Source organism: Balaenoptera ricei, chromosome 2 (assembly GCF_028023285.1).
Source record: "Balaenoptera ricei isolate mBalRic1 chromosome 2, mBalRic1.hap2, whole genome shotgun sequence".
NCBI classification, from domain to species: domain Eukaryota; kingdom Metazoa; phylum Chordata; class Mammalia; order Artiodactyla; family Balaenopteridae; genus Balaenoptera; species Balaenoptera ricei.
Window position 1 is genome coordinate 1,276,069 of NC_082640.1, and position 138,482 is coordinate 1,414,550.

Consider the following 138,482-nt stretch of genomic DNA (forward strand, 5'->3'; position numbering starts at 1 on the left):
TGTAGCTGTGCTGTACTTCTTTAACTCCTGCTTTAAATTCTATTATTCTTTAAAATATATAATAAATTAGTATACAAATAAAGATATATTAGATATATTTTAGTCTTAAAAAATTATCCCCGTATCATGTATGTTTGCTGAAGCCTTGTAACAACATCTTCTGTTTGAACAATAATAATTGGTATTGACTTATCAGTAGTGGTGTTAACTTTTACTGAATAACCAGTCATCCCCCAAATGTAGTGACTTAAAGCAGAGTCCCGTTATTTGCTCACAACTCTGTGGGTCAGCAATTTGGGTCTGTTTTTGCTCCATGCAGGGGCAGTTCCCTGTCTGTGTATAGGTCTCAGCTGGAGAGGCTGAATTGGCTGGCAAGGCCGGGTCCTCTCTCCACACACTCTTTCGTCCTCTGTGAGACTAGCCTGGACTTTTTCTGAAGAGAAGCAGGCGGGTAATAGGGAAGAACAAATCTGACTCCATATTGGATCTGTTTCTTGTCCTTTAACCTTTGTATTCTATTGCTTTTTTTTTTTACAAGTTAATCATTAAAAAGATGTTGCCTACAGCTTAAAGTATAAATAACGGCCCATTTCCAGGAACCCTGCCTCCCCTGCCTGAGTGTTAAGTTAAAAATACCTTTGTTCAGCTCCCAGGCAACATCCTGACCAGGCCCACCTGTGAATGGCTGCAGGAAAGAAGAAATTAACACCTCCCCTCTGGAGGCTGGCTGGAACCAGGAAATGTTTGCAACAACTTACTGCCTTTTTTACTTTACCTCCTCACCTTCCCCTCTTTGTTCCATAAAAGAGACTAGCATCCAAACCCGGGCAAGATGGGTCTTTGGGACATGAGTCCACCATCTCTTCAGTCAGCTGGCTTTCGGAATAAAATCGCTATACCTTTTTCCCCAACAACTTGTCTCTCGATTGACTGGCCTGTCGTGCGTCGAGCAGTATGAGCATAGACTCGGTGACAGGCAGAGTCCCCGACAGCAAGAGAGGGCAAGGCCTTGCACACAGGAGTCCCATGGTCAAGGCCAGATTTAAGGACTGTCTCCTGATGGGAGGCACAGCAAAGCCACGTTGCAAAGAGACATACAGTTACGCCAGAAAGAAGTGAGAGCCCACGAGATGGTCTGGGATGTCCTTGGGGTCGTGTCGCATGTGCTCTCGCTCCAGACCCCCTTCGCCATCAGCCACTTAGGGTGTATAATCTAATCTACTCTAGTCCGGGCACATCATTAGGCACAAATTACGTACAAAAGAGGCGAATAGCATATGTGTTGCATAAAGCCGTTTAGCTTATGTTCCCATGCAGAGTTGCCACTTAAACTGTTTCCAGTTTCCATTCTAGTCCACATCTTTCCATGACCAGGCCGAGACCAGAGCCATTTATTTAGTTAGTTAGTTGAGATACATACCCTGACTGCTACTAAGAGGATTTAAAGCAGCTGCTCAGTTTCTTTTTTCTCAGTTCCCCTGGGTATTAGGGAAGCACATTCCTTTTCATCTGAGCCTGAAGCCTGGCCTCCAGTGCAAGTAAAAAAAACGCACTCTTGATAGCCAAATACACCCCTACCCAGTTTAACACTGAATCTTACAAAATGTTCTTAACTCCCGTTCCATTTTTCTGGGAATACAGAGCCAGGTTTATCTCTCCTAAATGGTCCCTGATTTCAGGCTCTTACGTACATGCAGCTCTAAAAACTTAAGGTATTTTGATTCTTCTCTATGTTCACCAGCCCATCTCAGTGACACAAGGCTAATATTCTGGTTTTCTTAGGAACCATTGTCTTCTGCATTCAATATTGTCATGTGCCTACCACCCAATTATCTGGATATATTGCCAAATCTATATTCATTTTCAAATAGAATTTGCAGTCTACAGCTCTCCTTTTTAAGATTTTGACTCTTCCTAATAAATGCCAAAATGTTTATCAAACAATTTTCCAAATATAGAACCTCCTACATTTTTGCTGTTCTGTAACAAAAATATATGCTAAATTTAAGAAAAATACATATTATAAAAAGCATATACAGTAAAGTGAAGCCTAAATTGACCTATTTTTATTCTTCCTCAAGTCTTAGTCCTGATACAGTCATTCCTCTTTAAAAGATTCTGTGCTTGCTATTTTTGATAGGAAAAAAAAAAGTTGATTTACAAAATACAGCAAAACTTGGCCGCAGTTGAGACACACTGTTAATATGGAAAGGGAGTTAATAGGGTAACTCCCAAAGAAAGGGACAAGAAAAATCCTCTTTTGAGAAAACAGAGTGGAAAGATTTTATCACAATCTATTTTTTTCTCTCTACCTCTTCCTACTTTGGACTTCCTACTTTAGACAAACATCTAGGAGTATCCCACTCTTAGACTTTTGTATTTGTCTAATACAGCTATTCATTTTCAAAGTAGAGTATAATTTAGGGCTTGTGAGGACTTTCCAGGACTTCCGTAACCAGTGATCATGTCGCTGTAAGTTTCTGGTCAAGAGCAGTCCTGGAACCAAGCAGCACCCTCTGGTCCCTTCCTGGGATAGACCCCACCCCACCCCATGTCCTCCGCCTGCCTCTTGTTTATGAAACGCTTTAGCCTCCTAGGCCTTCCCTGAGTTCCAAAGAAGACATTTAATCAGAGAAGTGAGAAAATGCAGAAACAAGGAAAACAGTCACGCAAGACAAGATAATCATAGTTTAGCTATTAAACAAAGTCAAGGACATTTAGTTCCTCCTCAAGGGCTGTAGATACTCTTCTGAGCCGTGTCCTTGAGCCACTGTGTGTTACCTGCATGCTGACCACCCGCATGGAGACCCCAGACTGGTTGGAACCAGAAGGCTGATGATGTTGACTCCCAATTACCTCACCACCAACCAATCAGAAGAGTGTCCGTGAGATGATCACACACCCCAAAGCCCTCCCCTTCACTCTGTCCTTAAAAACCTTTCCCTGAAAGCCATTGGGGAGTTTGGGCCCTTTGGGCATGAGCTGCCCGGGCTCCTTGCTTGGCCCAACACTGGGCGCCTTGCGAAAAGCGCTGCGCTTTCCTTCACCACGACCCGGTGTCAGTAGGTTGCTGCGCTTTCCTTCACCACGACCCAGTGTCAGTAGATTGTCTTTACTGCCTGTGGGTGAGTGGGCCCAAGTTTGGTTCTGTAACAGTCCCTTTTACTTAAGCTCATGGAAGAAAAACTTGAAAACCAAAGAGGTAAACCTAAGATTCTTTTTTAGCTGAATTTGAGGGAGAATGTGAAGGCTAGCGCTTGGGTGAATTTCCTTTTGGGTGAAGGCCAGAGGGGTGGGTGAGCCCTGGTTTGTTTCACTGGGCTCCGCTAGTGAAGGGTTCTCCCTTCTTTTGGAAGAGCTTTGCTCGGAAGGGCTCTAAAGAAGAAAAAGGAGGAACAGGTTCTGATGGCTGTTGTCATCTCTGTCTGCCAGGCTTCTGCCGGAGCAGCCAGGGCTGCTGTGGCCAGCGCTGTGGCTTTCTGAGCTCCTGTTCTGATACTGCAAGGAAGCTGCTCTTGGTAGGAATCTGAATGAGCCCTAAATCTCTGTAGGGCGTATGTTTGTCTCTAGGTGCAGGGAACTCACTGGGACTGATGCAAATAATGGTGACAGGAAGGGAAGGGTGATGGGGAATACACGTTAGCAGAAGGAGCGTGGCTGCAGGAAGAGGTTGCTGAAGACTTGCACCCATGTTTCTCTCTACAGCCTCCCTTTATTTTCCTCTGCAGGGTCTGTCTCTTCATCCCTTATTTCTTTTTTCTATCTACCTCTTACTTTTGTTATTAACTATTCACAATTTCTTTTCCTTATTGTACTTCCTTTGGTATAATCAATCCTATTCTTTTTTTTTTGGCCATGCTGCGTGGCTCGCGGGGTCTTATTTCCCGGACCAGGGCCACAGCAGTGGAAGCACTGAGTCCTAACCACCGGACCGCCAAGGAATTCCTATACTATTCTTTTAAAAGACCTATCTCTACTCAGCTTTTGTTCCTCTGATAAGTATTGGGAAAGAAACAGCAGTGATTAAGAGATGAGTGGTATTTCCAAATTAATCTATTATTTTATAGAATACATTTATTATATTTTCATTTAGCATAGGTAACTAAGAAATTTGACTACGACATTTCACTTTTTAATTTCCTTTTCTAAAATCTGTACACAAAGAGCCTTGCGTCAGTGAGCTGGGGATGGCTGGTTGTAGTGGGGGCAGTTAGTTATTGTTTGGCTGTCCTACTTGGCATCCCAATCTCTTTTTTGAGAACCCTTTCTCGTGTGTCATTTTTGGAGGAAGTGGCTTCTTTCCCTTATAGGAACAAAAGGCTGCAGGGGTGGGGAAATAGCAGGGAGAGGGGTGTTGAGCCTATGATGGAGTTTTGGATATTTAGACCTCTTTGAGACTTTGAATCAGTGAAGCATGGGTATGAGAAGTTACAAGTTGACAAAATGTTACTGCTGCAAGAGCTTCGCAGCAGTAACAACGTGCTTCCTGACCCTGGAGAGCAACTTGCTTCCTGACCCTCAAGAGCAACTTGGTTGCTATTCTTTGTCCAAGTTGGGGGACCCAGCTTTCCAGGAATTCTCTAAGCTCTTCCAGTAAATTCCATTTTGCTTATTATAGCCAGAGTTGGTTTTTGTTGTTTGCAAGAAAAAAAAAAAAAATCCAGATTCCATTGCCAAAAATGCTCCAGGGTACCAACTCCACAGTGCTCTCTGAAGTGGCTGAGGGGATCACGAGTCACTCTGGATACTTCAGGGACATATTTAATATTTCTAAATGACTTTTTATATTTAAAGTGAAAATTTAGAAAAATTCAGAAAAAAATCTAGAAAGAATAAAAAAAGTTCTCACCAGCTAAATGCAGCTACTGAAAATTATTTGCAAAGTTATCTCAAAATCAGGGACTTCCTTGGTGGTCCAGTGGGTAAGACTCTGCGCTCCCAATGCAGGGGGCCCGGGTTTGATCTCTGGTCAGGAAACTAGATCCCACATGCCGCAACTAAGAGTTTGAAAGCCACAACTAAAAGATTCCGCGTGCTGCCACTAAGACCCAGCACAGCTAAATAAATTAATTAATTACAAAAAATAATAAAAGTTCTCTCAAAATCAGAAAAGCATTAAGCACATATTTCTATTTATCTATCCATCTCTCTATTTAAACATGAATCAGGTAGAAATTCTTTCACTTTTCTTCTTTGCTATTTGGTCTTTTTCTATCTGTAGTCAGTTGTGTACACAACAGATCTTCATCAGTGTTGGAGTCTTGTCAATTCAACCACAGAAATTTCTATGACATTTCTGCTAAAGGCTGGTATTTTGCCTGGTTTGTTCAGTTTGCAGGAAAATAAAGTTATGAATACGTTCAGGCCATATTGTCTTTTACGTCTCATTCACAATGGATAATAAACACCTAAATTGCCTAGTGTGATATGAGGACTTTGAAGCTAAACAGTCCTGGGTTCACACACATGCCTTGCATTTACTAGCTGTGTGATCTGAGGCATATTATGTGATCTTTATGCTTCTTAGTTTTGTTAACTGAAAGCTCAGCCTCTCTGCACACGGGTGCAGAATCAAATCTCGGAGACAGAGTTTTGGGTGAAGTAGAAAAGGACAGCTTTATTACTTTGCCAGGCAAAGGGGGCCACACCGGTTTCTGCCTTGAAAAACTGTGTCCCCGCCCCAGAGGATGTGATGAGGGTCTTTACAACCATGACTCAGGGTGGGGAGTGTACAGGGCGTTCGCTCCCTTCACCTCATCTCAGGTGGTCTCCTCGTCTTGAGCTTCTCTGGCCCCTTCAGTCTCGCCTCAGGTGGTTTCTTGGCTGCTCCCCCCTGATTAGCAACTGTTCCATAATCTGCCCTTTGGAACTCAGGGGAGGTCATGGAGGCTGGAGTCTTGCCTACAAGAAATGGGGGGCAAGAGGGTCTCGGTGCCTGGGAACCCCACAGGGCCCCCGCTCAGCTTCAGTTTCCCTATTTGCACAAAGGGGATGAGAATATCTGCCTTCGAGGTGAATGTGAAGATTAAAGGTAGCATACTAAAAATGCCTGGTGTAACAACTAGCCATCCACCGTGCATGGAACCTCTACCGTCCATGTGTCTTCTATACTAAGTAGGCAGTAAACTGTAGGCAATATTAAATTTAAAAGAAAGGATAGCAGCCAATTCCAGTTTTCTCCCCTTACCTATTGCCTTAAATCAGTAATTCTTTACTTTTTTTTTGAGCACCCCTTTGAGACCAAAGAAAGAGATGGATCCTCTTCCTAGGAAAATAAACATCACAACACAAGTCTAGATTTTTGTGTAAAATCTAATGGGATTCTCAGACCCCTTAAAGCCATTCCATGGACTTGATATTAAGAATCCTGGCTTTAAATCAAGTAGCTTCCTTGTAAGTTGCTTGTTGTGAGAGAGTGTTGTTAGTACCTGTGTTCCCCTGCAGCTGGGATGGGGCTAAGAAACAGTTCTGGCCCGAGGACTCTGAGGGGAAGGACACATGACTCTTTCAGTCCAGGACCATAATGGGCAGGTGTGAGTTCTCCGTCTTCTCTTTCCCATCAGTAGGGCTGGAAGTAAAGGACTTTAAGACGGCAGAGTTGTGAAATGCAAGCATCCCACGTCCCAGAATTGTAGGAGAGCCACCAAAGAGACCCTCCTGACTCACACTGGATTAGGGTGATGGAAGAGTACATCGGTGCGGTGCTAACTCCCTGAGAGGTCAGAGTGCCTGCGAAGGCAGCTAGTATTGCTTAACTCGACAAATACATCCCCTCTGCCGACACATGAAGCCTCGGAGAACTTGGATCAATCTGGACCATAACCATGTTAAATCAAATCTGTGTATTAATAATAACAGGTTTATAAAATGCTTGTTCAACAGTCGTTCGCACATCTAGGAGGGCAGGGATTATCGTATCTCAGAGCGAACTAAAACCCAGAAACTTAAGTGCCTTGTCCAAACACACTAGTGGAGACCAATGCTCGTTTACTATGCTATATTTTTTTACAGAAATATGTCTTAGAATGCTCCTGGAACTTTAAAAACTCGAATCTAGCCATTCATTCGTTCTAGGTTTGTTCTACTAAAGACGTGAGGTGGTTATCTTTCAACTAGATCCTATTTATTAAAGGGTTTGGCTAAAGTGGATGTTATATAGAGAAAGTCTGATAATTTTCTGGAATTATCCTTAGTTAAACTACTGGATGGTTTCAATGAAAATATCACATATATTTGATAAAAATTGTTAATCAAAGCAATACATTTTTATTGGGAAATTTGCCGACAATAATACGAATTTTATATTTTACATTTTTTCGTCAAAAACAAAGTATTTGTGGGACTTCCCTGGTGGCCCAGTGGCTAAGACTTCGCGCTCCCAATGCCGGGGGCCCAGATTCAATCCCTGGTCAGGGAACTAGATCCCACATGCAGGCTGCAACCAAGAGTTCTCATGCCACAACTAAAAAGATCCCGTGTGCCACAACTAAGACCCGGTGCGGCCAAAATAAATAAATAAATATTAAACAAAACAAAACATTTGCTTCAAAACAAGTGAAAGGTGTATTTTTAAAAGAAATCACAAAATTCACGTCTTTAATCCTTTATTATTATGAAATATATAACACAGAAAAGTACATAAACATATGTACAGTTTAATGGATAAATATAAAGCAAATATGTAAGCAACCACCATCTAGGTCAAGAAATAAATTAGCAGCACTCTAGAAGCAACCATCCTCAGTACAAAATTCACTTACTATTAATTCAACATTAATCTTTTGAATTCACTGGAACATAAATTTTCCACAATTGCTTTAGACACAGGAATTGAAAATGAATACAGTTTGTTTTTTAGCAGATTTAAAGTAGCAAGGTATTTGCTTTAGATAACCAATTTCCACTTGTCAGAACATGATATTCTTTCAAAGGAAGTGAACATCACGGTGAAGGTACTGACACCCTCAGAGAGAGAAATCAAAGTGAGCTGTATTGTTATTAATTTTTTTTTACTATGGGGACATCATTCAGATTTGAATTCCTTCATCAAATGGAGATGCCACCATCAGCCTAAATTAAACAACTTAGAGCACATTATGATATATTCTCAAAAGAAGATAATTCCTTTCCATATTCGAGAGTTGAGTTAGACTTAGCTATGAGCAACAAGGAATCCAAAATTACAGTGGCTTACCAAAATAGCAGATTACTTTCTCTCACATGTAAAAATCTGGCGGTAGTCTCTCCTGGGCTGATATGCCTGTCCACGGTGCCAGGAAACCAGGCTGCTACTTTCTGCTCTGTCATCCTTAGCACGTGGCTTCCACTTCATAGTTCAAGATGGCTATTCAAGCTCCGGCCATCACATTCATGTTGTGCCAGAGGAAGGAGAGAGGGAGAATAGCCCCTTCTCTTTAAGGATTTCCTGGAAGTTCCTTGCACGGCTTCTGCGTATTTCCTATTCGACAGACGTTGGGCACATGACCACATCAAGCTACAGGGAAGTGAGGAAATACAGTCTTCTTCTGGACAGAGATGGGTCCCACTACAAACCAAGGGTTCTACTAAGAAAGAAAAGGAGAAAAGATACTGTCAGAAAGCCTCTTTACCACAGAGGGCTATTCTATTTGTAGGGTTCCATAGGTAAATCTATTCACTATATACACAGGTCAATACTCCTTTGAACAGGAAAGTAGCTTTCATGTAGAAAACATCAAAAATCTGTTTTAGAATTTTGCAAACGAAATTTAATCTTTTTAGATGTTGATTTAAGATGGCCTGTCTTTTTTGATATAGCTGATGAATATTCCTTTTTCTAGAAGTATACTTTTGTGATGCAAGAAGGGATGAAAGCCGGATGGGAAAACAACATTTTAAAAGGAGAGAATTTGGTGCCGTACCACCTGGCAAGCAGTCAACACTGAGACAAGCTTGGAGCCGTGCCGATGGAGTCGTATGTCCCTCCTGGGCTGGGCTGCAAGGACAGAGACCTGCTCGTGTGCGCCAAGGGGGCTCCCTGCTGCCGTCCGTTTACTGCAGTGGCCTAAATGCACACAACACAGGTCAACGGTGAGCTTAAAAGGATATTCCTACAGAAGTCACACAGCCTTGAGATGAAGCTTGATTCATTAGGAAATACTGGACGTTGACGTGAGTGATAGCATCATAACATTTCCTTAAACACTGCACGAAAAGCTGGGTACCATGTTAACTCTATCCTAAGTTGGATTACACTGTATGCCTATGACTCCCTTAATCTAGCAATATCCCAGGAATTCAAATTCTGAACAAAATACCTGTATATGCATGTTTGGAAGGTTTTGCAGAAGTGATGTCCTGTCGGGAGAGTGTTGACAGGGGCGGTGCTTGCTAGCTGCAGAATCTGGAGAAACCCTACTTTAACAAGAACTCATTGCAAAATCTATCGGAGGCCTCTAGAGTTCACCAGAGTCTTATAAGCAAATCTTGCTTTACTAAAGACCCCGAAATGGTGTAATCTCTCTAAGATTTAAGAGACTAAAAGGGCCCCAAGAAACCACTTTTAGGCTTTCCCTCTGCTTTGTTTCAAAGGCAGATAATAACTGAAGGGCAAAACAGAAGCCTTAGGGGCAGTGATAAGCTCTCTTTTTTTGGAGAAATGCTGCTAGTGTATGTAGTTCCTAACATTTAAAAAAATTTTACAATAAATACCATTTGTTCACAAGAAAAGAGTAATTGGTAAAAAGTAGATAAAGTGATGAACATTTTTCAAAATAAGAATCAGCTTTCTCTTAAGGTTTTATACTGTTTTGCAAAAAGAAGTTGGCAAAGCAAAGTTTGCATTGCAAAACGAGCTGGATAAACCAGGGATCTGAACAGGTAAGGCCCGAGCACTGTCACCACAGTACTTTCACTCCCTCACCAAGAGGTGTTGCCTCATATACTGGTTGGATAACTAACTGCTTTCTTCCGTGTTGGGGTAACTTTCCGGTAAAACGGAGTGCTTCCTTTTCGGATCCAGCCTGCTTTACTGTAATCTTACCAGGGCTGCAGAAGAAAAGTAAAGTCTAAAATGTGAACTCAGAAGCAATGTCCCGTCAGACTACAAATTTAATCTGTGAGTAAATGGGCTTACATATGAGTAGACAATGCCATGCAAATTACATTGAATATTGTGGTTTCGTGGGCAGGGATTGGTGGGTATCTTGGGGTCACCTGTGCTATATGTCTGATTATCCATTTCACATGAGATGTGTAGTATTATGATTCAGATTGTACTTTAAGTTCTGTGGGTAATAATTCCTCACATTGTGTTTTTTAAAGATTGTGGTGAAATAAGCATAGCATAAATTTTATCATTCAAACCATTTTTAAGTGTACAATTCTGTGGCATTAAGTAAATTCACGTTGTTGCACAAGCATCACCACCATCCACCTCCAGAAGTTTTTCATCGTCCCATACTGAAAGTCGGTACCCATGAAAACACAGCTCTGCCTTACCCCCTCTCCTCAGCCACTGGTATCCTCTATTCTACTTTCTGTCACTATGAATTTGACTACAATAGCTACCTCATCTAACTGGAATCATACAACATTTGTCCTTCTGTGACTGGCTTATTTCTCTTAGCATAATGTCTTCAAGGTCCATCCACGCTGAAGTGTGTGTCAGAAGTGCCTTCCTTTTTAAGTGCCTTCCTCTGTGTGTGTGTGTGTGTGTGTGTGTGTGTGTCTGTGTGTAGTTTTAAAAAATCCATATATCTGAATAGACACTGGGTTGCTTCCATCTTTTGCCTTTGCAGACATTGTTTCTGTGAATATTGGTGAACAAATATCTGTCTGAGTTCCTGCTTTCGTTGGGGCATAAACCCAGAAGTGGAATTGCTGGATCATATGGTAATTCTATTTTTAATTTTTTACAGAATCTCCATAGTGGCTGCACAATTTTACATTCCCACCAGCAAGGCACAAGGGCTCCAGTTTCTCCATATCCTCATCAATGCTTTTTATTTTCTGCTTTTTTTTTGTTTTTTTATAATTTTTTAATAATAGACATCCTGCTGGGTGTGAGATAGTATCTTGCTGTTGTTTTGACTTGCATTTCCTAATGCTTAGTCATGTTGCGTACCTTTTCATGTGCTTATTGCCAGTGTGTATATTTCCTTCAAGTCCTTAATCCATTTTAAAATCACATTTCTTTGCTGTTGAGTTGTAGAAAGCTCCCTATATATTCTGGATTTCAATCCTTATCAGACATGAAATCACGTGGTGCTTTAAGGGGTAGTTAAGTCTGAACCACGGCTGAGTAGCGGTAGACTCAGGGGATGAACACAAGCTTTGTGTAAGTGAACGAAACATACTGATAAGCAGGTGTCGTTGGGGGAAGGAATAACTAGAGGCTAGAAATCCTCCACAAACGCCAAAGTAAAGGGCTTTGATCTTTCACTCTTAGCACAGAGCTCTCCTCCTTCTGTATCTCCCCTAGAGTACGGGTGTGACGGTACCTCAAGTCTTGCCCTATTTTTCTCAGATCCCAACAACCACCTAAAGACCCACCCCAGAGAGATCAGTGATTTGCTTTAGAGCAGCGTTTCTCAAACTTCCCTCACTTAACAAATTTTGTCATATTCACAGAATATCTAATTTTTCTTTACTGTCATATTCACATAATATATAACATTTTTTCCTAACACTTTTCTTTAAGTCAACTCAGTTTTTAAACTTAAATTGATCTCAAAAGGAAACTTTAAAAATCAGTACTGTAAATGGAAAACCAGAACCAGGTGCCCTTCCGGCCACAGCAGATTACAAACGCCAGTTACTCCCTCGTCACCCTGGACTTGCCCTGATGGCGCATGGGCCCTAGAGAAGCACGCGCTCCGCCTACAGGGAGCCCCATCACATCTGCTGGCACCCTGCGGGGCTATTTATTGAACAGAGGGGGCTGTACACAGATTTGTGCCCAGGGAGTAGAAATGGGCTGATGGTGGGATAGTAGCATCTCAAATAACTTTCTATACGTACCACATTTCGGAAAACACTGCTCTAGAAAAAGCACTCTAGAAAAGAGTTCTCAAGATTTTAGTCTTGAGGGAGAAGCCACAGATTCCCCCATGGAATCTCTTCTGTTTATATGAGGAACACAGAAAGGGGGATGGAGGCCCAACTGACATGACTGTCTCTTGTCTGAAAGTAATTCTTTTAAATTAATTAATCAATTAATTTTTATTTGTCGATTTAATTTTTGGCTGTGTTGGGTCTTTGTTGCTGCACGCGGGCTTTCTCTAGTTGCGGCGAGCAGGGGCTACTCTTCGTTGCGGTGCATGGGCTTCTCATTGCGGTGGCTTCTCTTGTTGTGGAGCACGAGCTCTAGGCATGTGGGTTTCAGTAGTTGTGGCTCGCGGGCTTAGTTGCTCCGTGGCATGTGGGATCTTCCTGGACCAGGGCTCGAACCCGTGTCCCCTGCATTGGCAGGCGGGCTCTTAACCACTGTGCCAACAGGGAAGCCCTGAAAGTAATTCTTTAATTTGGTAGTTCTCAAACTTTGTGGTCTCAGGACTCCTTTACATCCTTAAAAATTATTGAGGACTCCAAAGAACTTCTGTTTATGTGGGTTTTATCTCTTGATATTTACCATGTTAGAAATTAAAACTAAGAACATTCTAAAATGTTTATTAATTCATTTAAAATAATAAACTACATGTTAACATAAATATTTTTAGGAAAATAACTGTATTTTTCAAAACACAGAGTGGCTTTGTCTACATCTTTGTGAGTCTCATTAATATCTGCCTTCGTGGAACTCAGCTGTATTCTCACATCTGCTTTGCACTCAGTCTTTTGCAATAACACTTGTCATGTAGCCTCAGGAAAACTGTACTGTACACTCAGAAAAGAGAGTGAAAAAGTCAAATAATGCTTTATTAGTATGAAAAGTTTTGACTTCAGAGATGTTTTGAAAGGGTCTTGACTACTCCAGCTCACACTTGAAAATTCTGCTTTAATTCATTTCGAGGTAGCATGGTGTAGTGGATGAGAGGATATTTTCTAGGGCCCAAATGCCACAGCCCTCCTGCTTTTATTATCTCTGTGACTTTAGCCAACTATTTGCCCTAGTTTTATTTCTTTCTTTTTTTAAATAAATTTATTTTATTTATTTATTTTTGGTTGCGTTGGGTCTTCATTGCTGCACATTGGCTTTCTCTAGTTGCAGTGAACGGGGGCTACCTTTCGTTGCAGTGCATGGGCTTCTCACTGTGGTGGCTTCTCTTGTTGTGGAGCATGGGCTCTAGGCACGTGGGCTTCAGTAGTTGTGGCTTGTGGGCTCAGTAGTTGTGGCTCACGGGCTCTAGAGCGCAGGCTCAGTAGTTGTGGCGCACGGACTTAGTTGCTCCGAGGCATGTGGGATCTTCCCGGACCAGGGCTCGAACTCGTGTCCCCTGCATTGGCAGGCAGATTCTTAACCACTGTGCCACCAGGGAAGTACCTGTACTTTAATTTTTAATATTTAGAGATGTAATACACTAAGAATTCATTTTGGAGCATGATACGAAGACAGGAGCTAATTTTCTTTCTTTCAGAATGGGTAACTAATTGTTTCAACATTTCTTGAATATTCCATCACTTTACAACTGATTTCCAATTTCTCCTTTATAATACAGTGATTTGTTATAACCACATGGATCTATTTTTGGCCATTTCATTTCGTTTGTATTTGTCTCTTCCAATATCCATAACATACAATCTAAATTACTTTTGCTTTATAGTAAATTTTAATGTATGGTATGAAAAGCTCCCCCTCGTCATTCTCCTTTCTCATAATTTTGAATTTTTAATGAGTTAATTTCTCAAGATAAATTTTGGTATGAATTTGCCAAAACAACATTCACTTCCCCAAAGTTGTGATTGTGATTGGAACTGCATTACATTTATGCATTTATTTGGAAGCACTGTCCACCTATACAATATTAAGTTATCCCACCTAGGAAATTAAATGGCTTTCAATTTAGTCAAATTGTTTTACATCCTTCTGTAAATCCTTAAGATGTTCTCAATATAGGTCTTGTTACTTCTTTTAAACTTATTCTTAGGTATTAAATAAACAGGGTATTCTATAAGGATCTGACTGTGATTATCAACCTCAATCAGGATAAAAACCTCTAAGACAGATGTAAGCCTATGATTGTGAATTTTCTTCTGTACAATATTTTTATCTTGCCTCATCTTAAAAAACAGAAGGTACTCAAAGTTTACATGCATGAAGAATTAAAGGTATTTTATATTGGTTAACATAGATGATAAACTTATCTGATCCATTAAATTTGTCTCCCTATGCAAGACAAACTATTTGAGTCAAAAGTAGACTCTATTCCTCTTCCTGGATCTTGGAAGGAGAAAAGTCAGTAAGAAATAAATTCCCTGATTCGAATATACTGAACCTCAATCATGTGCATCAGAATCACTTGGAGGCTTATTAAAACAGAATCTGCCTTCTAACAAGTTCCCAGTGGTGCTGATGCTATTAGCCCAATGACTGCACTTTGAGAACCACTGTTCTAATGCAGTAACCTTGGGAGAGAAAGTCCAGTAGCTAGGCTGAGATGGATATAACAGGTGATGGTAGACAGCACAAGTCGGATCTCTGATCACAGTAAGAATTCGTATGTTTGGCATTATATTCCTTTAAAGCTACAATTTTTTCCTCTGCATTTAAGTTTTATTCATATCTCATGTATTTTCATATAAACTGTTCTAGTTTTTCAATTTGTATAAAATTTGTAATCGCAGCTATGATTTAATAATTGTGTAGTAGATTGTTTGGAAAGTTAGTAAGTTAAGTTTTTAAAAAAATTTGTTTGCTCATTTATTCATCAAATGTTTATTGAGCATCAACTATGAGCTATATGCTTGGGATACATCAGTGAGCAACAGAGACAAAGACTCCAAAGGTTACATGAGTGGGCAGGAGGTAGGCAATAAACAATAAACATAATAAGTAAATTATATAGCATGCTAGGACATGGTAGATGTTACAGGTAAAACAAAAACAGAGCAGACAAAGACGAATCATAAGGGCAGGTAGGGGGCTGCAATTTCAAATATGTTGATCAAATTAGGCCTCACTGAGAAGGTGAAATTTGAGCAAGAACTTAAAGGAGGCAAAGGAGTTACCCAAGTGCACATACAGGAGAAGAATGCAAGCAGCTTGTGCAAAAGCCCTTACGCAGTAGGATGCCAGAGTACTTGAAGACTAAGAAGCCCACTGGAGCAGGTAAGGGCAGAGAACTGGGGATGAGGTCAGAGAGGCAAGAGGGACCAGTTTAGGTAGGGCCTTTGGAGGCCATTGTTACTTTAGGTTTCATTACTCATGAAATGGGGAACTATTGACGAATTCTGAGCAGATAAGTGACACAATAAGATTTACATTCTTAAAGCATCACTGGCTGTTACATGGAGCACAAACTATGCGGAGCAAGGGTAGAAACAGAGAGACCATGGAGTAGGCAGCTGAGCAGTAATGCAGCGAGGGATGACAGTAGCTTGGATCAGGGTGGTGGCAGTGGAGGAACAGAGAAGTAATTAGACTCTGGTTCTAGTCCAAAGGCAAAGCCAACAGAATTTCTTGATAGAATGGATGTATGGTGTAAAACAGGGAAATCAAGAATGACTCTAAAGTTTTTAGCCTCAAAAACATGAAGGATAGAATTTAGCATCAGTGAAACGAGTATGACTACTAAATAGGTTTAGGGTTGAAGATCAGGAATTTGGTTTTGGATGTTAAGTTTTAGATGTTCATTTGACTTGCAAATGGAGATGTTGAGTAGGTAGTTAGATATAGGAAACTGGATTTCAGAAGTCAAGGCTCGTTTTAAATTTGGGAGTTGCCAGCAAACAGGTGGTTTTGAAAGCCATGAAACGAGATGTACAGATGGAGAATGGACTGAGCCCTCAGGTACTCTAATGTGAGGCCAGGGAGAAGCACCAGACCAGTAAAGGAGACACCAGTACAGCAGGGAGAAAACAGAGCATGGTGTTCTGGAAATCAAGTGAAGAAAGTGTATCAAGCAGGAAGGAGTGAACCACTGTGTCAGATGTTGCTGTTAGGTCAACTAATATTAGGATTGAAGATTAACCATTGGAATTAGCATATGGAGGGTATTAGTGACCTTGACGGGAGCAGTTTTGGTGATAGTGAAAGCCTAGTTGGGAGTAGATTCGAGTGAGAATTAGAAGGGAGAAATGTGAGACAAGTATAGACTGTTATTGCAAGAAGCTGTGTTGCAAAGGAGAGCAAAGAAATGGGACAGTAACGAGCGAGGGAAGGGAGATCAAGTTTTGTACTTTTTTTAAATGAGAGAAATAACAGAATGCTTGAATGATGGTGGAAATAATCCAGTATGGAGGCAAAAACTTGTTAATGTAAGAGAGAAAAGGGAGAATTGTTGAATCAATATCATTGGGTAGGCGAGTGAGGATGGGATTTAGTACAGGAATCAGAAGACATTTTCTGTAAAGAGCTAAACAGTAAATAATTTAGGGCCACTCATGGTCTCTGTTGTATAGTCTTTTCTCCCCCCAACCATTAAAAAATGTGGAAACCATTCTTGGTTCATGGGCTGTATAAAAACAAAGACCAGTGTTTGGCCTACAGGCTGCAGTTTGCTGATCCCTGATCTAGTACACAAGCAGAGATGCTGATTTTAGATAAGAACGTGGAGAACATGGATGGTTTTCATACGGTAATGGGCTGGAAAGCAGAGTACATGAGTTCAAATGCTGATAGGCAGATAGATATAGTGGCAGGAGCTCTCTTCTGATTGTTTCAGTTTTCTCCAGGAAGTATGAAAAGTTATCACTGAGGGTAAGACTGGGAGTAGAAAATATTTGAAGAACGGTATCAAATACTTGCGTAAGAAAAGGGGAGAGTGATTGCCTGGCAGCGTTTTGAGACCAGCTGAGGTCTGTGTCCATAAATTTAAAGTGAGACCTCTTACCATGCTCTCATTTTTCTTCCAGTCATGTTCAGCTACCTGGGAGCCAGGTATGAGTTATGGTTTTGCCAGGAGAGTATGAGGAACCAAGAGAAGAAATCAAGGGAATATCTAAGGGAGTCATCAATGATTGACTATGGAATTTAAACAGGGTAAAGAGGGAACTAAGGGTAAGGGGCAGTGAAACAGTGATAGAATCAATAACTGGACTTCTCAATGAGTTTGAAGAACTGTCGAGAACCAGGTATCTAGAGGGGTGAGCTGGAAAACAGGAGGTGATGGTCAGAGAAGGGGATGCAGGAAATGGAGAACATGGAGGGCTTGTAGTTACTGGTATAAGAAGCTCCAACTAGAGAATGATCAAGGGAATGACTTAGGCAGAGTGAAAAGGAGAGGAGTTCAAGAAGATGGGAGCCAAGGTATTAGAGCATTGATATGCATATTAAAATCACCAAGAAGGAAGGCAAGAATGTTGGAGATACTGACGAACCAGAAGTTAAAATCAAGAAATAGGGGACTTCCCTTGCGGTCTAGTGGTGAAGACTTTGCCTTTCAGTGCAGGGGGTGCAGGTTTGATCCCTGGTCGGGGAGCTAAGATCCCACATGCCTCGTGGCCAAAAAACCAAAACCAAAACATAAAACAGAAGCAATATTGTAACAAATTCAATAAAGACTTAAAAGAAAACAAGATCCATGTCAAAAAAAAAAAAATCTAAAAAAAAAAAAATCAAGAATTAAAGGTAACCTTTGTTGACTTCAAGTTTTACTGCACTGAGATCTTAAGAGTAGCTTTTAAGATTACAAGCTTTTGAAATTCAGTAAGGTTTTCTATGTGGCCAAATTTGATTAATATTTGTAAATGCTCTGTGGGCATAAGACAATATGAATTCCCTACTTGGAAGATACAAAATTATAATTATTTTTCATTAGGTTGTTCTCACTAGACATGGAGTGGTCAATTAGGAAGCCATTGTAGAGACAAAAGATAGTGGCTTGGATGAGGCTAGTGGTAGTAGACATAAAAGGAACTGGATAGAGTGAGAGATATTTAGGAAATCAAATCAATAGGACCTAATGATGAATTGGCTATGGCGTGTAAAGGAGAGAAATTACAAGGATGACTTTTAGGTTTCTATATAAAGGTGGATGATGGTCCAGCAGTATTTAGAACATAGACTTTGAGAAGTCAGAATGGGACTTCCCTGGTGGCGCAGTGGTTAAGAATCCGCCTGCCAGTGCAGGGGACACGGGTTCAATCCCTGGTCCTGGAAGATCCCACATGCCGCAGAGCAACTAAGCTCATGCGCCACAACTACTGAGGCTGCGCTCTAGAGCCCGCGAGCTACAACTACTGAAGCCTGAGTGCCTAGAGCCCGAGCTCCACAACGAGAAGCCACCGCAATGAGAAGCCCACGCACCACAACGAAAAGTAGCCCCCACTTGCCACAACTAGAGAAAGGCTGCATGCAGCAGTTAAGACCCAACACAGCAAAAAATAAATAAATTAATTAATTAAAAAAATAAAGAGAAGTCAGGATGCCTTTGCTCAAAGTTAGCTTTACTTGCATGGTGTGTGATATCCACAAGTTATTTGACCTCTCAATTTTCTCTGTGTGAAAGCAGATAATATATGAGGTTCTTATGAGGACTGAATGAACTGATGGATGTAAAGCACTTATTTCAGCCCTAACACGATGTGAACCCTCAATGAGTGTGAGCTATTTTTAACCTTTACTGATAGGGAACATTCAAAGATGACCCAGTTTGAAAGGCCAGGGAATAATCTCGGTTTTCTACATTTCAAAGATGCATTTGAAGCTTTCATGTGGCGGTGTTAGGTAAGTAAGTAGTTGGATATTCAGGCCTGGAACTTAGAAAAAAGATCTGAGCTAGAGATACAAATTAATGAGGCATCTGTGTATAGGTGGTAACTATACACAGAGGCCATGGGAGTAGACAGAGTGCTTGGAAAGAAAATAGTGAGGGGAGGGACCGATTCTTTGTTTTTTGTTTTTTTTTTTTAAATTGAGGTAAAATTTACAACATAAAATTCACCATTTTAATGTACAATTCAGTGACTTCCAGTACATTCACATCTGAAACCATCAGCACTGTCTAAATCTTAGTCCCTAGTCCCTGGCGACTACTAATCTATCTCTATGGATTTGCTTATTCTAGACATTTCATACCAATGGGATCAGAATCTTAGGTGTTTTTTTGTGTGTGTCTGGCTTCTTTCACTTGGCATGTTTTTCAAGGTTGATGCATGTTGTACCCTGTATCAGTACATCAGTCCTATTTATGGCTGAATAATACTCCATTGTATGTATATACCATAATTTATCCATTCATATGTTGACGGACACTTTGAATGTTCCCACTTTTGGTCATTATTTGGCTACATTCAGGTACAAGCTTTTGTTTGAATACCTGTTTTCATTTCTCTGGAGTATATATTTACGAGTAGGAATTGCTGAGTCATAAAGTAATCCTATGTTTAAACTTCCAAAGAAGCACCAAACAGTTTTCCATAGTGGCTACACCATTTTACTTTCCCCCTAGCAATTTAGGAGGGTTCGAATTTCTCCACATCCTTGTCAACACCGGTTTGATTTTTAATTATAGTCATTCTAGTGGGTGTGACGTGGTATCTCATTGTGGTTTTGATTTGTATTAATATTTCCTTAATGGCATGATATTGAGCATCTTTTCTTATACTGTTGGCCATTAAAATATCTTCCTTGGAGAAATGTCTGTTAAAGTCCTTTGACCGTTTTAAAGTTGGGTTGTTTTTTATTGATGACTTTATAGGAGTTATTTTTATATTTAAGATAATACACTCTCATCATATATATGACTTGCAAATATTTTCTCCCACTCAGTGGGCTTTTTCTTGATAGTGTCATTTGGTGCACAGAAGTTTTAAATTTTGATGAAATCCATTTATCTACTTTTCATTTTGTTACTTGTGCTCCTGATGTCATATCTAAGAATAACACTGCCAAATCCAAAGTCATGTAGATTTACCCCCAATATTTTAAGACTTGTATAGTTGCCCTCTTACATTCTGATTCATTTTGAGTTAATGTTTTTTTTTTAATAATTTTGCTTGTGGCCTTTATTCTTTTTTTTTTTTTTTAATTTATTTTTGACTGTGTTGGGTCTTCGTTTCTGTGCGAGGGCTTTCTCTAGTTGCGGCAAGCGGGGGCCACTCTTCATTGCGGTGCGTGGGCCTCTCACTATCGTGGCCTCTCTTGTTGCGGAGCACAGGCTCCAGACGCGCAGGCTCAGTAGTTGTGGCTCACGGGCCCAGTTGCTCCGCGGCATGTGGGATCTTCCCAGACCAGGGCTCAAACCCGTGTCCCCTGCATTGGCAGGCAGATTCTCAACCACTGCGCCACCAGGGAAGCCTAATGTTTTCATATGGTGTGAGGTAAGGGTTCAAACGGATTAATTTGCATGTGGATATACAATTTTCTCAGCAGCATTTACTGAAAATACTAGTCTTTCACCAGGGATGTTTTGACATCTTTGTCAAAAATCAATTTAACACACATGTATGGGTTTATTTCTGGGCTCTCAATTCTATTATACTGACTTATCAATCTAACCTTCCGCCAATACCACACTGTGTTGATGACTGTAGCTTTGTAGTAAGCTTTGAAATCAGAAAGTATGAGTCCTCCAACTTTCTTCTTTTTGAAGATTGTTTTGGGGTCCCTTGTAACTCTATACAAATTTTAGGATCAACTTGTCAATTTCTGCCAAAAAACATAGTTGGAATTTTGATAGGGATTGCAGTGAATCTGTAGATCAGTTTGGCATCCAAACAATATTAAGTCTTCCAAAATATAAACAGGGAATGTCTTTCCATTAATTAGGTCTTTAATATTTTGTAAATACTTGTCAATGTTTTGTAGCTTTCTTTCAACAATGTTTTGTAGTTTTCAATGTAGTTTACGTCTCATTTAAACTTATTTCATAGTATTTTATTTTTTGCTATTGTAAATGGAATTGTGTTCTTATTTCTTTTGGAATGTTCATTGCAAGTGTATAGAAAGAAAACTGGTTTTTGTTGATCCTGTACCTTGTGAATTTGCTAAATTTATTAGCACTAATAATTTTGTGGATTCCAGTCGGCCATGGTATGTAATCATTTAAACATGCTGCTGGGTTACTTTTGTTGAGGATTTTTGTATTTATATTCATTAGGGACATTTTGTATCTATATTCATTAGGGACTATGTTGGTTGTTTTATTTTCTTGTGATGTCTTTGTCTGGCTTTGTTATCAGGGTAATGCTGGCCTAGAGGAAGAGATTCTCTCTTCCTCTATTTTTTGTAAGAGTTTAAGGACTGGTGGTGGTTTTTCAAATGTTTGATAGAAGTCACCAGTGAAGCCATATGATTCTGGGCTTTTCTTTGTTGGAAGCTTTTTGATTACTCATTCAATATTCTTACTTGTAACGTTGTTAAGTCTATTCTATTTCTTCTTGAGTCAGTTTTGGTACTTTGTTTCTGGGAATCTGTACACTTCATCTAGGTCATCAAATTAGTTGGCATACAAATGTTAATAGTATTTTCTTATAATTCTTTTTATTTCTATATGGTTGGTAATAATATCCCCATTTTTTCCTAATTTTAGTAATTTGGATCTTCTTTTTTTATTGGTCATTCTATTTAAAGGTTTGTTAATTTTATTGATCTTTTCAAAGAACCAACTTCTGGTTTCATTGATTGTACTGTTTTCTATTGTCTATATCTATAATTTGTCTCTCCTCTAACCTTGTTTCCTTCCTTCTGCTATCGCTGGATTTACTTTTCTCTTCTTTTTCTAGTTCCTTAAAGTGGAAGGCTGGAAAGCATATGTGAAGGATGTGGCCTTAGAGATGAGGCTTAACTCCTGTTTTGAAACAGTGACCTTTGGACAATGCAGTAGCATCCTAACTAGTTTCTCTGCATCCTTCCTTGTCATAGACTATTCTCAACACAGTAGCCAGTGTCACTTCTCTGCTCAACTCCCCAATGGCTTCTCATCTGTCTCAGAATGAAAGCCAGCCTTCTAATACTGGCTTATTTGATCCTTCATCACCTACTCCCCCATCCCTTCCTTTAAACTATTTGACCTCATTTCCTCATACTTTCCCCCTCGGTCAATATGTTTCACCTACACAGCTTTCCTTATTGCTCTTGAACACACCAGACACACTCCTGCCTCAGGACATTTGCTCTCACCGTTCCCTTTTCCAGGAACACTCCTCTCTCTCATCACCTTTAAGTCTTTGCTTAAACGTCACCTCAATGACCACTCTGTTTAAAATATTATTCCTAATCTAGTTCTCCCTATCATTTTCCACTCTTCTCCATAGCACTTACTATTTTCCACATTACCATATCACTTATTTATGTTTGTTTTTTCTCACTCGAATGTAAGCCCCAGGAGAGTAGAGATTTTTGTCCGTATTGTTCATTGATGTATTCCCAGCACCAGTGGGTTCTCAGTAAATTGCTGAGTAAGTAGGAGGAAGGATAAGTTGTGTGTAGGTAAATTTGGCTATTTTGAGGCAGGAAGAAATTTCCATTTGGGGGCTTCAGTTTAGGAGGAAGGAGGTGCTATCTTCTGAAAGTGAAGGGGAGGCAGCACAGTGAGAGGAGAGTGGAAGTTTGAGAAACTTTTTGGAGTAGATGAGGGGGTTGAAGAGAGACATGTCTAAGACTGGCTGGCTGTACTGAGGGTCCGTCTGTTTGGTGCTCATGAGATTTTAGTGGAATCAGACTATTCAGTAGTTCACTCAACAGCCTTCAGCAGCATGCAACTGCTTCCAGGTATTGAGAAAGTGAATAGTTGGGTTAATCGAGGCTGAAGTTTTCCCAGAGGCAAAGGGTTTAGGGTATAGTTCTCAATCTTGGCTGCACTTTGTTATCTATCACTGGGAGAAACTTAAAAAAAAAAAACAAAAAACGGGCAAGTTGTAAATCGAGACCTTAGCTCAACTGTGAATACATGAGTCAATAAGGATCCTGGGGAGGTGTGGGGAGGGTGGGAATCCCAGGACCTGCTGATTCCATTATTTACACTATTACCCCAGCTTAGAAGGATATACCATATACTGATATGGTGCTGTCCTGGAAGTTTTTATTCCCCTTTTCTAAATCATAATTTTTGTTGCATTTTTGCTATTTTTCAACATAGTTGAATGAAAGCCTCACATCACAAATCTGAGAACACAAAGGGTCTCTTTTTAGTTATGTACTGCACTTAGTTAAAACATAAACTCCATAGGAGCAGAGACCAAGTGAATTTGCTTAATACTATGTTCCCAAGACATGATACACAGAAACTCAGTAACGCTTTTTTTTGAATGAATGAATGATATCCACCAGCAGTGGAGTTATGTATGTGCCACGTGCTGCTAAATTATTTACGGAAGTTCATTAACTTTTTACAAACAGCCCTATACCCTATCAAGTCAATTCTAGGGATGAGGAAGCATAACCTCTGAGACTCTGGCAATTTGCCCAAGGTTACACTGCTCGCCAGTCAATAATGTAGCCAGAGCTCCACATTATGTCATTCTGATTCCAAAACCCATGCTTTTAAACACTAAACTGTGCCAAGTTGAGGGAAGGGCAAGGACAGAGAAAAAAGATAGAAAGGAAAAGCACTTGGTAAAAATTTCAGAGAATGTATTCTTATTTTGTGACCCTTTAAAAATTTTAGCAAACCTTTTAAAGTCTCTTTTACAACTAGAGGCCTGATGACGTGACTTTCTGATTCTTCCTCCACCAATAGGGTCACACTAAAATCAGGGTCACCGATGGCGTTTCGGCTGATAGATCTCCCCCATAATGGCTGACGTGTGTTAATTTATTGGCTGAAATATGGATCTTGCTGCTCATTCACAAATTTGAGATCTCTCATTCAATAGAAATGCAAGTAGTCTGCATAAGATTTGCTATATATACAAATTTATATAAATTTTCAAATGTTACCTTTCACAATATTTTACGAGTATTAGGAATAATCCAGCTTTACTCCCATTTAATTTGTGACGGCAGGACTCAATTTATAATTCCATTGTTCTTTAAGAGAGCAAGCAGAAATAAACCCATGTATCTTTTTCTTTGTGCGAATTACAATATTTTGCTATTTTCTTTGTATATATTTTTGTAGGTAAATATTCTTTCACTCACCAAATATTTATCTGATTATGTCACACAGAACCTTCATTCTAGTGGGAGACAACCAATAAACAAAATACACAACATATTACGTGGCAAGTGGTACAGGAAAAATAGAGCAAGGTAAGGGAGAGAGATGGTGGTGGGGTGCTGTTTACATAGTTCTCAGAGTTCAGACCTTTCTGATGAGAGATTTGAGCAGAGACCTGAAGAAGTGACAGTGTGAGCCAAGTGGTTACCAAGGGGAAGAGCATTCAGGCAGGATGATACTAGTGCAGAGGCCCTGAGACAGAGACGTGCTTGGTGTAGTGGAGGAAAGTGGAGGATGGAGTGGTGGGAAAAGACTGAGCACGCAAAAATGTCATACTGGATGTGAAACCAGAGGTAATGTGGGCGGGAGCGGTTTACGCAGGGCCCTGCAGACCACGGTAAGAATGGAAGACCACGGCTTTTGTTCTGAGTGAGACGGAAGCCATCAGTGGGCTTTAAGATAGGATTGATGTTGACTTTCAAAGCGATCACCCTGACTGCTGCCGTGAGTGAGTAGATGACGTGGAAGCAAGTGTAGGAGTGGGAGATCAGCTCGGTGGCCTTTGCTATTGTCTAGGTGTAAGAAGACGGCGGTTTGGATCAGCGTGGCTGTGATGGAGGTGGTGAGCTGAAATCAGACTCTGGGTATATTTTTAAGATAGTGCTGGTGGGATTTGCTGATGGAGTGGATGTGAGGTATGAAAGAATCAAGGATGACTCCAAAGGTTTTAGTCTGGAAGAATGGAGTTGCCATTTCATGAAATAGGGAACACTAAATGACAATCTTTTGAGGGGGTGTGGGACGGAGGTTAACAGTCTGGTTTAGACTATATTAAATCTGCCATGCCTATTAGACATTCAAGCAGTGCTGTAAAGCAGGCAGTTAAGTGCGAGTCTAGTGTTTAGGGGAAAGGTGTGGGCTGGAGATGCAAACGTGGGTTTCATTTGGCCAGAGATCTGGATGGGGCTGCTGAGGGGGAAAGAACAGAGAGGAGAAGCAGTGCACAAGTTGTGAGATCTGAATCCTGGGGTACTCCAGCATTTAGAGGCTGGAAAAAGAGGGGAACCAGCAAGGGGACTAAGTAACAGTCATTTAGGAAGCAAGAGAGAAATACAGAATGGAATTCTGGCAGGCAAGAAAAGGGGCTTCAGGAGGAAGAGAGTAAGTCATCAGCTGTGTCAAACGTTGCTGACGGGTGGAGTGAGATGAAGACTGAGAAACGAAAATCAGGTTTGAGAACGTGGAGGCTCCCGAGGATCCGGAGCCTTAGTTTCAGTGGCGTCTGGGGATCAAGTCTGACTTGTGGGTTCAAGAGAGAGTAGCAGACGTGCAAATGAAGTTCTTCTGTATAGGAGAACAGATCAGAGCAATGGGGTAGTATTTGGAGGAAGATATGATCAAGATTTTAGCTATTAAAATCTTTACAAGTTGACAAAAACGATCAAGTTGAGAGCGGAAAATGTGCTAAGGAAAGAGGACAATTCCAAGAGTAAAATGGAACTCAATGCAAAAGTGGCAATTTTGGTCTTGGACAGGAATTTTGACCATCCATCCATTTATGGAGGCTAGCAGTGTATTCAGATGGAGGAAGGTTGGTAGATGCAAGGTGGGCGTGGGCCAGAGCTGTTACAGATTTCTGATTCCGTCTATCATCTTAGAGAAACAAGAAGCAACACAGCAAGGACTGGGGATGTACTGTCAGGTTTAGAAGAGGTTAAACAGCTGTTGAAGAGGGCAGGGTAAACAGATCAGGGAAGTTAGTGGGAGGGGGGTGAGGAACACAGGGAGCTCTTTTCAGAGTTAGCAAGGTGTTATGTTTTCCTCAAGCATGCAGTGAATTGAGCAGGGCTGTGGGTGAGATATGTAAAGTGGAGGGAGAAGGCAAGGATGGAAGGTATTTCCAAAGGACGACTCACAGCAACAGATAATGGAATCTAAAGTAGGCGACGAGATGAGATTTTTAAAAATGTGGGTAACATTTAGATGTGTCCTTTAGTAAACAGTCGATTCTCATTATCTGAGGCAGCTGTGTTCTATAAAGTCACCGGGAACGCTAAACTGCTCCTGGAGGAGCTCAGGGTTAGGTTCCTAAGATCCTGCGGTCACATTCTCGTCAACTGACTGATACATAACTTTGTTTACGTGCGTTCCTGTTTAGACATCTTATTTAATGTACTGTTGATTCATCAGCACTGACCTCATCATGGCCAAGAGCACTAATGATAAACCTAAATGAACCCAATGCACGACACACGTTTTCTCCACAAAGAACACGGCCTTTTTCTGCTTAGGAATGCTATACAGCAGCTCAGCACTACGCCTGGGGTGGGGGTGTGGAGGCACTTAAAACACGAAAGCCGCCAGTAAAAAAGCACAAAAAAATTGCTAAAAACATGACACTGTATGTACCGTGAAAAGCACATCTGTTTACAGCGCAAGAGCTGACATAACAAGGCTGAGTGTCGTCTCCTTTAACCTCAGCAGTGCCTGTCAGGCAAGTCACATTTTTCACTGTGCACGTCCACGAACCCTGTGGATACTGGTTCGGGGATTACAAATACATTGCAGTGAGCAGATGAGTTCGCAGACATGGAATGTGCGAATAACGAGGACCGACTGTACACTGCCTACAGCTGTTTGCTGCGTGTCTCAGCCCGGTTTGCCGCTTTTGATCAAACAGTATGTAACAAGTTCAGCAGACATGTAATCATCAAACAAGAAATTAGTAATAAATTTTGCTGCCAGCTTTCAAAAAGTTTCTGCATGAAATTTATGTATTACTTTCTGTACTTTTCCAATCTGATGTCTTTCGTCTTCAGCGTACTTGTCACAAAAGTGTTTAGAAACCACACTTAAAAGACTCCGGTTTTTCTTTTCTTTTTTTCCTCATTTCAGTCACTGGCAGTTTTTTTCTTAGTTACTGACAGCTTCGGTGGGCCTTAAGTGGACTTTACTAGTCCTCCCAAACGGCAGTAATCTTAGCTTTTGGCAGGCAGATGTGACAAATAAGGCTACGTAATTACTTTTTATTTCTTTTACCATCAGCTGTGATTTCTGGGCCTTCTTCCCCGCATCGTTCCACCTCTTCATTAGGCCAACCATAATGTAACTGGTTGGATACCAATTAAATCAGTTCTTGAGAAGGACCTTGTTTCTTCTGATTTGTTTCCTACCTTGCCTCTTTCTTCCATGTAAACTGTTGTATGTTTAGTGTATGTTTATTACACTTCTTTTCATTCAGTGTTGCCTTACAAGAAGTTTAGAACAGAAGGAGAAATAAAACCACCTGGATACCACCGCCGTCCAGGAAAGCCTAGCTGGGGGGACAGAGTTGATTTTTTTCCCTCCCAACGTGCCAACGCTGCTGCTGTGCCTGGAGCGCGCCACCAAATTCCCTTGACAACAATTTCCTTAGCACTCCCCAGGCCTCCATTCACATGCAGAACCTCCAAGCGACCGCACGTGAGCGAAAAGGAGCCACAAGAGAGAAAAATGGGAAACGAAGAAAGGAGATGGAGGGGAGGGCGCGGCTAGGGGTGGAAAACAGTAAACAACACTTTTTCCAAGGCCCCCCCCCCCCCTACGCGGGCAGGCACATCGCGCGTTTCCAATCAGCGGCCCCGGCGGCGCTCGCTCTGCCCCCGCGGACCCCCCCACCCGGGGGGCGCAGGCCCACGGGCTCCGGGCGCTCCGCGCAGTGACCCGGAACGCACGCCGCCCTCGCCCCGCGCTTCCGGCGGTGACTTACTTCTAACACGCCGACGGCCCAGGGGCGCGCCCTGCCCCCCTCAGGCCGCCGCGCAGGCCCCGGGTCCTGCTCCGAAGAGCGGGCCTCCGGGGCAGCTCGCGTCCCCGCGCGCGGAGCGGGCGCCTGGGCCAGCGTCCGCCCGCCGCCCAACCAGGGGCTTCCCGGCCGGAGCCCGCAAGGGCGGGGGCGGCGGCCCGCGCGCTCCTCCGGGACGCCTCCCCGCCCCGCGCCGCCGGGCGCACGCGCAGCAGCGCAGCCGCCCTTATTAAGTCCGCGATGGCTCCTCGCGCGCCCCACCGGCCTCCTCCCGAAGGCGCCGCCCGCCCCGCGCGCCCCGGGGCCCCCGGGACCAGTCTCGGGCGGCTCCCCGAGCCGGACTACCCCTAAAGTGGAAGGGCGGCGGCCGGACGCGCGCGTGCGGGCCCCCAGCGGCGACCGGAAAGAGCGGACGGGTCGCGAGGAGGCGAGCCAGGCCGCGGAGGAAGAGGAGGGCCGCGGCGAGCCGAGGTTTGCCGAAGGCGGCGTTCCGGAGCGCGCGAGGGTGGGAGAGGAGGGGCGCGGCGGAAAGTGCCGAGGGTTTCCGAAGGCCGCAGCGGCCGAGTTGCCCGGATGTAGTTGGTGGAGCGGCAGCGGCGGCACCAGCGGCGGCGGCAGGAGGAGGAGGAGGCGGCGGAGGAGGAGGAGGACCCGGCGGCGGCGGGGGGAGGAGGCGAGGCGGCGGCGGAGCGGGAGGAGGCGAAGGCGGAGGAGGCAGTCGCTGCGCGCGGGGCCGAGCCGGACGCGTCTTGGTGCCCCCTCCCTCGGTTCGCCGCTGCCTGGCCTGAGCCGAGCCGAGCCGAGCCGAGCGTGAGCGTGGTGCGGACGGAGGGGATGGCCCGGGAGCGCCGGCGCCAGTGACGGGGAGGTGCTGAGCGTCGCCGAGGGCGCGCCGGGCCCTGCGCCGCCCGCCGCCTGCGCGCCCGCCCGCCGCCCGGCTCCGCGGCCGCTCCCCGTCCCCGACACACGCTCACAGGCCGGGCATTGATGGTAATGTATGCGAGGAAACAGCAGAGACTCAGTGATGGGTAAATCGTCTTTTCGTTTCGGGGCGGCGGGGCGGGCGGCGGGGCGGGCGGCGGGGGGGCGGCTGCTCCTTATCTGGGCCGGCCGCGCCGCCATTTTTGTTGTTAACCCTGATCCGGAGCAGCCGGGAGGGGGAGCGGCCGCGCGGGCGGGCGGGCGGCGGGCGCGAGTGTGCGTGTGCGCGCGGGCGGGCTTCGGGGGCTCCGCGGGGGGGGCGCCGGGGCCCCCAGCCTCAGGCCGCCTCTTTTCCTGTTTTCCAGCTGTCACGACCGGCGGGGGGACGCGCAGCCTTACCAGGTACCCGCGGGCCGGGCGCGGGCCGGAGGGGCCGGCGGGGCCGGCGGGGTGGCGGGGCTGGCGGGGAGGGAGGAGCCGCTACTCGAGCGCAGGCTTCGCGAGCCGCTGCAGGCCCTTCGGGGCCACGGCTCCGCGGCGCCCGCAGCCTGCGCTCGGCCCCCGCGGCGCTCGCCGGCGAGGTGTGGGCGCTCATCTTGACAGGTGACTGGAGGAAGCGCAGCTCCGCGTGGCGAGCGGAGCCCTTCTCGGCCGGGCGGGGCCGGACTCGGGCCTCTGGGCGGGAGGGACTCGGTGGGGCGAGGCGCTGGGGCCTCTGGAGCCACGCTCCTTTGTAGCGGGGCGACGAGAAGTTGCCGGAAGGGTGTCCAGAGTAGGCGCGAGGCCGGGGCGAAGCTGCCGACGGGTTTGCGACTCCCGGGCGCGCGGTGGAGCGCTCTCCCTTCGCAGTTTGTTTTCGGGGCGGCTAAGTGCATTGCTAGTGGAAGATGGCGCTTTTGTTCCTGCCGGAGTTGAGGTCTTTGGGTGCTGAGGCAGCCGCTCTAAGTAAGGAAGGTGCTTCTAGTGTGTGCCTGCGGCGGCTGCACGTAAACCTGTAATTAAAAAAAAAAAAAAAGTCCTGGTAGAAGTGGCCCCTGGTTCCGGCGGTGGGGCGGGTCTCAGACATGGTTGGCAGCGCTCAGATGACACTAGGAGGAAAGACTTTCTGCGTCTGATCCCTTACCGGGTAGGAGAGCAGGTTTCTAAGCTGACGGTTGTGTTACTGGCCAGCATGATTTGTTAAAAGCCCAAGTTAAAAACCCTAGGCCCCCTGATGTGCAAAACAGTGTTCATTAGTTTGCATAAGTCAGAGGTCAAACCCTGTTGAGCCGGGCCCTCCAAAGCATAATTGATGATGCGCTTTGAAAGACTGCCATGTTGTGGTTGTCTCAGATACATTGTTGTGAGGGAGTTCCATTAAGTTCCGCTGTGATAGGTCAGAAATAGTAGCCAGCGTTTCTGCCTCTTAACATTATTTCCCGCACCTGCAAGAGCAGGGAAGTCAGATCTCAAATGCTTTACGTGCCTGAACCCAAGAATTGGAGAAAGTGATGCTTTTGTTTTGTTGGATTGCAGAAACCTGTGCATGCTTGCTTATATTTTGTGTCTAGCGTAGCAGTTGCAGAGCAAAAACGGATGACGGTAGTACTCTCCTTTAGATTAAACTTTCTAATTCCCAGAAAGATTAATTGAGTTGATTTACCAAAGTGTATGATTTCTTGTACTTACAAGGTAATGAGTGGAGTGGATCTCTTTTTTTGAACGTGGTGTTTTGATTTGTATGAGGGACCTTACAGTAACTCTTAGGCATTTAGGTCTTGTCTAAATAACTGAAAGAATTGGAAAAGGAAATTTTAATTTTCTTGATACAAATTCATAAAACGGAATGAAGTTAATATGCCAAGTTTTACGGTAGAACTAACCCAGAAAGTTGAGTTCAAGGTTTTAATTCTCTTATTTTTGGGGGGGGGTGATGTTTTACAGGCACTTAAGTATTCATCGAAGAGTCACCCCAGTAGCGGTGATCACAGACATGAAAAAATGCGAGACGCCGCAGATCCTTCACCACCAAATAAAATGTTGCGGAGATCTGATAGTCCTGAAAACAAATACAGTGACAGCACAGGTCACAGTAAGGCCAAAAATGTGCATATTCACAGAGTTAGAGAGAGGGATGGTGGTGAGTAGCTTTTTTGTTGAAACTTTCACATGTTTGTTTTTCATGGTAATTCTGTATAAAACAAAAGGTGTCAGTCATGTTTCCAGCTTGCAGACATTACTGCCTGGTTATGTCATCAGAATATTTTTATTAATTTATTTGATTCCCAAACAAGTGATGTAGAGATAACAGGTGCTGACCTGAGCATCCAAAACTGGACTCCAGTAGCTGATAATTAGAGAATGCATTTATGCTTGTAGCCTACCAGTGCTTTATGAATGCTGAGGGAAGTGCAGGACGTTTTTCCAAGAAAGGAACTTTCGCCTCTTCAAGTAAAGGTTTCAGTTTATTTGGCTTGGTTTATTTTGAGATACTTGTTTCTGCTTGAATTTTTTTTTTTAGGGAGTTCAGCCATGTCTCCTGATGGTAAAGTACGAATTTAAAAATTTAGTAGGTATTTTGAGACAGTTCACAGATTAAAAAAATCATTTGTGATTCAGAAAATTTTTCTTAAGTTTTTGCTGTGAACTTTTAAATGAGATTTTTCCTGTTCCCTAGGATCTCATTAATATAACTTCTATATTTATTTACATATTCACCTTGTTAAAAGTTAGCCCCAGTGGTGTTACCCTTCAGCTATTCCTTTGCCTCAAGTTCTTTGTGGTAGGTGGAAGGCTGAGGAAAAAAGTTAAACTCTTAACTGTTTTCAGATTTAATGTGGCCAAAATTTACCAAAATAATCAGATTTCATGTCTAAAGGATGCATTGAGGGATAAACCAATTTCGCTGAGGCAATTAATCTCTATTTTTCCCTGCTATAAGATCTTAAATTGCTTAATAGATAACGTGTTCGAAATAAATATACCTTATTGATTGTGCTTTTATAAACTTCTAAGGAAACTCGGTGGAGTCTCACATGGCTTTCTGTCTGATTTTCAGCTAGCTTCTCAATATTTTGCTTTACTTCAAAAAAAAAAAAAAAAAAAGAATTCTGCATCTTCTGGTTCTCTTTTTTGCCTCCTAGGGTGGAAGTCAGCTCTACTCAGTGTGATGGGATATTGAGAAACATTGGCCACCTCTGTATATAACTACTGGGTTGAGGAATTAATAATGATGAGAAGATTGCATTGAGATGGAATATGTGGATGGTTATTGAACGGGAGGGGAATATAGTTCTCCATTACGTATAGTATAGCTTTGTGCTGCTTACACAGATAAACTATATATTTGTTTGTAAGTAACAGCAGATGGGTTTGGTTATTAAGCGTTACAAGTTCTTGGGCAGAATTACTTAAACTATTAACGTTTTTAATTTTGTGGGTAAATTTTCATAGTGTTTGTGTAGTCTGAGATGATTCTATTGCCAACCAGTCTTCTGTAGTGGATTTCATTTCAAATGTTAGCTCTTAGAAGGCAGTACTGTTTGCACTGTATTTTGCTTTATCTTTAAAATTTTGGTGATTGTGACTAAATAGGATGTGGCACCTCATCTCCTTATGGATAAGTATCCCAGGTTCTCTTTTAGTGATAATGATCTGGTTAATCTATCATGTATCCCCAAATCCAGGAAGGAGGTCATTTTAAGTACTCTAGGAAACTTGACTTCTGTAAATGCTTTCATACATTTACAGTGAACCATGCCTGGTAAATTCTTTTACAGGTGAAATAATCCCAAGAACATTTTGTTGCTCATTCATTCAGCAAACATTGGGCATCTGCTGTGTGTCAACAGTTGTGTGGTATTCCTGGAAGTAATGCTAAGATGTGATCCTGGCCTTGAAGCTATTCTTAAAGGCTCTGACTCTGGAGAGCTGGTGGTGGTGGTTTAGCTGCTTGCTTTTTCTGTGCTTTTCCTTTATTCATTTTGATTTTAGTTCTCCTTCCTGTGTGTAGTCCAGATATCTCTTGTTTGCTTTTAGTTTCCATTTTATTTGCATTTGCTTGCTGATGGTTCTTTAGCTGCATTTGTAAGAAACTTATTTTTCTGATCTAGTCACTTGCTCAGTTAAACCCCACTTTCTGATTTGCTTTTTTAGCTGTTTGCTTTTCTTTGTCTGGAGCCTTTTAACTAATATTAACTTCATCCCTGACTGTATTGTCTCTCATATACCTGGCTACCATATTACTTTACACTAGGTAGGAATAATAATGAATACCATAAAATCAGATATGCATTCTTGAGCTTGGAGTGCATCTTTGATGTTAATTCTGTGTTTTAAAGATGTGAAGTGGTGATTCTTCCCTCAGTTAATACTGATATATTTAGTCACTATACTTTGACTCCAGGTGTGTTTTTTTTTTCCCTTGCTAATGAGAGTTTGAAACTGAGATTTTAAGGGGAATATGTAATTTTATTACAGGCATTTTTATTCCCTGAGATTTTTATCTTTAAATAAATATGAATTCAAATATATTTAGATAAATGTTCACATAACAGGCAAAACCATTATCCAAAGTGAAATGCAAGTGAGTTGGATTATCTGTGCACTCAGCATTTGTAAGTAACAGTTTAATGTAAGAACAGGTTACTGTATTTATTGAACTAATTTCAAATTGATTTTTATTTTAGGATTTAAAAAATCTAATAATTTTAATAACTACCTAATTTAAAGATGTGTGTATCCCCCCCCCCCCAAATGGGGCTTTACTGGCATCTGTCCACATCACAGCATATTTTTTTTCAGTAATTTACTAGATTTCTTCCATGGCACCTTGGATTTCCTTGAAAAGTGTCAATTCAGAGTAATATATAAAATGACTTTAAAGTACATCATAAAAAGTCAGAAAGCAGGGATTGAGGAGGATCGTCACTTTCAGAAATCTGCAGCTAAGAAGGATTTATTCCAGCTTAGTATGTGCAGTTAAAAGAATTAGAGGTTTTTATCCCATAGGATTTATGAAAGGGAATGTAGATATCTGTCGTAATTAAGGGAAGTTATGTGACATTATAACTTACCTAGAAGGTTGTTTAACTTTGTGGAATAAGTTATTTTTATATATTCTGTGATCTATCTGCAAAATATTTTTTGTTTAAAAATAACCAAAAACAAGAATCTTAAGGTATACTGGATTTGTTTTTATAGCTTAGACATGTTTTTAAAGGTGCGGCTTACATCCCCCCACCTCAGAAGTATGACAGTACAATTCTGGTTGAACTTGTACTTCTGTGGAATTTTAAAATTCTTTCCATTTCGTTAAAGTATGTTTTTCTTTAACGAAACTAGTTCTGAGGATAATTTTACCAAGTAACTTTAAGAATGTTGATAGTACAAATGAGTTTAGGAATGAAGGCTATCTTTACAAGGATTCTGTAAAGCTGTTCCACAAAACTTCAGCCTCTTGGGGGTTGTCCCATTTTTCTCATCATCCCTCTAAGAATTAACTGTCAGAAACATACTTGTTAGAAACATCTTTTGGGGGGAGATAGCGTAGCTCAATTGGTTAATTGAAAAATATTCTTTATTGGTTCCCTGATTTGTGGGACTTACAGTGATTTTGCATAGCTTTTTAGTTAGCATTCAAATACCTTTGAGTACAAAGGAAAAATTGCCCTTAGTGGTTAGATTTCTAAAGATTTTAAAGTTTTTAGCTGCATAATGAAAGCTTTTATTTTATTTTCTTGTCATTTAGTTATATCTGGAGAAATTTGGAAATGTATTTAATACAATTGTCAAATGACGGTTACTGTAACATTTGAAGGAATTGTTCAGTAGGGAGTATTTGGGGATAATTGGTGTTTTTATAGTTTTTAAAGTATAATTTCGTAATGTTTTAGTATTTTCACATTAAATAATAGACTGATAATTGCACAGTACGGTCTTACGGTTATTCATATAACTTACATTTGGAATAAAAGGAAATATGCTGTGCGTTTGTAATGTGAGAAAGTGCTATAAAATGAACAGTCTCATTTGATCCTCACTGACCTTGGAAGGTAGATGGTACGGATAGTATCCCTGTATTACAGGTTACAGATGAGGGAAGATTTACTTTTATGGAAGGAACCCATAGTGACAGATGAGTCTAGAAATTAGTCTTCTCTACTCTGGTAACTTGTGTACACTGTTGGAGATGAAACATTCAGGCATATGTGAACTTTATTTGGTGGGTGTTTACTATATTACAAATTAGTATAAAGATGACTTTACTTGTATCCTCTTAATGCTCTGGATACATCTTAGTGAATTATAGTAGGGTATCAACATCAGGGCATTGACAGTGGTACTGTGGGTGTGGGTGTAGGTGTGGTGTGTGTGTGTGTAGTTCTAGACCAGATGATCATGTTAGTGTACTTTTAAAAATAAGTTTTAATGGGAAAGCTTGCCAATTTTGCTAGGAAGAAGCCATTTTTCTCAAGTTAAGCCCTTGTATACAGAGGCTTGTTTTCAAAGCAACTTGGAAATTTCATACAGAATCTAAAATTTACTGATACTTGAATTAAGTGTTTTTCTGTCTAGTGAAAATAGGTAAGTATTATCTATTTTTATTGGTCCAGTGTATATGTAGTAAGGTAATAAACTAGGCAGATAGGTTTGCATTGGGTTTCCATAGGTCAGTTAAAAAAGACCACAGGAAATAGGTATTCCATTTCAAGAGGAACAGAGTAAGGTTGGTGGATAAACAGTTTTAATATTTCAGCTCTTCAGTATTCCTTAATTTTAGGAAATACATGCTCTAAACATTTGTGCGTGTGTTTGGACACGTACCATGTCATTTGTCTTCTAGTCATCACATTTTAACCTGTTTGTTACTCTTAAAGAGGTGGTTATTATGTATTTATGATATAATGGATTTCAATTTCACAATCAAAAATATTTTGGAATGGTTTACTTTGATCTTTTAAGGCAGTCTCAGTTGAACTGTTTTAGTTCTGCAAGATGTATCTAAGGTTCTTGGTGTAACATACTTAGGATTTCTGGTCCATAATTCACAGAAAATTTATATATTCTAGGTTGTCTTCCTGTTGAGGCTCTGTTTGTCTTATTCTGTTGTGCAGAATGCTTTTGATTTATGTAGTGAACCATTTTGTTTTAATGCTGGAAAGAGTGGAGCTAGCAATGAGCTGGGGTATCTTGGTAGAGATTCTGTACCTGGGACCACATCTGTACCTGGACTCTACTTCTGCGACCCTGTGCTAAGAACTGGAGATACTGTTTGTCAGTCATTTCAAAACCAGTTATTTAGGGCTTGAAAGTATATCCTATGAAGACTCTCCTTTTTATGATTTATATGATGCTTCATAATCTTGAAAGCCCTTTTACATTGTTTTTCACCTGGTCCCATAACCCATTGAATTAGGCCGATCAGGATTCTTCCTGTTTTACTGATGAACATATAATCTAGTTATTTAGCCTACTATTAATTGTTGAAAGTAGGAAGCGAGTCTTTTTGCTGCATATAAAACCTTATCTCTACCTTAAAGTTGTACTCCAGCTGTAACCGCTTCTTAGTACAGATCTTCCTCGACTTACAGTGGGGTTACATCTCGATAAACCCACCAAAAGTTGAAAATATCATAAGTTGGAAATGTACTATAAAAAAGTACTGTAGTTTAAACTATAGTACCTAGTTTATTGCATGTTACATTTAATACATGTAACCTACCTTAAATGTGCTCAGAACACTTACATGAGCAAAATCATTTTGGGTAAAATCGTCTAACACAAAGCCCGCTTTACAGTAAAGTGTTGACTAGCGCGTGTAACTGACGGACTGCTGTCCTGAGAGTGAAAAGCAGAACGGCTGTAAGTGTAGGGGTGGTTCGCCTTCTAGTCACGTGGCTGACGGGGCGCTCCGATCCTGAGGGCGTATCCTCCCGCGTATCGCTCGCCAGCCTGGGAGAAGAGCAGGATTCAGAATTACAAGTATGGGTCCCACCGCCTGCCTGTTGGCTTCCACACATTGTAAGGTCAACAAATCCTAAGTCGAACCATGGTAAGTCTGGGACCGTCTGTACTTAAAATAAAACTGTTGTTCCTTCCTTCTCCCACCTGGACTCTGCAGGAGCCTGTTGAATGGTGTCCCACATCTTTTATGCTTCACACAGCACGTAGCCAGAGTAGTCCAGTTAAAATGACAGCTTACATCACTGTCATGCCCGAGACCCTTCCCTGACGGTGTTACTTACCGAGGCCTGTGATAAGCCCTGTGTAATCTGGCGTCTGGGTACCTCTTCGGCCTCTTCCCCTTGTCCGAGCTGCTCTGTCCGTACTGGCCCTGCAGCAGGTTTGTTCTTGTCTCAAGAGTTGTGCACGTTTTGCTCCTCGTTTCTGGGATGTTCATCTTTCTGTGTGTACCCCTGCTGCCGTCTCTCCAGCAGGGTGTCTGCCGAAGTGCCACCCTCTCCCAGAGGCCTTACCTGCCGTTCCGGTCACTCAGACAGCCGTCCTGTCATCGCCTGTCCTTCCCACTGCTTTGTTCCTTCTTTGTACTTAGGTGACCTGATGTTACCACCTTCTTGTCATTGTGTTACAGCACGTGTTCCTGGAAGTTACCGTGCCGTGCCGAGTGCACCCCAGGGTTTATGGGGGAGACGTGGGTGGGGCACAGGACTCCAAGAACACTGTCGGCGGCACGTTAGGAAGGGGGGAGCCTTGCGAAGGTCTTGCACAACTTTGTTAAACTGTCAAGGAGTACACTAACGATGCAGTAGATGCGGCATTTTACCTTGACAAAGACCTGAAGTTAGCAGCTTGTGGAAGGGTTGCAGTTTGTGAGCTACTGTGAAGTGATGGAAGGAGGGTTATCTGAAATAACCCTTTGAAGATTGTAACCGACTGTGGAGGGATGTGACCCATAACTCGGACGCTGAGCTGGGGTAGCTGGCAGGTGTTGGAGGCGTATGTGTCTGTGCCGTGAACTCCAGTGTAGCCGGGTCCAGCTGGCTGCAGCTGGTGTTCCTCCCGGGTGAAGTTGCTTGTAGGTAAGTGGGGAAATCTGTGTCATGCTCAGGTAGTTTCCTGATAAATCAACGGTGCTCAAATTGGCATTTTTCGACAAAAAGTGTTACAGCAGGACTGACGGTTTTGCGTGTCCTCTGGAATATACTCCACCAGAATAGGGAGTAAATTTGTTGATGATTTTATCCCCTTGTATCCCTGTTGCCTAGAACAGTGTCTGACACCATGGCAGATTTTAGTAAATGGGTAGATGAAAGACTATTGGGATTGTCAAGATGGAAAGGGAAATGAAATTGTGGTTTTCCGGAATAGTGTATCTCCAACGTGTGTGTGTATGCTGAACATCTGGGGATCTTGCTAAAATGCATTTTCTAGTTCAGCAGTTCTGGGGTAGGGCCCAAGGGTCTGCCTTTTTAACAAGATCCCAGATGTTGCCGTGTTGTTGGCTGCACGTGAGTGACAAGGTCTTAGAGCAGCACTGCCCAGTAGAAACAAAGTGAGCCACGAAGACGAGTTTTCTAGTAGCGCTGTTGAAGTAGGAGTGAGCTTTAGTATATTTTATATAACCTGACGTATCCAAAATATTCTCATTTCAGCATGCACTGGATGTTTTAAAAACTATTAAGATTTTTTTTTAATAATCCTTTTTTTGTGCAAAGTCTTTGAAATCTGGTATTTTACGCTAATTGCATATTTCAGTTGGGGGCCACGTTTCCTGTGCCTACTTGCCACGTGTGGTTAGTGGCTACGGAATTGGACAGCACAGTTCTGGAGAATATGATCACCCTGTTGACCTATTTAGCTTAACACGTTTTCCTATTTTTCTAAAGAAATTTTTTATCTGCTTGATTTCTGAAACAGCATCTTTATGCCAGGCAGGATTGGAGTTAATGGGCCCTTGAACTGTATAGTGCTGCTTGTACTAGAGTTTTTCTTTGTTAGTACGAATTTATTATAGAAAAACTAGAAAATGCAGAGAAGGGAGAAAATGAAATCGCCTCAGATCCTGTCGGTAGTTTTCATAGGACTCCTTCTTGTGCCATAACATATGAGAAGGATACTATACATAGCCTTTGCAGTTCTTATTAAAAATGGTTTCATATTATGGGGTTATTTGGCTCGTCTTTAGTATATTTTCACAGTGGATTCAGTAGACACTTGGTGTTGGCAGTATCAATCTGAGAGGACTGACCAGGCGTACTTTTAGTTACTGCTCAGAGAATGTGAATACTTACCTCTTATCCTTAACCAATGGGTGGAGCCATCTTTCAGTTAGATTTGTGTTTTAGTCCAGTCGCTGATAGGTGTAGCTGGGTGCTGACTTCAGGCATGTCACTCGCTCTGTGTTTTTGTGTCCACTCACTAGGTTTGCTGTGGGGTTGAATGAAAATTACAAACCTTGGAACACTTGTGAAGCATCTAGCCAAGTGCTCAGACTGTGACATAGTACATTATTATGTTTATCCTTATTCCTGTGACTGATGAGGAGTTGGTGTCAGACTAGCAGCCCCAGTCTCAAGCTACTGCTTCTTTCTTCCTTCTTCCTTAGGAAGGACTGTCCTGGGTATTTCACTTGCCAGGTGAGGAGTCTGATGGGTGAGAGTGACGTGAAGGGGCTGCAGGGCCATGCTAGCTTGTTAGCTGCTCATATCCGGAGCTCTGCAGTTGAGAGAGTTTTAGGATCGATGGAAGGGTAATCCAAAACACGCATTTAGGGTAGTTACCCCAAATTTGGCTGTCTATTCAGGTCACCTAGGAAGCTTTTAGAGCTACAAATTCCTGACTCCATGTGAATTACCGTCAGTCAGAGCAATGGGGGGTGGTTGGGGAGGGGAGACTAGAAAACTGAATTTTTGTGTGTGTGTGTGTAAAACTGAATTTTTAAATACACACTGGTTTAATTTAGATACATGCAGACTGTAGACCTAGGGAGAGTACGCACAAGAGGAGGAACGCTGAGATGGACGTGAAGGAATGTGAATTTTCTCGTTAGGAGTCTAGAAGTCGGAGTGGTTGTTTGCCAGGTCATACTGTGTGCTTTCTTGAGTTTCAGAGAACTGTCTTCTCCGTCACCTTCTTTTCTAGTGCACAGATAATAGTATAATTTGTACACAGTTACGCCTTAAATCTCTCAGTTAGCGTCCTGTGGCATCTAATGTAACAGCCGTTGCTCCAGAGTAGAACGAATGCTGGGAAGTGGAGGAGTTTTTAACCAGTATTAGCAGCTGGCCAGGCCAGCAGGATATGTTTGGGTCGTCTCTGCAGCTGCCGCTCTTGCTTGGATCAGGTGACTCCGGCGCACACCTCCCCATTCCCGTGCAGTCAGCCTTGCCTGAGACAGCCCGGTGCTAAGCTGCATCTGGTTTTTGTTTCTTCGGAAGACAGAGCCTTGACCCGAGTCGTCGTGCTCAGGCTGACCTCAGGGGCTAGCAGACCGTCTTCCTGCGGTCGCCCCTGAGGAGCAGAGCGGGCCGTCCAACGGTGCAGGCGTTAGGATGCCAGCCAGCCCCCTGCCCCCGTAGCCGTTCTGTGTGTGCCTTCACAGTCGAGCATCCTTACCCGCCGCTCTGCGTTTCAGATTCAGCTGACTTCAGCTCGTGGGGACTGTGGAATGTGTATATTGGGGAAGAAATCTGCCTGTAAGTGGAGCAATGCAGTTCAAACCTGCGTGGGTCAAGGGTCAGCTATAGTTGGATTTTAAAGGAAGCTCAGGCTGAGCGTGTTGGATGTGTTAGGTAGTGCTGGTCTTCTGGCTTAATCTCTCATTCCTGCTGAATCGCGTGGCGCTGTGCCCGAAGAGCATGGCGTCGGGTTGGCGTCTTCTGAAGGGTTTTGACCTGTACTGTACCCATAGAACTAGTCCTCTGTGGTAGCCAGAAAGCAGTACGAGTAAAAGATGTTGTTCTGGAATATTTTGGCTTAGATGAGAAGATCATGGTAAATATTTCTGCATTTAATAATGCATTTGTGAAGAATAAGTTTCCAGACTCTTCCAACTTCATAAAAGTATGTGCTGGTGGTTTATGAAAACATTCATTGAAGCCCTGGGGAAAACATGGGAGTTGGAACACAGTAAGGTAGGCTGTTAGAAGTGGTGTTCTCTCCTGTCCCACAGCCTTTTCTGTGACGATGTGTTCCTGCTGCCTGTTGGCTCCTTATCAGGGTTTTAAAGCATTCGTATTTAATACTCTGCATGGAGGTGAGTCTCGTTTATCATGGGACATTTAAGTTATAAAGAATATTCTTCAGGGTTAAGTCGCAAGGCTGTACTGTCTAAAGCTGTAGACCAACCTCAGTTTTGTATTTTTGTGTAAGTATGGTAGTTCCTTTGTAATGTAACTTAAATGTCAGTGTTGATTATTTTGCAAAAGTAGACCCAAGGTACTTGGTCCCTCCAGATTTCCGCGTCAGTTTGATTTGGGCTAGATTGATTTATTGTTACCTTGACCAGGAGTTGGGTGAGTCCCTGATACCGACTCTCATAATTTAGGGATGTTCTTGATTCTTGGGAAGAACAGGTTTTAAAATGTAGCACTCCTTTTAGTATTTAAATGTCAAACTGCTATTTTTAGTGCAGACATAGGGAATTACTGTTTAACTGATGTCTTAGTTGGTTTTCATTTTCATCAAGTCTGTTCCCCTTAGAGCAGGAGAACTGCTGGTGGCTCCTGCTCGCTGTTCAGTGGGACTTTTGTCAGCACCATGTCGTTCCTAGCTCAGGGGACGACACACTACTCACGACTTCCCCTCGTGTCCTCGCACGTGGGCACGCTGTACAGTTAGGCTTTGAGGTTGTCCTTTAGTGTGCGGATGTGGGGCACGTTAGCCAACCTTTGATTATATAAAGCCGTGTATTGTTAGCAGTGCTTGTTGTGCTATAGATTTGAGGTGATTAGGATTTGGATTAAGATGGTAGAAGTAGAATTTAAAGAGGATTGCAGTTGATACGCGTATTTTGAGGGAAAAACAGATTTCTGGTGTCAAATCTAGAGAGATAGGTTTGGACATGTATTTGTCATTGGGTGACCTCTTTATTGCTCTTACAATCTTGTTTGGGAACCGTATCAAAATTTCACTAATATAGAAACTTCTGGTTCCTACTTTGATAATGTAGAATGGATTGACATGTAAATTTTCTAAACTTTGCTGCTTTGTTCATATTACATAGATTTTATTAATTAATTTATTTTTATTTTTGGCTGTGTTGGGTCTTCGTTTCTGTGCGAGGGCTTTCTCTAGTTGCGGCGAGCGGGGGCCACTCTTCATCGTGGTGCGCGGGCCTCACTGTCATGGCCTCTCTTGTTGCGGAGCACAGGCTCCAGACGCGCAGGCTCAGTAGTTGTGGCTCACGGGCCCAGTTGCTCCGCGGCATGTGGGATCTTCCCAGACCGGGGCTCGAACCCGTGTCCCCTGCATTGGCAGGCAGATTCTCAACCACTGTGCCACCAGGGAAGCCCTACATAGATTTTAATGTAGAGTTATAGAGTGATTTCATTTTAATTCAGGCCTAAAGGTGATTTCAGTTTTGATTTTCCTTTTTTTTTTTTTTTTTTAAGTCCAGGAGTATTTAGAAGCGTGCCTTCAAATTTCTAAATGAATGTTGTAAATCGGTATTTTAAAAATTATTATTTGGCTTTTTGTTTTTCTAATTTTATTGGCCTTTTGGAATTAAGATTTTTTTTCTCGTTAATAGTTTAATGACAGCAGATATTTTTGAGATGTTTGAAAATAATGTATTTTTCTCTTCGGTACAAAGAACTGTTTAGATCAAGTTCTTTAATTCTGACGTACGTTACTATGTAATAGAAATCCTTTTATTCTTAATGTTTACTTGATCTGTTTTCTGACAGGTGAGAAAGTTTTCCAGTATGATAGTTGATTTCACTTATTTTTTAAAAGCATTTTTTCCTTTATGTGTTCTACCTTTATGTTTACATAAAGATTCATAACTATTATTTTTTAATGGGTGGTAATCTGAGGCTTTGCTATGCCCAAACATGTCTTCATTTTGTTTCTAGACATGGAGAATGATCTTTTGGCTAGATTAAAATCATTTTTCCTTGAATCTTTTAAAATTTTATTTAATTTTTTTGAAGCTCCTTCTAAATTGATTACTATTCCTAGTTGCAGATGGGAAGTCCACATCAAACCTAGTTCTTTTTCATAGGTAGCTTAACCCATTACAATGCGTGTGTCTCGCTTTCCTCTACTCTCCCACCCCCAGCTTGAGAGTCTTTAGGATTTCTCCTTCACCAGTCTCTCCTTGTTAAATGTGGTCTTTTTTTCTTTTTGTAGTTCTGCTTAGGGCTGTTTTAGCCAAAGGATAACCCTTAGAAAGGGTCATTCCCTCTCCCCTCCTCCTGCCACCCTCCCCCTCTTTTTTAAAAATTGTTTCTGACTCTTCTCCTTTTGGGGTTTGTGTTAGATGTGTTTTGGTTCTGTTCTTATCTCTTGCTTAGTAAAAAGTAGGTGTTTGGATACTTTTTGAATGAGAGTACATTGGACTCTGGGGAGAAGAATCCCATGGCAGGTTCTCCTAGTGCCATAGTTATAGTGAAAGCTGTGTTCGTTTTGTCCACCTGTTGAAAGTTTTATTTTGGATGATTTAATTTTTAAATAACATTGTAATTTGATGACTGTGATTCGGTAGAAATACTCTTGAGATTTTATATTATATTCGAGTTTTTCCCATGTCAAATATGTGTCCTCAGAAAGTTTTCTGTCTGGGTTTGGTTTATCTCCTCCATGTTACTGGTTTCCTCATATTTTTGCTGTTTGAAGTTGTACGTTTATATTTGGGAAGGAGAGTCTAGGTTAGTTAGCCACTGTCCAAAAGAACGTTTGTGTAGTTGAAAATGTTCAGTATCTGAGCTCTCCAGTATGGTAACCACCAGCCACGTGTGCCTATTGAATACTTGAAATGTGGCTAATGCAACTAAGAAGTTTTAGTGTTTTAAAATTTAAATTTAGCCCATTGCTGTTATGGCATCTTCTCTCTGTAGTATTGAGATTTCTCTTTTCGCGGTTGCTAATAATCTCTTGGTTGCCAGGTCCACTGAAAACCTTCCACTCGTTCTTTTACTGAAGTCCTTTGAAGTGATTTCTCCTTCCTTATTGGTAGTTTTTTGATGTTTCATCATGCTGTCTTTCCTCTCCATGCTGCTGTTAACGAGCGCTTCCTGAGCTCTGAGTCTCGTTTATCTGCACCGACACGTTAGCGCGCTCTGCGTCGTCCTGTCCTTGCTGCGCACCCTCTCCTTGGATTTCTAGGTCCGCATACCTTCTTGCTCGTGAGGCATGTTTCATGGGACGTTCCTAACTTGAGTATTCTCTGTCTTGGTTAATACTTGGGAAGTTTTCCTTTCCTTTCCTCCTGTGTTTAGGAGGAACCCTAGACCTCATGGAGGCTCTATATCTAAGCACATTACATACGAGCAACATGACTGTGCAGATCTGGGAGTTTTCCTCCCTGCTTCCTCATATGCCTGCCTGGGTGGTCTTTCTGCCTGGTGTACATAGGGGACACTGAGGTGAAAAGAAACCGCTGTTATGTTCACGCTGGAAAGTTGGCATCTCAGAATAGAGTTTCTGCTTGTAAACATAGCTAGAAAATTTGAAGAATTGAAAATCCTCCGAGTCACCGTGGCCAAGAGTCCAAACTTTTCTCAGCCCCCCCTCTCCTTTCTCTCTGTTACAGTCGTATAGAAACTGCTTTCCCGGTCGAGAACATCAGATACTTTTGTCCCCCTTGTATGTGTTTTTCACAGCCAAAACTGTCCTCTCACTACTCCTACCCCACCTTATTTTTCTTGGCAAACCTCTTAACCCTTCAGGGTCCCAGTTCTTCTGTTGTGTGAAGCCTTCCTTGACCCTGTTCCTCTTACAGCTGCCGTCCAGTGAGTTGTAATTGTTCACGTACGTGGTTTGCCTTCTCTCAGCTCCTGGAAGGTAGAGGCTGTGTTAATTTTAATTGTATCAGGGCCTGGCATATAAATGCAGGTGCTCAGTGCTGTTAAACTTACATGCCATTTTACATATCTAGTACATGTGAAAAACGGGTGAGTGGTAGTAAACCTCAGAGTTTGCTTTCAGGTGCATTTACTATTCTAGAATTCTTAGGTTGGATTGAAGTTGCTTTTGTATTGTTTGTGAAGGAAGCAAACAGTTTATTCACATTTTCAGGAAACTATCTAAATAAACTTTTTAAAAAATTGTGTATGGTAATTGGTATGTTAATTCCAACACATTATTACCAGTTCTTTTAAGTCACCTTGATAGTTAGACTACTGTCAGTTGCCTTATGATAAACTATAATATACTATATTTAATTTGAATAATGATGTTTAAAACTTTACAGACTTTTTACTAATTTTTTTTTACTGTTCCTTCTTTTTTTTTTTTTTTTTTTTTAATGTCTGAAACATTTATATTAACATATTTCCATACATATTTCCATACAAATACAAATATGATTTTTAGAAATTTCATGTAATGTCTGAAACATTTATATTAACATATTTCCATACATATTTCCATACAAATACAAATATAAGATTTTTAGAAATTTCATGTAATGTCTGAAACATTTATATTAACATGTTTCCATACAAATAACCCAATGAAAGTTTAGTATTAGTTGTTTTGTTTGTTTTTTTATACTGCAGGTTCTTATTAGGCATCAGTTTTATACACATCAGTGTATACATGTCAATCCCAATCGCCCAATTCAGCACACCACCATCCCCACCCCACCGCAGTTTTCCCCCCTTGGTGTCCATATGTCCATTCTCTACATCTGTGTCTCAACTTCTGCCCTGCAAACTGGCTCATCTGTACCATTTTTCTAGGTTCCGCATACATGCATTAATATACGATATTTGTTTTTCTCTTTCTGACTTACTTCACTCTGTATGACAGTCTCTAGATCCATCCACGTCTCAACAAATGACTCAATTTCGTTCCTTTTTATGGCTGAGTAATATTCCATTGTATATATGTACCACATCTTCTTTATCCATTCGTCTGTTGATGGGCATTTAGGTTGCTTCCATGACCTGGCTATTGTAAATAGTGCTGCAATGAACATTCGGGTGCATGTGTCTTTTTGAATTACGGTTTTCTCTGGGTATATGCCCAGTAGTGGGATTGCTGGGTCATATGGTAATTCTATTTTTAGTTTTTTAAGGAACCTCCATATTGTTCTCCATAGTGGCTGTATCAATTTACATTCCCACCAACAGTGCAAGAGGGTTCCCTTTTCACCACACCCTCTCCAGCATTTGTTGTTTGTAGATTTTCTGATGATGCCCATTCTAACAGGAGTGAGGTGATACCTCATTGTAGTTTTGATTTGCATTTCTCTAATAATTAGTGATGTTGAGCATCTTTTCATGTGCTTCGTGGCCATCTGTATGTCTTCTTTGGAGAAATGTCTATTTAGGTCTTCTGCCCATTTTTGGATTGGGGTGTTTGTTTCTTTGATATTGAGCTGAATGAGCTGTTTATATATTTTGGAGATTAATCCTTTGTCCGTTGATTCATTTGCAAATATTTTCTCCCATTCTGAGGGTTGTCTTTTCGTCTTGTTTATGGTTTCCTTTGCTGTGCAAAAGCTTTGAAGTTTCATTAGGTCCCATTTGTTTATTTTTGTTTTTATTTCCATTACTCTAGGAGGTGGATCAAAAAAGATCTTGCTGTGATTTATGTCAAAGAGTGTTCTTCCTATGTTTTCCTCTAAGAGTTTTATAGTGTCCACTCTTATATTTAGGTCTCTAATCCATTTTGAGTTTATTTTTGTGTATGGTGTTAGGGAGTATTCTAATTTCATTCTTTTACATGTAGCTGTCCAGTTTTCCCAGCACCACTTATTGAAGAGACTGTCTTTTCTCCATTGTATATCTTTGCCTCCTTTGTCATAGATTAGTTGACCATAGGTGCGTGGGTTAATCTCTGGGCTTTCTATCTTGTTCCATTGATCTATGTTTCTGTTTTTGTGCCAGTACCATATTGTCTTGATTACTGTAGCTTTGTAGTATAGTCTGAAGTCGGGGAGTCTGATTCCTCCAGCTCCATTTTTTTGCCTCAAGACTGCTTTGCCTATTCGGGGTCTTTTGTGTCTCCATACAAATTTTAAGATGATTTGTTCTAGCTCCGTAAAAAATGCCATTGGTAATTTGATAGGGATTGCATTGAATCTGTAGATTGCTTTGGGTAGTATACTCATTTTCACAATGTTGATTCTTCCAATCCAAGAACATGGTATATCTCTCCATCTGTTGGTATCATCTTTAATTTCTTTCATCAGTGTCTTATAGTTTTCTGCATACAGGTCTTTTGTCTCCCTAGGTAGGTTTATTCCTAGGTATTTTATTCTTTTTGTTGCAATGGTAAATGGGAGTGTTTCCATAATTTCTCTTTCAGATTTTTCATCATTAGTGTATAGGAATGCAAGAGATTTCTGTGCATTAATTTTGTATCCTGCAACTTTACCATATTCATTAATTAGCTCTAGCAGTTTTCTGGTGGCAGTTTTAGGATTCTCTATGTATAGTATCATGTCATCCGCAAACAGTGACAGTTTTACTTCTTCTTTTCCAATTTGTATTCCTTTTATTTCTTTTTCTTCTCTGATTGCCGTGGCTAGGACTTCCAAAACTATGTTGAATAATAGTGGTGAGAGTGGACATCCTTGTCTCGTTCCTGATCTTAGAGGAAATGCTTTCAGTTTTTCACCATTGAGAATGATGTTTGCTGTGGGTTTGTCATATATGGCCTTTATTATGTTGAGGTAGGTTCCCTCTATGCCCACTTTCTGGAGAGTTTTTATCAGAAATGGGTGTTGAATTTTGTCAAAAGCTTTTTCTGCATCTATTGAGATGATCATATGGTTTTTATTCTTCAATTTGTTAATATGGTGTATCACATTGATTGATTTGCGTATATTGAAGAATCCTTGCATCCCTGGGATAAATCCCACTTGATCGTGGTGTATGATCCTTTTAATGTGTTGTTGGATTCTGTTTGCTAGTATTTTGTTGAGGATTTTTGCATCTATATTCATCAGTGATATTGGTCTGTAATTTTCTTTTTTTGTAGTGTCTTTGTCTGGTTTTGGTATCAGGGTGATGGTGGCCTCATAGAATGAGTTTGGGAGTGTTCCTTCCTCTGCAATTTTTTGGAAGAGTTTGAGAAGGATGGGTGTTAGCTCTTCTCTAAATGTTTGATAGAATTCACCTGTGAAGCCATCTGGTCCTGGACTTTTGTTTGTTGGAAGATTTTTAATCACAGTTTCAATTTCATTACTTGTGATTGGTCTGTTCATATTTTCTATTTCTTCCTGGTTCAGTCTTGGAAGGTTATACCTTTCTAAGAATTTGTCCATTTCTTCCAGGTTGTCCATTTTATTGGCATAAAGTTGCTTGTAGTAGTCTCTTAGGATGCTTTGTATTTCTGCAGTGTCTGTTGTAACTTCTCCTTTTTCATTTCTGATTTTATTGATTTGAGTCCTCTCCCTCTTTTTCTTGATGAGTCTGGCTAATGGTTTATCAATTTTGTTTATCTTCTCAAAGAACCAACTTTTAGTTTTATTGATCTTTGCTATTGTTTTCTTTGTTTCTATTTCATTTATTTCTGCTCTGATCTTTATGATTTCTTTCCTTCTGCTAACTTTGGGTTTTGTTTGTTCTTCTTTCTCTAGTTTCTTTAAGTGTAAGGTTAGATTGTTTACTTGAGCTTTTTCTTGTTTCTTTAGGTAGGCTTGTATAGCTATAAACTTCCCTCTTAGAACTGCTTTTGCTGCATCCCATAGGTTTTGGGTCGTCGTGTTTTCATTGTCATTTGTCTCTAGGTATTTTTTGATTTCCTCTTTGATTTCTTCAGTGATCTCTTGGTTATTTAGTAACGTATTGTTTAGCCTCCATGTGTTTGTCCTTTTTACGTTTTTTTCCCTGTAATTCATTTCTAATCTCATAGCGTTGTGGTCAGAAAAGATGCTTGATATGATTTCAATTTTCTTAAATTTACTGAGGCTTGATTTGTGACCCAAGATGTGATCTATCTTGGAGAATGTTCCGTGCGCACTTGAGAAGAACGTGTAATCTGCTGTTTTTGGATGGAATGTCCGATATATATCAATTAAATCTATCTGGTCTATTGTGTCATTTAAAGCTTCTGTTTCCTTATTTATTTTCATTTTGGATGATCTGTCCATTGGTGTAAGTGAGGTGTTAAAGTCCCCCACTATTATTGTGTTACTGTCGATTTCCTCTTTTATAGCTGTTAGCAGTTGCCTTATGTATTGAGGTGCTCCTATGTTGGGTGCATATATATTTATAATTGTTATATCTTCTTCTTGGATTGATCCCTGGATCATTATGTAGTGTCCTTCCTTGTCTCTTGTAACATTCTTTAATTTAAAGTCTATTTTATCTGATATGAGTATAGCTACTCCAGCTTTCTTTTGATTTCCATTTGCATGGAATATCTTTTTCCATCCCCTCACTTTCAGTCTGTATGTGTCCCTAGGTCTAAAGTGGGTCTCTTGTAGACAGCATATATATGGGTCTTGTTTTTGTATCCATTCAGCCAGTCTATGTCTTTTGGTTGGGGCATTTAATCCATTCACGTTTAAGGTAATTATCGATATGTATGTTCCTATGACCATTTTCTTAATTGTTTTGTGTTTGTTTTTGTAGGTCCTTTTCTTCTCTTGTGTTTCCCACTTAGAGAAGTTCCTTTAGCATTTGTTGTAGAGCTGGTTTGGTGGTGCTGAATTCTCTTAGCTTTTGCTTGTCTGTAAAGCTTTTGATTTCTCCATCAAATCTAAATGAGATCCTTGCCGGGTAGAGTAATCTTGGTTGTAGGTTCTTCCCTTTCATCACTTTAAGTATATCATGCCACTCCCTTCTGGCTTGCAGAGTTTCTGCTGAGAAATCAGCTGTTAACCTTATGGGAGTTCCCTTGTATGTTATTTGTCGTTTTTCCCTTGCTGCTTTCAATAACTTTTCTTTGTCTTTAATTTTTGCCACTTTGATTACTATGTGTCTCGGCGTGTTTCTCCTTGGGTTTATCCTGTATGGGACTCTCTGCGCTTCCTGGACTTGGGTGGCTATTTCCTTTCCCATGTTAGGGAAGTTTTCGACTATAATCTCTTCAAATATTTTCTCTGGTCCTTTCTCTCTCTCTTCTCCTTCTGGGACGCCTATAATGCGAATGTTGTTGCGTTTAATGTTATCCCAGAGGTCTCTTAGGCTGTCTTCATTTCTTTTCATTCTTTTTTCTTTAGTCTGTTCCGCAGCAGTGAATTCCATCATTCTGTCTTCCAGGTCACTTATCCGTTCTTCTGCCTCAGTTATTCTGCTATTGATTCCTTCTAGTGTAGTTTTCATTTCAGTTATTGTATTGGTCATCTCTGTTTGTTTGTTCTTTAATTCTTCTAGGTCTTTGTTAATCATTTCTTGCATCTTCTCAATCTTTGCCTCCATTCTTATTCCGAGGTCCTGGATCATCTTCACTATCATTATTCTGAATTCTTTTTCTGGAAGGTTGCCTATCTCCACTTCATTTAGTTGTTTTTCTGGGGATTTTTCTTGTTCCTTCATCTGGTACATAGCCCTCTGCCTTTTCATCTTCTCTATCTTTCTGTAACTGTGGTTTTTGGTCCACAGGCTGCAGGATTATAGTTTTTCTTGCTTCTGTTGTCTGCCCTCTGGTGGTTGAGGCTATCTAAGAGGCTTGATGGGAGGCTCTGGTGGTGGGTAGAGCTGACTGTTGCTGTGGCGGTCAGAGCTCAGTAAAACCTTAATCCACTTGACTGTTGATGGGTGGGGCTGGGTTCCCTCCCTGTTGCTGTGGCGGTCAGAGCTCAGTAAAACCTTAATCCACTTGACTGTTGATGGGTGGGGCTGGGTTCCCTCCCTGTTGGCTGTTTTGCCTGAGGCAACCCAACACTGGAGCCTACCCGTGCTCTTTGGTGGGGTTAATGGCAGACTCTGGGAGGGCTCACGCCAAGGAGAACTTCCCAGAACCTCTGCTGCCAGTGTCCTTATCCCCACGGTGAAACAGAGCCACCACTCGCCTCTGCAGGAGACCCCCCAACACCAGCAGGTAGGTCTGGTTCAGTCTCCCCCAGGCTCACTGCTCCTTCCCCTGGGTCCTGATGCACACATTACTTTGTGTGTGCCCTCCAAGAGTGGGATCTCTGTTTCCCCCAGTCCCGTCAAAGTCCTGCAATCCAATTCCCACTAGGCTTCAAAGTCTGATTCTCTAGGAATTCCTCCTCCCGTTGCCTGACCCCCAGGTTGGGAAGCCTGACGTGGGGCTCAGAACCTTTACTCCAGTGGGTGGACTTCTGTGGTATAAGTGTTCGCCAGTCTGTGAGTCACCCACCCAGCAGTTACGGGGTTTGATTTTACTCTGCTTGCGCCCCTCCTACCGTCTCACTGTGGCTTCTCCTCTGTCCTTGGACGTGGGGTATCCTCCTTGGTGAAGTCCAGGGTCTTCCTGTCAATGATGGTCCAGCAGTCAGTTGTGATTCTGGTGCTCTCGCAAGAGGGAGTGACAGCACGTCCTTCTACTCCGCCATCTTGGTTAATCTCCTCTACTGTTCCTTCTGTAAATCGTTTCTCAAATCCTTTTAAATTCATGCACCACCCACCCACTATTTAAGGAGATCTTACAGTACTCTCTATGATATATTTAGGCAGGACAATAAGGTGAGTTTTTGTTTTTTTTGTAGGGTTTTTTTTTTTTTTTTTGGTTGTTGGTCTTTTTTTTTTCCAAATTCCCTTATATTTGAATATTCAATAAGGTTTTTCAAGCTTACTGAAATTAAGACTTTCCCAGAAATTCTCACATGTGGTGCTCCATTTCTTTCACCCTTGAGAATTACTGCTCTAATTATTTTTAATTAGTGATTCATCGTGTTGTGATTTTATTCCTAAAAGTGACTAAAATGTTAACTGAAGATCATTTTTTATCAGCAAAAAAAGAATGCAACTATAACATGGCATACTTTGGCTCTTGACAGTAAAATTTTGACAGTAAAATTATGACTTTTAAAAGTAAACTCATTTAAAGAACATAGACTATTTCAGTCCAGCAGTGGCTCAGTTGAAATCTTTCGGGGTTGAATTCACATCTTGTTGAAAATCAAGAGCCATAGTAACAGATGGATCTTAATTTCTCTTAAGTCCCATTTTGTTTTTGATCTGAAACAGTGTTACCTAAACAATATTAGCCAACTTTTCTCCTACCTTAGTTACCAGTATTTTCACTGAATTATTAGTTATTTTTAATAATCAAACACATCTTCAACGATTAAAGAATTGGCCTCAGATATTTGAGTGAATATACTCTAGGCTCTCAAAGGAGGAGTACTTAAGTGCATGTAAGAGTTTTCATCATTGGAGACTCCTTACGGTGAATGCTTGAAGGTTCCCGTCTACGTTTCTGTATGTGTGTATTCTAACGCTTATTATCTTTTTAAGCGTCATCACATTATTTATCACCTTTCCGATTTTTTCTCTCAATGTTTATTCTTAAGGATATGTGTGGTTTTTAAAAAGCTATCTTCTGGCTTAAAAGCACTAATTTATTTTTGTGGTGTTGGAATAGTGTATCATCATGCTTTCTCCTCTGTCAGGTGGAGAAAATCAGGCTTGTTGGTCAGAGTGGTGCCTAAGTTGGGTTTGTTAGCCATGTCTTCTTGGACCTACTAGATATTCCCTCTCTGTAACCTTTCAGTATCACTAAGACTGCTGTCAGTGGAGGAAGGCCAGGAAGCATATGGGGACCTTCTGTTTTGTGCTCTGCAGTGTTATTTCAGAAGACGTTTATTGGGTGGCATTTGGGTTTTTAATACACATGTCAAAGCATCGTGTTAAAGAACTACTACCAAGTAAAATTTGAAACCTAAAAAAAAAAAACGTTGAATCATAGAGCCAGAACTCTTTGAATATTGACTGGATTCTAATTGTAAGGAAGTTCCTTTTTTGGGGTTTGGATACATGTATCTTTTAGGATGGCATGCTATTAAGAGATAGAGAGCATTGTTAACTTGGTAAAAAGGATTAAGGTGAGAAAACTGTAAGGTGAAAGAGCACCAGTCTTGAGGTCTGGATGTTGTAGTTTTTGTTTGCTTGTTCTTAGCTTTTTGACTATGGGCAAATCATGTAATTTTTTGACTGCTTTCTTTTTCCTTCCCCTTTTTTAAACAAGGTTGAATTGATAATCTCCAAGGTCCTTTCCAAATAAATGACTTGAAATGTGTGCAGGAGAACCTTCTGAATTTTTGTGCTTTAATTTATGCTTTGAGATATTTGCTATGTGTCCTGCCATTGCATGGTAACCAAAACTCTCTCCCTGCCAACAGTGTAGTATGTATGGCTTCTTTTGTTTGTGTGGGGACCTTTAGAATATTTCTCTCCAGTGTTCATGTAGTATTTTCATCACTGTATATGGAGAAGAATAGAACAGCATGATAGTTTCCTCTGCCTTCATTAAGTTTAAGTTGAGAAATAAGGCTGAGCCTTTTCAAGACTATTATAAACAGAAGCCCTAAAGTTTTCACTGTATGGTATATACTTTAAAAATCATTTTTGTTTATGTAAAAAAGTGATTCAGTTTGTGACCTTGTCAATACAGCTTCCAATTTAAGTCTTAAGTTGCCCACTGAATATAGTATTCATTTTTTTGCTTTGTCGGGAAATAATCATTTTGACTCTCAAGATGCCGAGTATTAAATATTTTAAACTTACTCTGTTGGTCAAAAACCATTTTCTTGTGGATTTACTTTTAAAAAGGGAAGAAATACTAATTTCATATTTCAGAAATTCTTGTGTATTCTTTATTCTTTGTATTCTTTGTTCTATGTATTCTAGTGTATGTTCTTTTGAACATACAGCCTTTTCTGGTTTTTACTTAATAGATGAGATACTTACAAAATTATAAAACAAAGTTGTCATGAAATTATATAGAGCGCCATTTAAGGTTAAGGGAAGAATCATTAGTGGTCTTTTAAGTTTAAAGTATGTAAGTAGAGTGTACATGTTAATACCTAAATTTGGCGATTTGTTTTTGGTGAAAATAAATTTTTCAAAATGCAAATAATCTAGCATGGGTAAGTATTTTTTTATAATGCTGTGTTAGGTTTACTGTGTAATGGAATAAGCATTGAGGTGTGGGTGAAATATCCTGGTTGTCCATTTAACTGCATCTTGGTTTCCTTTCCTTTGCTTCGCTCTTGACTTTCTTAATGCTGTTATCCTCCCTTATCCCCAATATCCACTTACTGACTCGCTTAGATCTTGCCTCTGAAATAGCTCGTGAATCTTACTCATTTTTTTCTAGCTGGGATCGTGATCCCCTCTTGCCTAAATTAAAGCAGTGGTCTACTGTCCCCTCCTCTCCCCAGTTCATTATCCACACTGCAGCCAGAATCACCTTCTAAGAAAAGCACATTTGCTCATTCTTTATAAAAAAATCTTTGTCTCCCCAGTGCCCTTCAGGTAAAGCACAAATGTTTCAGTGAACACCTTGCTGCATCTCTGTGTCTAGCCCTCCTGTAGTTCTCTGAAGCTAATGGAGATCTGTCACACATGGGTAACTTACACGTGCTGTTTCTTTCTAGAATACTGTCTCTCCCCCACTCCCCTTTGCCTAGTTAATTCCTTCCTGTTTTTCAGGCTTCAATTTAGAGCTCACTTCTCTAACCTCCCAATCTCCAGTCTAGGTTAGTTAGCACATCTGTTATCCCAGGAAACACTTTATTTATGATGGTTATATTGTAGTGTCCAAAACTGAGCTGCTCATTCTCCCCTCTCAAACCTGCTTTTCCCAGTCGTCTGCATTTTGTTAAGCAGAAACTATAGCCTCTCAGTTGCTCAGACCAATAATCTTGAGCCTCCTAACCGGTTTTTCTGCTTTCCTACCTTCTGATTCTTCAGTTTATTCTCAGGGCAGCAGACCCTCTCGAATGTCCTTAACAATGGCCCGCAGGTCCTGTGTGTGATTTGTGACTGCAGCATTGTTACCTCTCTGACATTCTGTCTCTAGATCCTCCTCTCGACTTGCTGAGATTACAGCACTGACTTCCTTGACTCTTCTCCAGCATGTTAGGTACCTTCCTGCCTCACGGTCTGTCTGCCTTCCTACTGGGTATCTCGGATAGCTTCAGTCAACCACTTAGCTAGTTTGATAAATGATATCTAAAAATGTGCCATTCAGAATGATTACTAAGGAGTAATAACATTGAGTGCATTGAAATGGGATAATCGAAAGGATGACAGTGACATCTGTGGTTCTCACCCAGGGCAGCAACAGACTGTTCAAATGCTTGGTTTCTCGTGAATCTTCTCCCCTCAGAGGACTAAATATCCAATCTTAGACTAAATCCAGTGCATTCATTTAGGTCTACAGAGGGTTTTTTGAACAAAAAGTGAACATATACTATGAAATATACTGCCAGTAATTTTAAGTCTTGTCAGTTTTTCTTTGTTCTTCAGAATATACTTCAGTATGTTTCAGAGAAATCTATGTTTATCATATTTTAGAGAAGCGTTCTCCCCCCCCCCCCCCCCCCATGGTCAGAAACATGTACCATTGTTTTTCAGAGTGTGGTCCAGGGACCATTTGCCTCAGAATCACTTGGGGTGTTTAAAATGCCACTCAGTTCCGCCTGAGTCAGAACCTCTGGGTGCTGAGACCTGAATGTCAGCAAATTTAACCTGCAGGTTGGTGCACATAAAAGTTGGACAGCCACTGCTCTGTGCTGTATGAATGATGGAGTCCTGTGGCGAATCCCACGGCATGTTAGTGGCAGAAAGTCTGGGAGAAGCTTTAACTTGGAATCTTTTAACACTTAAAAATGTTTTAATTTAAATATATTTAAAACTTTAAAGAACTATAAGTTAAAACTTTGATGCTAAGCGAACATGAGCCCTTTAAGTCTGCGGAAGTATCCTTCATTTTCTCCTGGAAGCAAGTGTGACAAACTTTGGGGCTCAATAGGATCCAGTTGGAGTCGTCAGCACTCACACGCCTTCTAATTCTTAATGACATTTTGTCTGTAGTGTCTCATACTAGAGAACTTTGGGATAACCTGTGATTCAAACAGTGTGTTTGAGTCATACGTACAGTGTGTAAAGATTTTTACAAACCCTTGCTTTCTAGGGAAATGTCTCTTCTATCTTAGTGCTTTCGTTGCATCAAAAAATTTCAGGTATTTTTTACAGTAATCGTGGACTGTTTTACGCTAGCACTCAGCTTTTGGCCTGGATGTGAATGGGTTATTTGGGGTTGTAGAAGACTGTGTGTTTCCTGCCTGCCAGCAGTAGTTTCCTTAAATGAAAACTTCGCATTTTTGTCATTAAATGTATAACAGTTTTAACATGGAGATTGTCCTAATAAACATTTGAGACTGGTAATTGCATAAGTCAAGATTATTTAACTTGAAACAGTCTTTTTCTAATAAAAACAGGTGGTTTTCTATACCCTGAGGTGTTCAGAAATTAACTTGAGTACCTGTGTTATCAATTAATAAACTCTTGGGTAGTGGTCCTCAACCTTTGTGGCACCAGGGACTGGTTTCGTGGAAGGCAGTTTTTGCACGGGGCGGGGGAGTGGAGGCGGGAGACGGTTCAGGCGGTCGCGGGGGGCGATGGGGGGCGGCAGGTGAGGCTTCGCTCCCTCACCTGCCACTCACCTCCTGCTGTGCGGCCCGGTTCCTAACAGCAGCCCACAGACCGGTACTGGTCCGTGGCCTGGGGGTTGGGGGCCCTGCTCTTAGGCATAGTTTAATGCATTTTCAGTGCCAGTAAAAATCACATGTTGAGGCAATATAACAACAGTATTATAAAACGGTATTAATGTTATACATTATCATTACCTATAGAAAGGATATGAGATTTAGCAAGCTCGGGTCTTAAGAGACGAAACTTTACTTCTGTGAAATTATTTTTCCTCATTTTTTTTCCTGCTGCCGCTTACTTTGTTCTCCAGTGTTATGCACAACAGACTACCTTGATAAATATTTATTTGGCTGTGTCAGATCTTAGTTGCGGCACGTGGGATCTTCATTGCTGCACACGGGATCTTTAGTTGTGGCGTGCACACTCTTAGTTGCAGCATGCATGTGGGATCTAGTTCCCTGACTAGGGTTCAAACCCGGGCCCCCTGCATTGGGAGTGCGGAGCCTTAGCCACTGGACCACCAGGGAAGTCCCTATAAATATAAATTGTAAGACGTTTTATGTAAGTGAACCAACCTAGGTAAGTTCACAGTTGTCCATCTTTCTTGGCTCACGTTACTGCACTTTACTGTGTCAAGGACTGCAATTGCTGATAATTAGTGAAAGCAAGTAAGATAATGAGTTTGCTTCAGAATCAGTAGAATCTGGTGCGCTCAAGGAGTTCAGGGAATCCCAAGGTGGGGCTGTCCTGGGGAATAAAGACACTCTACAAAGAGTAGAACATAATTTTTATACACTGTAGGCTTTTTAGTTGATATAATAGGCAGGCACCTAGAAGTCAAAGGTTGATTAGAAGTGAAAGGTGAGAAGATAACAAAACTGTAGAGTGAAGAATGTGTAGTAGTACTAATCCACCAAGGTAAATGTATTGATATACCAGGTGGAATGTGTAAGGTAGAAAACCATTGGGGGAGCATGATATTTGCCTGAGACACTGGTAGAGGACACGTAAATACATGAGCACCTCCTGTGTGCCAGGCCCTGTGGATACTGCAGGTAGTTAAATCTGCCCTCACGAAGCTCACACTCTCTTGGGGGAGAGAGAGAATAAACTGATAATATATGAGTTTAGAGAAAAGCGCTGCCTTGCAGAAAAATAGAGCTGAATAAGAGGAAATAAGATAATCTTGGGAAGTTGGGGCTGCTCAATGGAAATGTTGGAAGTAGATGAGGTAGGCATATGAATATAGGATGAAGGAAGTACATTCTAGAAGGGTGTGTCAAGGCCTTCTGGTGAGAGCATGTTTGGTGTGTTGGAGAAACAAGATAACCACCAGCGTATGAGAGTGGGAGGTGGCAGGAGATGGCCTCAGAGAGGTAGCAGGGCCCCATTGTGCCGGCCTTGCAGGGGATGGGGATGGAGGGGATGCCGGCTTGTGCCCTGAATAAGGTGAAGAGCCATTGGAGGACGTGGAGTCGCTTAGTCCATGCGAATAAGAGAAGCGGGATCACTTGGAGTGCAAAGTAGAGGGTGGCCTTAGATTGGGCATTAACAGTCCATTGATGGTAAGGGATATATGTATATATACTACTCTAATATATACAGATTTACCGTTTACTTAATTATAGCTGGAGAGAGCACTGCAGTACCATTTTTTAAGTTAAACATGGGAAGGATTAGTTTCATATAATTGTCCTCATTTTGATGTTTGTTATTCCCATGAATTTGACTGTTTTGCTTTGATTTTAATTTAATTTTTATTTATTTTGAATAAATAAAATTTAATTTGATTCTTTTTGAATTTTAATTTTATTTATTTTTATACAGCAGGTTCTTATTAGTGATCTATTTTATACATTTAGTGTCTACATGTCAATCCCAATCGCCCAGTTCATCATCCCCCACCACACCCCGCTGCACCCTGCTTTCCCCCCGCTGGTGTCCATACGTTTGTCCTCTACATCTGTGTCTCTTTTTCTGCCTTGCAAACCGGTTCATCTGTACCATTTTTCTAGATTCCACATATATGCGTTAATATACGATATTTGCTTTTCTCTTTCTGACTTCACTCTGTATGACAGTCTCTAGGTCCATCCACGTCTCTACAAATGACCCAGTTTCGTTCCTTTTTATGGCTGAGTGATATTCCATTGTAGATAGGTGCCACATCTTCTTTATCCATTCTTCTGTGGATGGACATTTAGGTTGCTTCCATGTCCTGGCTATTGTAAATAGAGCTGCAATGAACATTGGGGTGCATGTGTTTTTTTGAACTATGGTTTTCTCTGGGTATATGCCCAGGAGTGGGATTGCTGGGTCATATGGTAGTTCTTAAAGGCACCTTTGTAGATTTTCCTTTGACAGAAACTGCCGGAGAAGTTCACTTTTAACTGGTGTTTTTAAAAAGAATAGTTTAAAACAGTTTACATTAGGGTATGTGGATGTGTGTGTGTTTTAATGGGCTTTGACCCTAAGGGGGGGGGAACAGGGATCATAGAACTTTTTAAGGTTTTTCATTAGGTGGAATGGTGGGTGAGGTATTATGGCTTCAGTGGAGTAAGGGTGGGCGTTAAGGTTGAGAGGGTAGGAGGGCAGACAACCGGGAGCTGGGAACTGACTGCGATACATGATACGCTGCAGACATTTCAGGTGAGTTCTGTTTTCTCATAGGTTTTCTAAATGTTTTTTCCCCCAGTTCCTTAAGGGCAGTGACATTAATTGAAAATCTGATGCAAATAGAGTGATCTGACCATTTCCAGCGTGCTTTTTGGTCTGGTACACGTTCTCCTTGAACACAGTAGTTGCTGAATAATATGGTGATTTAATGAGCAAATAGTTATGGTTAATAGTTGTTTCTGAATTTGAATATAATTTAAGAATATACTTTTAGGAGATCAGAAAGGTGAGAAAAATTAATAAAATTAACAGTATTTGGGCATTTCATTCTATCCCTTATTTGAAGGGGTTAAACTAATTCAGTATGGGCTCTCCTGTAGCAGCTGTCACTTATGTAGATAGTGGTGCATTGGCAGCTTTGTGGTGCAAAGAAAATACTGTAAAAGGAGCATCAGTGCCAGGGGTCTGTTTGTCTTCCACGCAGTAACTCTGTAGCCTGGGGCTCATTATTTAAAACTTCTCTCTTTTTTGAATTGTAACACAGGCATTTTTACTACCCTTTCAAAGATTTGCTTGAGGATTAAATAGAATAATACGCTTGAAATCTGTAACAATTCCTACAAAATATGGTAATCAAAAAATGTTACTTTGGTTTTTGTTTTTCTGTTTTAGGATGCTGTTTAGGCACAAAGAACCATATTCTTTCAGCATTACTCTTTTCAAGTAATCCGATTCCTCTGCCCTATGTAGGATGTTTAGTGATGCCTAATATTTCTGTCGTTCCTTCATTTTGGCTTATAGCCAAACCATAGTGATCGTGCTCTAGGAGGTAGGACAAGTGAGATTTTGGAGTTGAAGGAAGGGCGAAGGTTAAATGTGGCACTTCTTCTTTTACTGAAAGTGTTTCTTAAAATGCTATATTTTATAGCACTAAACAGGTTTGGGAATTTTTCAGACCTATGGCAATTTAATGATAGCAACACAAGACTTGTATCTTTAAGGAGAATTATAGTAAAACATTATTTGAATAGAGATTTTCTTTCTGAAATGACATCAAATCTAGAAGTGTTTAAAAAAAAAACTTGAAAGAAAAATTAAGGAACAAGAACACTGGGAAAGTGTTGTGTGGAGTTCATTGACATGATTGGCTGATACTGGGGCTTCTCTAGATGGCGAAGGATGTATTTGGAGGATGTTTTGATGCGCGTGGATTCCATGGCAGTGACATGAAAGAAAAGCCATGGAGGTCAGATGAGCGAGCGGGAGTGATTAAGCACGCATTGGTGGAGGTTAGGGAGTCCAGTGGGGAGAGCACCTCCAGCAAGAATGACTTTGATGAGGGGCAGTGAGAGAACAAAGCCACACCACCTGTACTTGTTCGCAGGCAGGAGAATAGGAGTGTTCACACTTGGGTTCACACCCCAGCTGTTTGGTTTTGGCTGGCTACTTAAAAAAAAAAAAAAAACAAACTTTTGCATAACTATAGTGTACTGTCACAGCCAGGAAATTGATGTTGACACCATCACTGCCTGTTCAGATTTTACCAGTTTTCCATGCTCTGTGTGTGTGTGTGCGTGTGCATTCCATGCAGTTGTGTCACGTGAGTAGATGAATGTGACTCCCGCCCAGGTCTGGATATAGAACAGTTCAGCACGGTTTCTTGTGCTATTCTTTTTATAGCCACAGTTACCTCCCTCCTTCCATGCTTCCCTAAGCCCCAGCAACCACTAATCTGTTCTCAATGTGTATAGTTTTGTCATTTCAAGAATGTTATGTAAATGGAATCACAGTAGGTAATTCTTTGGGATTGACTTCTTTTTCACTCGGCATGATTCCCTTTGAGAACCAAGGGAGTGTGTGTCAATGGCGTGTTTCTCTTTTATTACTGAGTAGTGTTCTGTGGTATAATGTGCTTCAGTTTGTTTAACCACTCACTGTTGAAGGACATTTAGGTTGTTGCCAGTTTTTGGCTATTACCGATATAGCTGTGCATTCATGTACAGATTTTTGTGTGAAATAACTTTTCATTTCTCTGTTACGAATGCCGGGGTATAATTGCTGCTTTAACTCTTTAGTCACAGTAGCAAGTAGGAAAATCTTCACTCATTGTCATCAATTATCAAACTGTTACTGTTGCCAGAATTTAATTTTTATCTGTTGCCATCTCTCTAATCACATTCTTCTGTAAGTCATTACACAAATACCTGAATTTTTTTTAAAGGAAAGGTGCTAATTTAATGTTTAATATTTGTATCTAACATGGAGTGATAGTACATGTACCAGATTTGCTTTTCATTTTGCTCAGGTCATACTATAGGCGACTCTTCTGGATAACCTGTACTTTCATATTTGGTCAGTGTATTCCGTGGAACAAATATACTTTGTTCACATTTAATTTGTTTATATTGTATTTATTTATACTTAAGTATGTATTTAAGGTAATTTATTTTTAACTTAAACTCTTGAGCTGTTACATATTTTCACAGAAGTCAGTTTTGCTGTCACTGTTTTTAAGACATTTAAAAACTGTTCAGGAAGCAGTGACACAATCTAGACTCTGACATTTATAGCAAAGTGCCATCCTACTGCTATTGTCAAAAAACTTAGAATAAAATGCAGTCAACAGTAAGATTACTGGACGTTATTTAATCTGCCTTTGAAGATTCAGGAGACCTAGAGAGGTCGCAGTACATTTGATCCTTGAACAGCACAGGGGTTAAGTGTGACTTAGAGGTGGCCCTTTGTAGCCTCGGTTCCTCCAAGTCCTCGGACTCAACCGACCACAGACCCTGTAGGACCGTAGTAGTCACTACTGAAAAATATCCACATATAAGTGGACCTGTGCCGTTCAAACCCGCTTTGTTCAAGGGTCAGCTGTGTATGTTGTAACTGTGGCAGACCTGTAGCTCCTCAGACTGGCTCTCAGAGTCACCTGAGAAGAAATCCTCCAATTATTTATTTATTTATTTATTTATTTTAAAAATTTATTTATTTTATTTATTTATTTTTATTTATTTATTTTTGGCTGTGTTGGGTCTTCGTTGCTGCGCACGGGCTTTCTCTAGTTGCGGCGAGCAGGGGCTAGTCTTTGTTGCGGTCCGCGGGCTTCTCATTGCGGTGGCTTCTCTTGTTGCGGAGCATGGGCTCTAGGCACATGGGCTTCAGTAGTTGTGGCGCGTGGGCTCGGTAGTTGTGGCTCGCGCGCTCTAGAGCACAGGCTCAGTAGTTGTGGCACACGGGCTTAGTTGCTCCGCGGCATGTGGGATCTTCCCGGCCCAGGGCTCGAACCCATGTCCCCTGCATTGGCAGGCGGATTCTTAACCGCTGCGCTGCCAGGGAAGCCTGAAATCCTCCAATTATTAAAAGTGGTGAATGGGACTGGCAATTTTAACTGTTTAAAAAGCACCTCAGTTTCTTTCAATACGTAGTTAAGTTTGGGAAGCTATACTAAGCTTCAGGGAAGAACGGCTTCTGTCCTGTTCTGTTAGTGTCTTGCAGTGTCTTTGGCATATAGTAAATATTCAGTAAGTGAAACATTTGTTAAATGAGTGCTCTGTGTGTGTGTGTGTGTGTGTGTGTGTGTGTGTGTAATGTCATTGACGGCTTTTATAAAATAGTAACAAAGGAAAAGTTTAAAGAGTATATTTCGGCAGTGATTTGCTGTGTAATGTCAGTCGTGTGGCACAAGGCAGGTATCAGAATAAACGCTTGGTAATGATGCGTGGCTGTTGACCCCAGATGTTAAGGAGCCGCGTTCAGCTTCATGCGGTGCACGCTGCCTGTCCCGAAAGCACAGCTTCTCCACTGGCGAGTGGCCGCTTTGATTTTCCTTAGGATTATCTGCTAACCCCATCACCTCCCAGATTATGAGTACTTTAATTTTTGAGTTCTTGAACATTTGAGAATGTCCTCTTTCTGTTGTTACTCATGAATGACATCCTAGTTGGAAAAATAATTCTCTGGGTCACATCCATTTTTTTTCTGTTAGCAGAAGACATTACTTCATTGTCTTTTGGCATTTAGTGTTTTCTGTGGAGCGGTCTGCAGTGAACCCTTCTTTGTTTCATAAGTGACATGCTTCTGCTGCCTGGATGCTTTAAGAATTCTGTCTTTATGCTTAAAATTCAGCAGCTTCACCAGAATGTGAGGATATGTGTCAGTTTTTATTGGTTCTTTGTTACTTTTCCCTGCTACATGGTGAGCCCCTTCAGTCTCCAGACTGAGATCTTCCTTTATTTCAGGGAAGCTTTCTTTTCTCTTGGGTGCCCTCCCTGTTTTCTGTTCTCCTCTTCAGGACCTCCAGTTCTACGTATGTTGGCTTCATCTTTCATATCTGGCATCTTACCTCTAAATGCTGTCATCTCTGTCCTTTTGTCCCATGTATTTTGTGATATTTCTCAGGTCTACGTTCCTTGTGGTTGACATTGCTTGCAGCAGTATTGATTCTTTCATTACTTCTAAGGTGGTTTTTGATTCTTTGATTTCATCTTTTCACTGAGTTCCTCCTCTTATTTATTCCACCTCCCGCCTTTGTATCCTTTTATCTCTTGCTTTGTTTCGTAGAATTCATGTTCTCTTTATTTCTTGAGATAAAAGAGAATTTGTTTAAGAAGTTACTGGTTTCCTGAGATTTCTTTCGAAGTATTCATCTGTTTAGGTTATATACTGCCACTTTGGTCTCTGCACAGGCTCTGTGTGGAATGGTTTCTGTGTACTTGAGTGAAGTCATTCTGTTGGGTTTTAAATATATATATATAGATATATAAAGTGTGATTAGATTCTCTTTGTTTCTTACTCTCCTGGACACTATCTTAATTGTAGCTTTAGAAGTTGGTGGTTTCTAAACTGAGTCCAGATCAGGGAAGGAGGTGAGGGAGGTGTCTATTAGGAGGAGAGTGATCATGTGGCAAAGTAGCAGTTCATACTGTTTTCTCCGAACTTTCACTGTCTTTTTTAAATAAATAAATAAAAATAAATATTTTTATTGATTGATTTGATTTTCGGCTGCTTTGGTTCTTCGTTGCTGTGTGTGGGCTTTCTCTAGTTGCGGCGAGCAGGGGCTACTCTTCGTTGTGGTGCGCGGGCTTCTCATCACAGTGGCTTCTCTTGTGGAGCACGGGCTCTAGGCATGTGGGCTTCAGTAGTTGTGGCACACGGGCTCAGTAGTTGTGGCACGCGGGCTCTAGAGCACCAGTTCGGTGGTTGTGGCACACGGGCTTAGTTGCTGTGCGGCCTGTGGGATCTTCCCGGCCCAGGGCTCGGTGGATTCCTAACCACTGCGCCACCAGGGAAGCGCTGAACTTCCCCTGTCTAATTCTCTTTCCAGGAGTCATGTCTGTGGATCCAGGCAGGGTTTTAGAGTGGCAGGGCTCTCCTCTGATTCAGGTAGTTCTCTACTCAGTTGGGCCGTGTGGCCCTCTCTCCCCCCTCTTCTGTCTGCCATCTAAGTAGAAAAATCCACATATAAAGTAGTGTGATTCTATCTTTGGGTATTAGATGTATGTGCAGAAAAAAAGCCTGTGAGGATACAGTTATCCTTCCTAATGTTTTTCTGTAGCTTCCAATTATAATATTAATACCTGTTCTTTATTTTAGAAAATCAAATAATAGTTATTGCAATTAAAAAAACAGTAAAAGACTCAATTGCGGACGTGGTTCTTGGTATTAAAAAGGTATTGCCTGGTGATAAGATGATCATTACGTAAAGATCATTCCTCATTAGACGCTTTTTCATATTAAGGAAACATCCATCTCTTCCTACAGTTAAGTGTTCAATGCTTTGAAATTTATCAAATGCTCTTCATTATCTGTTGACAACATATTTTAAAAAGTTAACATTCAAGGTGTATATTCGTGTGAGACTTTGAGTATTCACCTGGTGCTCTGCTACTGCTCTGCGATTCTTGTTACTGTTGGCCAGGATTTTCCGGTTGGTTACTTTTATGACTGAGTCTGATTCTGGAACAGATTATATACTTTTTCCTTGGAAGTTTGAAACAGCTGCTCAATAAATCTGTATAATCTAAGTCTGGCTAGAGCTGTGATTGGACAAGGAGGGTGGTGGGAGCAGGAAGATGGGGGCTGAAGGGAGAGTGAAGAGATAATGAAATAATATTCTTCGTCCAAAGCGTGTTGTCATAAAATCAGTATGTAGGTCAAACATGATCAGCAAATGTCATCTGTCTGTTGCAGCTTCTCTTCCCCCTTATCATTCTGAGCTTCTGTTTTTATTTTTAAAACACTTCATAGTATTTTGCATATGCCACTTAAATGTTCATAAAACTGGTTTAGGTGATATGGCAGTGTTGACTTTTCCCTGTAACAGACAACCATTTCACAGTTGGAGCACACCTAGGTACAAAGTGTCCAGTGTTAGTTCACCAGTACCTTACCCCAAACTGCAGACCTGTCTTGATACAAAGCAGGATGACTACCCTGCAAAAACAGATGGAGTAAATGCTGTTTGTTCGCATGTGTCTCTGTTAAGGGACACACAAGGGCAGTGTTAAAAGTGTCCTATCTGTAAGAGGAAACTTACTGTTTTCCTGGAGGTAACTCTGTTGGAATATGCTGCCTTTTTTCTTTCATATACCTTAAAACCTTGGGAAAAGCGCTTTTCCAGTTTATATTATGTTGTACAGGTAATAGAATGGAGGGTAAGTTTTTGTTTTTTTTTTTTTAAAGCCTAAGTCTCTGTTTCAGTGATCTTTTCTTAATTTATTTTTTTGGTTGCATTGGATCTTTGTTGCTGCACACGGTCTTTCTCTAGTTGCAGCGAGCAGGGGCTACTCTTCGTTGCGGTGCGCGGGCTTCTCGTTGCGGTGGCTTCTCTTGTTGGCGGAGCACGGGCTCTAGGCCCGCGGGCTTCAGTAGTTGTGCCTCGTGGGCTCTAGAGCGCAGGCTCAGTAGTTGTGGTGCACGGGCTTAGCTGCTCTGTGGCATGTGGGATCTTCCCAGACCAGGGCTCGAACCCACGTCCCCTGCATTGTCAGGCGGATTCTTAACCACTGCGCCACCAGGGAAGTCGAGAGTAATTTTCAATTTCAGTGGGTGTTTCAGGTCATGAGTATCTTGTTAAAACTTTTTTGCTTTGTCATATTATTTATATTTAACAGGTGAAGTTTACATACCTGCTTATGATACATAGAACTTGTTACTACTACCCAGCCTTTCGACAACTAATCTCTGGAGATTATGTGTGTCATTTCTTTTTTTTTTTTTTTCCCACTGATGAATCGTTTATTCAAACAAGACAAAAACGTCTCCACATTGTTTCCTTTTATACAGAAAGTGGAACATTTCAAATATATTAGCTTTTCTCTTTTTCAACAGAATTTATTTCTGTCTGGTCCCAGGAATTGCCTTTCATTTTAGGATTCACGTTTTAGTAACACATATGCACCCATTACAGCCAAAAGAGCGTACTGCAAAGAAAACACAGTGGAAAATTACCGTGAGGACTACAAATAAATTTGGTCTATAAATGTATTCAGATAAAGTCTGGTCAATACTGGACTGAGGAGAGGATCAAAAGATGACCTCTTCCACATGCTTTGTTCTCCAAATGAGCTGCTTAATAACACATTAACAGTTAAAACCCCCAAATATATTGATGGACCAAGGAGCACATACCCAACACACACTGCTAACGTACTACTCATTCATGTGTAGGTTTCCTACTGTGTTTCAAGTGATTAAAAAAAAATATGGATACTATTTTTGTTGAAGTTGGGAGATGAGCATTACTGGGCTTATTGTACGACTTTTTTCGTATGTTTAAAGATTTCCATAATAAAAAGCAAAAAATATATAGGTGCCATTTTAGAACACACTGTATAAACATAAAAGGTGGAAGTACTTACTTTCAATAATTAATTTCAATAATTTAAAATTGATAATTTAAATGAGTATATTAATTTGTAATTCTTCTGCAGAATTAGCTAGCAAAACATTCTTAACAGACTGCATCTTTACAGTTGCATGTGTAAAAGCGCCAATATTTTCTTAAAAAATAAAGACGTACACATAAATTCCTACCTTGAATTTTGGATAGTCGTCATTTCTTTTTAAATGATACTGTATGGAGCCCAGAGGTTCCAAGAATGTGACTGGGCTAATTATTGCCCTTAATCCCCCACTATCCCCATGGCAGGAAGAGCGGCTCGTGTTGGGGTATTGGGCTTCCGTTCATGTGTCTGTTTCAGAGTCTGCTGAGAAACTAAGCACCGTTGTAACTGCGTGCAGGGTTTATGGCGTGGCATGACACGCAAGGCTCTCTGTGCTCAGGGAGCTTCCCTCCCGGGGGAGGAAGAGACACGATCTACAGTAGACGGACAGGATGATTTCATACTGAGGTCTGTGCTATAAAGGACATGAATTATGATTTGAAAACGGTAATGGCAGGAGGGAGGGAGACAGGTGTAGGAGGTGGTCACAGAAGGGCTCTTTTAGGGGCAGCTGAAGGATGAGCAGCCAGCCATGTAAGCAGGAAATTTTGTGGCTTGAAGGTGGGGGGAGAATATTAGATAACCATTTCTCTAGAAAGAATCCTCTTAAACCTCTTCTTTAGTCTTTTATGTTATCCTTAAAGATGCCTGCTTGTAATCTGCTTTTTCATGGTGCACCTAGTACTGTTCAAAAGCACCAAAAAAAAAAAAGAACCTCAAAAGCAAAAAATAGGTTTTAAATTATTTATTTTGACAATCCTTTGTCCAGAAGATAAAAATCTGTTTGTTTTCTTTTTTTTTTCCCCTTAGTTTGATTTCCAAGGCCCTTGATGTCTTTAGCTTAACTTAGCTTTATTCCCTTTTATCTCATTTGGGAACCTCGTGTTCCTGTCAAACTAGTTTTACTCATTGCCCTCTGAACCCTTGCCATTCTGTGTTTACCTCTTTTTATGCCAGTTGCTCATATTGTTTCCCGTGACTGAAGTTTATTCTCTATTTCATTGTACCCAGTTAAATCTCTTAGATCTGTATAGTTTCTGTTACTATCTTAGTGTAACTGAGAGTTTTAAGTGTATGAAACATTTAGGACATGGCACATACTTGAAGATTCCTTTGGTCATTTTTCATCCTTTCATAGATTGAGTGAGCGGTTACCATGAGGCTTCCAAAGTTAAACTCTGCCACTTCTTGCTCAGTTGATAAGAGTCAGGAGGTGAAAATACTTGGAGAGAGACCTTTAGGCATGCCAGCACCTGCCTCTCTTTCTGTCTCTAAAGGCATCAGCTTGGGAGGATACTTAGTTTTTCAGTTGCATTGTTTCCTACTCTCCCTTTTAGAATCTTACGATAATTTCATAAATTAACTGAAAATGCGTGTTGTTTTCCATACTAACTTATATTTTTCTCTCAAAGGAATGCATTCTGTCCTTAGGCTAGCCAGTCAGCTAATTTAAAAACAAGAAAACATAGGGAGCAATGTGAGATGTAGTCTTAATTACATTGCATAAAAATAACTGTTAAGGACAGTTGTGTGCTGTGATGGGGGCTTGTTTTTAGATTGAGGGATCAGGGAGGGCTTTTCTAAGGATTTGGCATTTAAGATGAAACTTGAAGGATGACCTGAAGAAATAAGCAGACAAAGAGTGGGAGATAAGCGGTGAGGGGGTAGAATGTATGAAGGATCTCGGGTAGGAAAGAACTGGGCGTATATTCAAAGAACTGAAAGAGGCCAGTGTAGCCAAAGTGTAGTGAATGGCTTCCTTCTGTACTCATTAAAATTCAAAACACATGTCATGATCTGAGATACATGTTTAAAAGATTACTTTGTTCTGTAGAGAGTGTTTTGAAATGGAGATAAGCATGATAGTGGGAGAGCAGTTAGAATATTACGGTGAACCCAGCGAATTTCTGCTGGTGTCAGTAAGGAGGAGGAGATGGTGAGGCCAGGGTTAAGTCTGCATAGGCACGTGGTGCTCACTGCCTGTTTGCTCTGCGTGTTCGCAAACCACGTGCCTGAGGTCACTGCAGAGTTGAGAGTCATGTGTTGGTAATTTTTTTAGGCAAGTTAGGAGTATAAGGCGCTGAATCTTGAGGGCACAGGCAGTTTGAAGGCTGTAGGCTTTTATGGTTACTTTGTTCATACAGCCCTCGTGAAGAGCTAACAGAAAGGAGGATAAAAATCTCCCTCTAAAGTCTTCATCATCCCATAGTGAAAAGTCAGGTGGCGGAGGTCAGGAGAGGCCGCTGACGTTCATAAGGTGGCATTTCAGATCTAGTTGTGACTCTTTTGCAGCCCTGCACACTGTAGACCAGCACCTTATTTGGCAGGTGGAGGTAACTGTAGAAGTTCCATGACCTCTTCATTTTTCAGTAAAGTAGAGACAAAATCTTGACTGAAGCCCAGGTTGCCTGATTGTGGCCTGATTGAGTACTCTTCACTGAATGAGTGGTTCTCAACTTGGTTAGCCCCAACCTCCCCCTCCTGTAAAAAAAAAATATATATATTTTAAATGTTATTTTAAAAAATTGAGATATAATTCACATACCACGCAATTAATCCCCGCCACCCCTCCACCCACCCCACCCCCGAAAAAAACCTCCCATACCTATTAGCAGTCATTCTCCATTTTCTTCCCTTCCCTGCCCGCTTCCAGACCACTGATCTACTTTCTGTCTTGATAGATTGTCCTGCTTTGGGCATTTCATAGAAATGATTCTGTGTGGTCTTTTGTGATTGGCTTTTTTCACCTAGCATGGTGTTTTTGAGGTTTGTCCATGTTGTATCACGTACTTAATTCCCTCCCCCCTCCCCCAGGTTAAAGTTTATTCACTAACGATAATTCTCAACCTTTAAAGCACATTTAAGTTTTCCGTAAGACAGTATCATATACAGCTTTTTCCAGGTTCACATGACCATGCAAGATTGTTTATTCAAAGCATCTCATAGGATTAGAGTTTGAGAAATGATGACAGACTTCTGTCTAAGCTAGACAAGTAAAAGTCACAGGTAAGGTATGGTAGACTTTTTTTTTTTCGGTAACACTTTTATTGATGTGTAATTCACCTCCTGTACAGTTCACCCATTTACAGTTGTGCAGCCATCACCACAGCCAGTTTTAGAATGTTCTTGTCATCCAAAAAGAAACCCTGTAGCTCTTACTGTTCCCCCGCTCCCCTGTGCCCGCAGCCCTAGGCAACCATTCATCTCCTTTCTGTCTCTATAGTTGGCCTATTAAGGACGTTTTATATAAGTGAGATCCTACAGTATGTTGTAGTTTTGTTACTGGCTTATTTCACTTAGCATACTATTTTCAAGATTCATCATGTTATAACATGTAGCAATACTTGTTCCTTTTTGTTGAATAATACTCCATAGTATAGATATACCATGTTTTATTCGTTTGTTAATCATTTGTGGGACATTTGGTTTGTTTCCGTGTCTTGGCTGTTCCGAATAGTGTGCAGTGAACATTTGTGGACACATGCTTTCATTTCTCTTGGACATGTACCTAGAGGTAGAATTGCTGGGTTATATGATAACTCTATGTATAACTTTTTCAGGAACTGCCAGACTGTTTTCCAAAGCAGCTGAGTGCTTAGATTCACAGCAGCAGTGTGTAGGAGGGTTCCAGTTGCTCTACATCCTCATCAACACTTGTTAAGTCTGTCTTTTTGATGGTAGCTATCCTGATGGATGTGAAGTTTTATCTCATTGCAGGTTTAATTTGCATTTCCCCAACGGCTAATGTTGTTGAGCATCTTTCCATGTGCCTTTTGGCCATTTGTACGTCTTTGGGGAAATTTGGGATGTTTCACTCTTTTTTTTGGCGGCACCATGTGGCATGCGGAACTTCCCTGACCAGGGATCCGAACCTGCGCTCCCTGCAGGTGGAAGCGTGAAGTCTTACCCACTGGACCACCAAGAAAGCCTGTTTCACTCTTCTAAAGTCTGGTTTTTCTTTTTTATTGAGTTGTGAGAGTTCCTACTGGTAGAACCAGATAAAAGTCCTTTGCATAAGATTTGCAAATGTGTTCTCCCATTCTGTGGATTGTCTTCTTATTGACACAGAGTTTGAAGCACAGAGTTGTTAATTTTGACAAAGTCTAATTTGTTTTTCTTTTTCATTTGTTTTTTTGGCAGTATTTTACACCTGTATTTTAAGAGTTTTACAGTTTTTGCTCTTACATTAATTTCTGTGATTCATTTTGAATATTTGTGTATGATGAGAGGAAGGGAGCCAACTCAGTTTTCTTTGTTGCATGTACACCTTCTCAAGTATTTTGTAAATTCCCCGTTTCTAGCCTGTAGACAAGCATGAATAATATATGCTACCTGCACATGTAAGAGTAGGAAAGATAAGGGCAGCTTCAAAGGAAATAATGTTAAATGTAATTTTCACAAAGTAGTTTGTATCACTGTGTTGAAAATATTTAGCATATTCATTTGGGATAAACATACAGGACAGCAGTACTATTTTTTTTTTTAATTATTTTATTTATTTTTGGCTGCGTTGGGTCTTCGTTGCTGCGGTGAGCTACTCCTTGTTGAGGTGCATGGGCTTCTCCTTGTGGTGGCTTCTCTTGTTGCGGAGCACGGGCTCTAGGCACGTGGGCTCAGTAGTTGTGGCACACAGGCTTAGTTGCTCCACAGCATGTGGGATCTTCCTGGACCACGGCTCGAACCCATGTCCCCTGCATTGGCAGGAGGATTCTTAACCACTGCACCACCAGGGAAGCCCAGCAGGTACTATTTTTAAAATAGTCTTTATTAATGAAAGTCATTGAGAGCTGTTATCTTTCATTTGTCTCTACTAGTTTAATTATTTTTGGTCCTAACTCTCTTAACAAGGGTGTCTCCTTGATACCATTTCTGTGTAATAAATACAAGTGCAGGTGTATTGTATGGCATTATTGGTGATGAGATTTTTCTAAGTGGTGAACATCTTGGTAAAAGTTCAAAACAAAACTAAGTATAATACAGTTTGGGCAACAGTTACATTCCTAGAAAATTCAGCAGGTTGTATTAAGCAGTATCAGGCTCTAGGCTCCGCTAACTAGAAGCTGATTTTTCAGATACGCAGCAGTTCTTTGAGAAACGTCCTATGCTCAGTCGTCAACCCTGGCCCCTCGCTGAGTGTCAGCGGTCAGCGGGCGTCTTCATCTAGAGCAGTGCTGGCCAGCAAGCCCCGTATGCGATTTTAAATTTTCTAGTAGCCAATGTCGGGAATTAATTTTACTAATATACTATTTAACTCAATATGTTACATAGTATAAAAGTATTAATGTGCTATTTTACACTTCTTTTGTACTAAGTCTCTGAATCCAGTGTGTATTTTACACATGGCAAATCTCAGTTTAGAGGAGCTGCACTTCATGTGCTCACTAGCTATATGTAGGCTAGTGGCTGTCATTTGGGTACTGCAGATCTGTAGGGAGTAACTCAACTACAGGGGACTGTCAGATGCCAGCCCATTGTTGACACGTCATCTTATCTGTTTCCCCTCTCCCCAGGAGAAAGTCTGGTTAGCTACAACTTTTGCTTTTCACCACCAGTTAGCTCATATGCAATTGGTAAATGGCATCAGTATAAACTGAAGTTGTGTGTTGGTTCATACATGAAATTTTTTTTTTTTCTAGGCAGTGCAAATCAAAATAGTAGGAGTAAGGTTATAACCTTCAAATAGAAAGAAAAAGCCCTCAACTAGCTGTACAGGCAGGACCCCTAAAGAACATTTCAAGTCTGCTCCCCTTGCCTTGCATGGCTCCCCCTCTGTGGCAAGTTGCACTTTTCTTCTCTGTCCATTTGGATTGTGGCCTCAATGCTCAGAATTTCATTTCCATGTTCTCAACCCCAGCAGTTTAATGTCCCCTGAAGCAATCTGCAGCCATGCTGAGCTGCTTGCCTGTGCTGTTCAGGTTTTTGTTAGTGCTCTGGCTGTGGTAAAGTTGCATAGTTTTGAGTGATTTGCTCCTACCCTATTTTTCCCATAAAACTTTTAGCGTGCAGTTTTGCAGAGTTTAAGGTTTTTCAGGAAAACATTTATTATGTTACGGCAGAAATACCCATTACAGATACATGACTTCCTTTGTGAAATCCCTTTATTTTTACATATTTGTGGTCTCTGGTTTGAAGGGCTGAGAGGAGGACACTTGGAATGAAGGGCAGTCTGGATATGGACCACCAGAACCATCTTGACAGAGGGAGTGCCTATTAACAATTCAGGTCTGGAGGTCCCGTCTCATGTCGTGTGAATCACAGTCTCTGTGAAATTCAGCTTTGAATTTGACATTTTTTAATAGACTGAAGTTTGAGGTCCACTACTGAACCTTACTCAGTCATGCCTATCATCTGCTTTTGTTAGTTTGAATAGCAGTTCGGGGTGGTGGATGTACTTGAAATCTTTCATTATCATTATAGGTGTACCTTACGTGTTGTTTCCAGTTTTTTGGAGAAGGCATTAAGACTTAATTTCTAAGTCTGAGGATGTAGTAGAGAATTCTAGTGGTTGTCTTGTTCTGAATAAGGACACAAATGCCATAATATTTTACCCCTGAGTAGAGTGGAAACTAGTTTCACCTTTAGAAAAGCTGGTTGCATTTCCCAGCCTTGTTTGTTTATATAGAATTGTATATACTTCCCACTTGCCACCTAATGTCCAAGTTCCCTTATTCTAAATGCCAGGGCAATCTAATTGCTTAACGCCCATTTCTTGCTGAATTAGGTGAGTTTTGCTACATTTTTTGGGTCCATTTCCCGTAGTGCTCTCTTAGGGCTCCATCTTTCTCAGACTGTAGGTTATATCCTTCTCACCCTTAAGATCTACCTTCTGAAGTTCAGAGGATGACAAGTAGGAGGGATTATTCTGCCTTTGAAGTAGTGAAGATTCTGTCAGGGAAGAAGTCAGCATCGTACGTTGTTATGTTAACTCTCTGTCTTAGATGAATACTGTCCAGTCCCGGAGTCAGCACACGTTTTCTTAAAGGGCCGGATAGTGAAGATTCTAGTCTTCCAGTCTGCGTCCTCACTGCCACGGTGAACAGAGCAGAAGCGGCTGTGGACAGCACGTAAATGGCTGGCCGCACCGCACCGCCAGCAGGGTGCAGCCCGCCGATCCTTGTCTTCTCGGCTGGTGCTAGCATCCAGTCGTGTTGCCGCGTCTGCTTGTCACGTCTGCCTTGGGTTGGAGCTCCCTCCGGACGGGAGAACTTGGCCCACTCCTGTAGCTTGATCAAGTTGCAAGGATAAACATAAACCGCCCCCCGCCCCCCCCCGCCTTTTGCCCCCTCCCAAAAGCAAGACCCCAAGTAATTCTCAGTAGTATCCCTTTCTGAGAAGTCTTGAATACTTGCTTCATCAGTCTTAACTTTAATTTTTTAAGCTTGGTTTAAATGTGTATTACTTAAAACCAATTTTATCCACTTTTCCACAAATTCTACTTTTCTCAAGGAGATAACTTCTGTTTCTTTAAAGTAGCAGGCCTTTTTCTTGGTAATGTAAAGAAAGCATAAAGGGCACCAGACATATAAACAGTTTTTGCTTCCATTACTTCGTTGGGCCAAACAGCATCTACGAGGTGATCTCTCACCAGCATATATGTATGTAAATCTCTGGATTTAGCATTGAAAATCTGAGTTCAAGTTTTATGTATGGCTCTACTTTTCTTTGGATATGTTACCATCCTCAAATCACTTACTCTTTCTCTCAGCTTTAGACTCTACATTCTACTACTACTGCTACTACTACTACTACTACTACTACTACTACTACTACTTTTAAAAAAAAACCACTTCTGTTCTTATCCTGAAACATACAAATCCATCCATCATGGAATAGGATATAAAAATTTATGTGAGTTCTTAAGATAAAATAGGAGTTTTCAAAGAAATACTGTTTTGTAGCACTTTAAAGGTATGGCTGTACAAAATCATAACCACCATCATTGCTCTGACCTTGTTTTCCTGCTTGCATGTTACTTCATTTTGGAAAGAACTACATGGAGAAATTAAAAGCCTCAGTGCTTTTAATGCCTCCCTTCCCCCCCAGTGCTTTGGAAGATAATATAAACTGTAGCTTTTTAAATGGACAGTTACCTTTGTTCAGCTTATCATAGTCCTGATACTCAGAGGCAAAGCTGCCCTCCTTCAGTTCTGAAGTGCATCCTTTGGGCCCTGACCTAAAGCTCTGTTGCCTGCTTCATCATGCTTCCTATAAAATCTTTTACTTAGTTTGGATTCTTAAGAATGTGAGTTTACTCCTAGTCTTTCAGTAAACTATCTGTATCTTACTTTTGTTCCTCACTTTTTTTTTTTCCCTTCTTTTTGGCCACACCTCGTGGCTTGTGGGATCTCAGTTCCCTGAGCAGGGGTAGAACCCGTGCCTTCAGCAGTGAAGGCGCAGAGTCCTAACGACTGGACTGCCAGGGAAGGAAGTCCTCCTCACTTTCTGAAGTTAACAGTTGTTAGTTTTGCGAAGTGTTCTAGATAAATCTGTTTCGTAGAATGTGGAGTCTAGTCCCCATTCAAAAAGCTCCTGTTTCTGAAATCTCAACTCGTAGTGTACAAGTATGGTGTTGTAGTAGCCCATATTACTGTTCCTTTTTTATTTGCATGCAGCTGTAAAGCTTGATTTTTTGGGGAAAAAAAATTCATGAGTTACATCTGAAAAGTGCAGATTTTGGCATAGAGCAGAGATTTTCTTTAAAGTGTAATTTGGAGTATTGATTTTTCTTTGTAACTGAATGTGTTGGGGTCCTCATACCGCCCCCCAGGTTTGGTGATCCTCTTAAGAGGAGTCATAGGACCTTGATTACCATGGCTATGACTTACGAACCATGAAAGAATACAAAATGTAGTCGGCAAAGGGAAAAGGCATCTGGGGCAAAACCTGGAAGACACCAGGTGCAAGCTTCTAAGAATCGTGCCCCAGTGGAGTCACACAGCAGACGCTTCATTCCTCCAGCAACGAATTGGGACAGCACTGGTGAAATGTTGTCTACCAGGGAAGCTTATTAGAGATTTAGCGCCCAAGGTTTTTATTGGGTTTGGGTTCTTAGGCAGGCATCTCTGCCTAGTCTGGACCCCCAGCAGGAAAGCAGGTGCTCAGCCTGGACCGTACTGCCTGCACAGCAGCTTAGCCACAGGCAGCCACTCTTGCCGTTGCCGTTGTGGCATCAGTCCTCCCGAAGAGTCACCGCGCCGGCCAAGGGCCAACTCCACAAGCACGCTTTTCTAAGGGCTGCAGTCTCCGGTTCCATGTTAACTTTCCTGTATGCTTGAGCTTATTCCTGACTGATTGCTTCTTTCAGTCGTGTTCATTCTTGAAGTGTTTATTGAAGAATTCATTGACTACTATATTAAAAAAAAAGTTTAGGGTGTTTTACATAAATACATACCATCCAGCAAGATAAATTTAAAAGTAAGTAGATGAAGAAACCATCAGGCATCTCAAGCAGCGGTCTTGCTGGGAAATTTCCTCTCTTTTGTCACCTACATTTTGTTGGGCACTTAACCCCCTTTTGTCTTTTGTCACATCACTCGCTTTTTTGGGTCTGAATCTGCTTCTAGTTTCCCCAGTAAGCTGGGTCCTATCCAAGATTAAATCTCGGTCATTGCCTTTTCTCTTGCCATGCCGTTACTTCATTCTGAGCTCGTAGTGCTTGTTTATTATATTCTATGTGCATCCCCTAACTTTCATGTTTTTTCTTTAAATTTATTTATTTTATTTATTTATTTTTGGCTGTGGTGGGTCTTCGTTGCTGCGCACGGGCTTTCTCTAGTTGGTGGAGAGCAGGGGCTACTCTTTGTTGCGGTGCGTGGGCTTCTCATTGCAGGGCAAGGGTTCTAGGTGCGTGGGCTTCAGTAGCTGCGGCACGCAGGCTCAGTAGTTGTGGCTCGCGGGCTCTAGAGCGCAGGCTCAGTAGTTGTGGCTCGCGGGCTTAGTTGCTCCGTGGCATGTGGGATCCTCCTGGACCAGGGATCAAACCCGTGTCCCCTGCATTGGCAGGCGGATTCTTAACCACGGTGCCACCAGGGAAGCCCCCATCTTTTTAATGGAAGAGACTTCTTGATCCACTTCTAAATTCCTTTTCCTCCTCATTTCTTTTTTTAAGTTACAGTTGTTAGTTTTGCTAAGTGATCTAGATAAATCTGTTTCATAGAATGTGAAATCTAGTCCCTATTCAAAAAGCCCTTGGCAGAAGACCTTAATAGACATTTCTCCAAAGAAGATATTCAGATTGCCCACAAACACATGACAGAATTCTCAACATCACTAATCATTAGAGAAATGCAAATCAAAACTACAATGAGGTATCACCTCACACCGGTCAGAATGGCCATCATCAAAAAGTCTACAAACAATAAATGCTGGAGAGGGCATGGAGAAAAGGGAACCCTCTTGCACTGTTGGTGGGAATGTAAATTGATACATCCACTATGGAGAACAGTATGGAGGTTCATTAAGAAACTAAAAAAGAGTCATGTACCACAATGTTCATTGCAGCACTATTTACAATAGCCAGGACATGGAAGCAACCTACGTGTCCACCGACAGATGAATGGATAAAGAAGATGTGGAACATGTATACAATGGAATATTACTGAGCCATAAAAAGAAACGAAATTGAATTATTTGTAGTGAGGTGGATGGACCTAGAGTCTGTCCTACAGAGGGAAGTAAGTCAGAAAGAGAAAAACAAATACCGTATGCTAACACATATATATGGAATCTTAAAAAAAAAAAAAAAAAGTTCTGACGAACCTAGGGGCAGTACAGGAATAAAGATGCAGATGTAGAGAATGGACTTGAGGACACAGGGAGGGGGAAGGGTAAGCTGGGACAAAGTGAGAGAGTGGCATGGACATGTATACACTACCAAATGTAAAATAGATAGCTAGTGGGAAGCAGCCGCGTAGCACAGGGAGATCAGCTCGGTGCTTTGTGACCACCTAGAGGGGTGGGATAGGGAGGGTGGGAGGGAGACGCAAGAGGGAGGGGATATGGGGATATATGTATATGTATAGCTGTTTCACTTTGTTATACAGCAGCAACTAACACACCATTGTACAGCAGTTATACTCCCATAAAGATGTTAAAACAAAAAAGAAACCCTGTTTCTGAAAATTGGAATCCATGATCTCAAACCCTGCTGCTGCTTTATCAACTAAGTCTACTGAATATTCTAAATCCTTTGTTGTCATTTCAAACAATCTTCACAGCATCTTCACCAGGAGTAGATTCCCTCTCAAGAAACCACTTTCTTTGCTTATTCATGAGAAGCAATTCCTCATCCATTCAGGTTTTCAGGTTTTATCATGAGATTGCAGTAATTCAGTCACATCTTCATCTCCACTTCTAGTTCTCTTGCTGTTTCCACCACATCTGCAGTTCCTTCCTCCATCGAAGTCTTGAACCCCTCAAAGTCATCCGTGAGGGTTGGAATCAGCTTCTTCCAAACTTCTGTGAATGTTGATATTTTGACCTCTTACCGTGAATCATGAATGTTCTTAATGGCATCTACAATGGTGAATCCTTTCCAGAGGGTTTTCAATTCACTTTACCTAGATCAGTCAGAAGACTCACTGTCGGTGGCAACTATAGCCTTATGAAATGTATTTCTCAAAAAAGAACAGGAAGTTGAAATGAGCCTTGATCCATGGGCTGCAGAATAGATGTTGTGTTAACAGGCATGGAAACAACACGAATCTTGTCCATCTCCATCAGAGTTCTTGGGTGACCAGATGACTTGTCAGTGAGCTGTAATATTTTGAAAGGCATCTTTTTTTCTTAGCAGTAGGTCTCAGCAGTGGGCTGAAAATATTCAGTAAACCATGTTATATAAACTGATGTGCTGTGATCCAGGCTTTGCTGTTCCGTTTACAGAGCGCAAGCAGAGTAGATTTAGCATAGAGTTCTTAAGGGCCCTGGGATTTTCAGATGGTAAATGAGCATTGGCTTCAACTTCAAGTCACCAGCTGCCTTAGCCCCTGAGAGAGACAGCCTGTGCTTTGAAGCTTTGATGCCAGCCATTGACTTCTCTCTATGAAAGTAACAGAAGGCTCTTTCAGTCTACATTGGAAATCTGTTGAGTGTAGGTACCTTCATGAATGATCTTAGCTAGATCTCCTGGGTGACTTGCTGCAGCTTCTACATCAGCACTTGCGGCTTCACCTTGCACTTTGATGTTATGGAGACGGTTTCTTTCCTTCAGCCTCGTGAGCCAACCTCTGCTAGCTTCAGAGTTTTCTCTGCAGCTTCCTCACCTCTCTCAGCCTTCATAGAATTGAAGGGAGTTGGGGCCTTGCTCTGGACTAGGCTTTGGCTTAGGGGAACGTTGTGGCTGGTTGATCTTCTGTCCAGCTCACTAAGACTTTCTCCGCATCAGCACTAAGGCTGTTGCGCTTTCTTCCGTGTGCTCACTGGAGCAGCACTTTTAATTCTCCTTCAAGAACTTTTCCCTCGCATTCACAACTTGGCTAACTGTTTGGTGCAAGAGGCCCAGCTTGCTTCCCGTCTTGGCTTTCGACCTGCCTTCCTGACTGAGCTTCACCATGTCTGGCTGTTCATTCAGAGTGAGAGACGTGTGACTCTTCGTGTCACTGAGCACTGAGAGGCCATTGCAGGGTTATTAACTGGCCTCATTTCAGCATTGCTGTGTCTCAGGGAAGAGCGTGGCCCGAGGCGGGGCAGGCGGGGGCCGTCGGGACACAACAGCCTTCGTCAGTGAGGTCTGCCGTCTTGTGGGGGTGGTTGGTGGTGCTTCAGAACAGTTAGAGTAGCATATCAAAGGTCACTCACCACGGATCGCTATAAGAGATAAAGTCCCACAAACAAGTCTGAAATACCGCAAGAATTACCAAACTGCGACACAGAGACGCGGGGTGAGCCAGTGCTGTTGGAAAAGCGGCGCCGATAGATGTAAGGTTGCCACAGACCTCCGATTTGTTAAAAAACCCAGTAACTGTGAAGAGCAATAAAGCAAAGCCCAATAAAACAGAGGTGGGCCTGTAGTTGTTCCTGTTGATTGAAATGGTTAATTCTTATTCATTTCTTCTCATAACAGCTCTGGTTCTGACTGCTAATTAATTTCCAGGACCACTGGACCATCTATATTGCTCTTCCCACTTCCAGTTTTTGTTCATTGTCTTGTAGCCTCCATACCACTTGCCAGCTCAATTTTGGGGGTGGGGAGTTGAATTATGTTACCTTGATACTGAAAAATAAATACGTGGAATGAAATTGAAGTGCTAACAATTAGACTTTTGTAGTGGACCTTTTTGTATCATTAATCAAGTGTGGATATTTATATCTTGGTTTTTCTGAAGACAGTAGAAACCGTCATCACTGATGGTCTCTGAGATGTGTAGATTATTCATGAAACTCATGAGTTACTTTTAAGCAGTTTTTAAGAAGCGTTAGTCCTGTTGTGAGGAGATACGATGCCATCTTCATCATCTTGAAAGCAGGCACCTTCCCTGAAACTTAACTTTTTGAAAACTTCATACTGTTTTAGTTGAAATGTGGCAAAACTTAAAAGAACAAGTGTGGAAACTGTTTAAGAAGTTGAAAAATAATTGCAAAAACGTACTGGATAATTGTGACTTGTAGTTCTCTGTCAGTTGAATTTTTTTGCCTTTTTCTCTCTGTACGTTGTATCTTTATTAGAACTTTTATTTTTAAAAAAGCTACAAGTTGCTAGAAATGATAAAAATGAGGTTTTGCAATGATGAGTTAGTGATATACAGTGGTCTGTAGTCTGATAGAAACCAGTGTAAACATCAAATGTGACTTACAATTCACTTTGCTTTTTATTTTTTTCAGGGACCAGTTACTCTCCCCAAGAAAATTCACACAACCACAGTGCTCTTCATAGTTCAAATTCACATTCTTCTAATCCAAGCAATAATCCAAGCAAAACTTCAGATGCAGTAAGTATATAAACATGCCCAATTTTGTGTTTTTGGAATATGTTGCAAAAAAAATTTTTTTTAAATCAAAGTTGATCTTTTCTGAACGCACTTGAACTAATGAGCTGGCCTTATTATTTGAACTGAGCATGGTCCAAATATGCCATCTTGGTATTGTTTCACCAAGAAATAATATTGTTTGCATTCCTCTGTGGAGCAGAATTTACCATTGTGATATTTGAGATACAAAGAACTTTAGATTGTGAAACTTGTGACTTAACTTGAGCTTCTTCTTTTCATAATCTATAAACTTCTGTTAAAAAAAAAAATTCTATAAATTTATTGAGTTTCTACTTGTATTACATACTCCACAAGACACTAGTGACATAGAGGTCCGTCTCCTGAAAGGCATGAAACCCAGTGAAGAATTGGAGGTATTTCTAAAAATGAAGTAATTGTTAATGAAGTAACTGTTACTCAGGTTGAACTTTTTAGAGTCAAGGTTCAAACAAAAGTTTTAATACAGTCATTCAAAAATAAGGTTTCAATTTCCCAGGCATATGCTAGGTTGTTGATGTATATAGAACTAAGGAAATGTAGCCCATCTTAAAGGAACTTTGGGCCTGTGGTGGAGACGGAGAAGTAAACCAGTAAATCGATGCGTGTTAATGTTGCTGGGGAGCCCCCGAGAGGGGGGCTGCAGCCTGGATGAGGAAGGTGTGCTGGCCAGCAGACTGACTGTAACCCACGCGGTGGAAGAGGTTGGAGTTTATGTAGCATGGAAAGGAACAGCACCTACAAAGACATAGAAGTATGAAATAACACCACATGTTTGCCGAACACGGATTTCGATGGTGTGGAAGAATGGCAGGGGCTCAGGTTACAGAGAGAAATGGGGCCGGATTACAAAGCATTCTCTGCCTTTCCAGGGAATATGAACTATATGCAAAGGCAGTGGTGAGCTACTAAAAGGGTATAATCAGTGAAGTACCATATTTGCAATTTAAAAAACATCAGATAGCAGTGTGGAAAATACATCATAGGAAGGAAGAACAGCTAGAAGGCTATAGACGTGTAGGTTGAATCCAGCAGACATTGCCTTGGTTATTCAGGTGATCATCATACCTTAATCGGTATTGAAAACCCTTGGGGTTTATTATTATTTGTCTCTTGTTGAATCAGTGTAGATACTACATTTGCATAGAAAATTGAGACATCAGTGATTTTCATAAAAATTTTAGAGCAGTTTTAAATATTAGGGTCAAATTAGGAAAACAGGACTCATACCAGTTATTTTAGCATAGAGAATTTCAAATACAGGAAAGGAAAAGGAACATGTAGTGATTACCCCTGACGGCTGGGAGCAAAAGGAAGAGGTTGGGGTTATCAGAACCCAGTTGCTGAGAGGAGGAGCCTTGCACAGTTGGTGACGGTACCTCTGCGAGGTACGATGAAGCTGGTTCTGATTCTGGGTTGAGAGCTGGAAACTGGAACCTGCTGCGCTGCAAGGCTTCTTCCTCCTGCCTTTCAGCCCTCCTTTAATGCCTGGTACTGGCAGAATCTAAGAGGAAGCCAGCTGGCTAAACAGAATGTAATTGGCGTTATCCCAGCCTTAGCATCACAGAATAGAGAAAGGGTGGTATCGAGACTGAGACAACAGCTTGATGAACCTTCACAGGTGTTCTCATCACACTACTTGTGCTGAGTCATTTTCACTAAGACATATACTCAGGATTTTGCAATGAATATCTCTGTTTTTGTGAAAAATGGCCCCATTAAATTAACAGGCTAGCACTAACCTAATGTTCCCTTTATTACTGACAATTTAGATTTGGTATTTGCTATTAGGACAGAGGCGGGCCATGTGGACATTGTTTCGGTGGAAAAAATTCCTTGTTCAGGGAAAACAGTTTCTGATTATTTTGATTTTCAAGAAATGGATTGACATAATGAAATCAGAAAGAATAAATAATGGGCATCAGATAAATTTGAAAGATCCAAATTCTAAAGGGTGTCAGGGGACTGCACTGTGTGAGTGGAAACTGAAGACGGATTAAAGGTCATGTGTTTTCAGAATCAGGGTTCCCCTTTCTGTAGATTTCAACTCTAGGTATATAATTAACCTCAAGTAGTGGTCTTTTTCACCATAGTGTACCCAGGGGGAATGACATTTTTACAAACTATAAATTTAATGTTACCTGAGAGCCTGGCTTTTGAACATTTCTGAAGGTTACTTGTAAACTGACTTTGTCCTAAAATCACTTCTAATGGAAGGTTTTTGAGTAGTAAAGTAAAACATAAAGTCACCTTTCATTAATACTTTCATAATGAAAGAAGAGATGAACAGAAGAATATCAGGTAACCCAGGTCAACACGTTATTTGAACCCAGGTTAAAATACGGAATAGCTTTTTTTTAAAAGTGGGTTTTTATTTTCTCTTTGTGCTTTTTAAGTTTTAAATCTGTCTTTGAAAATCAGTAGCAGTATTATTTGGAGTTACGCACACAGATATGTGGTTGTATGGATTTATATTTATCAAGTTAACTGTTGGAAGTCGAGTTGCAATTACCTTGTTTTTTTGGTATGAAGATATTCACATGTAGGCCTCCTTGGATTTAAGTATGTAGCCTGTTGAACGCCGCCTCCTTCCTAACATAAATCATGGTAGGATTGACAGACATCACGTAGGCTGCCTTAGATTATGTTACGCATATTCCTGATTTTTTTTAAGAGATCTCTTTATTCAGAGAATCTGTTTATTTAGGAAGAGAAATTTATTTCCATTTAAAGACATTATAATTGGAATCTTCCCTTAAGTATCGTTTACCAATTTAGATTTGCTGGAGGTGCTTTAAATTCAGTCCTAGGTTACTTTGCATTTATACTCCAGCTCCCCTTGTTATGAATTAAATATCTTCTGTTATCAATTAAATATCTTCTGGAGGTTTTAAGTTGGAGGCTCTTCTTCAGATCTATTCTCTGTAACCAGTCTTGACTGAAGATACTCTACCTAACCATAGAACTCTTAGGACTCCATGAAATTCTTTGTTTACAGTGAGTGCCATCTTTGATGTTATTTAATAAACTATTCTTTATTAACAGTGCATAATTAAATTTCGGGATTAACACTTTATTTTCCATAGTTTAACTTTGAGAAGAAGTGGTGGAAGTCTGTATTTTGGAGGGAGTAAATAGGCGGATGCTTTTTTATTTAAGAAGAGGAAAGCAGCGTTGATATAAGTTCTAAAAGAGATTTTGAACTGAAAGAGTAGACGGTTGCTTCAGTAACTATTCAGTGCCGTTCTTATAGAGCGGCCATTCCATGCTTCGTAGTCTCAGGGCCTCTTACAGTCATGAAAATTGAGAGCTTTTGTTTACGTGGACTCCATCGTGAGTAACCATATCAAAAATTAAAACTGATAAATTTGAAAGATAATTTAAAAATTGTAAAACTATTACATGTCAACACATGTAATATATTTTTTTGAAAAATAACTTTCTATTTTTTTGAAAAATAGACATTGAGCATCTCTTTAAATGCCTGAGTAGAGAGAAGATACCTAGAATTTCATAGTTGTTCTACCTTCAGTCTTTTGTGATATCAGATTTCCCATAAAGCCTCTGAGAAAACTCCCCTGTGTTCTTGTGATAGAATGAGGAGGAAAAAGACAGAATTTGTCTTAGTATTATTACGAAAATGGTTGTGATTTTGTGAATGATCTCGGGGTCCCTCAAGGGTCCCTGGGCAGCACTTGGCAACTGCAGCAAGCCTAATTTAGAAAACTTGAAATGTTTGCAAAACTCTTGTTGAATTCTTAATTTTAGATACCTTTTTTTAATCAGGGAACTTGAGACTCTAATCTATAGCATGGTGACTGTAGCTGGTGACACTGTATTGTGTAATGGGAATGCGCTAGGGGAGTAGAGCGCCAGTGTCCTCCCAGAAGAAGTGCCTGTGAGCGAGGTGACGAGACAGACGTGGTCATCGCTACTGTGTGCGCTTTAGATGTCTTACAATTTTATCTGTCAGTTATACCTTAGTCAGGCTGAAAAAAATACAACCTGGGGGGGGGGATTTAACACCTGCTGTTGCATATCAGCATTTAAAAACATTACCCTGTTACTTAAGGGTTTTTCCCTTAACCTTTTTTTGAGGATAGAAGTAGGGTGGAGAAGATGAGCTTAAGTTACTAGTACGTGATTGCAGTGCTATACCTGGAGCACATTCTGTCAAGTAAGACATTAACTAGTACTAACCTAGGGTTTGGAGAACCCATGCTCTTCAAGGTTCTGGTCTTTGAACTTTGAACTGTCCTGGAGGTTGTGCCAGAGTGGACATTGACCACCATGAGATACACTGCCTCGTTGAGCTGTGGTAGTGTCTGTCCTGAAAGCAGGCCTTCAGCTTGGGAAGCAGTGTGTTAGCACGGTGCGCCCTGACCGGGGCTCCTCGTCTCTCCAGACAGGCCGCAGTCGGCACAGGCGGCACTTTGCGGGGCACGGGCTTAGACCCTCCGCTCTACTCTGGTGGCCTCTGTCCCCTGCCTCAAACCCCCTTCTGCCTCTCCAGACCAAACTAGTAGCCCCATGTGGCCACTTGCCCAGCAAACCACATCTTCCAGATACATCCATAGAGGCGCTCAGTGGGCATGCTGATTTAGGTCTAGGGAGTGCTGGGTGGTGGAAGAGAACCTTTTGAACTTGGCCTTCTGTGATTGGCTTTCCTGCAGCCTGGCAAAGCCTCCTGGAAGCTAGAGGGCTTGAGAGTTAACTCTCCACTGATCTTTAGAGGTTTGGAAGCACAGGGCTGATTTCCAGCAGCTTCACGATTTTGAGACACCAGCCTGAGAACATAGTCTGCCTCATTTCTTCAGCTGTCCTCAGGATCCTTACGGCATTTCCAGGATCGGTATTGACTTAGCGGAAGTAATAGATGTCCAGAAACCTGAGTTTTGATCCTTTCTTGTGCCACTGATTACTTTTGTGACCTGTGGACAACTTGTAAGTTCTCTCAGCTTGTTCCTACGTGGTAGATTAAAGAAAGCTGGGTGTAGGCAGTACATAAGAGTCCCTTTCCTTAAGCTTTAAAATTGTGTTCCTCTGCACTCTGGTGAGCCCAGAAGGAGGATGGGCTGCCAGAGTATAACCTTATTTCATTTTAGCCTCAAAGCTCCTTTGAAAACAGTAAAATTCATGTACAAGTGTACTTGGGGTTCTACCAGATTTCCTGGAGCTGGTGCAGGCACTTAAACATTACTTTTGTTGAGATTAGTTCCATGAGAACTGGGCCTTTCAGATATTTCTAACTTCATTATAATTTTACAGTGCCTATGAAATTACTAGCAAGAAATTACTGTATCTGAGAACTTTCGGAAGACAGACCAGTTTTAGTTACGGGGAAATGAGCAGCACCGCCGACCCTGTGTGCTGTGGGAGACAAGGTCTAGTTAATACTTGACCCAGCTCGTGGATTTCGAAGTGGAAACAAATCCATAGCTGCTAATTAGCTTTGTGTTTACATTAAAGCTTTTTTGTGTGTGCTTTTTTCCCACTAAGTAACAGTGAATACAGGCAGGCTGTTCTCTGTCACACTCTTTGTGATTACTGTTGTGCCTTAGAGTGTTTAGAACTGATGTGCTCTCATGCCATCAGATCAGTCAGTTGAGAGTGGCTTTTCCATGTGACTAGATTTCAGCAATTAAAACTGTGGTAATGGGGTGCTTTGTAATGCTTTTCTAAAGTCACTATGATGTTAGTTTCGTGTCATTCTTCCTGTGCCTAATACACCTTCTAATCTGTTTAATTTGATATTTTATAGAGTTTTCCATTGTTACCCTTGAAGGTTTTCATAGACTAGGGTCTCCTAAGATATATATGCAGATAATTACATCTTAGACATCTTAGATCAGGGCACTTTTATCTCAAGTCTTTTTCCATATGTATGCCTTGAAAACCATTGACCTTCTTGATATTTCATACCAAGTGATTCAGTTGTATTAACGTTTTCTAATTTTCTAAAATGTGTTTTCAAGCCTTATGATTCTGCCGATGACTGGTCTGAGCATATTAGCTCCTCTGGGAAGAAATACTACTACAACTGTCGAACAGAAGTTTCACAGTGGGAAAAGCCAAAAGAGTGGCTTGAAAGGTATTTGCTCATCTAACTGAACAGTATTTCTCGCTCTTGGTTCTACAGGCTGACGTCTCAGGGTGCGAAACCTTCTAAGCTCAGGCTTCTTAGTGCGATGCTCACCACTCCTTCATTGCAGCGGTTGGCCCGTTGTCTGTGTTTCCCGTAGTTTCTCTTTACCTTGAAAAGCAAAACCAGAAAAACTAGGACAGATGCGCAGCTGTCCACAAGGGCCTTGTGAACAGTCAGTGTGTTTATGTAATTTAAAAATCTATATTAATCTGTAATCTATCATACATCTTCCCTATAATTTGTATTAGAAAACTTTATCATTCTTGTAGGACAATAATATGTTTCCTTCATATATGTAGAATTATCATTGCAGAGTTTTGGTTGTAGGGTTAATGGCATGTAAATACTGGGTATAATATTGCCATCAGTGAGAAACATTAATGTTGTTTGCTATATCCCATGTCCCACACCAGTTGAATGATATTACTGCCTTGTTTTTTTATGTTCCGTATACAGTTTCTTTGAGCATTTGACCAGAAGTGTTAAATATAGATTCATTGTATCTCTTGTAATTTTTATGGGTGTATCTTTTATTTTTAGAGAACAGAGACAAAAAGAAGCAAACAAGATGGCAGTTAATAGCTTCCCAAAAGATAGGGATTACAGAAGAGAGGTGATGCAAGCAACAGCCACTAGTGGGTTTGCCAGTGGAAGTAAGTATTAATTTCTTTCTTTGAACCAGTATAATGTTTGATTCATTCCTGTAGTTTGTTTACTTTACAGATTTATGTGCACAGCCGTTTATATAGGTAAACTAAAAGAAATAGAAACATAAAAGGTTTTCTGTGTTGGGTCTGTCCTCTTAACGTGCATCGTTTTGTTCTTGAAATGGTGCACGTGGAGGTGTCCATCACTACCCGTGATGGCTCTAATGCCGCTGAGTTGGTGAAGAAGTAAGATTTCATGCTGTGGATTGACCAGAGACCCCACCCCCATTTACACTGGTCACTGAGAAACCTGCTGGGTTTCAGTCCAGTAACTGAACGATAGCCGCACACAGAGAGTGACGTGAAGTGCCTGTCTTCGTCTGTGTTATCAGCAAGAAGCTTGTTCATCCGTGTATCTGGAAATGGGTTTCACCATGATCGTAGATCTGTGTGTCGTCTCCATACTGTGGGCACCTTCAGGTTCTTTTGAGGTCAGATTTTGTCCGAGTTGGACAATATGGGTAACATACATTTATTTTTAAGTTCAGATACAATTTGAATTTGAAGATTTTACTAAATATATTCTATTCCCAGTGGCTTGTCTTGCCTAGAATAAAATTTAAATGCCACATAGAATTCTTAGGCTCTTCATCAAATTTTGAAGTTTTGAGAATCTTTCGATGTGTTTTGGGAATTCTTAGACTTAAGCGTTTGAATTCTCCTTCTGTAACTCAAAACAAAAAAGTAGGGTTATATTTGTTCCCAGTGGAGGATATTGAATTTTTGATGGGAGAAATTACTTAAGGTGAAACAAATAATATAGTTCTGTAGGACTGAATGTTTAAAGTATGTTCCCTGGAACATTTAACTTTTTATGTTAGTGAAATTGTACCTAATTCTTAGAAAATAACAGTGGTTTAAAGCACTGAAGTTAGGAAATTTAAGAATATTGTATTTTGAGACAGAAGACTTGGGTTGTAATCCCATTTCACTTAATATCTTAAGTAACTGTGACTTTTTGGCGAATAACTAAAAATGAGAGGTTTTCCTTTCCAGGTTAAAAAAAATATAGTGCCCAGCTTGTGGTCCTCCTGAACAAATTGTGGATATCCAGGAAGAGTGGCTAGATGAGTGTAAAAATAACGTTTTTTGGTTATTGGGCCAGGCCTCTCCATGTAGTGGCTGATGGTTCCTAGAGAAGAAAAGATCAGAGCCTAGTATGTTTGTTCTTTCCAAAATAACCTAATCACTCGTCCTCTCTTGGGGTAATTAGAGGTCTGATAGAAAAGTTGATGGAAGTGAAAATACTATTTTTGGCTGCTTAATAAAAATCTTTAAGGAAATAAAATCAGAGTTGTGGTTTCAAATTATCTGTGTGCATCTTTTTCTTTCAAAAGGGAAATCAGTTTTTTCTTCTTTATGATTTCAGAAGTTAGGCATGTTTGTTATTAAAAGTAGAGAGAGGGAAAGTATTTTAATCTCATGACTCAGGAACACTTGGAGACATACGCTTTTTTCTAGCTGCCTGTGAAAGTATATAAAAACTACATGTGCATGTATTTTACACCAAAAATAGGATTGTATGTTACTGTTCTTAACCTTTTTCTTCTGTTCAATAATGTTTCAAGGATATGGAACTTCCCTGGCGATCCAGTGGTTAAGACTCTGTGCTTCTACTGCACGGAGCGCGGGTTCAATCCCTGGTTGAGGAACTAAGATCTCGCGTGCCGCGTGGCGCGGCCATAAAAAATTAAGAAAAAAATGTTTTCCAAGGATTTGTTTCCTTTTGCCATTTTATAGTGCAACGTACGTTAACTGCATGGTGTCCCGGTTTTGGACGTGCCCCCATTCGTAAATAATCCTCTCTCCGTGGATACCTGCGTGGTTTTTAGCTTCTTCCTGCAGTGAACAATGCTGTTGTTGCTATTTCTGCCCACTTCCCTGATTACTTCCTTAGCTAAATTCCTAGAAGTGCAGATGAGGAGTCGGTGGGTCTTTGTTTGTACTGAAATGTACTCCTTTATCACACTTCTTGAGTTTTAAGTAATGTTTGAGAAAGGGCTGCAGCTGTATTGCTGCTACTTTTTTTTTAATTGGTCAGCTGACTGTACTTGGCGTGATAGTAATAATGGTCACTAGGCACTGAAGTGCTTAACTTTGTGTATCCAAAAAATGCTGCCAGAGTCTCCTATGTGTCTGGTACGTTGGTGTTCACGTAGGGTAGGGCCTAAAGCTCTGTTGTCCCGAACAGCCAGCTAAAGAGGTGTGCGTGTGGAGGGGGCAGGGAAGGTTGGGAACATTTCATACATAAAGAGGTAAAGGTAGGAAAAAAGATTCTTAAAGAGCGTTTTTGTGTTTCGGGAGTTTTGGCAATGTAGCAAACAATATCCACAGTTTGACAGTGAAGTTGTAGGAGTAAAATTTTAAATTTGGTATTACTGCTGCTGTAATTGTACTGGCGTAGTTGTATTATTGATTATTTTTATTACCTTTAATCGGTGCCTCACAGACTGATTGCTCTGTGGTTAGAGAAACTTTAACTTGGGTTCCTCAGCAGTGGCACGGATGGCGCTTGGGGTCAGGGAATGCGTGTGGATTCCGTCCTGTGTTGTAGGACGTAGAGCATTACACCTGGCCTCTCCGTGCCAGCCCCGGTAGCACACCTCTCCTCGCCCAGTGGTGGCACCCAAAATCGTCTGCAGATGTTTGCTGAGTGTTCTTGTCGTGGGGCTGTGCGGATGGAGTCTCTGCTGAGCGGCGTCGCGTCTCGAGTCGTGAGCAGGAGAAGGCTGTTGGCGCCATAGCGCCCTCGTGTGCTGTAACGCTCTGCAGTGTCTCTGCTGCAGGTGTGCGCTGACAACTTGAAAACTGCTTTGCGGTTTAAGCCTACTTCCTTCTTTGTGCGCTCGTGCTCTCTAGACTTGGAGGAACCATGAACTGGAAAAAACGACACAGTATTCAACAGGGAGGGCATCCTTTGGTAATATCATTACATATCATGTGCTTGAATCTTAAGGTGTTTTTCTCCTTGGAAGTTGCTTTAATCCTTCAGTTACTGATGAGACTGTTGTAATTTAGGCTGGAGATTTTTTGACAAATACATATTTTGTTATTGTGATTGTTGAAATTTTCCTTCTTTTGTACTCTTTTTGCGGAAGCAGAAGTACTTTTGAGTTTAAAATATTTTTGTGGCTTTAAATTGGGAGAGGATCTGTTTTTAGCATGACTGATAATACTGGGTATATTTTTCTGACGTTGCTGCAGATGTAGGGCTGCTGTTTTCAGATGGCATTATCTATAACTTGATTTTATAACTAACTCTGGTATTTGTTAGCATGATTAAAAATATGAATTGATGTGCTTATTGAATGCAGAGTTCTTTATAAAATTCAGCCATCCCAAAATGAGGTCATTTAAGCCCTAGTACCAACTACTTTAGAGCCCACTAATTAGCTACTTCAGTATTCAGAAAAATCAGGCTAACAACAAAGTAGTATTCCTTTGTAGTTGAACCACTGTGGATAATTCAGTCAATTATTAGAACCAAGATCCATATTTTAAAAGAATGGACCGTTTACCTTTTCTATTTTTAAAATAATTTTTTTTTATTTGAGTAAAATGTTATACCTCTCCATATATTGATCTTTTAAAAAATGTTCTGTTTGAGCCATGGTGTGGTTCTAAAGAATCCCCCAAAACTAGTAGCCCACTTGAAATCTCAGTATAGATTAAGTACTTAGAGTTGAGCTAAAATTCCTCTTGCAGTATTGGAATATTTATATGCTAGTGGTGAAACTGCAGGCGCTACCTGGGCTTGCAGTTTTATAAAAAGATGTTAAACACAAGTATGTTGGTAAATTGGCTGATGTTAAAGACAGGATTCTAACGTCATCTTTTTTCTTCCCCTTCCATCATTTCCGACATCTCTTTTTCTGAACTCTGAACTAAAGTGGAAGACAAGCATTCCAGTGATGCCAGTAGTTTGCTCCCACAGAATATTTTGTCTCAGACAAGCAGACACAATGACAGAGACTACAGACTGCCAAGAGCAGAGACTCAGAGTAGCTCTGCGCCAGCCCAGCACCCCATCAAACCAGTGGTCCCTCCAGCTGCTGCCCCAGGCTCTGTGCCTTGTAGTCCATTCACGCCGCAGTCTGATCACCAGCCAAAGAGATCATTCGATGCTAATGGAGCATCTGCTCTCTCAAAACTGCCTACACCCACATCTTCTGTCCCTGCACAGAAGACAGAAAGAAAAGGTATGCCGTTATCACTAGATGCTGCACGTTGAACTGTAGTTCCTTGAGTTTCTGATTATATGACATGATTTCTGTTAGCTTAAATAAGACGCTTAACTGTAAATTCTTTTAAAAAGTCTTCTAGAATGTTACTGCATAGATTTAGATCTAGAGTTAGCCATATTTAGCTTTTTTCTTTTTCTTTTTAATTACGAAGCCTCAGAACTGTTTTTTGCCTTTGACACTTTGAAGTCAAGTGCTTAATTTATAACAGTTAGTAATGGATACAATAACTTTTCACAGCTAAATGACTGTCCCATCATACTTGTATAAAGCAATTTTTGGTTTTTGTGATAATTATCTTCATGATATAGTTTAGAAATTGTCTCAATTTTCTATTAACATTTAATATGAATAGAGACATTTAAAAACTTGTCATTTCCGCATGCATGCAACTATTGGTTTCAGTTTGTGAATTAGAAAACTGAGTTGTGGGCCATAAGATAAGGAGTCTTAATGTCTGAATTATGAGTTAAGTCTGAAGAGTAGAAGTTGAACTTTGCAACCCAAATTGTGTTTATCCAACTCGGTGCTAATAACCATAGAAGGTTCAGAAAAACTGTGGCAACCACCACTTGGGGGGCAATGCATAATGGAAGAAGCAGGGTGATGGGATAAGCCTATTTCATAGACCAGCCACAGTCCCAGACTTAACCCAGTTTTGAGGAGCTAAGGAAATTTGAGAAGCATTAAGTAAATAAATCACCTTCGGTAGACCCCTTAGCAGATGAATTAGCAGATTAGCATCAGTAAATGTTGAGGAATTTTTATGTCCTTTGGGTTTAGGAGATGCTGTGTGGACCTAATGAGTCTTTAAGCTTTTACTCTATTGTCTGACTCATTACTTCACATTGATTTGACTTGTTGGCAAAGGATTTAAATAATTGGGTTTCTTTTGCTTCTAGTTTGCTCTCCTTTTATGTATGTTGTTTGAATTTCCCCTGTAGCAGTTGTTACACATTACTAAACATACTTTCATCATACAGTGCATCATATACAAACAGGTGATTCCAGATGTTGTCAGATTTCCCAAAGATGGCTTGTAACAAAATTCATATGCACAAGTCGTATTTGCCCTGATGCGGAATTAAATTTACTAAAGGGAATTCCTGAGAGAGAAAATCTGAATTAATGCATTAACTGTTAGTGTAGTAATACTTTCTAAAGGATGTTTTTGGTTTTTCAGTTCTGCCGGTTTTATTTTGGTTACAGAAAAAATTTATTTAAAAAACACTTCTCAGTTTGAAAAAAAAAAAAAACAACCTTTGACCTTCAGAAAGATCTTTGGTCTTTATGTCATATTACCTGTTGTTCGCGCTTACCTCCGTCTTGGACTGTTTTCTCCCCTGACTGCTGGTGCTGCCCTTCAGTCCCCTCGCTCTCTTCTCTTCTCGCTCCGTAAATAGCAGTGGAGCGCAGTCTTCACTGTGGTTTGTTCTGTTTTCTTGCCCAGCATGTCCTCTTTTGCTGGGTAGCAATTCTCATGACTACCTTGTCTACATAAGTGACTCCCAAATCTTTATTTCTAACTCACACACGTCTGCTTCCTTCTCCAAGCAGTTGGTATTTGTTAACATCTCCCCAGAATATAGTGTGTCCCAAATTCCTCCCTTTTCCCTCAGTTTTTAGGTTCTCAGTGACAACACTATCCTCCCAACCATTCCATGTTCTTCAACATTCTTGCCCATCCATCCATCAACAAATCTTGGATTCTTCCTCCTGTGTCTTACCGGCGTGTATCGTTTCGCTCTCTCTTGTTATTGCCACTGCCATTATTGAGACTCAGGTCATTGCTCTTGAAATAACCTTCTGATAACTGCTGTGCTTCCTTCTACCCAGTCTATCCACTGACAGTGACATCATTGTAAAATTTAGATAGGATGGTGTTATTTCCTTGCTTAAAATTTTCTAACGGTTTTATCCAAAGGAAAAGTCCATACTTCTCAGTAAGATGATAGCAAGTCCGTGACAGTCTGGTTGCAGCCTGTCTTACTAGCTTGATCTCCAGTATTTCACTCTTAAACATTCCCTGTATAATTCATCTGCTGCAAACTTGTACAAAGTTTTTTAGATCGTGTTATGCTCTTTCATGTTTTGATCCTTTGCTGAAAAGGACATATTCTTTCCTCCATTTCCATTCTGTTGAACTCAGTACTCTTTCTTTAAGGGCCAGCGTTGATGTCCTTAGGTTCTCAGTGTCAGTTAACCTCTCAAATACTTTGTTTTTTTTGTCTGTTACTGCACTTACCACTTTATAATTTTAGTTCCTTCAATTAGACTATCCTGTGTAGGGTCAGACGTTATGATTTATTGCATTTTGTACTTTTTTCACTCCCTGACCTCTCCCTCGAAGCTTCAAGCACCATTCCTGACAAACTTAACGTAATTAAAGATTAACTGTGTACCAGGTTTGGTGCTAAATGTTTTGTACACATTTTAGGTTATTCCTTAAAACAACATTGTGAGGGAAAGAATTGTCTTCTTAGATACGAAGAGCCTGCACATTGCTGAAGTTTAAACATATGGTGTAAGAGGCTGCTTCTCCAAAATCCATGTTCTTTCCATAAAACTGTACGTAATGAAAGACATCACCAATCTATATTAGTTTGGACTCCAGTAATTCAAAACTCCTCACAGATCTTAGGTGATTCATGTTTAAATTCTACAAAGTGTGTTTGCTGATCACAAACTTTATATGAAAATTTTATAATATAGTAATTTTAAACTTACAGGAAGAAACTTGATTACCTTGGAGTTGCCTAGGTGTATAGGGAAAATAGTACAGTCTTACCAAGTATTTCCCCTTGCGTGTGAATTGAAGACAATATTGTTTCCTTAAATAAATTGTATAACAATTTGGATCTTTTCAGATTGTTTTCCAGTTAGTCTTAAGTTTGTGAAAGGTCCATTAATTTGCGGTATATTTTTTTCCTCAGTGGAGACATCCATGTTATTTAAGTGAAGCTTCCTATTGACTGTTCTCATCAACATAGTGAATTCCTTGTTTGGATTTTCCTTAACAAATAATTTATATTAAGAGGTTGATGGTTCAAATAAGATAGGTCTCTTGGTCTTAAGTGCTATTAGTATAGCTAAACTGTATTTAAGGATGACAGCAGTAGAATGCTCTAATAAATAACAGAAGAGCAGGAACTTTGTCCTAACCACTGCTGTGTCCTTAGTACCTAGAGGCAGTCAGTCAGTATTTGTGGTATATGGATAAGTAAGTGAAAGAATGGTAATGCATGTGTTGGCAGTTGGGGAAGCACCTACATTGGTCACGGTTTAAGAAATGTATTTGGAGAAAAAGAAGAGTGTTACATGTGTTGTGCGTCTAATTAAAGAAATAGATTTAGATCTGTTTAATGCCAGTGTGTCTTTCGATGAAAAGAACCGTAGATAAATGAGTCTGTGCTTGCTTGAGGGACAGAAGTGTGGAGGAGCTGGGAAGCTCTTGGGTTCTGCAGAGAATAAACCTAGTGTTAGGCAGGGTGAGACAAGGGTGTCAGGTGCCTCCTTTTAGATTTATATCTGTTTCTTATGGTAACATTTGAACATCTGTTGGCAAGACTCCTTTATTGGACAGCCATATAACAAAGTACAGAGAAACTCTGATGTGCTTAAAAAAAAAAAGTCTAAAACTGAATTTTATGGGCTGGCAACCCATTGACCATTCTAAACTGGTCCTGACCCCAGCCTCTTTTCCAGGTTTGTGAAATGACAGAATAGGCAGGAGACGTGGGTCCTTGTTTTTTGATGTAGCCAAATAAATGCCAGGGTCAGAAGAGTTTAATGACTTTTAAGTTTCTTATTTAATAATTTAGAGTTATGGTTTATTAACAGAGGTAAGTTTGAAAAGTAAACAGAGCAGCCACAGAAGCAGACCTATTCAGTGACCTCAAGGCAGCTCTCAGGAAATTAGCCTGCCTAAAGAGTCACATAGTTACATGCTGTTCTGTAGTCTTAATCTAATGGGAGGGGATTAGTTGTTCTTTAATGTGAGATGTGAGTTAGTCACTTGGAATAAACTTCCTTTTTGTGTTTTGATGATATTTGTAGACTGGGTGAAGTTAAAATGAACCTGAAGACTTTTCCCAGTGTGTTAAGAGCAGTAATCTTTTATAGCCCACATAGGAGGTCATAGCTGGCTGTAAGTGGGACACATTCAGCCCTTCCTTGCTTTGCTTTAAACTACTTTTCAAACTACTTTTAGGATTACTAAATGTTCATGTAAAATTAGACCAGTTGGCCATAGAAGTACCTAAACATTTGTTGAATAACTGAGGACGTTAACCGGGGGTGGGTGGGGGGCGGTTGGTGTTAGTCTGATTTAGTAAGTGTCACTAAAATGACATTATGTAATACAGATGGCATTTTGATCAGTGGGGCAGGGGGAATACCTGTGATGAAAGAATGTTAGAAAATACTGTTTATAACTTGAGGGGCAAGGAAGACCTTTTAAATGAGGACCCAAAACACATTTGCCTTAAAAAGTTGGTAAATTTGGCTACATAAGACATTTAAAACTTCTCTGTGACAGAGATACAGTAAACAAAGGTTGAAAAAAAAAAATAACAAAATTGGGAGAAAATATTTGCAACAAATATGAATAACAGTACATTAAGGATACATTAAGAATTCATCAAAGCAGTATGAAAAAAAACAATCCAATAGAAAAATGAGCAAAGTATATGAACAGGCAATTACAGAAGAGGAATTTTAAATTGCCCGTCTTGCTTTAGAACAGTTAGAAAAACCAGCTCCAAATGGAGCAAGGACCTTAACTTAGGAGCTAAAAACTATGAAACTGTAAGAAAGCAAGGGAAAATCTTCATGAGACAGGACTTGGTAGTGATTTCTTGGATATGACACCAAAAGCACCGGCAACAGAAGAAAAAAATAGATATATTGGACCTCATCAAAATTAAAAACTTTTGTGCATCAAAGGACACTCTAGAGTGAGAAGACAACCCATGGAATGGGAGGGAATATTTATAAGTCATGTCTGATAAGGGATTAATAGCCAGAATATATAAATACAAAGTCCTGGAACTCAACAGTAAAATGAAACAGCTCAGTCCAAAAATGGGCAACGGAGTTGATGCAACATTTTTCCAAAGAACATAGTCTGATGGCCAGTAAGCACATAAGAAGGTGTTCAGCATCATTGGTCAACAGGGAAAGAAAATCAAACCACAGTGAAATATCACTTCACACCCATTAGGATGACTACTGTATATATATTTTAAAAAACAAGAGAAGACAACAAGTGTTTTTGAGGCTGTGGAGATTGAAACCCTTGTGCATTGCTGGTTGGAATGTAAAATAACACAGCTGCTGTGGAATACAGTTTGGCAGTTCCTCAAAAAATGAAACATAAAATTACCATAGGATCCAGTGATTCCATGCCTAAGTATGTAATCAGAAGAATTGAAAAGCAAGGAATCAAACGGGTATTTATACACCAGTGTTCGCAGTAGCACTATTCACAATAGCCAAATGGCAGAAACAACCCTAGTGTCCACCAGCAGATAAAGGATAAACAAAATGTGATATATACATATATGTGTGTGTGTGTGTATATATATATATATATACACACACACACACATATTCATATATATATATACACATGCAGTATTAGTCAGCCTTAGAAAGGAATGAAATGATGATAAACGCTGCAACATGGATGAACTGTGAAAACCTTATGCTAAGTGACACAAAAGGACAAATATTGTGTGAGTCCACTTATGGGGTACCTCGAATGGGCAGATTCATAGAGAGACAAACTAGAATAGTGCTTACTTTGGGCTTGTGAGATTGGGAGCTATAGTTTAATTGGGTAGAGAGTTTCTGTTTGCAAAGATGAAAAAGTTCTGGAGGTGAATTGTGGTGATGGTTGCATGACAGTGTGAATGTACTTAATGCTACTGAATTGTAAACCCAGAAATGGTTAAAATGGTAAATTGTATGTTGTATATTTTACCAGCATAAAAGAATTCAAGAGAAAGATTACCAATACAATATTGGAAATGAAAATGAGATTTTTCACTCTTAAAGTTGGTGATAATTAACAGTTGAATGTAGGGAAACACAATTGGTAGGAGTGAATAAGATGGTTATTATGGAGGTCACTTAAGTAAAATCTGTTAAAAGTTTTAAAATAGGCTTATCCTCTTTGTATGTATTAGCATAAAGATTTTCTCGGTTGAATAAAAGAGCAAGTTGCAAAAACATAATTGTTATAAAACATCAATCAATGCCATACTTATTTTTATGTACATTTTAAATGCATAGAAAAGTTCTGGACGGACACATTTAAAATTATGAATTATAGAGTAAAAAATAAATTAAAATGAAAGTCACAGATTATATACCTGGTGTTGTCACCTAGTTATTTTATGGTTTTTTCTACTACACTTGTATACTTTGTTTTCCCTTATGATTCCTCCATGTTGTAACACCATTACTACACAATGAAACAAGCAGGCTGCCCTTGTTGCATCAGTAGTTTGAGCTTTGTTCCCATATCCTGTTTAGTATTATGACAGCAACTGTCAGAGGATTGTGGGAAATTAATGTTTAGAAATGCAGTCAGTACCTTTTACTCTTTACGTGCAGTATCTTGTTAGATCTTATTGCAGATTGAAGAGGAGTTATTTGGCATACCAGAAAAATGTAGGTCAGAAAATTTTGACTTTGGTCTGTGTTGTCTTGGGTATTTTGAAAGGGTGCCTATAATTAGAAGAGGTGAGTGGTTATTACCTTAAGCCTTAAAAAGTTAGGTTATGGTACATTTCTCTGTGAAGTCTAGTCTTTGGTAGGTTACTCCCCCTACTGGTAAAAATTGGAAGTATAAATGAATAATTCATAATTACAAGCATAAAGGGAGAGAAAAAGGTTTTATCAAAGCTAATGTACACAATTTAAATTAAAATCAGAGTAACATACTTATTTCATGGCTTACAATAAGAATTGGTTAGAGATCTACAAATGATAGAAAAACATCAGGTAGGAAAGTGACCTTAAAGCTCATTTTAAGTTTAAAATACCGTAGGACGACATCACCACATATCCTTAAAAAAATTATAGGGACGCGTGCGCGTGCACACACACACACACACACACACACACACACACACACGCACACAAAATAAAAAAATAAATGTGCTAGAGCTAAAATTGGATACTGTTGTTTTGCCAAAAGCTGAAAAAATAGGCTTAAAGCAACCTAGGTTTCTTTAATGCTTGGAAAAGTTTGCATTTAAAGAATGAGACTAGAGGCTGACGTTAAAAAGCAGAAGAGCCTTTTGAAATGGCTTTGTAATGTAAAACACTACGTTAATTTTCTTACTTAAATTCATTATTTGTTTTTATTTTCAAAGATCCGGATTTTTAATTTTAGTTTGATACAAAACTGTTTAAACATGAAGTATGTTAACCGAACATTGTAACAGATTCCGGATTAAAAAGACAAATAGAAATGTTAATTAAAATTAAATACCTGTGTAGAAAAAGCACAATTAATGACTGTGTATTTGTTCCGAATAGTTGCTTGTTGCCTTTGAGTGTTTAAAAAAAGAAGAAGGGGGTTGAGGATTTTATGATTATTAAAATGAATCTAAATAAGTTAAGTTTGTCTCTAAGGCTATGTAGTATTACTTAGCTTTATGAAACATAGCATAAAGTGAGCTGTTCATTGTCTGCTCAATGAATTATCTTTGGAGACCTTAGGCTTTTCTCCCCATTATAAGTTTTGAACCTAGAGCTTAAGAAAAACAGCACAGACACGTGCACCTGAGCCTTTCTTGCCGAGTCAAGCATCCAGTCCTCAAGTACATGCTGATGCCATCTTGCTGCCAGATCCCATTTTGCACCAGAGCTACACAGATAAATACAACAAAATTCTTCTCCTGAAAGAGTTCATTTTCTGATAGAAGGGCGAGAGAGAATAAGCTACATAATAGGAGATGCTGGGTAATGTCTGTGGTAGGGCGCTCTGAACGCAGAGGAGCGGCACCCAACCAGTAGCTTTCGTTTATATTTTAATGATGAAACCAAGACTGCCTTTCAGGGTGGCGTTTTATATTTTTATCACATTCAATCATTTTTCTCAATTATACTTCTAGATGGAGGCAAGTAGTATTAAAAATGTTTAAGATGTAACATACTTCGGGAGGGCATTTGTATGGGTGTGTCCTTTAGGAAGAAGGGGGTGAGTGGAGCTGTTTTTAAAAATAAGTAACTAGTGTGAAAATAGCATGCTGAAGACCTACCTGGAAAAGCAGTTTAGCTTTGCTGTCTCTGACCTTGCCCTTTCTCCACTAGTTCTCTGTGTTTGTGCTGTATTTTTAAAAATTTTGTTTTGGTTTTGTTTCCTTTGGTTTTTTAAAGTTAAAAGGAATCTGGGAAGTTCTCTATTTTTCATAACCAGCAAGGTGTGCCAGAATCACCCATAGAACTCTTGGAAATTCACCATATGCTCGGACACCCCACCCCCGCCCCATTCATTAGAACTGGGGTGGAGCCCTGGTATCTGTTTTCTGTTTTTAAACTTTGATAAGTCGTACGCAAAGTCAGACCTTTTAAAAAGAGAAATTCTGGCCTTTAGAGATGTTAACTTGCTCAAGGTTCCCGTAAGTATTGAGTAGTAGTAACTGGTTTCCATACTGTTCGTTAATAATCTCTCACAGAACTGCAAAAGAAATCCTTCCTCAGGATACACGTTTTTATTTACATTGTTACTTTATTTCTTTGCGGTGATATGTATCTTCTGTTTTGGAGTGTTTTCCTTTTCCTGGATTGAATGGCAACACTGAAGAATTTTCAAGCCTGTGTTAATTTTTCAAATCTGTGGATAGATTTAGCAGCATTGAAAGAAATTTGGAAACAACCTACACCTTCTCCAACTCCTATCATTATAAAGGCAGAGGAAAACCATAGTAAATGTAACAAAAGGGTCATTTCAGAGGGATATAAGTACTAATTTACTTCATGCAGGAAGTAAAAACAGATAACTTGTTTCATTCTAAACATCATTAAGATGCCCCTGAACTGTTTATTCCTTAAGCTGAACCTTAAGGTATATCATCTGGAGAAAACTGCTGCTATAGTCTATATTGCCTCATAAAATGTAATAACTGACATAAGGAAGTAATAAACTTTTCACAAGGAAGATCTTATTTCCTTCAAGTTTCTTTATACTTGTTTATGATTCCAAAACAGCAAAGCTGAACACGGTAGGCAATCTGCTAGACTTAGAGACCCTCCTTTAAAATGTGTGCCTTTTAAAATGAAAGTATCTGCCTTACAGAAATGAATATGTCTTAGACCTTCTGAGTGGATCATATGAGATAAACACATCCGTGAAATCTAGTGAAAGCAGCTATCGTCTCTGGGTCTTCTGACCATTACAGTAGCATAAAAAGGCCGTGGAGGAGGGGTTTTGTTTTTGGCAGTAAACTTGCTATTCAGTAGTAATTCCCGGCTTCTTTGGGGCCATGATGATTAATGAATGTTTAGTTCCTAGAATTGGGAGTGAAGATTTATACTTATTAGGTAGCAGTGTGTAATATTCAAATGTAGTGTTCCTGAAACATTTATACATCATAGTAGCAGTCTTAATTCAGTTATACAATGTATATGTGAGCTTGAAAATCTCTAAGAAATGGATATATATGGGAAATTCAAGAGCCTTTCAGCCAAGATTGTAAGAGACTATGTATGAATATCTTGAATAAACTATTCTTAATGTCGTTAACCCATTGGACCTCTGTTTCTAATTCTTTCCTCCATGACGGTGACTGTATTAGTAAAATTTCATGGTATAAAAATACCAGTTGATGTTCTTTTTCCTGTTGGTGGACATGTGTTTTGTTTCTAGTTTTGTGCTAAAATAAAAAAAGAAGCATAACACTGTTATGAGAATTGTTGAGTATTTTTCCAGATTTATGTACATTAGAGTTTCTCTAAGGGTGTATACCTAAGGGGAATTACTGGGTCGTGAAGTGCATGTAGCTCCAGTTTTTCTAGATAATGTCAAGTTGTTTTTCCAGTGTGGTTATATGAGTTTAGTCTCCACCTGAGATGTTAGGTGTTTCCATTACTACTTGAGAACATTCGGTATTGTTAGACTTTGGACATTTTTGTCAGTCTGATGAACATAAAAGAATATTCTGTTGCTTTTTAGTTTGCATTTTCCTGATTATCAATGAAATTGAGCATCCTTTGTGTTTTTAAGCCATTCACATTTCTTCTGTGAATTGTCTCTTCATGTCTTTTGTTCACCTTTCTATTGTTTAGTTTGTCTTTTTTGATTTATAGGAGTTCCTTAAAGTATTTTGGTTACCAGTACTTTGGGTTTAATTGTTTTGCTCTTTGTTATTTTCTGCATCCTCACATCAAAGTTATTTTCCTCTGTTTTCATCTACTAGTTCTAAAGACTTAAATACATATACAGAAGTCTAACCTGCCTTAAATTGGTTTTGTTTTAAATGTTAAAGTTTTTATGTCTGGCAAGGCATGTCAGTAGCTGTGTTCTTTTTATTAAAGCATTTTGTGGCTCTTACTAGCCCATACGTCTTCAAAATAAGTTATAGAATTGGCTTGTCAAATGCTACCAAAATGCTATTGGGCTTTTAATTTCAGTTACGTTGAATCTGTATAAGTAATTTGCAGTGATGGCTTTCAAAGGATTTTTTATGCATGTTTTATGCTTTTTTTGGTTTATTTTTAAACACTGAGGTTGGGGTCTTGTGGGAGTTTCTTGCTTTTAAAAGTATCTTTTTTAGTGCTAATAATCATTAAGTGGTACAAATAGAGGTAGTTCATTACTTTGTATATTTAATTCCGAAGAGGAGTATGCAGTCCTAAAGCTCAGTTGTACGGATGGAAGTTCAGGGTAGGAGGGTCTCATCCTAGTCATCACATCCTTAGTCTGTTCTGGGGTGCTTACCACCGTGCCTCTCCTGATCGGCGTTAAGGCCGGTGTCATGCTTAAGTAGACTGTTTTTGTGGTCATAAGCATTTTCACCTTATTTTATAATGCATAGAAATTAAGTCTTGGAGAGTTGTACTGTCCCTTTATATCCTAATGGAAGCTTATTTGGAAGTGTAGTTAATACAGGACAATACCATGGAGATATTGTGGGTTCAGTTCCAGACCACCACAGTGAAGCAGGTCTCACAATACAAGTCAAACGAATTTTTTGGTTTTCCAGTGTAATATAAAAGTTGTGTTTACACTATACTGTAGTCTATTAAGTGTGCCATAGCATTATATTTAAAAAACAAAGTATGCCTTAATTAAAAAAGAATGCTGTTGGAAAAATGGCACGGAGAGACTTGCCCAATACAGGGTTGCTGCAGAACCTTCAATTTGTTGGGCGGGCCGGGGGAGAAGAAAAAGGCAGCAACTGCAAAATGCAATAAAGGCAAAACGCAATACAAGAAGGTGTGCTTGTGCATGTGTTTGAGACAGCATTACTAATAGAGTGTGGTGCTGTGAGACTCAGACATGGGTATGGTAGAGTCACTGCCTTGCCAGGTTTTGTGACTTCAAGCAAGTTATGTAATCTTTTTCAGTTTTCTCATCTATGAAATCAGGATATGAAATGTCTTCCTCATATCTAGTCAGCCAGATATTTACTGAGTCCCCTCTGTGCTACCTTATAAATATTAAATGAGGTTACTTGAGTTAGGTGCCTGCCACGTGGGTGTTGCTTGTTTGATGTTGGTTCCAGTTTCCTCTATTGAAGTAATGTTTTTCAGCTTTATTATCTCCTTTTTATTTAGAATCTACATCAGGAGACAAATCGGTGTCACACTCTTGCACAACTCCTTCCACGTCTTCTGCCTCTGGACTGAACCCCACGCCTGCCCCTCCAGCCTCTGCTTCAGCAATGCCTGTCTCTCCTGTCCCACAGTCACCAATACCTCCATTACTGCAGGACCCAAATCTGCTCAGACAGTTGCTTCCTGCTTTGCAAGCCACGCTGCAACTCAATAATTCTAATGTGGACATATCCAAGATAAATGAAGGTAGAGTTTTCATTGTGATAATTTCTACAAAGTTCATCTGCATTGTGCAAAATTACGTAATTCGTAAAATCCCCAATATAGGAATGGTCTTTGTTTCATTTTGAAATTCACATTTGAACTTCATGCTTTGGAGTTTATATCCCCCATAGCTTTTAAGGTCTTTGTTACTGTAATTGAATTAGCAATACTTGGATTTTCTGTATATTTTTCAAGACTTGCTGTGTACCTGGTAGTTACTGGAGATAACTGTTCCGTCAGCTTAATGTATATGGTGATTTTTTTTTTTTCTTTTTAAGTGAAAACAGAAAAAAGAATATTTGCTAAAACTGATATGAAAACACCTGGTTTCTAACATATTTCAAGAAATCTCATGTATATCGGTAAATGATTATTTGGAATATTTAAAATATGCTAATTACTAAGAATAGGAATTCAGGTAGTTCTTAAACTACTTAAACAATTTTGAGAAGGGAAGTAATGGGTAACATTATGCTCTTTTTCCTAGTTAACTGCATTGTTAATTCCAACTTTGCTTTTCAGTGTACTGCTAAAGTATTTGGGCAGCCACCTCAAAGAAGTCTGAATAAAAGTGGATGTAGTTTTTAATTCGTAAACCATTCAGATTGAAACATTTAAGCCTTATGAACATTGCAAAATTTTCTGTTTGTGTACACTTCCACATAAGTGGTTAACTTCTTCCTTTATCCTAAAAATGGAGGTATCTTAGGCTAGTTGGTCATTAATCTTCCATTCTTATTCTCTTCAGCATTTCTTGATAGGTGAACATTTTACTGGGCAAAGTGGGGCTTTTAAACATTTTGAAGAAATGATAGCCTAAGCAAATGTCAATAATAAAAGATCTTACGCTTCAAAAATACATGGTATTCCAAAGTACCCAGATTTTTAATATCCATTTTTGAAAGCTTGTTGTGGGTGAGTGTTGATGTAGGGTTTGAGTGCTCAGCTGGTCTAATAATGCAATCGCATGAAATAACTGCTGTTTATCCAGTTAATTCCAAGTAATGTACTAAGTACGTTGCCTATGTACGATAGGTTTCTGGTATAATCAGAAGTTCCGGTGAATACTCTTTGCTGTTTTAAAAGTCTCACAGAGGAGTTTCCTTTCACTGGACACCTAAACTTTACTGTAAAGGAAACTCTACTGTTTTATTATATAAACCCATTAAATGTCTTTGCCTCTGCCTCAGATCACTTCACATCTCTAGGCTCATTGTATTACTCCTATCTTCTAGACTTTTATTTTGGGAGTTCTAGTATGGAAACACTCCAGATTTTTTCTGGGTTCCTTTTGAGTTTTCAAGTTGTAACTAATACCACATATGCCACTGTGTTTTTATTTGAATTTAAGATATAATATGTTTATAGTTCTTACAGCAGCTGTGACCCAAGCCTCATTGCAGTCTATAATTCATAAGTTTCTTACTGCTGGACCATCTGCTTTCAACATAACTTCTCTGATTTCTCAAGCTGCTCAGCTCTCTACACAAGGTATTTATATTCTTAGATACCTCTAGAATTGTATCTTGGTGGGGGGCAGGTGGAATTCGTAGCAGATTTTTTTTTTTAGTCTTTGAAGAGAGCGTAGCTATGATATTGATTTTATTTTGATTTGTTAACACTGCTGTATACAAGTAGTATTTTTCTTTACCTTTTTAGATGAAACAGGCTTTTGACATATATCTTACACCGTTGCCATCACATCTGCAATATAGTATATATTCAGCATTTAAGTCGTTAGTGAGATATTTTACTCCAAAGCTAAAATAAACTATGATATACCCTCAATCTTTGTGAATCATTGGATCTGTTTTAAGAGTTGAAGTTTGCTTCAAGTTGGTGTTAGATGGGTTTTGACCAGAGGATGTAGAAATGCTCAAGTCCTGCCTTGACTTAGCCAGCCCTCTTCTCCGTGCAGGTACCCAGTGGGGAAGGGACACAGAGGAGCAAACGGGAAATGAGAGGGTTGCCTGGCTTGCCCCCAGCCCCAGTGCAGAAAGCTGCTAAAGTGAGCAGGAACGCCTGGCCCACTGACGCAGCGTGCAGTGAGGGCTGCCAGCCCTTGGGTGGTCTCATGAGGCGGGGACCTGAGGGGGACGGTCAGGCCTCCTGGTAGGGTGGGAAAGAAGCAGCGATGGTGAGATGAGGCCTTCCAGGGGAGCATGTTCGCAGACCTAGTGGGGGCCGCACTGGGCGTGCTGGTCTCGCTCAGCAGCTCAGTTGGTCATTGTGACCCCAGCGAGTGCTTAGATGCTGACTTTTTCAGATAGCTGTTCTCTTTGGGGGTGTGGGGCATGTGGAGAGATGTAAAGATCTCCTGCACATAAACTACAGCGGGTTTTGGTTTATTTTACTCTCCACAGCCCAGCCGTCTAATCAGTCTCCGATGTCTTTGACGTCTGACGCATCATCCCCGAGATCATACGTGTCTCCGAGAATAAGCACACCTCAGACGAACGCAGTCCCTGTCAAGCCTCTGGCTAGTACTCCTCCTGTTGCATCACAGCCAAAGGTATGTCGCCTTTGCGGGAAACCGGGGAAGAAACCACTTCTGGTTAAAGCAAGTTTCATAATGTTTTAGAATATGTATTGGAGAAGAAGCCCTCTTTGGGGAATGAGATAGTGGTGGGATGAATGACAGGTGAGTGAGAATAGGTTCAGGTTAGACTCTCAGTTGATCGAGGGCTTGGAGGAGGGAATTGCATCTGCGCCACTTTTATACACTGGTTCTCTTCTCTTTTTTTTTTTTTTATAAATTTATTTATTTATTTATTTATTTATGGCTGTGTTGGGTCTTCGTTTCTATGCGAGGGCTTTCTCTAGTTGCGGCAAGCGGGGGCCACTCTTCATCGCTGTGCGTGGGCCTCTCACTGTCACGGCCTCTCTTGCTGCGGAGCACAGGCTCCAGACACGCAGGCTCAGTAGCCGTGGCTCACGGGCCCAGTTGCTCCGCGGCATGTGGGATCTTCCCAGACCAGGGCTCGAACCCGTGTCCCCTGCATTGGCAGGCGGACTCTCAACCACTGCGCCACCAGGGAAGCCCCTGGTTCTCTTCTCTTAATTGGCTTTGTGGATAAAGAAGGTATACTAATTGAGTCTTAATATTTGTAGAATTTTTAGACTGAGATATCAGAGAACATGTTTTTCCAGTGATTTTCTCCATACTTTTTTTTTTTTTAACATCTTTATTGGAGTATAATTGCTTTACAGTGGTGTGCTGTATAACAGAGTGAATCAGCTATACGTATACATATATCCCCATATCTCGTCTCTCTTGCGTCTCCCTCCCACCCTCCCTATTCCACCCCTCTAGGTAGTCACAAAGCACCGAGCTGATCTCCCTGTGCTATGTGTCTGCTTCCCACTAGCTATCTATTATACATTTGGTAGTGTATGTATGTCCAGGCCACTCTCTCACTTCGTCCCAGCTTACCCTTCCCCCTCCCCGTGTCCTCAAGTCCGTTCTCTACGTCTGCATCTTTATTCCTGTCCTGCCCCTAGGTTCATCAGAACCTTTTTTTTTTTTTTTTTAGATTACGTATATATGCGTTAGCATACGGTATTTGTTTTTCTCTTTCTGACTGACTTCACTCTGTATGACAGACTCTAGGTCCATCCACCTCTCTACAAATTATAGAAATGAGTCAGTTTCTGTGCTAAGAGCTTTATATGTATTAATTTTCACATCAGCTACTATTTGCTTCATTTAATAGAAAATGAAATCTTCCATTAAGTCTGATTTTTGTGGTCAAGTCAGATTTTGAGACCTAGGTCTTTCTGAGTACAGAACCCATTTTATTAATACTAAGCTACATTGCCGGGTTGTCCAGGCAGAATCGTACATGCTTGGCTCCTCAGAGCACAGTTAGAAGCTGCTGGTCTCTCTTCTTGCTGGGCTGTGGACAGGACCTGACCGTGCGACTGCCAGCTTGATGTTCTTGCTGGGCTGTGGCCAGGACCTGACCGTGCGACTGCCAGCTTGATGTTACGTCCTTGGAGTCTCACGCACTGACTCAGAAGCAGTTCCCCGTCACGCTTGTTCTTTGCTCTGTAGCACACCACCAGGAAAACTTGAGCTATTTGGAGGTTGGAATGTACAGGTTTAATTTTTTTTTAACTCTTAATGGTAACTATAGGAGGAAATTCTTTTTAGTTGTAAAACAGTGGGCTGTTTCAGACTTTCATGCCAAAGAACTCTTTATTCAAATAAAATCATAAGCAGAAGCTTAAAAATAAAAATGTATTGAAACAGCTTGAGCTGGATGGTGGGCCGGATCTTCGGTCTTCTATTGGCTTATCTTCCCTACGTCAACCGTTGGTCTGTGTGTGTTTTGGGGTCAGTCTAGATTAAGTTTTTAAATTTTGAGTCACAATTGTTAGTTTTTTGTGCAGTTCTTTATTGTTTGCCTGTATTTGATGGGAGAAGAATTACAAGGTGAGTTCTAGCACCAGAGACCTTATCCTTAGAGCTTACAGCTCTTCCTGCGGTGGCGTCCTGAGAGCACGCGGCGTGGGTGGCAGTGTTGGGTGTACCGTCGGTCCTAACGTTGCCACTTCAGATCCTTTACGCAGGTGGCTCTCAGTTTTTTGCATTAAAAACTTACGAGTTGTTTTTAAAAGTAAGTGGACATTTGATCTCACAAAATATTCTTTATAAAAGAGCGTGCTCTTCTGTATTCAGAAGGAGCAGTGCTAACCAGAGTCGCTGGGGGGCGATATTAATTATCCCCCCCTCCCCCCCACCGCATAACAGCCTCTGCTGCCAAGCGGTGAGACTTAATCACAGGTGCCTCTGTCTGCCTTTGTGCCTTAATTTCGGGCTTCCACCTTTGACTGCTTGTTTTTTCTCTGTCGTGTCTGAATGTGAATGATACTGGGTTGGCCAGAGAGTTCGTTTGGGTTTTTCATAACATCTTCCAGAAAAACCCAAATGAACTTTTTGGCCACCCTACTATATGTGTCCCCACTGCAGTCATGGACCTCTTGGTCTGCCTGTATAGGGTGACACCTCTTTGAAGCCCACTCCAGTTGAATTATGTATGGGCCGTAGCTCATTCTCTGATAGACCGGCATATACATTCTCTTCATATGTGGTTGAAATTTGAGCAGCTGTATTTGTATGATGTGGTAACGTATTTATTTTTATTGATACAGTAAATAAATAACAGTAAATCAGAAGAGGTATTATATAGTGTACTGGAAAGAAAACTGGGTTCAAAATCAGGAGAACTAGTTTCTTATGCTGGTTTGCTAAGTAATTTTTTGGCTCAGGGCTGTTTTATGATACTAGATCTAAGTCTCAAAACTTTCTTCTAACTACATGACCTTTGGAAACTCATTTGATTCTACTTCTTTAAATCTCTAGATTATAAAGTGTTTAAGATTACTAACTAGACTTAGAGAAGTATGTGGATTTCGGCCCTAAATGATAATAGTTTACACGATTACATGTGTCTGTATCACTAATACTAATCTTATTAGGTAAGGACAGTTAGGACTACTCTTGTTACCTTAAAAATCACTGAAGAGAAATAATTGGGAAGATAACAGAATAATAACAGAAATAATTTCATTGGTAGAACTTTCATTCTTATCTAGTTTTCATGCTTTTTGTCTCTGTGGCAGAAGCCTTGTCTCACCAGATTTTGACGTTTCAGGTTAGTACTCCGGTAGTTAAGCAAGGACCAGTTTCACAATCAGCCACACAGCAGCCTGTAACTGCTGACAAGCAGCAAGGTCATGAACCTGTCTCTCCTCGAAGTCTTCAGCGCTCAAAGTAAGTTGATGTTGTGTGTTGAGGCCACGTTGTTTTTTCCTTAATGTGGCATATTGCCGTATTGTTTGGATATTATTTTATATATATATATGTGTGTGTGTGTGTGTGTGTGTGTATATAATATATATATATATATATATATGTATATGTAGTAGAACTTGATCTTGGAAGAATCCATGAATAGCTTAACCATAGTTTTTTGTATTATAAAATTTACAAAGGCAAATCTTACTACAATAAGTAGATTGTTTCTAGTAATGAATCCTGGGTTAATTTGAAGAAAGTGGCTCTTTCTTTAGAATTTTACTTGGTGAAATATGATGGGAGTAATGATATATGATACTTGTAGAGGGCACATGATTTTATACTCCTTCATTAGTTGGAAATGATACCATTTTTAACTTCCTAATAGCAGTTTTAGATTTGAATGTATTGATAAAGCCAGATATCTCACATCTAAAACTTGGGCCAGTATTTTACAACTGGTGTGTGTGTCCGCACGCGCGTGTGTGTCTTTCCTAATAATAGCCTCAACTCTGACCCTATACGGATTGCTTGTCAGACATAGAGCTGTATTGTGTAGAGCTGTACTGTGTTGTCGGTTTTCTTGGTTAATTAACTTTAAATGATTTTCATTTGATTGACTTTCCTATTTTTATTTCTTGTTGTGAGGTGGCAGCATAATTCAGCGGTTGTTTTTATTGTTGTTGTCTGAACAAGCGTTGCGGAGCATATACATGCACATGAGCGTCGTTCCCTTTACAGGGATCGCTTTGGGAAGCTGTCTGCTAGCAGCGTTGCCGTTGCTCAGAACGTTTGGGGGAAATTCTCCTTTTAAATTGGCATTAGAGGCTGCAGTATAATTATAAATATCCTCAGTGGTGAAAATGCTTCATCCTTTGGGAGACTTAGTTTTTGGAAATAACTGATGTGAAGCAGGTAGGAAATCAACTTGGGTGATTATTTATATCCCCAAATCCTAGCCCTAGCCATACAGTTTTAGAAGAAGATAAGCAACCTCAGAGTGTTGCTTTTTTTGGTCTTATTTTGCCACTAAACTCATTCATTGTTTTGCAATTAAAAGTCTATTTTGCTTCACATTATTTCACCCTCTGATTCAGCACTTTATTCTGATACTGAACAAAGACAGTGTACTTTTTCCGCCTCCATATCTTCATGTACTTAAGGTAGAATAACGTGCCTTATATCGAAAACTGTTCAAATGTGACCATTGCTTAGTTACATTCTTGTTAGTGTTTGTAGTATACAAAGTCAACAGGTTCTGCTGTCAAATTTGGGAGAGTACTGATACTTTAAATTCAACTCTGACGTTAGTGTTAAAGGGGCTCTTGTAACCCCCCAAAAGTGTATCAGGAATACACGATATGTAAGTATACTTCGGATTTTAAGTTCTGTTTATTTGATGTTAAAATAATAAATTTTTGTTAGGAATTTGTGTACCTTTAAATTAATGACAGGTATTGACAGACAGTGTCTAGGACACCCAGAGGCCACTTGTAAACACACTACACGTTCAACTGCGTTTTCTCTTCCGGCAGCCAGAGAAGTCCGTCACCTGGTCCCAATCACACTTCCAGTAGTAATGCCTCAAATGCAACAGGCGTACCACAGAACTCTTCTGCCCGTCCTACGTGTTCATTCACACCTACGCTAGCAGCACACTTCAATGAAAGCCTCATCAAACATGTTCAGGGGTGGCCTGCAGATCACGCAGAGAGGCAGGTACGTTACGTGGTCACAGCAGATGCTTAACCTTTGGATGACCGGCAACTGAATTCTACGCTGAGAAGGTCTAATCTGGACCAGAGGATTCAAGCTGTGTGTAAAACAGCTGACTTCTAATTAGATTGTCTGTGGTCACTTTATAAAATATTCGATGTGGATATTTGTGAGGTAACTTGTTGTGGTCTCACATAAAATATTTTAATTATCAGTATAGCCCCCATTATCAAGTGCTCAGCATTTAGCTCTGTGCTAAGTGCTTTATGTTTGTTTTCTCCACTTTTTAAAACTACTAACCAGTGCAGATAATGAGTTTTCCATTTTACTAATGAGGCCTTTAAGACCAAATAGATTTACACTAGGGTCACCCAGTTTCTGCAGTGTTATGACTCAAAGCCATTGTGCTTTTTCTACTCAACCGGCCACTCTGATAGCTTTAGAACCTGTTAGTGCAGTTGACCCTTGAACAGCTCAGGGGTTGGGAGGCCGACCCTCCACGTCGTTGAAAATCCGAGTACGGTTTACAGTCAGCCCTCCATATCCGGAGTCCGTCATCCTCAGGTTCACACAAGCGTGCGTGGATCATGTAGTACAGTGGTGTTTATTGAAAACAATCCACATGTAAGTGGGCCTGCACAGTTCAAATCTGTTGTTCAAGGTTCAGCTGTACTGTTAATCATATGACTCTCCCTCCAGACTAGCTACTGGAGTTAGGAAACACTTCTGCTTTGGGATGAGGGACCTTAGGACATTGCAGTTACTGCCATTGGCTTTTCCCTTTTATCAGATGACTAACCATCTGAAATGTTCTGTAAGTTCACGGAAATACATTGTGTATCTCTTGATACAGGGATACAATAGGCCCTTTTATCAGTGTTAATACCTGAACTTTGCTTTGGCTGATCCAGCATCTTTATTTAACCACAAATCATGAGTCCTTCTATCCCAGCACGAAACTACTGTGAGATGGGAAATACTATCCCCCCAAGGAGACCTGAAGGGGAAATCTTAAAGTGAACACCTTCCACCATTAGAGACAGTTTTTTAAAAGAAAATCATTTTCCCCCTTAGATTCATGAGCATTTTTGTGAATTTAAAGGAAAAGATTTACTCTGTAACCTTGGTGTAAAGTTACACTCAAATTTAATGTTTTATTTTTTGTATGTGAATATGATTTATATTTCATGAGATTTTCATTTCTTTAATTACAGGCATCGAGATTGCGAGAGGAAGCCCATAACATGGGAAGCGTTCATATGTCAGAAATTTGTACTGAATTAAAAAATTTAAGATCTTTAGTCCGAGTATGTGAAATTCAAGCAACTTTGCGAGAGCAAAGGTAAGCTTTTCACTGAAATGAATTCTTTTCTGTTTTTTTTTTTAGGTAATGCTAAAAATTATATATCTTAAAATAATTAGATCTTAAATTGGACTAAAGAACGTTAAGTCGAATTTCATTTCTGAAATTTAAAGTTCTCTGATACATCAGTATCATTCCATGATACTGTAAACTGTGTTTTCATAATTTGATAATACTCCCGGCGAATGGTAGCAGCATCTAGATTTTATTTCTCTTCACCCGTGGTAAATGCTTCATTGTTAGACTTTTTTTCTTGCGTCATGACAGTACATGGTGCCAGTGATGTTTTACCTAAAAAGCGGGGTGTTGCCGGCAGCCGGTTACCGGGAGCCCCCTGTCCGGTTGGGAGCAGCGCTCTCCTGCTGAGGGCACGTATTTCAGCTGAAATTAACGTCACTGTTTGCGGTGTCCTCGCAGCATCGATAGACCCCTTGGCAATTGCATTAAGAACTTAGTTGTCCAGGAAGTTTAATGATATATATCTGCTTTCTTGTTTTCACTTAAACTCTGTCTCATATTTTTTTTTTTTTTAATTTATTTATTTATGGCTGTGTTGGGTCTTCGTTTCTGTGCGAGGGCTTTCTCTAGTTGCGGCAAGCGGGGGCCACTCTTCATCGCGGTGCGCGGGCCTCTCATTATCGCGGCCTCTCCCACTGCGGAGCACAGGCTCCAGACGCACAGGCTCAGTAGTTGTGGCACATGGGCTTAGTTGCTCTGCGGCATGTGGGATCTTCCCAGACCAGGGCTCGAACCCGTGTCCCCTGCATTGGCAGGCAGATTCTCAACCACTGCGCCACCAGGGAAGCCCCTCTGTCTCATATTTCTTAATCTAGTATCTTACTCAAGTAGGATTTCTATATCATGTTAAATAGTATAGATATTTTTTTCAATGCCTATTACAAAATCGAGGACTTAACTTTCAATGGCTTCACTTCCTGTCTATATTGAGCGACTGGGTCAATAAGTAGAGTTAATCTTGTCATGAAATCACAAAAATTTAATAAATGCCAAGTTGGGATTTATAGTAAACTTGGAAAAGTGAGTTTTTATCTAACCTTTCAACTACTAACATGTCTGGAGGTACTTGTTGAATATCAGTTGGGAATTTTCTACTCTAGGATTGCTCTGAAAGTAGTTCTGACGTACATAAAACTTAACTTTAGTTTGGCTTGCTAAGCAGGCGATACTCGTTACAGCAGCTTACTGAACAGTCACGTATCGTATCAGTCATATGTCATGTATCATGTTTGACTGTACACAGATACCATGCTATATCAAAGCAGTAATCGTCGTAGTTCGCAGAAGAAAGGGGTCAGAAGAGGAACAGTGTTAACAGAGTTCATGGAAATCGAGTTAGCTGTGGAATTTGTGTTTTAGTTTTTGTTTTAGATATACATGTCAATTGGACTTTGCTCCATTTTTATGAACCTACATTTATGTTGAGAATTGTTGTTCAGAAACGATTAGCCTCTTGCCGCTCATTAATTCTAGGCTTACTGTATTGTGGTCCAGAAAACATGCAGTGTAAGTTTATCTCATGTTATCTGCTGCCTCTTGTGTCTGGTGATGATACAGTGAACAGTTACCTTTTAAGTCAGTCATTATATTCAAACTAATTATTGAGAACGGGTTTTAGAAAACTAGGAAACCTTCTAACTTTTGTCATCCTGATACTTTAATATATGTAATATTTTCAAATGGTGATTTTGTCCTAACTACACTAATCAGTTTTAAATTACTTCGTTTTAACTAGTAGTTACTCATTTTCTTTGTAAAGTTATTTTTATAGTTAAAAGTTTGGTTTTTCTGTAACATTTATAATGACCACATGGGTTCTAATGCCCTCTTTTATTTTTCAGGATACTATTTTTGAGACAACAAATTAAGGAACTCGAAAAGCTAAAAAATCAGAATTCCTTCATGGTGTGAAGATGTGAATAATTGCACATGGTGTTGAGAACAGAACTGTAAATCTGTTGCCCAGTCTTAACATTTTTGAGCTGCATTTAAGTAGACTTTGGACCGTTAAGCTGGGCAAAGGAAATGACAAGGGGTGGGGGTCTGTGAGATTCAATTCAGGGGAAAGATACAAGATTGATTTGTAAAACCCTTGAAATGTAGATTTCTTGTAGATGTATTCTTCACGTTGTAAATATGTTTTGTAGAGTGAAGCCATGGGAAGCCATGTGTAACAGAGCTTAGACATCCAAAACTAATCAATGCTGAGGTGGCTAAATACCTAGCCTTTTACATGTAAACCTGTCTGCAAAATTAGCTTTTTTAAAGAAAAATTTGGGGGGTTAATTTATCGTTCAGAAATCTTGCATTTTCAAAAAATTCAGTGCAAGCGCCAGGCGATCTGTGTCTAAGGATACAATTTTGAACCATATGGGCAGTGTACAAAATACCATGAAACAACTGTTTCCACACTTGCACCTGATCAAGAGCAGTGCTTCTCCATTTGTTTTGCAGAGAAATGTTTTTCATTTCCCGTGTGTTCCATTTCCCTCTGAAATCCTTGATCTGATTTTATCCATTTTTTAAGGCTCCTCTTTTCCTCCTTTCTTAAGGCACTGTTGCTATGGCACTTTTCTATAACCTTTTCATTCCTGTGTACAGTAGCTTAAAACTGCAGTGATTGAGCATAACCCACTTGTTTGTGTAAATTATTGAAATCCATTTGCACCCTGTAAGAATGGACTTAAAAGTACTGCTGGGCATGTGTGCTGAAAGTACATTGATGGCTCAAATATAAGGAAATGGCCCAATGAACATGGTTGGGGGGGAAGAGGAAACAGCTAGTCAGATGTGAATTGTATCTGTTATAATAAACATGTTAAAACAAACAAAAATTGTTATTTTTCTTTACCTTTCGGTCAATGCATATTAGAATTTGAACTACCTGGGGATTCTTTGTCAGAACTATTCTTGTTGAACATTTATACTTAATTGAAATAATTCCTTAAGGGAGGTTTTGTTTAAAGCGATTAACAGGAAATTGTGTATAAGAATATTTAATGAAATATGAAATTCAACAAGAATGATTAAGTCACTTCCCAAGTGGTTGTCATTTGTTAAACCCTGGTTTACCTGTCTTGCTATTAATGACATTTCATTCTCAAGGATGATTGTGTTGTAGCTGACTGTTCAAGTCTGGTGCTGACTGCTGATCTTAGCCATCACAAAACGCTAAATTTGTGTAATTGGAGCTTCCTGCTGTTACCTGGAAATGGTGGGAAAGCTCAGCTTTGTATATTGTTTCCGAAAGTATATTAAAATAAAAAAAGAAACTATTGCTACTATAAAATTACCTTGGCTTTTTTTTTTTTTTCTTTGCTAAAATATTGGTCACATGGCCTTAGCATGACACTGCCAGTATTAAATCAGATCACAAGGGTTTCTTTATGCTGAAAAACCTCCTAATTTCAAAATCTTAACTTACCCAATTTAGAGACTTTTTTTCCTCTTGAGGCAGATGTATTCATGGGCTTTCAGAACTGCCAGCACCAAGGGCTTATTTTGTGATGTTAGACATTGTTTCTACATTCTGGGATGCTAAAATTCCAAATTGCTCTTGTGCTTTAAGCATATTTAAAGCATAGAAGATAATGCTCAGATTTTTCAATAAATTTAAAAAAGGGTAAACTGTAAGCAATAGTATGGATGATACTTTCTAAAATACAAAAATGTTCCAGTGTAATTAAGAATTAAAAGTCATACTGGAAACTGATTTTTTTTTAATTGTAACTTGAGGATACTTTTAAAATGTAAGAAAAAATAACTTATAAATTATATCGCCATGAAATGTTAATACCTGTGAGATTGTTGATATTTGCTGGACTTGATTAGTGCATGTAAATGAAACTCTGGAGAATTATGTTAAGTTAGAACCCTTACTGATGTAGTCCTGTATCTTTTCTGGAGAGATGATGTAGTAGGCAGATGTTTCCCAGTCAGATGGCAACTTGTGATTTAAGCTAACTTTGAACTTGATTTGCTAATTGTTTATTGATCTATGTCACCTTATTGTTTTGACTTTTAAAAATGTTTATATCCCTAAAGGAACTGCTCACATACACATATGTGATGCCTAATTTGAAATTTTCCCGGTGAATTTTTAAACAGAATTAAAAATTTTGTGGAAGTATTTTTATAATATTTGATTCACTTATTCTGTAGTGAATTACTTTAAATACTGCACTTTAATACACACATGGTGTCCAGCTACTAACCTTCTTGAGGTAACCAGGGAATATTTATTAAAATAGGCATAGTATCCCAGAATATTCTTTATCTAGTTGTCCTGTTGCCGTGGCTTTGAGCATGTATCTCATTTTGGTGGACACCTTGGCTCAGATAGTTTGAGACTAGAAATGCAAATAGCCCCTGGGAAACCTCAGGGTTTTTATTTTTCTGTTTTAAAAGGGACATGAGTGGTGTTACATTCAAACCTTAAAAACTGATGTTGTAATAAAATGTATTTTGTGAAGGTGGATCTGTTAGAGTCTTATCCCCGAGGAGCCAGCCTCCCTGTCTTTTTCCCCTTTGTTTTCTGTTTAACTAGTTTGACTAACTTTTAATTTTAGAACTTGGGCTATATCTCCAGATTTTAAGCACACTGAAAACTCTGTCAGCCCTTTTTAAAGACATTATGCTGCTTTTAATAGCCCAAATGAGTGATTTTATCTTCCAGATTTTATGTATCTGCTTCACAGTTGTAAAATCTTGGAAAGGAGGTGCTTAAAATTTTTCAAAGAATTAATTGTGAATCCATTTCAGAAACAATCGATTGTTGTCTTTAAACACAACCTTAACTTCAAGGGATTATTTCAAAGGGGAGGGGGCAGGGCGTGAAGTAATTCACTGCAAACCAGAACTATTGTAGTTCAGGACTTAAAGCTACTGTATTTAGATGTGGGGTTTGAATATACGGATTTCTTTTCAATACCTGTAAATATGGCTATATTCTTGTATTTGTACTGGAGTGTACAAAATTACACTGAAAAGTAATAAATATGTTTTGACTACATTGTGCAGTTATTTCAGAACAGTCTGTTTTGAAAGAGTGCATAATTTTATGCGTTTGGAGAAGAAAACGTAAAATACCAGGTTACTACAAAATTTTTAAATGGTTGTGTTCCAGTCTTGTTTCATATAATTTCTTAATTGCACTGTTTTAGTGAAAAACTTGGCTTAGAGTTGGGATTCTTTGGATCCTGTTAGGATTTGCTGTACCCTTTTCCCCTGATTCTGAGCTTTGGGAGTACCCTAAAAGTGCATCCTGCCTAGGTGAGCTCGTCCAGGCCCTCGGCTTTAAGAATCCCACTCTTAGGTCAGTTTCACCCAGATTATCTCCAGCCCTGGTCTCTCCCTTGAGCTCCCGACAAGTTAGTTTAACACTTGCCTTACCATGCATGGCAAATTCTCTTAAGAAAAACAGGAGCTCTTGCGCTTAAGACTTTTATCCTTCCCTGTTCCCCATCTTAAGGGGCCGACACCGCGGTTCCCCCAGTTGCTCAAGACCCAGACGTTTCTGTTCTCACACGTGCTCTGCCTTCACGATGTGCTTTGGGCCTGAGAGCCCCTGCCCACATCTGCCCCTCCAGCCCGGCCCTCGCCGGCGCTGCCACGGCCTCCTGCCTTCCTGTCTGCGCACACGTGCACAGCCTGCTCTCTGTGCTGTCACGCTCAACAAAACCCAGAGCTGCCCCGTGGCTTTTGTGCTCAAGCCGCGAACGTCGGCGCTGTCTCGTGTCTGCTTCCTCCCTTGCTCGCTGCAGGCAGTCCCCCAGGGTCCTCCGGTCCCTTGCCTGGGAAGCCCTGTTCCCAGAGGCCTGCGCACCTAGCCGGCCGCCCGTGCAGTCTCTTCTCAGAGGCCTTCCCCGACCTCCCATCCAAATCAGAACACCACTCTCTTTGCCTGCGCGCTGGCGTTCTTCAGAAGACAGTTACTGAATGAATTACGAGTGTTAAGGGGCCATGGACAGAATCAATTTAAGAGGATTGATCGACAAAGATTACGGAGCTTTTTCTTCAAGTTGTAATTTTGGTCCTCTCGCCTTGGGAGATAGGAACGAAACAGCAACTAGTTTTGTTTTTTTTCCTTTTAAGAAATCAATTGGCTACCAAAACCGAACTCCAAACCCATTTTAATTGCTAGCATTATGAAATGTGCTCGCTCGCTCGCTCGCTCTCAGCAAGGTAGTCAACTTGAACACATTTTAAGATTAAATAAGCCGCAGAGAAGCAAGATGCTACTTCTGATGGGATAAGCCTGGGGAGATGGACCCTCAGAAACTGGCCCTGCTTCTGCAGGGCGCGTGGCTGGGTGAGCGGGGTTGGAGACTGGGTCCAGATTCACAGGGAGGGAAGGTTTGCTAGGCCCATGTCTTTGGTTCAGATGATGTCTTGACATCCAACCAGATCCTTCTTTCAGGACGGGTGTTGTAGGCAGAAAACACACACTACGTTCTGAGATGTGTCGCTGATGGAAGAGCATCTTTATTACACACATCCACCCTAGAGGAGAACAGCTGGGGGGTGAGAATTCCCTGCTTTTGCGACTGGGTGCACTTCATAAACAGGCGTCTTTTTCTTTTTTTCGTGTGCCTACTGTTTAATTGCCCAGTTTGACCAGCCTATGTGGGTGTGTTGTGACCTCAAGTTTTCTCATCCTGTTGAGGTAGTTCCAGGGTTATTACCTTGGATGAAAAAGGCAGAATGCAAGGACAATAATGTTTGTTTCTTTATTGTGTATTCCCATCACCTAGAAAAATCAGCACCTAGTGTATGCTCAAATATTTTTGCATGAATGAGTGAAGTAAACATTTTAACTCTTTGTAGGATTGCTCAAATTTGTATTTAATATTTAAGTGTAATGCATTCAAACATTTTTATTCTAAAAGAATTCATGATTAAAGAGGAGAGCTTGAACAGAGTCATTGTGAAATATCAACAGGCCACTTCCTTAAATTTCACTTTTTTTTTTTTTCCATTCTGATACCTTGACATTTTATCATCTTTTTGAGCTAAAACTGTTAAAAGTGATAAGCAGAAGATAGTTCCATGGTTGGAGAAGCTCTAATTTTTAAAATGCCAATGCAGAATCTCAGGCTCCATCTCTCTTTACCTGTTTGACAAGCACAAGGGTTGCAAAGATATTATGTAAAATACTGATGATGGAATTACAGCATAAGATAGCTGATGAAATATCCCCCAATTCTTAACAAAACAAAAGTATTTGAAGAGCCAATATATTCCTCCACAAACCTCAAAACAATGAAAAAATCACAAACCTGTCCTATAATCTGTGAAAGGTGCTGGAGAGAAAAGCGGATAGAAAATTTTGGTGGAGTTCAGCACATCCAATCACCCCTGACTTAGGGCCCAGCCAGAAGGTAGAAGTCACCCTGGGTGTTTCCAAAGGAGGGAAATTGAAGCTGGCGGAGGGTAAACCAAGGCAGGCCTGACTGGAGGGAACAGCGGGGCAGCGACCTGGAGGGCGGACAGAGGGGCAGCTCCCGCCCGGGGAGCCGGTCCAAGGCAAAGGCGAGCCCACTGACGAAGATGCCAGCTGCGGGGAGAGGGAGAAGGCCCACCTCCCCACCTCTGCTTGGACCCGCTTCGGCAGAGCTTACCCAGAAGCAGGACGGCAGGAGAGCCCGGCACACGCTCGGCAGCCCTGAGACGGGAAGAAACGGGAGGAAAACGGACCTGAGAGCGAGCAAGCAAATAACCAGCTCGAGCAGAACAAGGGACGAGAGAAAGTGTGCCGATTTCAGCAACGCTTCCTGGCAGGATGTGATGCAGCGCCGTCTATGAAGTTCTAACCGATGTCTGAGAAGCTGTACTCTGACCCAAATGTTACAGTTAGTAAGTTGTTCAAATATAAAGACAGCAGACGTTCCCAAACATAAAAGGGTCAGAGACCTTGAAGAAAGCAATAACTGACAAAATCTAACCAAGAGATGGAGGGAGAAGGTGGTGAAAGCACCACTGGTGACGTGGAAGCAACCTAGACCTGCGACCCCAGAAGGCGGGGCACGAGGCCCGTGATGTAGGGAAGCGCGGCAACGTTGGGGTAAGGACATGGGAGGAGGTTCAAGTGCAGTCATTGGCTTCTTAGCAGGGAGAAAACAGGAGGCTGATCGATAGAAAGATGCTCTGTATGGGCAGGTGAAGCGCTTGCTCCAGCCAAGGCGAAACAGTCATAAACAATTTGAAAACGTAAATGCACAAAAAATTCAGAATTCAATACAAAATGCCTGATACATACAGAAATAGTTGCTGTGAAGAAAACAAAACACGGTAATAAATCAGAGACCTACAAGGAAGGGAGGCGAGGGGTCTATCACGGAGCCTGGAAAAGCCTCGCCTAAGACGTGACCTTTGGGCTGAGCCGTGAGGAGGGAGAACGAGGCGGCACGTCAGGCCCCACGTGGCGTGAGGCTCAGCGGCACAGCACGCGAAGCCGTCCCGGACAGCCTCGTGGACAGAAAGACGCTTTTATCGCCTCTGTTACTTCCAGTGCTCTTTGGGAAATACTACTGTGGTTTTCAGTGATGCGCGGAAGCCAAGCTCAAGGGCGCTGGCTGTGCAACTGTGCGCATTTATTCCCAGCTCTGTGTTTAATGACTGCACGTTGGCAGCTCGAAATTGGCCACGGTGGTAATATGGACACCGTGGAAATGGACTAACCCTCAAACCAGGCTTTACTTACCCCCCCGGGCCTGTTGTTAAGTATTCATCAGCACACTTCTGCATATCTGACTAGCATTGTCGCCCTACCAAATGTCTAGTTAATAAAAACGTGGACAAGTCCCCAGGCCAGTCTCCCCTGCCCCGGACACGACTAGAAGGAAAGGCAGCGGGCAGGCCGCCCGGCCAGACCCTCTCTCGACCAGGACCGGCCTCCTGCGCCCTGTCAGTTAGCACTTTCACGGGCTCCGTCCATGACTTCAGTTAGGGGAACCGCGCCACAGGCCTGGAGGGAAAGGATGGGGATCCGGGCATGAAGCTCGCTTGCAAAGTGCCCTCTCCCTACCTCTGTGTCCCCCCTCGGCGGTGCTTCCAATTACGCAAAGAAGTGGCACACTTTTTTAACCCTTTACTTTAGCTCGGGGTTTGTCCACAGCAAGAATGTTTGGGTGACGGGCGCGATTAACTTCAGGGGTGACGCAACCTCTGACTCACATGGTCCCATCAGGAGCCTGGAGGATTTCTCCTCTCCCACACGCACTGTGTCCTCTGCCCCAAACCCCACCGGAGAAGGGGTCAGCCTACCCTTCGGGGCCCTTCCCTGAGTCCCTTCAACTATTGTTACTTTCCATTTTGTTTCTGACTCCTCTCCTGCTTTAGTGTAGAAATAGAAAAGGAATGTCAGCTGATCAAGAACGGAAAGTGAGCATCTACAAGGAAAACTGTGTCCAGCATTGAGAGGGGTTGGAGCGGCGGCACCGGTGTAACAACCGGGAGAGAGAGAAACTGAGCTCAAGAGACAGTCAACTCTGAGACTTCCCTGGTGGCCCAGTGGTAAAGAATCCGCCTTCCAGGGCAGGGGAAGCCGGTTCGATCCCTGGTCAGGGAACTAGGATCCCACATGCCGCGGGTCAACTAAGCCCGCGCGCCACAACTACTGAGCTCACGCGCCTCAACTAGAGAGCCTGTGTGCCGCAAACTACAGAGCCCACGCGCCACAACTAGAGGAGAGAAAACCGGCACGCCACAACTAGAGGGAAGCCCGCGCGCCTCCACGAAGACCCTGCGTGCTGCAACTGAGACCCAGCGCAGCCAAATATGAATAAATTATAAATAAATCTTAAAAAAAAAAAAAAAGACGAGTCAGCTCAAACCAGCGCCTGTGCTGCAGGCCAGCGGGAGACCCCGCTCCCTGCACCCTCTCTGCTTCCGAACAGTCAGTCATGCCCACCATCTTCTGTCTAATGCCGTGCAGGGTTTCCCATATTTTGTTTGGTTGGCTCCACTGAGCTTACCAAGCAGGGAAAGTCACTGATCTCTAAGAAGGTGCGAGGCTGCCCTTGAGGCTGTTGGCTGGAATCCAGTCCCCCAGGGTCCGACTTGCCCGTAAGCAACACACAGGCCCCGAGGAGTCCCACGCAAGGGCACACACGGTCCCCATTCCTGAGTCTGGATATTGACATTGGGAACATGCTTGGCCTCTCTCCTCACCCGTCCCGGTGATGCTTGTGGCTTTTGATTTTGCACAATGTCAGACATGTGAGAAGTGAAGAGAACTGTCCAACAGACACCTGTGTGCCACCATCCAGAATCGGTCACTGACATTGTCATAGCCCCGTTCCCTCCCTTCCCCGCAGACCATCTGGAAGTCAGTGGTAGACGTTGCAGCCCTTACCCTCCACACTGCAGCGTGACTCTCCCACAGATAAGGGTAGCACCTCCCATAACCAATAACACTATCACAAGAACACATACCATTTGGTGGGGTTTGGGAGTTAAGGAAAATTAGAGAAACATCCATATGGAGGTCAGATCAGGGCTGCTTTGGCTTTCCACTGTGTAAGTGGGCTTTTAGAGTCATTCTCGACAAGCATACTTGAACGTTTTACAATAAGCATCTTCTTTCACTGTCAGGAAAAAAAAAAAGGGTTTGAAGCGGCATCAGGACCTGCAGATCTCAGCACGGGGCGGGCTGGGCCGTCCCGCTGGTGACACTAGGTGGCGGTGTTGGGCTGCCTTCAGGCAGATCATCCAAACCCGCAGGAAGGTCCCCCAGACACTTTAGGGCTGGGGCAGGAGAGAAGGATGGTTACGCTTTCAGAGAAGTTGCTAGAACTGCGAGCAGACCCTGAAGAGACAGGAAGGGGGAAATGGCGGAGCACTTAAATTTTAATGAACACACTTCTTTTGCGGGGATATTGAGTCAGCACTGTCTCCGAGTCTGACCTACTGAAGTCAAATCCAGGCTCTGCCCCTTCAAAGCTGACTTGCCATAGACTCAAGGAGGCTCGATGTTGTCGATCGTGTGTAGGACCTGCTGGGCGGGACAATCGCGACGATGTTCGGAAAGTCCTTAGCACGTGTCCGACACAACGCACGAGGCATGCCCCACGGCCGTGGCCATTCATTTCTCCCCAGCATCGAGGCCCCGTTGGCTTTCTCCTGCTGAGAACCTCTCTGCCTCTACCCTAGCCCAGCTGCTTCCCAGAGCTACCTGTGTGTTGGGTGGTCAGGGGCTCCTCTTCAGGTTAGGGAGGGGGACAGCCGCCTCGTGCTCAGAGCAGGACCGCACATCCTCATGAGGTTCAGTCGTTATATCTTTGTGGCTTCTCTCCCACCACTTGAGGAGTAAACCCCACAAAGGCAGGGCCTGTATCTGTCTCGTCTGTTTCCGGCAGTGTCCCCAGCGCCTAGAATAGGGCCTGGCACGTAAGTGCTTAATAAAGGTCTGCTGAATGAGTAAACCTCCTACCCCTTAACTGGAAGCAATCACACCCTCTGCTACATTCTCTCCCCCTTCATCTGAACTCTCACTGTCGCGTTGGATCTGTTGGTTCTGGAGCTGTCGGGATGGTAAGCAGTGCCCGCGAGAGCAGCTCAGATTTGCATCCGATGAGATGCCTGCCTTGGGCACAGCAGTTCCTTGGCTGTTTTTGGCTATTTCTTTGGCTGTAGGTTTACTGTTTGGTGTTTAAATCGTAGAGTTGGAGTTTTCAGAGCTGGAAGACATCCTCGAGGGCACTCTTCTGATGCCCCTATGGACAGAACACTTAGTTGTCCATGTGGAGGGGAGCAGTCTAGGGTAGTGCCTGGGACAGAGGGAAGGAACACGGGAGGATATCGTCTGAGCAACACAGAACCTGCAGGAAGGACGTGCTGGGCTGTTGCAGGAAGCCGTCTGCCTACCCTCTTCTGTCCACCCTGAAATATCCAAAGGCTTTGGCTGGTGGGGTTCTACTCACCACCCACTCTCATCATGCGAGTGGGCTTGAGTGTCAAATGTGCCAGGACCGCCGTGCTGGCGACTGGATTGGAGGAGGAACAAAGCGGGCTAGTTGGAAACAGGAGACAGGGAAGTGGGCCATTTGATGAGAGCGCCGGCAGGTGGATGGGGCAGGTCAGGAGTCCAGGGGGACAGTCGGCCAAGGCGGACAGGGGTCCGTTTATACAGGAAGACGCCAGCCAGGGGATGATAGCAGCACTGGTCCTTGGGGGTGGGACCCTGGATGAACCGGGAAAAACGACTAGATCACGGGCAAGGAGTCCAAGGTCTAGTTCAACACCCATGAACGCTTAGCGCCTAGATCAGGGGCACGAAGCTCCCGGCTTGCAAGAAACTCACAGTGTAGTTCAGGGCTGGGCTCTCTGTTCTCAGTAGGGTCTGGGTCGGAAGATGAAGAAACTAAGGCGGCCGCACCCCAAGAGGATATTAGGGACAAGCTGAGAGTCAGCTGGCACCTGGGTACCTGGCTTTCCTTACCTGCTAGGTTTACAGCCCAGGGCAAGATGCGATTAATCTCCGCTGGGAACACCAAATGGTCAGCCAGGACAATCAGTGCAAGGGAATCCAGACAGACCTGAGTTCACGTCTCAACCCTGCGGATTTCTAGCTCCGAGACCTTGTGAAAACCAGCTCTGGGGAGTGTGAGCTTCCTCGCGGGTAACACGGGGATTGTGTGACCTGCTTTGAAGGGTGATTGTGACAATTAAATGAGAGATGATGGATGTAACGGAAGGTGCTAAAGCGATGGTACTTATTATCTACCTAATTTTGGGGAAAGCAGGCATTATTGTTAGTGGGGTCTGTATCTCTTAGGAGTTGGCAAGAGTTTAAAAGTGGGGAAAGTTACCTCAGTAGGCGGATGATGGGCTAGACCGGCTTCGATCTGATCTTTGCTTTTCTGCTCAGACCCCAGGGGGAACAGAAGGAAGCAGAGCCCAGCCAGGAGAAGCCAAATCTACAGAATGAAACAGATTTCTCTCTTTTCCGAAGAGAGAGGCCGGGGAGTGACAGGGTCCGGTATTTGCAGACCTGTGAGCAGTACCGTGGTGGCTCTAGAAACAAAGCTTGGGACTTTCTCTACCTGAATAGGAAGGAAGTTGAAAAATCTTCCCGAAGGGGAAGAGAATATGAGTTTGATGGAGCAGTTACCACCTGTGGATGTTTCATTTTAACCAGGAACGTGTGTATTTATTTGCTTCACCCTCTATCGGGCCTTCATTTATACCGTCCTGTGGTGAGAAGCCATGAAGGGGATTAGCAAATTGAACTACCTGGTTGCTTTTGTATAAGTGACTGCTCCGTGCCCTGCACTTCTCTGATCTCTCAGCTTTCCGTTCCAGGCCAGTGCATGTACGAGGCCAGGATGTTGCTTTTGCGGGGTAGCTACCAGCCGAGCCGGTGGTGCCCGGACAGCAGTGATGAGCCTCAGAGACGCCGGACCAACGTGTGAGGCAAATGCAGCCACGCTGCTTGGGCTACAAAGGCCGCCACTGCGTTCAGTCATCGATCAAGTCCCTACTACAGATTGGGGTGTCGCACAAGATCATCTCCGTGGCCGCTGTGACGACCCTGCGGGGCGCTTGTCCTCCACCCGCCCAGGTAGCGGTGGAGCGGCTGGGAGTTAGGCCAGGCCTGTGAACCGGACCAAGCCACCTCCCCACCCTCTGCTTCTCTGGCGGGGAACCGCACGGGGGACGCCACCCCCAGGGGGCTCTCCTGCCCTTTCTCGTGCAGTACGGCCCCTGCACACGAACCTTCAAGTCGCGAGCTCTCAAAGATGCCAATGTGCGTTCGCGTGTCCAGTCACGTGAGTTAGTTCACGTCTCTGGCGTACGTTGTCACGTGCGTGCATCCTCTGCAAGTGGTCGTGCTTTTGTGTACTTTACTGTGCAGGACTGTGTAGACCACAGTAGTGCGGCATCTTTATTTCAAGCCCAGGATGTTCGGAAGCGAGCGTGAAAGCAGCGGTATATAGCCGACTGTGTCAGTTGGGTACCTAGGCTAACTTTGTTGGACTTACAAACAAATCAGACTTACAAACGCGCTCTTGGAATGGAACTCGTTTGGATGTAGGGGACTTACTGTATTTTCTTCCGTCTCTGGCTTAAACCGGTGATGCCGGTTTAATCCCAGTTGTGCAGTCACCGCTGAGGTGCAGACACACCTACGAGCTAGCAGGAAGGGGGGTTCGCACCATGGGCTCTGGGGGTCCCCGTGGCACTGGCAGGGCAGCTTCAGGGCCCAATACGAGCCGCAACGTCTGTTGGTAAAGGGTGACATTCTTTTTGCCCATTCACGCGGCAAACATTAATCGAGCATCTTCTCGTGTGCCAGAAAATTTCCCCAGTGCTTGGGACACATCAGTGAACTGAAAACCCCCTGCCCGCTGGAACGTGCACGCTTCCACGGGAAAACAGACAACAAATGGTAAACATCACACTTAAGTAAATTACGTGGTGAGTTAGAAGGTGATAAGTGATATGAATAAAGCACAAGAAGAGCAGGATGAGAAAATCCAGATGTGTAGGTGGTGCAGGAACAGACTGCTGTTTTATTTCATTTTTAAAATTATTTTGTCTTTTGATTTTTTTGGCTGCACCCCATGGCACGTGGGATCCGAGCTCCCCGACCAGGGATCGAACCCGTGCCCCCAGCCGTGGGGGTGCGGAGTCCTAACCACTGGACCGCAGGGGAGCCCCATGTTGCCACTTTAAATAGTGTGTTGGGGGGTCAGCATGGTCGAGCAGTGACACGGAGCCAAGACTTGGGGACATCACGAAGAGGAAGAGCCCGGGCAAAGGCCCACCGCCTAGAGCAGGCCTGGCGTGGGGCGGGCGGAGTGATGGGCAGGGGCACGGGCAGGAGATGAGCTTGGATGGGTGGCGGGTCCGGATCACGTGGGGCCCTGCAGGCATGTGACAAGTGAGCCGGGTCCATTGGAGGGTTTTGGTTGGCGCAGATCGCGCTTACATCTTGGAGGGCTGTGTGCCGAGAACAGACCGAACGAGGGTGCAGTGAGGGGAGAAGCACGGCCCTTAGGAGCTACTGCAGCGGTCCAGGTGCGAGGGGCTGGGGGCTGGGCGGTGACGGGAGCAGGACGCCGGGAGCCCTGGGAAGGCGGCCGACCTCGCTGCTTGGTGAGCTGGATGCTGGGGGACGGGGGTCACCCCGCGGTTCTGGGAAGAGTGAAGGAGAGAGGTGGGAGGTGGCCCCGGTTGCTCCCAGGACACGGCTGTGGATGGCGCAGGGCCGCTTGAGCACCTGCAGCGCTGGCACGGCGGGACGTGGCCTCCACGAAGGGCCCGGGATCGGGTGGAAGGGCCCCATTTCCACCGCTCAGTCCCTGCGGCCCTCGAGGGGGTCTGGGGGGCACGATGCTGGCGGGTGAGGTGGGTCCGCTGGGGAATGGGGTGTGTGTGCGTGTGTGCGCGTGCGTGCGTGTGTGCGTGTGCCAGGGAGGGGTCCTGCCTTGGGCAGGTGGGGGCAGGGGCGTGACCACGCGGCGCTGCTCGTCAGGGCCCCAGGCCCTCGGGGAGGCAGGGACCCCGTGCACCTGCCCACCAGGCCCAGCGAGGCTGGTTACTCCGGAGAGAATAAAAGCCCGCCTTGGCGCTGTGGGCCCTGCTGGGCCCTGGCTGCGGGACCTCTGCATCCGGCCGGGCTGGCGGCTCGGGGGCGGCTCGGGGCAGCAGCGGGAGTCAGCGCCCTTCCCGGCGCCGAGGACCGAGGCTCGCCCGGGGCCGCGCGGCTCAGCTCCGCCGCGGGCGCCTCCGGGGACCGCGACCTTCCCTCTCGGAACCGCCCCCGTGTGGGTGACGGGCTGTGGGGCCGCCAGCCCGACGCTGCCTGAGCCAGGGGCCCCGCCGGCCGAGCAGACGCCCCCGCCGCCCGCAAGGAGAGCCGAACGAAGCGGGGCTCAGGGTCGGTGACGAGGTCAAGGCCTGTTTCTCCACGGCGTCCGCAGCCGCTTAGCAGAGTCGGAGCAGCCGAGGGCTTCCCGGCGCGAACCCAGCCCGCCTTTCCAGAAGGGTCGGGGCCCAGGGGAAAGGAAGGCCTCTTCTGGGGGGTCGTGGACGCGGGGCATGTGCTCGGAAGCCTCCAGAAGCCCACCAGAAAGGCAGGAAGGGGGACTGCCCTGGGGGCCCGGTGGCTAAGGCTCCGCGCTCCCAGGGCAGGGGCCCGGGTTCCATCCGCGGCCGGGGAGCTGGATCCCACATGCCGCAACTAAAGATCCCACTCGCCGCAACTAAAGATCCCACACGCTGCAACTAAAGATCCTACTCGCCGCAACGAAAGGTCCCACAGCTGCAACTAAAGATCCTACTCGCTGCAACTAAAGATCCCACACGCCGCAACTAAAGATCCCACAGCCACAACTAAAGATCCCACTCGCCGCAACGAAAGGTCCCACAGCCACAACTAAAGATCCCACTGACCGCAACTAAAGATCCCACTTGCCGCAACTAAAGATCCCACACGCCGCAACTAAGACCCGGCGCAGCGCAACAGACACACAAATAAATACTATTTAAAGTCAAATAGAATAAAATTAAAAGGCCGGAAGGTAGGAGGGGAGTGAAGGAGCAAACGGAGGCGGGGAGGCGTCCCCGCCCGCGCGGCCGGCCCCCCGCGTGAATAAGCCTCCGCCCCCGCGGAGGGGGACGTTGCCGCCGCCGCACGAGGGCGCGAGACCTGACCGCACGCGCATAACCAGGTCCGCAGGACGTGCGGGAACTCCTGAGCCCTCCGCTCCAGCTGTTCTGCCGGTGCCGGATAAACACTGGGGAGGAGCGCTTTCCCTCCGGGGCCGGGTGGCCCTCAGGGAGGCTGGCAGGGGCGGCCCTGGTCACAGGCTCCGGGCCTCCTGCCCGGGGGTCACGAGCGCCCTGCTCGCGCCACGGGACGCCTGGGGTCGTGGCCTCTGCAGCCGGGGGCCGCCCGCTCACCCGTCCTGCGCGCCGGGGGCCGGGGGCTGTGCGCGGGAGCTCAGGCCTGGGCGGCGGCTCCGGGTGCAGCCAGCGAGGCCTCTCCCCGCCGGGGCGCCCGGGGGTGACGGCAGCGGATCCGTGTGGTCCGTCACGCGGAGACCGCCGCCGCCGCCCCCTGCCACCTCTGCCACCAGCTCTGCGACCAGCGCCGGGGCAGGCCGGGAGGGCGGCGGGCCAGGGGGGCAGCGCTGCTGAGGGGCAGCGGGGCCGCGGTCCCGCCCGCCGAGGCTGCCGTGTCCCGGCCCTGCCCCGCCCTCTGCAGCCCGCGTGGTGCGCAGCCCTGGGCTCTGCGAGCCGGGGCCCCGCCCGGCAGGACTCAGAGCTGCAGAGACCTGGAACGGGCCACGTCCGGAGAGGCTCGGGCCATGACGTCCAGTGGTCCCCAGGCAGGTGAAGGGGCGTCCCCGCAGGGATGGTGCAGCAGCGAAGGATGCCCCGAGGGGACGTGTAATTTTTAAAATCCTGTCAAGTTTGTAGGTCTGGCAAAGGAAGACTTTCCAGGCAGGAGGGTCACTAAACCCCAGGAGGGCTGCAGAAGGAGGTAGGGCCTGCTTGGGGCAGCCCGAGGGCCCAGGCGGGGTGTGAGTGTGGAGGCCTCTTCCAGCCTGGGGATGCGCTGGGATCTGAGTTAACAAAGGAATGGGTTCAGGGGGAAGAAGAGCCTGTACAGACCAGCAGGCAGCTGAGAGACGGGCGTGTGCGCCGTGTGCAAGGTGTGCACAGGCGCGGCATGAAATCCAGCGCTGACGCCTTCTGATTCAAAGCAGGAGCGAGAAATATGAGTTTTGTGATGATACTGTAATTAGACACTCTCTGTGCCTTGGCCGGCATTGTCACCGGTGCCACTTGAGCAGACCTGTTGACGGGGCCTGATCTTTCTTCCAGAGGCTCGTAGGCGCCTGATTGAACACGAGCTCCGGCCTCAGCTGTGAAGTCCTGCTCTGGACGCCTTCCACTGACGCCAGACCAGTTCTGCTCAAGCAAAGCTGCAGGATCAGGGCTGGGGAGGGTTTATTTATCTAGAAAACTGAATCAGGCTTGGACCTAAAACCAAAAGCTGTGACGTATCTAGACCAGAGCTGGGAAAACATCTTCACAGTGTTCACAGCCTTCTGGTGGCATCTCCTCTTTTACAGTTTATTTGGGATGGTGATGTTTAAAGTTCTTGGACTTTGCAGAAACTTACTGTATTTCATGGCCTTCATTCACCAACCTTCCAGAAATCTGCATCAAAGCAAGCCTGCACTTACGGTGTTGGAGGCTTGCCTTCTTCTCTGAGTTCTCCTGTAGCCCAGGCATCTTGCTTGGAGACACTTGGGCTTTTGGGAGTTGGGGGTAGGACCCAGTGATAAGCTTGCAGACCTTCAGTTATTCAGTGAGAGCTTCTCCCTTGTTGAGGCAGGATTAAAATGTCAGAAGCACTCAAAATATAGAATGGGGTGACCTGTGCTGGACTTCTAGATTCTAAATTAAAAGATTGCAGTCTGTATATTTCTCTTTAAGTATTGCTTTGGCTGCCTTCCACAAATTATGATATGTTGTATTTTTATCATCCTTCCACTTGAAAACTTCTTTGTTTTGTTTTTTGTTTTGTTTACTTTCATTTTTATTTTATTTTTTTATTGAAGTTTAGTTGATTTACAGTGTTGTATTAGTGTCAGGTGTACAGCAAAGTGATTAAGTTATATATATATGTTATATATAAATATATTAAGTTACATCTATATATTCTTTTTCAGATCCTTTTCCACTATAGTTTATTACAAGATACTGAATATAGTTCCCTGTGCTATACAGTAGGTCCTTGTTGCTTGTCTATTTTATATATAGTAGTGTGTACCTGTTAATCCCAAACTCCCTCTCCCCTTTGGTAACCATAAGTTTGTTTTCTTTGTCTGTGAGTCTGTTGAAACCTTTTCTAATTTCCCTTTTAGCTTCTTCTTCAATCTGTGGATTGTTCAGAAGTGTGTTGTTTAATTTTCAAATATTTGGGGTTTTCCTAGTTATATTTTCATTATTGATTTCTAATTTAATTTCGTTGTAGTCAGAGAGCATACTTTATATGATTTCAATATTTTAAAGTTTATAGAGACTTTTTTATAGCCCAGCGTATAGTTTATGCTGGTAGAGGTACCATGAGTACTTGAAAAGAACGGTGTTCTGCCCTTGTCAGGTACCTAAAAACGTAGGTGGTAGTGTTCAGATCTTCTTGTTTTTCTTGATTTTTGCCTAGTTATTCTATTAGCAATCTTGTCAATTGCTGAGAGGGGGGTGTTAAAATCTCACACTAGAATTGTGGCGAGGTCTCCTTCTCCCTTTAATTATAGCAATATTTGCTTCATGTGTTTTGAATCTCTGTAGTTAGATACACACCCATTTATGGTTGTTATGACTTTGGATGGACTGATCATTTTATCGCAATGAAATGTCCCCTTTCACCTCTGGAAGTACTTCCTGTCTTAAAGTCTGTTTCCTCTGTAGTCACACAGCCACCCCAGCCGTCTCGTGGCCGCTCTTTGCTTCATGTATCCTTCTCCATCCACTTACTTTCAGCTTACATGTGTTGTTATATTTAACCTGCATTTCTTCTGGACAGTGCATATATATAGAATCTCTATTCTGACAGTCTCTGCCTTTCAACTGGAGTGTTTAATCCGTCAATCTTTAACGTAATTATTGACATACTTGCGTTTGGATCCACCACTGAATTTGTTTTCTCTTTGTCTACTCTCCTTTTGTTCCTTTTTCTTCCCCACCTCACAGCCTTCTTGATCTCACTGCCAGGCCTCATGGACCAGATTTATATCTGCAGCCCGGGCCCCTCCCCTGGACCCCAGACTTCGAAATTCAACTCTCTCCTCAACGTCTGTCTTTGGGCACCTAGTAGGCGTCTCACACTCATACCACACCCCGTCTCCTGATGGCCCTCTCCTGCTCTCCTCTCGGTGGTCCCCTCTAAGACGATGGCAGCTCTTCCTCATCCTCCTTCTCTTGCTCACCGTTCGCCCCATCCTTCCTGGCCTTCCGGCCAAAACTTGGAGTCATGCTCGACTCTTCTCCTTCTTTCACCCTCACATTCGATCCATGCATCTCCTGTCTGTCTCATCTTCAGCAGACACAGAACCCACTGCTTCCCACCACCTCGCCTGGACATCCTAGACGGAGCACCGTCACCTGTCACCTGGGCCACAGCGACCACCCGCAGTGGTCATCCCACAGTCTACTCTCAGCGCAGCAGCCAGAAGTGTTCTTTTAGAAGCTAAGTCGCATCACTCCTCTGTGATGCAATGTCTCTCATTTCCTCAGAGTAAAAGTCAAAGGGTTTACAGTGACCTATCAGGCCATTTCCCATAACTGCTCTGTCCTCTTCTACTCCTTGTCTTGATTGCTTCATTCTAGCCATCTCGGCCTCAAACTCTGTTTCTTGACTTTTCTTCATTATTGCCCCCACCGGGAGCAAAAGGGAAATGCCTATTTAGATATTTTTTTCCTAATGACCCTCTTACACCACCCCATGAAATCTTAATGCCATAAATATACTACATTTGATTATCTACCATCTCTATGTGTGTGGTTTACCCAGCGGTCCCCAACCTTTCTGGCACCAGGGACCAGATTTGTGGAAGACAGTTTTTCCATGGACGGGGGTGGGGGGTGGGGTTGGTCCAGGCGGTCGTGCGAGCGATGGGGAGCACCAGGGAGCGGCAGATGGAGCTTCCCTCGCTCGCCCCCCGCTCACCTCCTGCTCTGCGGCCCGGTTCCTAACAGGCTGCGGACCAGTACCGGTCCATGGCCTGGAGGCTGGGGACTCCTGCTTCACACATTAAAAGAGTAAGTTTTCTTCATTCTCCAAGAGTGAATTTTCTGCCCCTTTGGACGATGTCTCCCTGTTGAGAATGCGTGCTTTCACTCTTTGCACGTAGTTCTACCTCAGGGCCTTTGCACCTACTGTACCTTCTGTGCACAACACTCTTCCCCCATCGAGCTGTCGAGCTCACTCCCTCACCTCCCCCAGGTCTTACTAAGACGGTCACTTTTCAGAGAGGCATCCCTTGGTCACTCTGTGGGAAGAGTGACACCATGACTCAAGCTCCCCACTCCCTTCCTGGCTCTGTCCTTTCACCTGAGCACTTGTTACCATCTGGTATCTCCACATGTTACTCACCTATTTTTTTGTTGTCTGTCTGCCTTAACGAGAGTGCAAATTCCAGGAGATATTTGCGTTCATCGATGGCTCCCGGATCTGCCCATTTCCTGGCACACGAAACATGCCATATTAACGCTTGTTGAGTGCACGCGTGCTGTGCTTACCTCTGCATACCTGCCTTCACTGTGTGGCCCCGTGTGCCAGCTCATCCTCTTTTCTCCTTTTCATCTACCAAGTCCTGTCTTTGCTTTAAAGCCCAAGTCAGTACGAACTTCTCGCTGATCCCTTTCCTGGTTTTATGTCCTCAAGAATATTATGAAGTTTTGGACTTCCCTGTGGTTAAGAATCTGTCTTGCAATGCAGGGGACACCAGTTTGATCCCTGATTGGGGAACTAATGTCCCACATGCCGCGGGGCAACTAAGCCCGCACGCCACAACTGCTAAACACCACAACTAGAGAGAAGCCCGTGCACCACGTTGAAGAGCCCGCGTGCCACAACGAAAGATCCTGCATGCCACAACTAAGACCCGAGGCATCCAAAATAAATAAGTAAATATTTAAAAAAAAAAAAAAAAAGAATATTATAAAGTTCTCATACCCCACACTCCTGGCAGGAGTTATAGAATTAACTATTGAAGGCTGAACTTCTTTTCTGCCTCAAAACTATTCAGTGATACTACCTTTTAGCTCCAAGAGATGCTGGGTTATTCCTGAAACTGTGAACATTTATATACCATCAAAAGACTGAGTGGAATGGGGGACGGGCTTCTGAGTTGAACGTGTGGACATAAGGAAAGGAGTGAAAACCATTTCATCTCCAGGCTGATTAACACCGTTGAAGTGTGCTTGGGTGGATTCAATTGGCCTGGTGCTACTGGAAGTAAGGAATATATTTTCTTGCTGGTTTTCATTGCATTAGATCATGTTGTTTTAACCCAAGGGCCTCAGGAAGTGCAGAGTAAATTGGAATGCTCAATCAAATAAAAAAAGTCTGCTTAAACGGAGTTATGGTTGGTGGTGCCGCAAATGCTAAAGTTCAAGTTGACATTCCAGCCTGAGCTCGTAATGTTATTACTGAGGACCCTGTAGCAGGGGGAGGGGGAGAGGGTATCAGACTTCCACACACTGGTTGTGACTTTTGTTACTTTAGAAGAGAATGAACCTTGTGATAACCTAGCTCTTTTGTGGTTATTCATTTTCTCATGTGTTCAAAGGTCAGTCTGGGCAGGACAGCAAGTGTCCATATACTTTGCCATTTGCTTGGTGGGCCTTGGCTGGTGGAACAGAAGTGCCTTAGGGGAAATTGCAGTCCACGCTGCCCTGGCCATCCCGTCTCTCCAGTGCGGGTGGGCGTGGGGAGGGAAGGACGATCCTGTAGCAGGAGTGAGGGAGGCGCTCTGTAGCCCCACGGCCCTGCATTCCGGAGGCCATAGCTTCCGGCGTTATCTGCGTGCTGTTGACCCAGGAATATGAGCAGTGAGTCTGGAACCTCTCAATCTAAAGAGTAAGTGATGGTAAACTGTTTGCCTCTGGCACAAGCCCGTTCATTGCAGCAGCACAACCGTATTTGGGGAGCTGGACTTTTCAAAGACAGCTGGGGTAGCCTTTGGATGTGATTTAGGGTGGGAAAAGTCTGTATTCAGTGTCTTCCTGGTTCTTCTTTCTTCGTCCTCATTCTCCTGGACATGGTCCCTCCTCAGATATCAGCCCCTTAGAGTACTAGGAACCAGTCTTTACAGCTTAGGAGACAGCCCCTCACGTAGTATTTTAGTTAACACTCACGATGTTCCCAGGCGGCAGGAATTATCGTCGGGACCTCCACTTGGTCAACGAGAAAATGGAGGGAGACACTGAAGCAGGAAACACTTTGGCATCACTTCTCAGATCACATAACCTGTGCAGCACACAGCTCCTGGCCAGAACCCTCGGAACCCTAGGGCTGCCCTCACCAGATAATCAGATAACAAGGAAGCACGTCCTCCGTAATGGGTGTTGTGCTACGTGCGTTGCACGTAACGTCTTATTTTTCCTCCCGGTAACCTTATGAAATGGTTATTTTATTCCCATTTTACAGATGAAAAAATAAAGGCTTAGGAAGACGTGAAGACTGCCACCAAGTGTATGACAAACAAACAGCTCCATTAAATCCATCTTTATTAAGAAAAATAAAAGACTGGAGGAATCACAGACCTAGTCACGGTGTTGCCAGGGTGCAGGTGGCGTTTGGGGTCCAAGTGTGCCTTCCTCACCCCAGTCCACTGCCCCCTAAACCCTGGGGGAGAAACACTTAGGGGGTGTGAGGCCAGGGAGGTTTACAGGCGGAAAAGCGTCTTCGTTGAACCGTGAATTCAGAAGCCAGTGCTTTGTATCCTAAACCAAGGTAAGAGTTGAAGAAGAGGCATAACTGCTACCAAATTTAGGTGAGAAGGTAGTTGGTTGAGTTTGTAAAACCCAGGCTAGGAAGACGTCAAGGGAGAGACCAGTTGGCATCTCTGGGTGGCTCTGAGCCAGTTTGCTAGAAGTCATTTCGCTGAAACTTCTTTAATAAGCTTTTACTAGACACTTATCTTAATAACTTTTTTGCTCCTTTCCCTATGGCTAGCACCGTTCACACCCCAGGCCACACACCCACCCAGCCTTGGCCCTCCTCTGCTCGGCCACTGCCGTTCTCCCAGGCCCGTCGCTTTCCAACTGGTGCTTGGAGACTATCCAACTTGCATGGCGGCCAGGAGGCCAACGATATTTGTCCTTCCCTCTCTGCTTAGAATCTTGTCTCAGGGCCTCAGGCTTGCTTGGACAGGGATTTGATTGTAAGACAGAAAGCTCAACTCTCTCGGTACCGTGCGACTTGGGAGATCCCACTGGTCAGAACCTAGGCTCCAGCCAGCCTTGCCGCATGGCTAATGAGGGATGCAGGACCCTGTGACGGGGTGAGAATCTCAGGAAGAAGGAGCAAGGTTCTTAATCTCTCTTGCAAAAGCTCTATCCCAAGTCAATGTTTCAAAACACAGCAAGCACAGTCGAGTCCTTGTAAGGCAGTCCGTTTGTCCTCAAGTAGAAACATTTAAGATGATGGGTGGTTTTTTTGGTGTGGTTCCTTTATCCTAATAAATAGGCCCACATTCCCTGTGGCCGCCCGGGAGCTTTCAGCATGAAAGATTCATCACAGGCAGCGCTCCCCGAAGGGATGATGGACGTACTTGCGAAGTTCATCGCCATTGATAGTGAAGGGTGTGTCCAGGGGAGGGCGCCTTCATTCCGTCCAGTTGCAGCCATCACTTTATACCGCCTGTCTGCCAACTGTCTCCGAGGAGTTGCTGTTAACCAAGTTAAGTGAACACAGAAAGGAATCCAGAAAGCGATAAGAGATTTTAAAAATCAAACTGAGAACTAAGTATCAAATTTTCCCTCTGGCAATCTTATCTGGGGAGCCCTTCTCTAGCACATGGGGCAGCACAGAAAAACTATTTGATACTAATGATGATTGAAATATGATCTAAATTAATTTACTATTTCACTAGAGTGGCTGACATTCTAATGCAAGAGTAAGGCTTCCCGCTCAGGTTTCTACTGGGTTATGACAGTTGGGCCAGAGAAAAGGGCTTTCTGAATAATATGGCTTTGCCTGTGTTAAGATGATACCAAGTTAGCACCTCAAAGAAATAATTATTTGGTTAGAAACAGTGCCCCAATTACCCAGAAGAGTATCTGGAAGGGTGGCTTGGTAAAGTGACTCTAAAGCCTTGGGTGGGTCCTGGGTCCCTGCTCCATTGCCTTTTAGCTTTGTGATGCAGATCAAAGACGGGACCACTAGGAACTGCGGTTTCCTCTTCTGAAAATGGGGATAATAATACCTCCCCTGTCTGTATCATAGGACATAGGATTGTCAGGATGAACAAATGAGGTAAAGCAGAACTCTTCAGAGACCGTAAAGCGTTACATAAACATTAGTTGTCACTACATGCTTCTCCGTGAGGCTAACGCCAGGAGACAGGTCGTAGGGTACCTGGGAACCTGTCGGCAGGTGTAGGTCTCAGTGTCTGCCTGGAGGAGCCTCCGTCTTGCTGGTGGAGCAGGTGTACAATCCCTCAACCTTCTCTCGCCGCGTCTTCTGGGGCGGGGGGCTGGGGGTGGTACTTGGTGTCTCCCGTGAAGCTCAGGGCGAAGGTTCTCCAAGTGTGGCAGCATCAGGTGCATCAGCAGCACCTGGGAACTTATTAGGGATGCAAATTCTCAGGCCCTGCTTCCG

General features: G+C 42.1%; 1 protein-coding gene and 1 long non-coding RNA gene across 5 annotated transcripts; one reads left to right on the forward strand and one right to left on the reverse strand.

Moving 5' to 3' along the window:
* Window positions 1-7,232: 7,232 nt before the first annotated feature.
* On the reverse strand, window positions 7,233-28,433 carry LOC132356416 (uncharacterized). Its single transcript, XR_009499851.1, has 3 exons — window positions 27,928-28,433; window positions 8,901-9,043; window positions 7,233-8,564 (listed from the first exon to the last, which is right to left on the reverse strand). It is a non-coding gene; the product is annotated as an uncharacterized LOC132356416 (long non-coding RNA).
* WAC (WW domain containing adaptor with coiled-coil) lies at window positions 28,185-116,423 on the forward strand. 4 transcript variants are annotated; one of them, XM_059909191.1, is made up of 14 exons: window positions 28,185-28,434; window positions 29,250-29,286; window positions 30,808-31,003; window positions 80,948-81,054; window positions 87,066-87,181; window positions 87,776-87,888; window positions 91,833-92,141; window positions 103,974-104,219; window positions 105,606-105,728; window positions 106,601-106,749; window positions 109,895-110,013; window positions 111,573-111,756; window positions 112,968-113,095; window positions 114,976-116,423. In XM_059909191.1, exons 3-14 carry the CDS (start codon window positions 30,865-30,867, stop codon window positions 115,043-115,045), a joined length of 1,803 nt encoding a protein of 600 aa, XP_059765174.1. In that variant the 5' UTR covers window positions 28,185-28,434; window positions 29,250-29,286; window positions 30,808-30,864; the 3' UTR covers window positions 115,046-116,423. The 4 variants fall into 4 exon arrangements, with proteins under 4 accessions (XP_059765174.1, XP_059765173.1, XP_059765185.1 ...); XM_059909190.1 differs by lacking the exon at window positions 28,185-28,434 and adding an exon at window positions 28,618-28,991; XM_059909192.1 differs by lacking the exon at window positions 28,185-28,434 and adding an exon at window positions 28,935-28,953.
* Window positions 116,424-138,482: the final 22,059 nt, after the last annotated feature.

Bases quoted from the DNA above. Each gene is read 5' to 3' on its own strand.
- WAC (XM_059909190.1), top strand. From the start codon at position 28,951: ATGGTAATGTATGCGAGGAAACAGCAGAGACTCAGTGATGG. The intron at 81,055-87,065 runs GTAAGTATATAA...TGTGTTTTCAAG, and splicing joins CAAGCAAAACTTCAGATGCA to CCTTATGATTCTGCCGATGA. The intron at 87,182-87,775 runs GTATTTGCTCAT...TTTTATTTTTAG, and splicing joins CCAAAAGAGTGGCTTGAAAG to AGAACAGAGACAAAAAGAAG.